This window comes from Lolium perenne, chromosome 7 (genome assembly GCF_019359855.2).
Source record: "Lolium perenne isolate Kyuss_39 chromosome 7, Kyuss_2.0, whole genome shotgun sequence".
Classification (NCBI taxonomy): Eukaryota; Viridiplantae; Streptophyta; class Magnoliopsida; order Poales; family Poaceae; genus Lolium; species Lolium perenne.
Window position 1 is genome coordinate 45,757,901 of NC_067250.2, and position 144,179 is coordinate 45,902,079.

The 144,179-nt window shown below is 45.0% G+C and overlaps 6 protein-coding genes and 1 pseudogene across 6 annotated transcripts; 2 read left to right on the forward strand and 5 right to left on the reverse strand.

Moving 5' to 3' along the window:
• Positions 1-33,890: 33,890 nt before the first annotated feature.
• LOC127317628 (B3 domain-containing protein Os06g0194400-like) lies at positions 33,891-36,486 on the forward strand. The gene is made up of 6 exons (XM_051348199.2): positions 33,891-34,062; positions 34,159-34,269; positions 34,365-34,577; positions 34,663-34,869; positions 35,415-35,504; positions 36,207-36,486. The coding sequence occupies exons 1-5, from the start codon at positions 33,934-33,936 to the stop codon at positions 35,478-35,480; spliced, it is 726 nt and encodes a 241-aa protein (XP_051204159.1). The 5' UTR covers positions 33,891-33,933; the 3' UTR covers positions 35,481-35,504; positions 36,207-36,486.
• Positions 36,487-39,046: 2,560 nt separating this feature from the next.
• On the reverse strand, positions 39,047-44,257 carry LOC127316076 (uncharacterized). Its single transcript, XM_071823881.1, has 6 exons — positions 42,842-44,257; positions 42,653-42,760; positions 42,122-42,274; positions 42,016-42,035; positions 40,823-41,858; positions 39,047-39,082 (listed from the first exon to the last, which is right to left on the reverse strand). The coding sequence occupies exons 1-6, from the start codon at positions 44,255-44,257 to the stop codon at positions 39,047-39,049; spliced, it is 2,769 nt and encodes a 922-aa protein (XP_071679982.1).
• Positions 44,258-46,678: 2,421 nt separating this feature from the next.
• LOC127313314 (transcription factor MYB93-like) lies at positions 46,679-47,844 on the forward strand. The gene is made up of 3 exons (XM_051343855.2): positions 46,679-46,856; positions 46,945-47,074; positions 47,144-47,844. The coding sequence occupies exons 1-3, from the start codon at positions 46,724-46,726 to the stop codon at positions 47,832-47,834; spliced, it is 954 nt and encodes a 317-aa protein (XP_051199815.1). The 5' UTR covers positions 46,679-46,723; the 3' UTR covers positions 47,835-47,844.
• Positions 47,845-49,216: 1,372 nt separating this feature from the next.
• Positions 49,217-58,561, reverse strand: LOC127316074 (uncharacterized). The gene is made up of 8 exons (XM_051346495.2): positions 58,508-58,561; positions 57,246-57,742; positions 57,082-57,154; positions 51,061-51,141; positions 50,908-50,971; positions 50,489-50,576; positions 50,214-50,298; positions 49,217-50,124 (listed from the first exon to the last, which is right to left on the reverse strand). Exons 1-8 carry the CDS (start codon positions 58,559-58,561, stop codon positions 50,041-50,043), a joined length of 1,026 nt encoding a protein of 341 aa, XP_051202455.1. The 3' UTR covers positions 49,217-50,040.
• A 1,100-nt stretch (positions 58,562-59,661) lies between these two features.
• Positions 59,662-62,846, reverse strand: LOC127317627 (mitogen-activated protein kinase 4). Its single transcript, XM_051348198.2, has 3 exons — positions 62,458-62,846; positions 61,570-61,995; positions 59,662-60,835 (listed from the first exon to the last, which is right to left on the reverse strand). The coding sequence occupies exons 1-3, from the start codon at positions 62,716-62,718 to the stop codon at positions 60,149-60,151; spliced, it is 1,374 nt and encodes a 457-aa protein (XP_051204158.1). The 5' UTR covers positions 62,719-62,846; the 3' UTR covers positions 59,662-60,148.
• An 8,310-nt stretch (positions 62,847-71,156) lies between these two features.
• Positions 71,157-82,730, reverse strand: LOC127316073 (uncharacterized; annotated as a pseudogene).
• On the reverse strand, positions 79,874-81,214 carry LOC127312611 (NADH-ubiquinone oxidoreductase chain 3). Its single transcript, XM_051343132.1, has 2 exons — positions 81,211-81,214; positions 79,874-80,312 (listed from the first exon to the last, which is right to left on the reverse strand). The coding sequence occupies exons 1-2, from the start codon at positions 81,212-81,214 to the stop codon at positions 79,963-79,965; spliced, it is 354 nt and encodes a 117-aa protein (XP_051199092.1). The 3' UTR covers positions 79,874-79,962.
• Positions 82,731-144,179: the final 61,449 nt, after the last annotated feature.

Consider the following 144,179-nt stretch of genomic DNA (forward strand, 5'->3'; position numbering starts at 1 on the left):
AACCAACTTCTTTATGGCATTAAAAGCTTGATCCCCATTGCAATGAAGGAAATCTCCTCCCACTAAAGTATCTAAAGCATATCTATAGCGAACCATAAGACCAAAATAAAAATTACTAAGGAGCAAACTTAGAGTCATTTGAGGTTCAGTTTTACGATAAGAAGTAAAAATTCTAGACCAAGCATCCTTAAAACTCTCCTCATCCCCTTGTTTAAAAGTGAAGACTAATTCTTCAGGCGAAGAAGTAACAGGTTCAGAGCTAGACATGGTAACAAAAATAACTAATTTTTTTGTATTTTTAATATAGAGTGCAAGACAATAAAGCAAACTAGATAAAGTAAATGCAAGTAAACTAATTTTTTTGTGTTTTTGATATAGCAAACAAGATAGCAAACAAAGTAAAACTAGCAACTAATTTTTTTTTTGTATTTTGATTTAGTGCAGCAAACAAAGTAGTAAATAAAACTAAGCAAGACAAAAACAAAGTAAAGAGATTGAGAAGTGGAGACTTCCCTTGCAGCGTGTCTTGATCTCACTGCAAGCAACGGCGCCCGTAAAAATATGCTTGATGGCGTGTAACTCACACGTTCGTTGGGAACCCCAAGAGGAAGGTATGATGCACACAGCAGCAAGTTTTCCCTCAGAAAGAAACCAAGGTTTATCGAACCAAGAGGAGCCAAGAAGCACGTTGAAGGTTGATGGCGGCGGGATGTAGTGCGGCGCAACACCAGGGATTCCGGCGCCAACGTGGAACCTGCACAACACAACCAAAGTAATTTGCCCCAACGAAACAGTGAGGTTGTCAATCTCACCGGCTTGTTGTAACAAAGGATTAACCGTATTGTGTGGAAGATGATTGTTTGCAGAAAACAGTAGAACAAGTATTGCAGTAGATTGTATTTCAGTAAAGAGAATTGGACCGGGGTCCACAGTTCACTAGAGGTGTCTCTCCCATAAGACAAACAGCATGTTGGGTGAACAAATTACAGTTGGGCAATTGACAAATAAAGAGGGCATGACCATGCACATACATATCATGATGAGTATAGTGAGATTTAATTGGGCATTACGACAAAGTACATAGACCGCCATCCAACTGCATCTATGCCTAAAAAGTCCACCTTCAAAGTTATCATCCGAACCCCTCCGATTAAGTTGCAAAGCAATAGACAATTGCATTAAGTATGGTGCGTAATGTAATCAACAACTACATCCTTAGACATAGCATCAATGTTTTATCCCTAGTGGCAACAGCACAACACAACCTTAGAACTTTCTGTCATCGTCCCGGTGTCAATGCGAGCATGAACCCACTATCGAGCATAAGTACTCCCTCTTGGAGTTACAAGCATCTACTTGGCCAGAGCATCTACTAGTAACGGAGAGCATGCAAGATCATAAACAACACATAGATATAACTTTGATAATCAACATAACAAGTATTCTCTATTCATCGGATCCCAACAAACGCAACATATAGAATTACAGATAGATGATCTTGATCATGTTAGGCAGCTCACAAGATCCGACAATGATAGCACAATGGGGAGAAGACAACCATCTAGCTACTGCTATGGACCCATAGTCCAGGGGTAGACTACTCACACATCACACCGGAGGCGACCATGGCGGCGTAGAGTCCTCCGGGAGATGATTCCCCTCTCCGGCAGGGTGCCGGAGGCGATCTCCTGGATCCCCCGAGATGGGATCGGTGTTGGCGGCGTCTCTGGAAGGTTTTTCGTATCGTGGCTCTCGGTACTGGGGGTTTCGTCACGACGGCGTTAAGTAGGCGGACGGGCAAGTCAGGAGGGGGCCCAGGGGCCCCTCCCCATAGGCCGGCGCGGCCAGGGGGTGGGCCGCGCCGCCCTAGGGTTTGGGCACCCTGTGGCCCCACTTCGTTTCGTCTTCGGACTTCTGGAAGCTTCGTGGAAAAATAGGCCCCTGGGCTTTGATTTCGTCCAATTCCGAGAATATTTCCTTACTAGGATTTCTGAAACCAAAAACAGCAGAAACAAAGAATCGGCACTTCGGCATCTTGTTAATAGGTTAGTTCCAGAAAATGCACGAATATGACATAAAGTGTGCATAAAACATGTAGATAACATCAATAATGTGGCATGGAACATAAGAAATTATCGATACGTCGGAGACGTATCACTGGCCTTTGAAGAAGTTGTGCGCCGCCCGCGTCCGGGGAGACATTCCCTCTGTCGACGCTCTCAGCAGGGACATGTCGTCCCTGCGTTTCTTGAGCTCCAACTTCTCCTCTTGCCTCTTGAGCAGCTCCGCCCACCTTTCGTCGTTCTTTTTGGCGCGGGAGAGAAAGGTCGAGGAGACATCCGCGAGGCATATCGTGATCGACGACTGTGTCTTCTCACCCGACGCGGCGTCGGCCAAGGCGGCCTTGGGAGCCTTGTTTCCAATAGGACGCCCTGCCGAGGTTGCCGACGGCGCGTCCAGATCAATGGCGTCCTTCCCCTTGAACAGCGACAGGCGCGTCAACCGCCATTTCTCATTCCCTTTGAGCTTGCTATAGCAATGCATCAGCGCGAACGGCTTATGCCCATCCGAGTTCCTCGCGTAAACCTCCATGGCCCTATCAAACTAGCCAAAGGAAGCGGAATCATTTCATCGAAAGCAATGTAGGCGCTATAGATTATGGAAGAAAGAGGCGTACCATTTGGGAGAGGTCAGCGCTGCTCTCGGCTCTGGTCAGTAATTCCTGATGGTGTCCATGAAAGGAGTTCACCGACGCCTGGATGATGGCCCATCGCGTCGACATTGCCTTTTGGCTCCTCTTCATTGTCACTTTCTTGTACTCGCTGTTGATGAGCTTGCGCTCATAGAACTCGGCCTTGATTCTCGCCCAATACTTCCCGTGTTTTTGGTTGGCGCCGATGATGGAGTCATGGCTCACCATCGCCCACGACTCGCACAGACAAAGATCCTCCAAAGCCGTCCACTTGGGGCCTCGTGTGCCCGACGCCTTCTTCTTCTTTTTCTTCGTCACGCCGTCCGCGTCGACCTCCACGAGATCATCGTCACCGGCACCCTCCTCGTCTTCTTCCTCGCCGCCCTCTTCATCCTCGTCGTCGTCCTCGTTCTCCACCCCGTCCTCTTCATCGTCCTCCTCTTCCTTAGAACCCTCAGCACCGGCACCCTCAACACCGGCGCCCTCGAATTCAAGCGGCCCCGTGCGGCCAGTGAAAGGCTCGCCGTCTGCACCGGGTCCTGGCTCACGCTGCTCGTACGCCGGGGAGTAGAGGTTGTTGGGGTTGAAGCCGCCGTGTGGCAGCGCATCCTGGTAGTGCGGCGACAAGTTAGGCGTCACGCACCCGGGTGTGGGGGCATCGTTGTAGAAGGCGGATGACAACGGAGAGAAGACTCCCGGAACGTACACCGGCACGTTCGTACTATATGGGCTCGCGTTGGTGGCGGCGATACACCCAGCCATTATGTGGTGGTGCTGGCGCGCCGCCTGAGCCTTCTTCTCCTGCTCCGCCGCCCTCCGCCCTTTCCGCTCCGCCGTCGACAGCTTCCGGCGCAGACAGTCTTCATGCCACTGATCATCGGTCCATCCTTCCGGCTTCTTCTTCGGGGCCGGCGCCTTCCGCGGCTTCGCGAATGGCGCTTTCGCCCCTTTCGTCGCATTGCCCGGCGGCTTCTTGGCCGCTTTCTTGGCCATCTTCTTGGGGGCTACCGGCGGCGCCATGGAATGGGGAGAAGGTAGCGGCGGTGGGTGAACGGCGGGAGGGAGAAACGAATCGGCGGGGGAAAGGAGAAATGAATCGGCGGCGGGGAAAGGAGAAATGAATTGGCGGCGGGGGAGGCCAGAAATGCGCGGCGGGATAGGCGCGATATGGCGGGAGGGGCGGGATTTGGCGGGAGTGGGGGACGATTTTTCACCGAGCCGCTGACGAGTCCGCCCCGCCACTACCCGCCTCGCTTTTCGTTGTGTCCGGCGTTCCCGGTGCGTCCCCTGTGGGACGGGGACGGGCTCGGGGCGTCGGACACCGTATCGGGCCGCGCCGGACAAAAATGGGCTTTGGGGGACGCGGCTGGAACGCTTTTTTTGTCCAGCGCGCCCCAAATCCCTTTGGGGACGCTTTGGGGGACACGGCTGGAGATGCTCTTACTTATTTTTACTATTGCTAAAATGAGTAATCCTGAAGTTGAAGTCCGTTCATTTAAACAACAAGGGGGAGAAAGTTTTAAAGATGCTTGGTATAGAATTAGTGATGCTCATCATAGGTGCACTAAGAAACACTCCACTATTATCCTCCTTAGGAACTTTTATGTTGGTATCTCTAGCTGGAATAGGTATGTTCTTGATACTCTTGCGGGAGGTAATTTCCTAGGCACTCCTGCTTTAGAAGCTAGTTGCATTATTGAGAGTCTAGTTGGAATACCACATGTTAATGAAGATAAAATTGAAATCTCTCTTGAAGATGTCATGAAAAAGTTGGAGGCCATAGAGAAAAATCTTCCAAGTGTTGAGACTAATTTGGGAATATTACTTGATAACACTGCTAAACTTGATAAATCTCTAGGAAGAATTAATGAAAGAATTGTTGTCTTAGAAACTTGTGCTATCCATGATAATCAAACCCATAGGATTGGTGAACTTGAAGAAGCTATGGGAACCTTGGGTTCAACTTTTTCTTCTCTTAAGTTTAAAGAGAAAGCTTATGTGGGTAAGGAGCAAAAAATCATGTATGTCTCTAAGGTGCCTAAGCCAAAGAACTATTATAAGCCTAAAATTGATAAAGCCCTTAGTACCACTATGGGAAATTTAGATAACGGAGCATCTAAGATACCTATTGTGACAAGTTGTGCTTTTAAGGAAAATCATTATGTTGATGCTTCATCTTTTGATAATACTTGATTCACACTTTCTGCGCCTAGCTGAAAGGCGTTAAAGAAAAGCGCTTATGGGAGACAACCCATTATTTTACTTCTTCACTTTTGTTTTATATTTGAGTCTTGGAAGTTGTTACTACTGTAGAAACCTCTCCTTATCTTTATTTTATTGCATTGTTGTGCCAAGTAAAGTCTTTGATAGTAAGGTTGATACTAGATTTGGATTACTGTGCAGAAACAGATTTCTTTCTATCATGAATTTGAGTAGGTCTCTCTGTAGGTAACTCAGAAAAATCTGCCAATTTTCATGCGTGATCCTCAGATATGTACGCAACTTTCATTCAATTTGAGCTTTTTCATCTGAGCATGTTAAGTGCCTCTAAAATATTCGTCTTTACGGACTGTTCTGTTTTGACAGATTCTGCCTTTTATTTCACATTGCCTCTTTTGCTATGTTGAATGGATTTCTTTGTTCCATTAACTTTCAGTAGCTTTGGGCAATGTCCAGAAGTGTTAAGAATGATTGTGTCACCTCTGAATATGTGGATTTTTGATTATGCACTAACCCTCTAATGAGTTTGTTTTGAGTTTGGTGTGGAGGAAGTTTTCAAGGGTCAAGAGAGGAGGATGATACAATATGATCAAGAAGAGTGAAAAGTCTAAGCTTGGGGATGCCCCCGTGGTTCATCCCTGCATATTTCAAGAAGACTCAAGCATCTAAGCTTGGGGATGCCCAAGGCATCCCCTTCTTCATCGACAACTTATCAGGTCACCTCTAGTCAAACTATATTTTTATTCTGTCACATCTTATGTGCTTTACTTGGAGCGTCTGTATGTTTTTATTTTTGTTTGAATAAAATCGGATCCTAGCATTCTTTGTTTGGGAGAAAGACACGCTCCGCTCGTTCATATGAACACTGGTGTTCTTAGCTTTACTTTTAATGTTCATGGCGAAGGATGAAACTGCTTCGTTCATTGTTATTTGGTTGGAAACAGAAAATGCTTCATGTGGTAATTGGTATATTGTCTTGAATAATTTGATACTTGGAAATTGTTTTGCTCAATAGATCATTTTTAAGCTCTTGCATCATGTACTTTGCACCTATTAATGAAGAACTACCATAGAGCTTGTTGAAATTTGGTTTGCATGATTGGTCTCTCTAAAGTCTAGATATTTTCTGGTGAAGTGTTTAAACAACAAGGAAGACAGTGTAGAGTCTTATAATGCTTGCAATATGTTCTTATGTAAGTTTTGCTGTACCGGTTCATACTTGTGTTTGCTTCAAACAACCTTGCTAGCCAAAGCCTTGTACTGAGAGGGAATTCTTCTCGTGCATCCAAAACCTTGAGCCAAAACCTATGCCATTTGTGTCCACCATACCTACCTACTATGTGGTATTTCTCTGTCATTCCAAAGTAAATTGCTTGAGTGTTACCTTTAAAATTTCATTCCTTGTCTTTGCAATACATAGCTCATGGGAAAATAGCTTAAAAACTATTGTGGTAAAGAATATGTAGCTTATGTATCTTATTTCTTATAAGTTGCTTGTTGAGCGGTAACCATGTTTCTGGGGATGCCATCAACTATTACACCTTTGTTGAATATCATGTGAGTTGCTATGCATGTTCGTCTTGTCTGAAGTAAGGGTGATTTATCATGATCAAATGGTTTGAGTATGCATATTTTTAGAGAAGAACATTGGGCCGCTAACTAAAGCCATGTATAATGGTGGAAGTTTCAGTTTGGACATTAATCCTCAATCTCTTATGAGAATATTATCTGTTGTTGAATGCTTATGCATTAAAGAGGAGTCCATTATCTGTTTTCTATGTTGTCCCGGTATGGATGTCCTTAGTTGAGATCTATCAAAAACGAGAAATCAAATGCGATCTATCTCCTTGGACCTTTGTACAGGCGGCATAGAGGTACCCCTTTGTGACACTTGGTTGAAACATATGTTATGCAAATGATAATCCATGTAAATCCAAGCTAATTAGGACAAGGTGCGAGCACTATTGGTATTCTATGCATGAGGCTTGCAACTTATAGGATGTCTTATGCATAACACATATGAATTATTACTACCGTTGACAAAATTGTTTCTATGTTTTCAAAATAAAAGCTCTAGCACAAAAATAGTAATCCATGCTTCCCTCTGCGAAGGGCCATTCTTTTACTTTATGTTGAGTCAGTCTACCTACTTCTTTCTATCTTAGAAGAAAACACTTGTGTCAACTGTGTGCATTGATTCCTACATACTTGCTTATTTGCATTCATCATATTACTTTGTGTTGACAATTATCCATAAGATATACATGTTGAAGTTGAAAGCAACTGCTGAAACTTATATCTTCCTTTGTGTTGCTTCAAAACTTTCTACTAAGAATTTATTGCTTTATGAGTTAAGTCCTATGCAAGTCTTATTGATGCTTGTCTTGAAAGTACTATTCATGAAAAGTCTTTGATATATGATTCAGTTGTTTAGTCATTGTCTTTACCATTGCTTCGAATCACTTCATTCATCTCATATGCTTTACAATAGTATTGATCAAGATTATGATAGTAGCATGTCACTTCAGAAATTATCCTTGTTATCGTTTACCTACTCGAGGGCGAGTAGGAACTAAGCTTGGGGATGCTTGATACGTCTCAAACGTATCTATAATTTCTTATGTTCCATGCTAGTTTTATGACAATACTCACATGTTTTATATACACTTTACATCATTTATACGCATTTTCCGGCACTAACATATTAACGAGATGCCGAAGCGCCAGTTCTTGTTTTGTGCTGTTTTTGGTTTCAGAAATCCTACACAGGAAATATTCTCGGAATTGAATGAAACGAACGCCCAGGGTCTTATTTTTCCACGGAGCTTCCAGAAGACCGAAGAGGATACGAAGGGGTCCCACGGGGCACCGACACCACAAGGCCGCACGGCCAAGGGGGGCCCGCACCGCCCTATGGTGTGGGGCCCCCGTGCCTCCTCCGACTCTGCCCTTCCGCCTACTTATACTCTCCGTCGCGAAAACCCTATTACCGAGAGCCACGATACGAGAAAAGTTCCAGAGACGCCGCCGCCAATCCCATCTCGGGGGATTCAGGAGATCACCTCCGGCACCCTGCCGGAGAGGGGAATCATCACCCGGAGGACTCTACATCACCATGATCGCCTCCGGACTGATGTGTGAGTAGTTCATCCTTGGACTATGGGTCCATAGTAGTAGCTAGATGGTTGTCTTCTCCTCATTGTGCTATCATGTTAGATCTTGTGAGCTGCCTATCATGATCAAGATCATCTATTTGTAATGCTACATGTTGTGTTTGTTGGGATCCGATGAATATGGAATACTATGTCAAGTTGATTATCAATCTATCATATATGTGTTGTTTATGATCTTGCATGCTCTCCGTTGCTAGTAGAGGCTCTGGCCAAGTTGATACTTATGACTCCAAGAGGGAGTATTTATGCTCGATAGTGGGTTCATGCCTCCATTGAATCTGGATAGCGGTCTATGTAATTTGTCGTAATGCCCTAAGTAAATCTCATATTAGTCATCATGATATGTATGTGCATTGTTATTCCCTCTCTATTTGTCAATTGCCCAACTGTAATTTGTTCACCCAACATGCTATTTCTTATTGGAGAGACACAACTAGTGAACTGTGGACCCCGGCCTATTCTTTTACATCTGAATACAATCTATTGCAATCATTGTTCTCTGCTGCTCATTGCAAACAAACATCATTTTCCACACCATACGTTTAATCCTTTGTTTACAGCAAGTCGGTGAGATTGACAACCTCACTGTTAAGTTGGGGCAAAGTATTTTGATTATGTTGTGCAGGTTCCACGTTGGCGCCGGAATCCTTGGTGTTGCGCCGCGTCTACACTCCGTCACCAACAACCTTCACGTGGCCTTCATCTCCTACTGGTTCGATAACCTTGGTTTCTTACTGAGGGAAAACTTGCTGCTGTACGCATCACACCTTCCTCTTGGGGTTCCCAACGGACGTGTGCTTCACGCGTTATCACCGCTTCATCATCGGTGCCTTGCAGTACCTCACTCTGACCCGCCCAGGGCTGCAGTACGCTGTTCAGCAGGTGTGCCTCCATATGCATGCTCCACGTGACTCCCATTGGACTGTGGTGAAACTGATCCTTCGCTACATCCGTGGCACTCTCGGCCTCAGGCTCTCTCTACACGCCTCCACCGCCGTGGACATCGTCGCCTATTCGGACGCCGATTGGGCCGGCTGCCCCGACACGAGGCGATCCACGTTTTGCTACTGCGTTTACCTTGGCTAGTCCCTCATATCCTGTTCATCCAAGCGACAGCCCACGGTTTCTCGTTCTATTGCCGAGGCAGAATACCGAGTTGTGGATAACGCGGTCGCCGAAGTCTCCTGGCTACGGCAGCTTCTCGGAGAACTCTCATGTCCTATCGACAAGGCCACCGTGGTCTACTGCGACAACGTTTCTGCTGTCTACCTCTCTGCCAACCCCGTTCATCACCGCCGCACCAAGCACATCGAGCTGGATATCCACTTTGTTCGCGAACAGGTGGCTCTTGGCCATACGTGTGCTCCATGTGCCTACCTCTCAGCAGTTTGCGGACATTATGACCAAGGGACTCCCTACTACATCTTTTGAGGAGTTTCGGTCCAGTCTTTGCGTCAGCTCCGGCGACGCTTCGACTGCGGGGGTGTTGGGATACATATCTTGTGTAATTATGTGTAGCGATACATATCTTCTGTATTTATGTTGGGCCCCACTTCTTCCTTGTATATTCGAGGACGTGGCCTATATATGTAACGCCATATGCACCCAATCAACACATTGTGAGTTGCAATCCTTTTCTACAGAGATGAGGAGTTCGGCACCGTGGTGGTGACCATCGGCCGGCTCCCGCACCGCAACCTCATGCAGATGCTCGGCTAGACGGCTATTGCCGGCGCAAGGGCGAGCTCCTCCTAGTGTACGACAACATGCTCACGACAGCCTCGACAAACACCTGTACGACCAGACGAAGATGCTCCTGAGCTGAGGCCAAAGGTTCCGCATCATTAATGGCGTCGCGTCGGGGATGATGTACCTACAAGAATACACGAGGACTGAGAGCAGTTGGGAGTTGAAAGAACATGTCCATTACCCCATGTGTGGTTTTGGTAATTGATGACAATCCCTATGGACTAACGGTTGTATTGAGAATCTATCTTAGGTCGTGTCCATAGCCATGTGTTGGTTTCAAGGTTGCAAGATGGAGAAGATCGAGTACGATGAAGACGGTGTCGAAGAGAGACAAAGACCGTGTTGAAGATGAAGATGGATGAAGACGGTGGCGTGCATGTTGGAGGAAGACAATGGCATGTACAATGATGAAGAGGATGAAGACGGAGCTTGCCGACTTGAGAGGAACACGCAAGGTTAAGGTTTGTGCTCGATAGGATAGTAGGTCGCATCATCGGAGAGAGCTCAAACCTTGCATGCATTGCATCGTGTTTCTTGGTTGTTCTTGGTTCTTATCCATGATATGGGTTAGAGCTTGTGTTCACTCTCATGACAACCTCTAGCTCATCGGAAATGGATTCCGGATGCATCGCATGTTGCATGTGCGAGGGTGATGATTTTCCCGATATACCATATTGAGAGGTTACACCTCTATGACCATGAGAAAATCATCACTAACTCTTTTCCATATTTTGTAGTGATATCTCTCGTCGTCCTCTTTCCGTCAAAATTGGTTTCATGTCATTCCGAGTTTCCTAGCTCGAGTTATGGATTTTACATTGCACTGAAAAAGTCCCACAGAACATGTTACGGTACCTCTCCGGTTCCTTGAGCGGTAGTACCGCTTGAGAGCGGTAGTACCGCCCCGGTACCGCTTAAGTACCGTAACATAAGTTACGGCACTACCGCCTCGGTACCGCTTCGGTACCGCTTGGGATCCAGTAACCCCTTGAGGCCATTGCGGTACCTCAAACGGTACCGCAAGCGGTAGTACCGCAATGTGTCCACGTGGATAAGTTCTGTGGGGATTTCGAATCCGAGCGGTAGTACCGCTTACCAAAGCGGTAGTACCGCTTGGGGCGAATCTGACCGTTTTCTGCCTCCAACAGTTATATTTTGGTCCCCCTATTTATACCTCTCTTCCACCTCCGACCCAACTACTTCTTCCCCTCCATTCTCTCTCCTCCATTGTTGACCTTGAGTTGTTTCTTCCTCCTCTTGACCCCCCCACTATTTATTGCATATTTTTGGGGGAAAAGAGAGAGGAGACCTAGATCTAGAGCTTCACCAATTGAATCCCTCTCCAAGTGAGGGGATCTTGCTAGATCTAGGTCTTGGAGTTATTTGGTGTTTCTCCTCATATTTGTTCTTCCTCCCTTATTCCCCCAATAGCTTTTGTAGCTTTGTTGGAATTTGGGAGAGAAGAACTTGGGCATCTTAGTGGTGTTCTTAGCCATTGCATTAGGTGCATCGGTTTAGGTTCTCTCCGGGGTTTCGATCTCGTAGAGGGCGTGTTTGACCTTAGTGGTGTTCTTGTAGCCCTTGTGGCCTTGTAGCCTTTTGTGGCCTTATCGTCTTTGTGACGTTGTAGCCATTGTGGCGTTGTTGCCTTTGTGGAGTGTGTTAGCCTTTGTGGTTTTGGAGCCGGTTGTGGCGGGTTGGTGTCTTGGTGGCTTTGTTGCCGGTGTGGCGTGTTGTAGCCTCTTGTGGCATTGTACTTGAGAGCCTCCATGTTGTGGAGTTGCCTCAAGCTTGATACTTGGGAGTTTGCCCAAGCTTGTACGGGTTCGGTGACCACCCTCAAGGGTCCCTTAGTGGATCGAGGCTTTCCTCCTTGGACGAAAGGCTCGAGGAGAATACGGTGGCCCTATGGGCTCATTGGAGTGCCTCGTGCCTCCACACCGCTCCAACGGAGACGTAGCACCCTTGGGTGTGAACTTCGGGATACATAGTCGTCTCCGCGTGCACCGGTTACTTCTCAACCCAAGCTCCTTTACCTATGCGCTTTACATTGTGATATATATCATGCTTGATGCTATACCTAGCTTATTATCACCTTGTTACTCATCATGCTAGCATAGGTTGTTGGTGCTCTTAGGCAAACCCTTAGTTGATAGGCTTTGAGCTAAACTAGTAAACACTTAGTTTTATTCCGCCTAGTTTAGCTCTTAAGTAGAAGTTTTTTATACATCGCCTATTCACCCGCCCCCCCTCTAGGCGACGTCCTAGTACATTCAGGAGTAGCTAGATCCGCCAGCGGCCCCTAATCCGGTGCCGCCACCACTCCCCCCGAAGCCGGCGCCACCGCATCCGCCGATGGTGCTGCTGCGCAGGCCGCAGGGTAGACTGGGACATGGTGTCACACCCAACGTACCCAGTGGACCAAACTGAAGCTATGGGCTTCCATATATGGGCTTGGCCCAGCTGATTGAGCATTGGAGCAGAAATGATAAATACAGAGCAACGCAGCAGGAGAGGGCATCGAACTAGTATGAAGGTTAGAATAGAACCAAACTCCACTCTCTACTCTCTCTATGCTTTTCTCTCTGTTCCAGTTGAATTCAGGCGATCTCGATCGTACCTCACGTAGGCAATCATACCGGCAAGGGGGAGGGTGTGACAATTGGTATCAGATTTCAGTCTTGAACCACGGGGTTGTGGTGTGGGATCCCAATTTGTTGTGCGGAACCGTAAATCCGGAGGAGCGGGCTCGATTTCTCCTTGATTTCGTCCACTGCCGATCCATTGGTACTGCCGGTGAGGAGACACGACGATGAAGACCTAGTTGGCCAAGTCGTCTCCCTAGACGTAACAGGTCCCCCAAGCCATGGGAGAGGCAACTCCGATCACAGTGACCGCGCTCACGGAGGTTCGATCTGCGGGTACGGCAACCATGATGGAGGCAAGACTAGCGGCAATCACGGCGAGCCTCAACGAGTCGCGTGCCTTGCTAGCCTCTCCTGCAGAGCGCTTGAGGGTCAAGGAGAAGGAAGACCAAGTGGCCACCACGACTTCATCCGTCAACACGACCATGCCGAGGTTCGTGTAGGATCGAGTACAGGAGAAGTTGAAGACCAAGCGGTTGTTGTCCTCCCCTATCTCCGCACATCAGGTCAGGGTTGTTGGTGCTCTGCATCCGGATGCCGTCTTCCCTTCCACCATGCCCACCAGGTGTTCGACAAAAATTCCTAGCCACTACATCGCCAGGGACCATGCCGTTCCCGTGTTCCAAGCCAGCGACACTACACGTCTCCAAGCTGGGGCCTCATGTGCTACTGGGAGCTGCAGGCTACAAGGTGGAGGAGTGGCTGGCATGAACATGCCCGTAGGATGTTCGGCGCATGTACAGACATGGTTGCAAGATGTTCCGGTGCATGCACTCACAACGTCGATGGCATTCTTACTTGATGTTCTCCTTGTCAAGTGGAGGAGCATTCCGAAGTTCGGCATCCACTAGTTTCGCCGTCATCCTTTCCTCGCTTTGATGGTACGAATCCATGCCTTTGGCGATCTGTGTCTTGAGTACTTGAATCACTTCGATATACATAAGAGCATGTGGGTTATTGCTGCCACAATGCACATGGAAGGCGAGGCCAAAGTTTGGTACAATGCTTATAGGTTGTGTCAAACAGTTGGAGATTGGTATGAGTTCATGGATAACGTGGAATCACACTTTGCTGATCTTCCAGCATCAATACCAATTATGGGTACTGCTCATCCGAGTGTTCATGTTCATGCAAGTGAGGACACCGCAACAACCACCAAATGCGTGAATGTGAGCCCTCCTGGAGGTGTTGGTGATGGACAATGTCTTTTTATGTATTTTATTAATGTAAATTATAGGTTTATCAATGGAAAAATTACACGTCGGCCCGCTAGGGACACTGATACGTCCAACGTATCTACTTTCCCGAACACTTTTGCTATTGTTTTACCTCTAATTTGTGTATTTTGGATGCAACTAACGCGGACTAACGCTGTTTTCAGCAGAACTGTTCTGGTGTCTCGTTTTTGTGCAGAAATCCAACTTTCAGGAAAATCCTCGGAATTTATGCGAAAGGTCTTATTTTTTCAGAAGACTCACGAAGCCAGAAGGGCAAGCCAGGTGGAGGCCCGAGGGCCCCACACCATAGGGCGGCGCGGCCCTAGCGTGTGGCCCCCTTGGCCGGCCTCCGACGCCCTCCTCTGGACTACTTAAGGGGTTTCGATCTAAAAATCGCGACCGAGAAGTCGAAGTCGCCAGAAACCCTCCAGAACGCCGCCACATCGCAAAACTCCGTCTCGGGAGCCAGAAGTCTCCGTTCTGGCACTCCGCCGGGACGGGGAATTGGAGGAGATCATCGCCATCATCATCACCGACGCCTCTCCATCAACCAGCAATGTTTCCCCCATCCATGTGTGAGTAATTCCCCCGCTGTAGGCTGAAGGGGATGGTAGGGATTGGATGGGATTGGTCATGTAATAGTATAAGATTGTTAGGGCATAGTGCCTAGTGTCCATAATTGGTACTTTGATGATATTGTTGCAACTTGTTATGCTTAATGCTTGTCACTAGGGCCCGAGTGCCATGATCTCAGATCTGAACATGTTATTATTTCATCATGATATTCATTGTTTTATGATCTTACCTGCAAGTTGTATACACATGTCGCTGTCCGGAACCAATGGCCCCGAGGTGACAGAATCGGGACAACCGGAGGGGATGGTAGTGATGTGAGGATCACATGTGTTCACGGAGTGTTAATGCTTTGCTCCGGTACTCTATTAAAAGGAGTACCTTAATATCCAGTAGATTCCCTTGAGGCCCGGCTGCCACCGGCTGGTAGGACAAAAGATGTTGTGCAAGTTTCTCATTGTGAGCACGTACGACTATATTTGGAACACATGCCTATTGATTGCTTTGTACTTGGACACCGTTTTATTATTATCTGCAAATGCCCTGCTTGATTGTTACATGAGTTTCTCTCATCCATGCAACGCCCGTTATCCGTCCCCGTGCCTACAGTATTTTAATCCTGCTGTTTACTAAAATCACTACTGCTGTCTTTGTTACTCTGCTGCTGTTATTTCACTACTGCTACTGCTATAAAACTGTTACTACTGATAAACTCTTGCGAGCAAGTCTGTTTCAGTGCAGCTGAATTGACAACTCCTGTTAAGGCTTTCAAGTATTCTTTGTCTCCCCTTGTGTCGAATCAATAAATTGGGTTTACTACCCGCGAAGACTAACTGCGATCCCCTATACTTGTGGGTCATCAAGATCAAGTTTCCTGCGCCGTTGCCGGGGAGCATAGCTTTATTTGGAAGTTCACTTGGATTGATATTGTTCGCTGCAAATTCTCCATCATGGGTAAACCTCGCGATCCTAAAGTCGCCATATTACCATCCACTACAAGAAAAGGTACAACTCTGAGTACCTCTGCTACTCTTGATTCACCATCTGTGATAAGTAAACTTGTTTCACCGCCGCAAGCTTCACTTGCTGGTACTTCTGCTGAATCTGAAAACTCTCATAATATTGATAATTTTTCTGCTGTGCTTGATGATAGTGGTTCATTGGGATCCTTTCTAGATGCTACAATTGCTAAGTCTAGACAAATTGAAAATACTGAAACTCCTAATGCCACTACACCTGTTAATTCACCTGAACTTGATTATTCTAGTGATGATCCTGATGAAGATTATGTGGAGCTTAATGATGATTTTATTAATAGATGCAATGCTACTGCTGATGCAAGAAAAATTAAAAAGTTTCTCACACAATATACTGTTAGACATAAGTTATCTCCTGATCCTAAATTTGCCACATCTCCTATATGCATTAAGGATAAAGATTATGATTTTTCTCTTGATCTATCTCATATAGCTATTGTAGAGAAAGCACCCTTTTGTGGTACTGAAAAAGAAAGTGTTGTAGAACACATGATTGAACTTTCTTCTATGAGTAGCTTGTTTTCTGATGATGTCAAGATGCGTACTTATTTTGTCACTAAAATTTTTCCTTTCTCATTAAAGGATGATGCTAAAACTTGGTATAATAATTTGCCTCCTGGCTCTATTAAAAGTCCAACTGATTTGCGTGATGTTTTCTTTCGAAAATACTTTCCTGCTAGTGCTCAACATATTGCTTTACAGAAAATTTATAGATTTGACCAGGGAGATGAAGAGAAATTGCCTGAGGCTTGGGCAAGATTTTGTTCTCTTATCAGAGCTCGACCTGGACTTGATTTAGAAAAGAATGATCTACTTGATATATTTTATAGTGGACTAACCATTGAGTCTAGGGCATATTTGGATAGTTGTGCTGGTTGTGTTTTCAGGAAAAGAACTCCAGACGAAGCTGAAGAATTATTGGCTAAAATAGGCCGGAATCATGATGATTGGACTACGCCTGAACCAACTCCAACGCCAATATTGAAGAAGAGGGGTTTAATTAAATTGAATGATGAAGATATGAGGGAAGCCAAGAAGTCTCTCAAGGAGAAAGGTATTAAATCTGAAGATGTGAAGAATCTACCTCCCATAGAAGATATATGTGAGATAATTCCCCCTTCATCCATGATTGAGGTAAACTCCCTTCAACGCTTTACTAGGGAAGATATTCCGTATTCAAAACCTCATGCGCAATGCTTAGATGAGTTTGATAATTATATTGTTAAACAAGAAAATTTTAATATGAGAGTAGAGAATCATCTAATGAAAAATTCTCAAGCTATTAGCATTTTGCATGATATTGTGGAGAGAACCTCCAATGATGTTAAGATGCTTGTTAAACATTTTCAAATGATTCAAACTCAAATTGATCAGCTTACTAAAGTGCAAAATGACTTGTTAAAAAAAATTCTAAGGAGAAACATGCTTATGAAGTAACAACTAGAGGTGGTGTCTCTACCCAGGATCCTCTATATCCTGAAGGGTGATGTCTACTGGAGCTTCTATTCCTGTAGACAGTGTTGGGCCTCCAAGAGCAGAGGTTTGTAGAACAGCAGCAAGTTTCCCTTAAGTGGATCACCCAAGGTTTATCGATCTCAGGGAGGAAGAGGTCAAAGATATCCCTCTCAAGCAACCGTGCAACCACAAAGCAAGAAGTCTCTTGTGTCCCCAACACACCTAATACAATAGGTGCACTAGTTCGGCGAAGAGATAGTGAGATACAAGTAATATGGATGAGTGTGAGTGGTAATAGCAATTGGAATGAAATATGGCAGCGAGTAAACATTCAACAAAACAGTAAACAAACGGTGATTCGATGCTTGGAAGCAAGGCCCAGGGATCCTGCTTTCACTAGTGGACACTCTCAACAATGATCACATAATAGGACTACTCTACACCCTCTTGTTGGATGATGAACACCATTGTGTAGGATTACACGAACCCTCAATGCCGAAGTTAACAAGCTCCACAATATTCAATGTTCATATTTAAATAACCTTAGAGTGCAAGATAGATCAACATAACCAAATAGATCACATCAATACCATCATAGTAATAGTTAACTTCACAATCTACAAGAGATCACGATCATAGCATACGCCAAGTACTACACGATGCACACACTGTCCACATTACACCGTGCAGGAGGAATAGACTACTTTAATAACATCACTAGAGTAGCACATAGATGAATAGTGATACAAAACTCATATGATTCTCAATCATGTAAGGCAGCTCATGAGATTATTGTATTGAAGTGCATGGGAGAGAGATTAACCACATAGCTACAGCGGAGCCCTCAGCCTCGGGGGTGAATTACTCCCTCCTCATCATGGAGACAGCGATGGCGGTGAAGATGGCGGTGGAGACGGCAGTGGAGATGACTTCGGGGGCAATTCCCCGTCCCGGCAGGGTGCCGGAACAGAGACTTCTGTCCCCCGAATTGGAGTTTCGCGATGGCGGTGGCTCTGGATGGTTTTCTCTGTTTTCGTCGAACTGGTCGAGGTTTTTAGGTCAGGGACGATTATATAGGCGGAGAGTCGGAGTCGGAGGGGCCACGGGGTGCCCAGGAGATAGGGGGCGCGCCCCCCCTTGGGCCGCGCCGGCCACCCTCCTGGGGCCCCTGGGGCCCACCTCTGGTCCTTCCCGGGTGTTCTGGAAGCTTCGTGTATTTCTAAGATCTTCGGTGTTGATTTCGTCCGATTCCAAAAATATTTCCTTACTAGGATTTCTGAAACCAAAAACAGCAGAAAACAGCAACTGGCCTTTCGGCATCTCGTCAATAGGTTAGTTCCGGAAAACGCATGAAAACGATATAAAGTGTGAACAAAACATGTCGGTATTGTCATAAAACAAGCATGGAACATCAGAAATTATAGATACGTTGGAGACGTATCAGCATCCCCAAGCTTAGTTCCTACTCGTCCTCGAGTAGGTAAACGATAAAAGATAATTTCTGAGGTGACATGCTACCAACATAATCTTAATCATACTATTGTAAAGCATATGAGATGAATGCAGCGATTCGAAACAATGTAAATGCAATGAGTAAACAATTGAATCATATAGCAAAGACTTTTCATGAATAGTACTTTCAAGACAAGCATCAATAAGTCTTGCATAAGGGTTAACTCATAAAGCAATAAATTCAAAGTAAAGATATTGAAGCAACACAATGGAAGATTAAGTTTCAGCGGTTGCTTTCAACTTGTAACATGTATATCTTATGGATAGTTGTCAATGCAAAGCAATATAACAAGTGCAATAAGCAAGTATGTAAGAATCAATGCACAGTTAACACAAGTGTTTGCTTCTAAGATAGAGAGAAATGGGTAAACTGACTCAACATAAAAGTAAAAGAAAAGGCCCTTCGCAGAGGGAAGCATTGATTGCTATATTTGTGCTAGAGCTTTGGTTTTGAAAACATATAGAGAGCATAAAAGTAAAGTTTTGAGAGGTGTTTGTTGTTGTCAACGAATGGTAGTGGGTACTCTAACCCCCTTGCCAGACAAACCTTCAAAGAGCGGCTCCCATTTTATTTTATTTTTGTGTGGCACTCCTTCCAACCTTTCTTTCACAAACCATGGCTAACCGAATCCTCGGGTGCCTGCCAACAATCTCATACCATGAAGGAGTGCCTTTTTATTTTAGTTTTATTATGATGACACTCCTCCCCACCTTTGCTTTCTCAAGCCATGGCTAACCGAATCCTTCGGGTGCCGTCCAACAATCACATACCATGGAGGAGTATCTATTTTGGTTAATTAATTTGGGACTGGGAATCCCATTGCCAGCTCTTTTTGCAAAATTATTGGATAAACGGATGAAGCCACTAGTCCATTGGTGAAAGTTGCCCAACAAGATTGAAAGATAAACACCACATACTTCCTCATGAGCTATAAAACATTGACACAAATAAGAGGTAATAACTTTTGAATTGTTTAAAGGTAGCACTCAAGCAATTTACTTTGGAATGGCGAAGAAATACCATGTAGTAGGTAGGTATGGTGGACACAAATGGCATAGTGGTTGGCTCAAGTATTTTGGATGCATGAGAAGTATTCCCTCTCGATACAAGGCTTAGGCTAGCAAGGCTATTTGAAGCAAACACAAGTATGAACTAGTACATCAAAACTTACATAAAAGACATATTACAAGCATTATAAGACTATACATCGTCTTCCTTGTTGTTCAAACACCTCACTAGAAAATATCTAGACTCTAGAGAAACCACTCATGCAAACCAAATTTAAGCACGCTCTATGTATTTCTTCATTAATGGGTGCAAAGTATATGATGCAAGAGCTTAAACATGAGCACAACAATTGCCAAGTATCACATTATCCAAGACATTTTACCAATTACTACATGTAGCATTTCCCGATTCCATCCATATAACAATTTAACGAAGCAGTTTCAACCTTCGCCATGAAAATTAAAGGCTAAGAACACATGTGTTCATATGAACCAGCGGAGCGTGTCTCTCTCCCACACAAACATTTATTCAAACAAAAACAAAAACAAAAGCACATAGACGCTCCAAGCAAAGTACATAAGATGTGGCCGAATAAAAATATAGTTTCAAGAGAAGGAACCTGATAATTTGTAGATGAAGAAGGGGATGCCTTGGGTATCCCCAAGCTTAGACGCTTGAGTCTTCTTGATATATGCAGGGGTGAACCACCGGGGCATCCCCAAGCTTAGAGCTTCCACTCTTCTTGATCACATTGTATCATCCTCCTCTCTTGATCCTTGAAAACTTCCTCCACACCAAACTCGAAACAACTCATTAGAGGGTTAGTGCATAATCAAAAACTCACATGTTCAGAGGTGACAAAATCATTCTTAACACTTCTGGACATTGCTCAAAGCTACTGGAAGTTAACGGAATAAAGAAATCCATCCAACATAGCAAAAGAAGCAATGCGAAATAAAAGGCAGAATCTGTCAAAACAGAACAGTCCGTAAAGACGAATTTTATTGAGGCACCAGACTTGCTCAAATGAAAATGCTCAAATTGAATGAAAGTTGCGTACATATCTGAGGATCACTCACGTAAATTGGCATAATTTTCTGAGTTAACTACAGAGCTTTTTGCCCAGATTCGTGACAGCAAAGAGATCTGTTTCTGCGCAGTAATCCAAATCTAGTATGAACCTTACTATCAACGACTTTACTTGGCACAACAAAACACAAAACTAAGGTAAGGAGAGGTTGCTACAGTAGTAAACAACTTCCAAGACACAAATATAAAACAAAGTACTGTGGGCTATCTCCCAAGAAGTTCTTTCTTTATAGCCATTAAGATGGGCTCAGCAGTTTTGATGATGCACTCGCAAGAAATAGTATTTGAAGCAAAAGAGAGCTTCAAAAGGCAAATTCAAAACACATTTAAGCCTAACATTCTTCCTATGCAGAGGAATCTTGTAAATAAACAAGTTCATGAAGAGCAAAGTAACAAGCATAGGAAGGTGGAACAAGTGTAGCTTCAAAAATTTCAGCACATAGAGAGGCATTTTAGTAACATGAAAATTTCTACAACCATATTTTCCTCTCTCATAATAACTTTCAGTAGCAACATGAGCAAACTCAACAATATAACTATCACATAAAGCATTCTTATCATGAGTCTCATGCATAAAATTATTACTCTCCACATAAGCATAATCAATTTTATTAGTTGTAGTGGGAGCAAATTCAAAAAAGTAGTTATCATTATTATTCTCATCATCAAATATAGGAGGCATATTATAATCATAATCAAATTTATCCTCCATAACAGGCGGTACTAAAAGACTACTATCATTATAATCATCATAAATAGGAGGCAAAGTATCATCAAAGTAAATTTTCTCCTCAATGCTTGGGGGACTAAAAAGATCATGCTCATCAAAACCAGCTTCCCCAAGCTTAGAATTTTCCATAGCATTAGCAACAATAGTGTTCAAAGCATTCATATTAATAACATTCCCATTAGCATGCATATAAAGTTTCATGGGTTTTTTAATTCTTTATTCAAACACATCATGTCCTAATTCAAGATAAAGTTCATAAAGATCTCTCATATTTTTGTTGTTTTCCATTATGCCTAACTAGTGTAAACAAGAAACAAAAAGATGCAATTGCAGGATCTAAAGGAAATAGCTTCGAGCACAAACACAATGGCGCCAGAAAAGTACTGTTACCTGGAACCGGAGTATGAGTGCCTTTTACCTTTCCTCCCCGGCAACGGCGCCAGAAAAGTGGCTAGTTGCCGAGGTCCGTTGTGTGTGTGCCGTTTACCTTTCCTCCCCGGCAACGGCGCCAGAAAAGTGCTTGATGTCTACTGGAGCTTCTATTCTTGTAGACAGTGTTGGGCCTCCAAGAGCAGAGGTTTGTAGAACAGCAGCAAGTTTCCCTTAAGTGGATCACCCAAGGTTTATCGATCTCAGGGAGGAAGAGGTCAAAGATATCCCTCTCAAGCAACCCTGCAACCACAAAGCAAGAAGTCTCTTGTGTCCCCAACACACCTAATACAATAGGTGCACTAGTTCGGCGAAGAGATAGTGAGATACAAGTAATATGGATGAGTGTGAGTGGTAATAGCAATTGGAATGAAATATGGCAGCGAGTAAACATTCAACAAAACAGTAAACAAACGGTGATTCGATGCTTGGAAGCAAGGCCCAGGGATCCTGCTTTCACTAGTGGACACTCTCAACAATGATCACATAATAGGACTACTCTACACCCTCTTGTTGGATGATGAACACCATTGTGTAGGATTACACGAACCCTCAATGCCGGAGTTAACAAGCTCCACAATATTCAATGTTCATATTTAAATAACCTTAGAGTGCAAGATAGATCAACATAACCAAATAGATCACATCAATACCATCATAGTAATAGTTAACTTCACAATCTACAAGAGATCACGATCATAGCATACGCCAAGTACTACACGATGCACACACTGTCCACATTACACCGTGCAGGAGGAATAGACTACTTTAATAACATCACTAGAGTAGCACATAGATGAATAGTGATACAAAACTCATATGAATCTCAATCATGTAAGGCAGCTCATGAGATTATTGTATTGAAGTGCATGGGAGAGAGATTAACCACATAGCTACAGCGGAGCCCTGAGCCTCGGGGGTGAATTACTCCTTCCTCATCATGGAGACAGCGATGGCAGTGAAGATGGCGGTGGAGACGGCGGTGGAGATGACTCCGGGGGCAATTCCCCGTCCCGGCAGGGTGCCGGAACAGAGACTTCTGTCCCCCGAATTGGAGTTTCGCGATGGCGGCGGCTCTGGATGGTTTTCTCTGTTTTCGTCGAACTGGTCGAGGTTTTTAGGTCAGGGACGATTATATAGGCGGAGAGTCGGAGTTGGAGGGGCCACGGGGTGCCCAGGAGATAGGGGCGCGCCCCCCCTTGGGCAGCGCCGGCCACCCTCCTGGGGCCCCTGGGGCCCACCTCTGGTCCTTCCCGGGTGTTCTGGAAGCTTCGTGTATTTCTAAGATCTTCGGTGTTGATTTCGTCCGATTCCGAAAATATTTCCTTACTAGGATTTCTGAAACCAAAAACAGCAGAAAACAGCAACTGGCCTTTCGGCATCTCGTCAATAGGTTAGTTCCGGAAAACGCATGAAAACGATATAAAGTGTGAACAAAACATGTCGGTATTGTCATAAAACAAGCATGGAACATCAGAAATTATAGATACGTTGGAGACGTATCAGCATCCCCAAGCTTAGTTCCTACTCGTCCTCGAGTAGGTAAACGATAAAAGATAATTTCTGAGGTGACATGCTACCAACATAATCTTAATCATACTATTGTAAAGCATATGAGATGAATGCAGCGATTCGAAACAATGTAAATGCAATGAGTAAACAACTGAATCATATAGCAAAGACTTTTCATGAATAGTACTTTCAAGACAAGCATCAATAAGTCTTGCATAAGGGTTAACTCATAAAGCAATAAATTCAAAGTAAAGATATTGAAGCAACACAATGGAAGATTAAGTTTCAGCGGTTGCTTTCAACTTGTAACATGTATATCTTATGGATAGTTGTCAATGCAAAGCAATATAACAAGTGCAATAAGCAAGTATGTAAGAATCAATGCACAGTTAACACAAGTGTTTGCTTCTAAGATAGAGAGAAATGGGTAAACTGACTCAACATAAAAGTAAAAGAAAAGGCCCTTCGCAGAGGGAAGCATTGATTGCTATATTTGTGCTAGAGCTTTGGTTTTGAAAACATATAGAGAGCATAAAAGTAAAGTTTTGAGAGGTGTTTGTTGTTGTCAACGAATGGTAGTGGGTACTCTAACCCCCTTGCCAGACAAACCTTCAAAGAGTGGCTCCCATTTTATTTTATTTTTGTGTGGCACTCCTTCCAACCTTTCTTTCACAAACCATGGCTAACCGAATCCTCGGGTGCCTGCCAAAAATCTCATACCATGAAGGAGTGCCTTTTTATTTTAGTTCAATTGGTCGCAATCTAACCCCATGGTTCAGTACAAGATTTATAATAAAACTGTCAACTTGCCATTCAATGATTTTTGTACAGCAATTAGAGTACCGCAATGGGGATCATGCGAGAAGATAAGGGGATCGCCGCGAGAGCTCTTAAACCTCTTCGAGATGATTTGTCATGGAAGGAGTTTCTCAGAGGATGGTGGTAAAATTAGTAGCATTCAACTCCCAGCTATCCGCTACTTTGCTTATTTCATTACTAAATGCGTTCTTGCTAGAAAGAATGGTAGTAAATTATCTGTCCAGGATTTAGCTTTTCTAGCTGCTGCACTACAAAGTAATAGGGCTTATAATTTGGGTGCATTGATAGCCTACAGACTTGCTACTAACCGTGAGAAGGGCAGAATTTGTGGAGGTCTCATCGCCTCTCGTTTACTAGCTTTGCATGGTGTAGAACCTCACCATCTTGGTATTCAACTTTCCATAGAAAAACTTGACATAGTCTCTATGATTAAACATGAATTTGTTTCTGATTCATCTAATTTGGGTAACATGTTCTACAAGATAATATTTTATAAGAAAGCTTGGAGAATAACTAAGAAAACTGAAAAATTAGTAATATTACCTGCGCCTGTTCTATTTAACCTTGATTCCAGGAAGGATTGGTCAGTCACGGAAGGTGCGCTGAATGCGTACATAGAGAGAGGAGGCCATCATGCAAGAGACAACACGGAGGAGGCCGAGGAACACCTCGACTCATCATCCGATGCAGCAAGTTCCTCACATCAACATTTTGGACATGTGGAGCCTCCACGCTTTTCTTCTGCACAAGGACCTCACTATGACTACGCCATGCATGATCCACCGGCGTGGAACAGCGACCCTCGCTGGGGTTGAACTCCACTTAGGCCAAAAGCCTAAGCTTGGGGGGAGGTATACCGGCATCACTCATTCTTTGCATATTATGGTTGCTGGATACTTGTATATATTTGTTTAGTTTCTTTGAGTGGTTTTCTAATGAGAGGAAGATGATATTTGGGGAAGTGCTGCCTGAAAACAGATGCTGGACTGTTACCAAAAACATTCTCAAAACTAGCCAGGACGATATTTTGCAAAGCCAATTTTTGTGCATGTTCCCCAGGTTATTATCTAACTTTCATTAGTTGAACACTTTTCGATTTGAGCAGTGGAAGAATTTCTTAAAAATCGAGTACTGTACTGCTGTCAAGTTTGACGAATTTCTGCTTCTTTGTGTTTATGTGACTTTTCTAGTTTACCATTTCTTGTTTTTGCTTTGTTTCTTTCCTAAAACACAAAAAGACCAAAAATATTTGTTGTTCTTCTTTGGTTTGTAAAGTTCATTATGAGTTCAATGGTCTTCGGTGGCTGGAGCGTGGTTTTCATTTCATATTATCCAAGCTACACAAGTGAAAGGCAATAATGACGATCTACGACAATTGGATTGTGGTGAGAGGCTGGTATGAACTCTATTTGTTTTCATTTTTGTACATATACTAATCCATGTGAGCATGCTTAGTTGGTTCATGTGAGGTATATGTCATTTAAGAAAGTCTAGTAGTTCATGATCTCTCATGTTTAGCTCCAATTTATTAATATGAGTAGCATGTCATGGATGTTTGCTTGCATTGTTTTATTCATAAGTAGGTATGATATTGTGGTATCCTCCTCTGAATAATTCATTTGAATTAACTTGGCACATGCTCACGCATTCATATGACTAAACAAAAGTCAATTAAGCCTCTATGATTTACATTGCTTCAGAGTTCTTGTATCACTTTTATGCCTCCGTTAATTTATTTTGCCGCAAGCATGATTATGATAGTTACTGCTCTCTTGATTTGTCGCTCCCTAGTCTATTGCTAGCCCTCACTTGTACTGAGCGGGAACGCTGCTCGTGCTTCCAAACTCCTGAAAACCAAGTTGTTCCAAAGCGTCCACCATAAATACCTATGCATGGCATTTCAAACCATTCCAAGTAAATTCTCATGCGCTACCTTTAAACCTTCAAAATGCTTCTCAATTTGTGTTAATGTTTCATAGCTCATGAGGAAGTATGTGTTGTTTAACTTTCAACCTTGTCATTTACTCTTGACGGACTTTCATATGGACTAGTGGCACATCCGCTTATCCAATAATTTTGCAAAAAGAGATGGCAATGGGGTTCCCAGCCCCGATTAATCAAACTTCATTAATAATTCTCTTCACATGTTTTGCTCTGATTCATCTGTAAGCAACTTAATTTTGCAAATAGACACTCCTCCATGGTATGTGATTGATGGAAGGCACCCGAGGATTCGGTTAGCCATGGCTTGTGTAAGCAAAGGTTGGGGGGAGTGTCACCCATAATAAAACTAAAATGCGTGTGTAAACAAAAGAGAAGAGGGATGATCTACCTTGCTGGTAGAGATAACGTCCTTCATGGGAGCCGCTCTTGAAAGTCCGGTTGGCGAGGTAGTTGGTGTACCCATTACCATTCGTTGACAACAACAAACACCTCTCAAAATAATTTTACTCCTGTTTTAAAAATGAAAAGCTCTAGCGCATGTTAATCCCTGCTTCCCTCTGCGAAGGGTCAATCTTTTACTTTTAAGTTGTGTCTCCATCCTTTCTTTGAGCACTTTCTTGAGAGCACAACTATCATTCTTAGTATAATATGCTTGTCTCAAAATATGATTGATTGTGGTATAACTTTGATGCTTTTATCTTTGACAATCACTATTTCTAGTCTTTCTATGAACTTCAGAGGTGCCTGAGCATTTATGTTTTGCTGATCAAATATGGGCAAGCGAGATACCACTTTATCATACTCTTTTATGAACATTGCAATTCTGCTTATAGACATGATTCATGTGCTTATTATTAATTGTTGGTACCTTTCCATGATTGACATAGCTATTAGATGATCTTATTTGCATGTATCTTATTATGAACTGCCTAAGTGTTAGCCATAGCATGAGAATATTTACATCATATGAGCAAATGTGTTCGTGAAAGTTCTTTTATCGCTCAGTTGTTAACTGAATTGCTTGAGGACAAGCAATAAGCTAAGCTTGGGGGGAGTTGATACGTCCAAAACGTATCTACTTTCCCGAACACTTTTGCTATTGTTTTACCTCTAATTTGTGTATTTTGGATGCAACTAACGCGGACTAATGCTGTTTTCAGCAGAACTATTCTGGTGTCTCGTTTTTGTGCAGAAATCCAACTTTCAGGAAAATCCTCGGAATTTATGCGAAAGGTCTTATTTTTCCAGAAGACTCACGGAGCCAGAAGGGCAAGCCAGGTGGAGGCCCGAGGGCCCCACACCATAGGGCGGCGCGGCCCAGGAGGGGGGCGCGCGGCCCTAGCGTGTGGCCCCCTCGGCCGGCCTCCGACGCCCTCCTCTGGACTACTTAAGGGGTTTCGATCTAAAAATCGCGACCGAGAAGTCGAAGTCGCCAGAAACCCTCCAGAACGCCGCCACATCACGAAACTCCGTCTCGAGAGCCAGAAGTCTCCGTTTTGGCACTCCGCCGGGACGGGGAATTGGAGGAGATCATCGCCATCATCATCACCGACGCCTCTCCATCAACCAGGAATGTTTCCCCCATCCATGTGTGAGTAATTCCCCCGCTGTAGGCTGAAGGGGATGGTAGGGATTGGATGAGATTGGTCATGTAATAGTATAAGATTGTTAGGGCATAGTGCCTAGTGTCCGTAATTGGTACTTTGATGATATTGTTGCAACTTGTTATGCTTAATGCTTGTCACTAGGGCCCGAGTGCCATGATCTCAGATCTGAACATGTTATTATTTCATCATGATATTCATTGTTTTATGATCTTACCTGCAAGTTGTATACACATGTCGCTGTCCGGAACCAATGGCCCCGAGGTGACAGAATCGGGACAACCGGAGGGGATGGTAGTGATGTGAGGATCACATGTGTTCACGGAGTGTTAATGCTTTGCTCCGGTACTCTATTAAAAGGAGTACCTTAATATCCAGTAGATTCCCTTGAGGCCCGGCTGCCACCGGCTGGTAGGACAAAAGATGTTGTGCAAGTTTCTCATTGCGAGCACGTACGACTATATTTGGAACACATGCCTATTGATTGCTTTGTACTTGGACACCGTTTTATTATTATCTGCAAATGCCCTGCTTGATTGTTACATGAGTTTCTCTCATCCATGCAACGCCCGTTATCCGTCCCCGTGCCTACAGTATTTTAATCCTGCTGTTTACTAAAATCACTACTGCTGTCTTTGTTACTCTGCTGCTGTTATTTCACTACTGCTACTGCTATAAAACTGTTACTACTGATAAACTCTTGCGAGCAAGTCTGTTTCCAGGTGCAGCTGAATTGACAACTCCGCTGTTAAGGCTTTTCAAGTATTCTTTGTCTCCCCTTGTGTCGAATCAATAAATTGGGTTTACTACCCGCGAAGACTGCTGCGATCCCCTATACTTGTGGGTCATCAGACACCCGTAGACACAAACGGATGCGCGGTCGATTTCGACCATTCCCCCGTGGAAAAAGAATTTCGCGTCCGTTTTGGCGTCTAAATACGTCGTCCCGCTGAAGATGCCCTAGCGGCAATAATTGTGAAGTATCTAGAACAAGACTCATTGTCCCTTCTTCTCTAGAAAAGTTCCTGGAAGAGCTGACCACAGTCATGATGCATTCATCCGGAATGAATGTACCCTCGCATTGTCTTTTTCTTGTACTTTTTTCTTGGAAAACATTTAATCCAGCTGAGTGCGGGTCTGACTTCCTCGACGGCAAATTCATCGATCCAGATGAAAGCTTGTTTCGAGAAGCAAAAAAGATAACTACTTTTCCAAGTCAAAGTGGATTTTGTCCCGTGTGGCGTCTATCTGCAAGCAAATGAGCCCTTGGACTTTCTCGGCTGCAAGCAACCCCGATGCAAATGCAATGGTCAACTCAGGGCGACCTGTCCATCGATATGGGAAGCGTAACCCTAACATCGGGTCCACGGTGCTTTATATATTGGAGACATACAGCGGGGCCACCTCGTGTATATGCGAGGGGTTACATACGGATACAGATACAGGAGATATACATGAATACATATACAACTAGAGATATAACTTAACACACCCCCTCAATCATAACTTGTCTAAGTTAAGATTGCGACGAAATGTCTCTAGTTGCCTTATAGAAAGTGGCTTTGTAAATCCATCTGCCACTTGATCTCCAGAAGGAACAAACCGTATGTCTAAAAGTCTCCGAGCAACTCTTTCACGAACAAAGTGATAATCCACTTCAATATGCTTTGTCCTAGCATGAAACACAGGATTAGCAGAGAGATATGTTGCACCAATATTATCGCACCACAACACATCCGCTCGAGTCTGTGATACTCCCAGCTCACGAAGCAATGATTGCACCCAAATTACATCAGATGTAGCATTAGCTAGAGACTTATACTCAGCCTCCGTACTAGACCGTGATACTGTGGCTTGCTTACGAGCAGTCCAAGAAATCAGATTCGACCCTAGGAACACAGCAAAACCACCAGTTGATCTTCTATCATCAGGACACCCAGCCCAGTCAGCATCAGAGAATGCACTGACTATAGTAGAAGAAGATCTGCTCAATCTCAATCCAAGAGCAATAGTACCACGCAAATACCGCAAAATTCTCTTGACTGTTGTCCAATATACTGTAGTTGGAGCATGCAAAAACTGGCACACCTTAATGACTGAAAAAGAGATATCAGGTCGTGTCAAAGTAATGTACTGCATGGCTCCAACAATACTCCTGTATCGAGTAGAATCCTCACTACTCAGAAGTTCACCATCAGTCAAGGACAGTTTCTCAGATACTGACAAAGGGGTAACAACAGTCTTACACAGCTGCATATTTACTTGGCCAATCAACTCATTTGGATACTTCTCTTGAGACAAAATAATACCATCACACACCTTTTTAACCTCAATACCAAGGAAGTAACGGAGCTCACCCAAGTCTTTCAGGGCAAAATCAAGCCCCAAATTCTGAAGAAGAACATCCACAGCCTTCTCTGATGAGCTAGCAACAACAATATCATCAACATAGATCAGCATAAAGATGGATACACCCCCTTTGTTGCAGAAAAACAGAGAAGTATCAGCCTTGAAAGCAGAAAAACCAAGGGACTGAAGTTTAGAACTCAGCCGAGAGTACCATGCTCGAGGGGCCTGCTTAAGGCCATACAGTGCTTTATCAAGCTTACACACATGTCCCAGTCGAGACTCATACCCAGGTGGTTGTCTCATGTAGACCTCCTCTTCCAGAACACCATGTAAAAACGCGTTCTTCACGTCTAGCTGACGAAGCTTCCACCCTCTAGAAACTGCAAGGGAAAGAACTAGGCGAATAGTAGCAGCCTTCACAACAGGCCTGAAGGTATCTTCATAATCAATACCATAGCGCTGCTTACAACCTTTTGCAACCAAACGAGCTTTAAAACGGTCAACAGTACCATCAGCCTTCCTTTTAACTTTATATACCCACTTGCAATCTATCACATTTTAACCTGGAGAAGAAGGAACCAGATGTCAAGTTCTATTGTTCATCAGGGAAAAATATTCTTCATCCATGGCCGCTTTCCAAGATGAATCTGCAAGTGCTTTAGACAGAGTGCTAGGCTCACCGGTGATACGTCTCCGACGTATCGATAATTTCTTATGTTCCATGCCACATTATTGATGTTATCTACATGTTTTATGCACACTTTATGTCATATTCGTGCATTTTCTGGAACTAACCTATTAACAAGATGCCGAAGTGCCGATTCTTTGTTTCTGCTGTTTTTGGTTTCAGAAATCCTAGTAAGGAAATATTCTCGGAATTCGACGAAATCAAAGCCCAGGGGCCTATTTTTCCACGAAGCTTCCAGAAGTCCGAAGACGAAACGAAGAGGGGCCACGAGGCAGCCAGAGCATAGGGCGGCGCGGCCCCTGCCCTGGCCGCGCGGCCCTATGGTCTGGGCCCCTCGCGCCGCCTCTTGACCTACCCTTCCGCCTACTTAAAGCCTCCGTGACGACTATAACCAGTCAACTAAAGCCTCTATGATCATTTAGTTTTGACTTGTAATATCACTTTATGCTTTGATTGATAATGTTTTGTCGGTATGCATGATTATGGCCATTATTGTTCTCTTAGTTGATCGCTCCCAGTATTTTGCTAGCTTTCGCCTGTACTGAGTATGAACTCTACTCATGGATCCAACCAACATTAACCAAATTTTGCCAATTGTGTCCACCATATTACCACTAGCATTATTGCTATTCCATGTATGTCCATCATGTTTTTATTTATCTTCCAAATTAAATTTTGGCATGATAAAATTAGTCAGTAAAGCTCTCATGAACTTAATGACACATTTAATTTCTTGCACTTAATAAACTTGATCATTGTGCATATCTTATGAAGTTTATATGTTTGCAAATTGCAAGTTGGGAGCTAGTATAACCATGTTTTCATGGGGAACACTTTCGATATTGCACTTATATTTAGTTGATGTCATGTTCTTTTGCTTATGGATGCCTAGCGGTGCGAAATAAAATGGAAACTTGTAAGTTCATGGAGTTTGTATATGAGTTAGAGAAACACCTGGGCGACTAATCTAAGCCATGCATCATTCATGGTAAAAATTTACAGCTAAACCATAGTGAGCATTCTATGAAGCATTTGCAATAAAAAGCTATACCCATAGTAAATAAAAGATTGCTGAGATGCTCATTGTCTGTTTGTCTTATCATTTTGGCATGGGATTGCTCTCACAAGAGTACCTCCATATCATCGGGCAAGAGGTCATCTTTCTATGCGCTATATTTTTATTGCTTCATACGCTATGTGTTGTTCTTGGAGCGTCTTTTTTTTGTTTTGTTTTGTTTGTTTGCTGTAGCATATGGTTGGATCCCAACACATTTATTTTGGAGATGGACAAGCTCCATTTTAATTGAATAGAATGCTCTAGTTTTTGCTTATTGTTCTGCGAGTGTTCTAGTTTTCTAGTACTGCGTTTAGCTCTTGTTCTTTCACTTGAATTTTGTTCAAACCTCGTTAGTATTATTTATTTGTGTATGATTAGCTCTCTGGTCTATATTGTATTTCATCTCTGAGAGTTATTTCAAATAAGTTGATTGGTGTTGGATACGAGCAAAAGGTTTCATGACTATAGTGATGCAAAAAGAAGCTTGTCCAGACTGTGGCATAGACTTTGGCATGTCATGTTGGATGTTATTCTATCATATGCTTAGTATTTATTGTTTTGGCATGACTTGTTTTAAATGGCTGAGAGTGCACTGTGGCATCTTGTCAATAGGTTAGTGCCGGAAAACACATAAAAGTGCAATAAAGTGTAAACAAAACATATAGAAATTGGTGTAAAACAAGCATGAAATATCAAAAATTATAGATACGTTTGCAACGTATCAGAGCCCGCGTCTCCTGGCCTCACATTTCGTTGTGTCCGGCGTGCCCGGAGCGTCCCCTGTGTAGCGGAGACGGGTTCGGGGCGCCGGACACAGTATTCGACCGCGCCAGACGGGAAGAGCGTTTGGGGCGCGCGGCTGAGAACGAATTTTTGTTCGGCGCGTCTCAAAACCCTTTGGAGGACGCGGCTGGAGATGCTCTTAGGGGTGCCAATAGAACCTCCACACCAGAAACAATCTCGTAGGTCAGCCCGTTAGCCTCCAATTTAATTTTTTTAGGAAGTCAATTCCCACCTAAGAGGGAAACGATCGTAAAGAGGAGGCTGAGGTGTAGGCGTTAGCTAGGCCGTAAGACTAGTCACAATGGGAAGTATCATAGTATTATGAATTAGTATCATAGTTTTATTATATTTAATGTTTTGTAGAATCTTAATGCAAATATATGTACATGATGTGTTTTACCACTATTTTTTTTAGTTTTACGTGCTATGATATTGTATCTACTCCTACCTATGATAGTACTCTCACTTCTCTGCTCATTAATTGATGTGCCACATCAGATTTTTGCCTACATGTCATGCATGATACTACCTATGATACTTCCATTGTGGCTAGTCTAAGAGATGTGCTGCCAAATCATTTGACAACTTAGGCGAGTATAAGAGGTCATGTGCCCTTTTGTACAAGTTGGTGGAGACACTTGTATCCACTTTTACCGCTCGTACACCTTGCCATCAATTCTTTGACAAAACGATGTGTATTAGTCGTTCAGTCCATATTATTGTATGTTGTACGATTAGTGTAAATCAATTTCTGTAAAGTTTGACGAAATATATTGAAAAACTATTAACATCTACAACATACATATATTTTCAAATTATCTGCATTCCTTTTTCTGGTGGTTGATATATTCAATTAGGGAGGCTAACATGACCCAGGCAGCACGGTCCTTCCAAAACTGGCTCGCCTCATGAATAAAGCGTGATGACCAATCCGTTTTAAAAAAAAGCGTGATGACCAATCGTCGCAACAGACAATAATCGGAGCAATATTTTGCTGTAAATTATAAATCCCGGGAAATCTGCAGCACGTAGTGGCCGTATAACCAGGCGACACGACGCACTAGTGGAAGCCGCACGATCGCACTGCACGTCTGATCGGGAGGGACTACGCTCACGAATCACGATGCGTCCATGCGCAACGGTAACAAAAAAAAACTCTATCTCCGCCTTGCTTATTACTACTAATCAAAATAAATGAATTGCCAAACTTACATGATTTCTTTCTCCAATTACTACGAACTCCTGCCAAACTCAGCTCGCCCGTAAATAAAGCAGGATCACAGCAAGCCAATAAATCGCCACCACACAGGACCTGCGTCACTGCCTTGTGGGCCCTTCAGTAGATCACGTGAATCCCTCTCTGAAAAAGAGGCAAGCGATTTCGAACGTTTGAATTTCGCGGCCCTTCGCCTGGCGCACACCAAGGACCCGGTCCATGCACCACACCCGTAGTACAGACGGCTCAGAGCCAGACGGTCCATAGACCGGGTCCTTGCAGGCGCCGCCCCTTCCCGCCCACCACCCCGATTTATTGGCCGCCGCCGCCGCCGCAGCTTTCCCCAATCCACTCGCCACTCCTCCCAATCCCCCCATTCTCCCCTCAACACCTCAGAAATCTGAGAGAGAGAAGGAACAATCGAGGACGAGATGACCGGAGCCAGCGCCTACGAGGAGCAGCGCCGCCGCATCATGGAGGCGAACCAGCGCAAGATGGACGAGCTGCGCCTGCACCACCTCTCCGCCGCCGTCAAGGACGCCATCCCCAAGCCATCGCCGGTCAGATCCCCATCCTCCTTCCCCCTCCGACTCGATTCCGTCCGGTTTGTTTTCCTTTCTCTGACTCGCCTCGTCTCGCTCGTCGGCGTCCCGCAGGTCAAGTCCGTGAAGCGCAAGAGGGCGGCGCCGCGCGACGACGCGCCGGTGGCGGTCCGCCGGTCCGACCGCAACGCCAGCAACCCGGACAAACCAAACTACCGCTACGAGGTCCTCACTCGTCGCCACACCGCTAACAACCTTTTCAGATCTCAGGACTTCCTGCATTCTATTGTGACTGACCCAATCCTGCATCTTGCACGCAGGAGGTGTACTCGGTCCTGGACGACAGGAAGAAGCCCAGGGGGAGGAGGACGACCAGCACGCGCAAGGACCTCGCCAACCGGGTCTACGCGTCCGACGAGGCCAGGGAGTACGCCACCAGCAAGGGCGAGGAGCTGCAGGAGAAGCTCGGCTCCGACTACCCCACCTTCGTCAAGCCCCTGACGCAGTCCCACGTCTCCGGCGGATTCTGGCTGGTAATTAAGCATCCACCAACCATCTTGTTCACTCCTCGGATGAAACCCACGGTCTGCTAACAGTGCGGCGTTCGATTTGGCGCAGGGGCTGCCCACGGACTTCTGCCGGAAGTACCTCCCCAAGCGTGACGAGTTCCTCACTCTGGTGGACGAGGTGGATGACGAAGTTGAGTCGCTCTACCTCGCGCTCAAGAGGGGCCTCAGCGCTGGCTGGAGGAAGTTCTCCATCGATCATGAGCTGGTCGACGGGGACTGCCTCGTCTTCGAGCTCATCGAGCGCACGACATTCAGGGTGAGATTCTGCTGCCTTCCGCATTTCCCTTGTTTTTTCGTTTGGAGCAGAGTTTATGAAGGAAGCGTTCTATCCGGTGAGAATGGATGTGCCATCTCACATGATTTATGCGATGTTATGTTCCAAATGTGTCTGTCTTATGCTTCAAAAACATCTTAGTGATGCGAAGTTGTTTGAGCTAATTGTACATGGCAAAATAAGGTTATGGTCATATTATAATTCCCTTGTGCGTCTGACTGCTTAGGTTCTCTATGTTGTAGAATCAAATTGTTGAGCATAGCCACTGTTCCATTTACAGGCAATAACTTGCAAAGACCGTCTAAATTTTTAAACAGAATGAAAGATTGGACCTGTTCGTTCATGGAAACATTCCTATGGAATTATTCATATTAAGCAGATTGAATGGTACTTGTAAATAAATGTTTCCTCGTAGCCTATTCCTTTGGTTGTCCACGAATAGGAAGTATTCATAAAAGTACTGACAGCTGGAAACAATCATGTGTGTCACTGCTCACAGTGCATCCTCTGTGATATAAATGATGCAGATTTATATCATCAGGCAAAGTTCCTACTCCAAGAAGTTGAAGGCCTCCAAGAAATTGAAGGCGTGAGATTCAGATATGCACTGAGTGCAGGTATGTATTGTTGTCAGCATTGGTTGAATCATCGAGTTCAGTATTTGAAAAGTTTAATAACAAGCATATGTTTGCTGTGTGTCAGAAATAATTGCCAAAGTTATATTTTAATACAATATAGTCCACCTTAACTATGTCCTGCGTTGCACTTAGTTGTGAACTTGAAAAAAGGACAGCTCGACAGTTTTTCCATTTCTGTTAACTGAATCTATGCAAGATTCAGTTTGTCTCAGCCTTGCCCGGTATAGCCATTTGAACTGTGCTCCATCTTTGCATGTAGATCTGTAGTTCTGTTTTCTTGTGTAAAATTTGTTTTCAGAGTTCTGTAAGGAAGGCATACTTTTAGCTGATTACAGAAACAACACTAGTCTAAGAAACACCTTGTTGCTTTGGGAGTATAAAAGTATGATAGAACAACGTTTGTTGAACTAAATCGTTTCTATATTCTAGTTTTATTGACTTGAGAGTCTTGATATGTGACCATGAATGTGTCATGTCTGAGGAGAAGTCTTTAGGTTACTAGTTAGTAACTTTCTATACAATGTAGAGGTTCTTGCTCAACATTTGTCAATGATCACCAGTTCACCACTCCTATTTCTTCTAACCAGCACCCATATTTCTTCCCACTTATGTTATTCCCATCATACATTCTACTGTTATTGGCTAACTTTGGTTCCTAATTTACCAAGTTTTTTTTTCCAGGTGCTTTAGTGAATCCAGTCTTACCTGAAGGAACTGGACAGGAGTTTGCAAATGATGATTGAACTATATTCAGCTTTTAGGGTGTCAGTTAAAGTTCAAAATATGAACTTCACGTATCTTCCTAGTAGAGTAGTAGTCATATTTGGACTTATCGTTGGGAACTAGCGACACTTGTAAATTTTGCTTATGATGCCCCATCCTTATTTCCATCCATGTACTTGTGATGTCCAGTTTAATCTACTCTGCAAGCATGCATAATTTAAGAGGTTTCATCTGGTCCTATGATATGTGAATGTTGGCTTGCGGCTATGTTTGATATTAGCTTTATAATTCCCAAGTGATGTGGTTTGAATGTTGGCTTGGGGCTGTGTTTGATATTGGCTTTATAATTCCCAAGTGATGTGGTGTGAATTTTGGCTTGTGGCTGTGTTTGATAATTATAGATTTATAATTCCCAAGCAATGTGGTGTTTGTCAGTTGTAGTGGTAGAATATGATCTTTCTTTGGCTGCTACAACTTGCATCTTAGGTTCATTTTATAGGAATTAGTTGAGGTTTTTTTAACAGATATATGCTTCACAAATCTGAAAGTGGCTATAAACAAATGTTGTTTTAAATCGAACTTTGCTTTCCTTTTTATTGTTTATGAGCCAAATACTTGTCTCATCCTTGGATCTTGATTGGAACCATGCGTTGTATATTCTGGCCCCACCTATTTTTTCTGAATTTCTGTACATGACTAGGGCTGCGATTGCATTTTATTGGTTTTGTATATGATTGCCCATCATTCTTGTGTTAAGCTGGTTGTGGCCATCCATGATGCTAGTCTCTTCACTATTATAGATGGCAAGACAAACAAAAAGACTTGTATTTGGGAAGATTTATTTTTTTGATTCAAACATTTTTTCAGAGTTTACAAGCTCCTGTATGGTACCAGGGATATGCTGGTAAATTAAGCAAGTAGCTAGTTCACCTGATCTAGCCAACAAATGAGCAACCTCATTAGCACTGCAACTTACAAATACTAAAGAAACATACCTAAAGCTGTTTGAAAATGGACTATCACAGTATCACTCCATGTAGAATTCACCTTTGACATTGAGCTGAACAAATTAGAATGCGCTACTACCATGTGGAATCCTTCAGCTCGAGCAAAACGATAGCACATCGGAGAGTTAGGGCTTCAGCAACTTCTGGCGCAGTTCTAACAATAAAAGATTGATACAAACCAAGCTCGAAAAAGAGAAGGTCACGGCTTCAACCCGATACAAACCAAACCGGGTGGTGGAACCCACTTTTGAGTCTGCTCTGGGGCTGCACACAATGTGACGACTGGGTTGGTTTCAGAAAATGCGTAACGATCATATCCACATATGCTTGAATTTTCCAACTGTTGCCAATGGGCATACTTTTCCTTGATTGTTCCTGGCTTCATTACAGGCTTCCCCAAAATGCCAGCAAACTACTGCCAGCACAACAGCCTGTAGAGTTAATTCTGGTAATTTTGATTGTTGCAGTAGAGAGAGCCGCACTATTTCCAGGAAGTAATCAGCTTTGTCAGATGTAGAAAAACAAGAGATGAAGCACTAATACATCAACTACATATATATTTTGCATGGTTTTCTGAGAGCACATTTCAAGCAGCAACTGCACAAATATGATTTTTTACAACTTCACAGAGTTTAAACTTGCTTTTCTTTTTGAAGATGGAACAGTTTGCCACTTTTACTTTGACCCTCAACCGCTGAGCTGAATAAAGTCCAGACTCATGGTACCTTAGTTTTGAGAGTTAACATTGAATAGAACAAAGGGCTTATACAAATGTACTCCGTACTAATTTGGTTTTGCCTTTGACGACAAGGCACACTTTGTTTTGAGTAGTATCAATGTGGTAGTAGACTTCTGAAGATCTAGGGACAAATAGTTCTATTAGTATGCAGGAAAATATAGGTCTACATGATGTTGGGAACTTCCAAAAAATAAATGTTATGGATAACCTTTTCTCCCTGCAAAGTTGGGCATAGAGCAGTTGCGAAAAACTAGGGGCAACCAACCAACCAGGGAGTGAAAGTTAGATTTGCTGGCTGCTGCTGTTGCTGATTTTATGTTTTGAGAGAATATTTTGCATTTAAATTGCATATATGGTATATAATAAGCACTCTGAAACTTCGGTCTTGAAAGAGTTAGTTAGATGTACGTGTGTATAGAAGAATAACATCATTTGTTAATGGAGGTTGTAGTGCTCAAATTTGCATATACAAACATTGCGAGATTTAACAAAGGAGATTGGTTGACGGAGGTTGCAGCTCCTGGACTGCAAAGAGCCACAAAATCGATGAAGTATGACGGTTCTCATTGGAAGCAGATAGTACCTAAATAATTGGATTCCTCCAGCCTCCAGGTGCTAGTGCTGCCCACTTGCCTGTACTAACTTCTGTTCTCCTGCACAGATGTCAAAGGCTGGTGTCATTGCTGCCATCATTTTGTGCTGATCTTGAATATTCAGACACAGGCCTTCTCCACCATAATATATATACTTGCGACTCTTAGGCCCGTAGGATATAGCTAAATTGCACATTCACGCACCTGCCCTGCAACATATATGATGTTTGACCGTACAATGATGCAATGAAAGATGTACCCCCGGAACAATTCAGTCAAATGGTACCAAGCATAATCACGCTAAAGTATACAATAATTTTGCTGGTATTATATCATTAAATGTGTCATATATTCCTGTGGCAATCATCTAACCCTGTCTTTTGACCCCGAACTGTCATTTGCAGTCACGCATGGTAATTTCGAAAATGGATAAGATCCTGGCTTTGGTACACAAACACATCAGTAGGTCACCTGTTCTTCCGGGGTGGAAGGTCCCTGAAATCACAAGACAACGCCTTACATATAACAGTACGGCAAAATATATATCGAAAGAAAAGTATGAGTACTATTCACGTGATTTTTATATTTGTCAGGAAGAAGACATCAGCAAAGATCTTGGCAGATTCTGTATCAGCAATGGAACCTAGAAGAGAAAACTAGCTGGTGAGATGTTCAACTGGTGGATCGCTAATGCATGAATTTGTAGAACATTTATCTTCTAGTACAAGCTTTTAAGAGCGGTGGAAGTAGCTTCCAATGTGCTCTGAGATGATAGGCACGATTTTCCTTTGTGGCTTGACTGTTCCACATGTTAGTTCACATTATTATTACACACTGACAAGGGAAAAATAATAATGTCCTTCTGTAATTCACCCCAAGGAAAAAGGTGGTCATAGTGATGGTGCAAACACAGCTGCACCAAAAGTGAACTACTTCTGTGGACAGAGGTGAGGGCCTAACCTGAGGTAGGAGGCTGCAGGGAGGAACTCTCTCTGCTTAGGGTTACAGAGATAGAAGCACCTTATATAGGTCAGGACTGGGCTGGGCCAAATGGGCCACAACAGAGAACAAGAAGACAGCCCAACAGATACACCAACAGTTGTCTAACACTCCCCCTCAAGATGGGTGATAAATGTCAATCATCCCCATCTTGACACAGGCAAGATTACACTCCTTTGAGCCCAGTCCCTTTGTTAAACAGTCTGCCACTTGTTGTCCTGATCTCACATAAGCCAATGAGATAATCCCTGCATCAATCTTTTCTTTAATAAAGAATCTGTCTATCTCCACATGTTTAGTTCGCTCATGCTGGACAGGGTTATTTGCTATGTTTATGGCAGATATATTATCACACCACACTTTCAAGCTTCCTTGCCTTAAAATTTTCAGCTCTCTTAGAAGGTTTCGTACCCACAACATTTCACCCAGGCCCTGTGACATAGCTCTGTACTCAGCTTCGGCTGTTGATTTCGAGACAACAGATTGTTTCTTACTTCTCCACGACACCAAATTTCCTCCAACAAAAACACAATACCCTGAGGTGGATCTTCGATCATCTAAGCAGCTAGCCCAATCCGCATCACAATATCCGTCTACATTTAGGTGTCCATTACTTTTAAACAACACTCCTTTTCCCGGAGTGCCCTTCAAGTATCTCAAGATTCTTTGAGCTGCTTCCAGGTGTCCATCCCTCGGATCATGCATATAGCGACTCACTACACTTACTGCAAATGATATATCTGGTCTCGTGTGGCATAAGTATATTAGTCTCCCAACAAGTCTTTGATATTTCTCCTTGTTTATGGGTTCTCCAGGACTTCTGCTTGTGATTTTAGTGTTCTGGTCAATAGGTGTTGAAGCCACTCGGCACCCCAGCATGCCCATATCATCTAAGAGATCCAATGTATACTTTCTTTGAGATAGTGATATCCCTTTTGACGATCTTGCAACTTCTATTCCAAGGAAGTATCTAAGTTTTCCCAAATCTTTCACCTCAAAGGCCTGACTCAAGCATCCTTTCAGTTTTGCGATTTCCACAACATCATCTCCCGTGATGATAATATCATCAACATACACAACAAGAATAGTGATTTTCTGCTCCGAATGTCTGTAAAATAAGGTATGGTCTCCATTGCATTGACCATAACCCATGCCACACACCACTTGTCTGAACCTGTCAAACCAGGCCCGTGGAGATTGTTTGAGACCATATAGAGATTTCTTCAGTCTACATACCTTCCCTTTAGTTTCAGGTCTGACAAATCCTGGTGGCATCTCCATATACACCTCCTCTTGAAGATCACCATGCAGAAATGCATTTTTGACATCCAGTTGATGCAAGGGCCATCCGAAATTTGCTGCACAAGAGATCAAAATTCTGACAGTGCTCATTTTTGCCACTGGTGCAAATGTCTCATCATAGTCAATGCCATAAGTCTGACTATATCCTCTTGCCACAAGTCTTGCCTTATATCTCTCCACTTTTCCTTCTGCATTTTGTTTTACAGAATAGATCCACTTACAGCCTACTGTATTCTTTCCTTTAGGGAGATCTGTTAACTCCCATGTTTTATTTTTCTTCAAGGCCTCTAACTCTTCCATCATAGCATTGCACCATCTCGGGTCCAACCTGGCTGCCTTCCAATCCTTAGGAACAGATACAGTTTGCAGTGAAGCAACAAAAGCCCGAAAAGTGGGTGACAATGCCTCGTAGGAAATATAATTTCCTATGTCATAGTCATCATAACTCAGTCGCTTTGGGGGCCCAACATTTCTTATCCCTTTCCTTATTGCAATTGGCAAGTCTAGGCTATTATTGGACTCAGTCTGAGATTGATTCTCCTCTGCAGAATCTACACTTGTACTTCCTTGATTTTCTGGTCCAATGGGTTGCTCCCCCTGCCCCTGGTCTTGTTGCTCCTCCGGTGCATCTACTTGTTCCCTTTGTACTTGTCTTCTAGAGTACACAAGTGGATTCTGCAGCCATCTTTGTGGTGGTACAGGTCTAGGTGGTGTAGGTGTACCAGGAATTGCAGGAATCTCCGCAACAATAGGAAATTGTTGATGTTGTTGTTGGTCACCATCTTGCTGCTCTTGATCAGCACCTTGCTGTTGCTCCCCCTCTTGAGCATCACCAAGATGGTCAAGCCCCTGGAACAAGCCACTAAGATCACTCTCACCGTCATAAAATGGTTCTGACTCGCGAAACGTAACATCCATGCTTACAAATGTCCTCCTGTCAGTGGGACTCCAACACTTGTAACCCTTCTGTCTGGAGGAATAGCCAATAAAGATACATTTGATAGCCCGATGATCTAGCTTGCCAACAGATGGCCTGTGATCCCTTACAAAACATGTACAGCCAAAGAGTTTGGGTGGTACAACAAAGTCATTGTTATTTAGAAGGAGTTGGCAAGGAGACTGCATACCTAGAATCTTTGAAGGCATTCTGTTGATCAAATATGTAGCAGTCATAACTGCCTCACTCCATAAGAATTTTGGAACATTCATGGTAAACATAAGAGATCGAGCCACTTCAAGAATGTGCCTATTCTTCCGCTCAGCAACTCCATTCTGGGGAGGAGTGTCAGGACATGAAGTCTGGTGCAGTATACCTTGCGAAGATAAGAAAGCAGCAAAAGGTTTGTTGATATATTCAGTACCATTATCAGTTCTGATCACTTGCACCTGAACATTGAATTGGTTTTTCACATAGGCACAAAAACTCTGGAAACAAGTGAACACTTCATCTTTGTGACGCATAAGATAGATCCAAGTCATTCTGGAATAGCAGTCAATAAAAGTCACAAAGTACTTCATGCCACTTACTGACACAACAGGACACGTCCATACATCAGAGTGCACTAACACAAATGGGGATACACTTCTGATCCCTCTACTAACATAAGAGGTTCTCGTATGCTTAGCATATTCGCAGGCATCACAACATAATTTGGTTTTGTCCACTCCATTCATTACATCAGGAAAAACTCGAAACATTTTATCAAACGCCATGTGACCCATTCGACAATGATGAACTAGTGCCATACTCTCCTTTCCTCCAACAATCGCAGCAAGCACAGAACTAGCATCATGCCCCATCTTGTCACGATCTATGTGCCAAAGACCTCTATGCCTGGTTGCAGTCCCAATCTTCTTGCTGCTCTCCCTTTCCTGAATTAAACACATATATCTATCAACTATTATACGGTAGTCCTGCTGATCAATCAAGGCACTTAGAGATAGCAGATTTACTGGAAAAGCAGGAACATGTAGAACTGATGACAATTTTATGTTGGGTGTACATTGCACCGACCCCTCCCCTTTTATAGATTGTGCTGTGCCATCAGCTGTTTGGATAGTGCCTCTATGTGTGGAAGGATACTGAGTATAAGAGTCAAACTCACTAATATTTCCAGTAACATGTTTGGATGCTCCAGAATCAAGAATCCAATCTGAATTAGCATTATGAGTGGCTATAGAAACTCTATCAATATTACCTTCATCTTTGTAGACATAGTGAGCAAAGTTCCCAAAGGTTGCTTCATTTTGTCCTTCTTCCTTTGATTGTCCCTGAGAGGTACTGGTAGTTGACTCTGAAGCTGCTGCCATATGTGCCTTGGGTGATATAGCGTGCTGCTGTCCTCCACCCCTGCCATACTGATATCCATATGGCTGTCCACTACCTCTGCCATAGTGCTGTCCACCACCTCTTCCATGGTGCTGTCCATATGGCTGTCCACTACCTCTGCCATCACCTCTTCCTCTGTAGCTTCCTCTGCCATGTGTGTATCCTCCTCTCCCCCTACTGGATGTAGCAAAGGAGGTACACTGATGCTTCAAGTGTCCCTTCTGCCCACAAGTATAGCAGTCTCTCATCTCTTGTCTCTCGTTAGTGTAGAAGGTTGGATGAGGGACAGAATCGCTTCCCTTTGTCATATTCAGACGCACTTCCTCTCTGGACATAGCTGCAATGGCTTCTTTGAGAGAAGGGGTAGTGGTTTGATGCAGTAAAGCAGCCCTTCTCCCCTCAAAATCTTGATTAAGACCCTTCAAGAACTTCATGACTCGCCGACGTTCAATCCAGCTTGCAGCAGCACTCACACATTCCCCATGGGCAAGTTCCAGAGGATCAACATGATCTAAATCTCCCCAAAGATGCTGCAACTCAGCCACATATGCCATCACAGTTTTGTTTCCTTGTTGCAAGTCATGCACTTTATCCTCAATCTCAGCAATCAACATAATGTTCCCCTTTCCAGAATAAAGATTTGATAGGGTGTCCCATACCTCTGAAGCTTTTGTGAGTGCCTCTACAGAAGCAGCAATGTTAGGAACCAAAGAGTTAAGCAACCATGCCACAATCAGAGAATTTATGGCATTCCACTGTTTCCATTCCGGACTGGTCTTGTCTGCTGGTTCTGCAGCTTCACCACTCACACGTTCATCCAGCCCTTTCGAGTTCAAAATCAACAGCGCCCTCCTTGACCACCGGAGATAGTTGGCCACTCCTTCCAACTTGATTTCATTCGCCGGCAGCTCAAGCTTCTGACCGATGATGGTATGGGGAACGATTGCTCCCCCTCCAGCAGATCCTCCTCCATCTCCTTTGGTAGTGATAAGTTCTGCCAGCTTCTCCAGAGCCTTGGCCAAATCCCTGTTGTCCCCCATGCTTGACACCAAACTAACCTCTCAGAATCACCAAAGGACTTACCCGCAGGATGCCTCTTCGTCTCCTTACTTGTCACTGCCTTCCCCTCCTTGCCGCCGCAGCAGCCTGCTCCCTTCCTCTTCCTCCCAGCCACCGCAGCAGCCTACTCCCTTCCTCTTCCTCTTCCTCCTAGCAGCCACAGCAGACTAGGCTTCCAGATCGGCAGTCCTTCCCGTCGTTGCCCTCACTGCCCCTTGCTCTGATACCATGTGGACAGAGGTGAGGGCCTAACCTGAGGTAGGAGGCTGCAGGGAGGAACTCTCTCTGCTTAGGGTTACAGAGATAGAAGCACCTTATATAGGTCAGGACTGGGCTGGGCCAAATGGGCCACAACAGAGAACAAGAAGACAGCCCAACAGATACACCAACAGTTGTCTAACAACTTCTTTGCAACTCATCGTGAAGTGAATATTTTGAATCACAAGCTCCATAATGCACACTGCATTTGTAACACCTTGTATTAATTTAGACACGATGTCATGGCATGAAAAACCTAACCAAGGGGTACCTTAATAAAGAACGTAGGATTGTTTAATATAATGACTAATGTGATCATCGAGGACGACAGAAGAAACCAACTTTGACTACAACAGTGGGATTCGCTATTATAAAACATGAAACCTGAACAGAAAATATAATAATCCAACTCTGCAAGTACACACAGAGAACAAATTGGACTAAGCAAACCAGACAGTAACTTTAATTTGTCTTGAATATGAACCATTTGATCGTACCAGAGCAGTCCTAAGTTCGTAATGACGTATAAAGTTGCCAGGCACACTGTAAAAGTTTTAGAAAGGACTAGACTACAAATAAGAATCTAGTCAGGAAAATGGTCTAGTCCAGGAGTCAAGGATCATCAGAAAAAACAACAACATGAATATATGACCAGAAAGCAGTATGCTTCTCTCCAGTGGTGGGCATACTTGATTCTTCATTTGTTTATGGACCCAAGCTAGGAAAAAATGTTAATGGCGTCATGTCTATATTCTCCCTATTTCACTAGGTCATGTTCTATAAATAATCATTAGCTAGTGCTAATTAGTGAAGATTTTTGTGTTTTTCGTGGGTGTCAGCTGACACCAGCCCCTATGAAGCAGCTCCGTCCATGGACCTAAGGAACGGGACATCAGCAAAGATTGACAAGGTGACAAAAGTGCCCTGGCTGCTTTCTTCTCACGTTGCGTGCATGGATGGATTTCAGAAATGTAAAATCTGAATCCACACCTTGCAAAGCACGTGGAGTGACATCGCATGGTACGTGAAACCAGACAAAAACAATACCTGGAGTTGGTAGTTAGGAAGAAGAGACGAGAAAGTGAATTCTCATATTAAGCGCTTTCCCACTGCCCTCATTTTGTCTCATGGAGCCCATAGACCTGAAATGTAAGCTCCCATTTGTTTAACATCAAGTTCAAGACTGACCTGATTCTTTTATTTCCGCGCACTTGTTGGAACCCAGAGTGAACATGTGACAATTATCTGGGTTTCACCATTTTTCAGAACTTGGTGTCGTCCAGGATTCCAGGCAACCTTGTTCAGCTGTTTGTCCAATTATTTGTACTGCTGTTACTCTGGTATAGCTTTACTGAACAACCTGGATGCATTATTCAGCATTATAGGTAACTATGCCAGATAAGTAGCTAGCAGCCACGAAGTTTCTTGAATCTGTGCCTTGTACACAGATCCCTCACTTGTTCCATTCAAAGTTTCATACACCTTTATGTGCTTCCTATCCTCTGCAATTTCAGTAAGGAAACACAGTGTAAGCATATAAGTACAACAGATGTAATTTTTCTAGGTAAAGCATACTGACATGAAGCTCTATCATCTGGTTACCTTCCATTCCATGAAGCCGTACAACCTCCAATGAAACAGAAAAGATCTAGACCATCAATTTTTCAATTTGGTTATTGTTCTAAAGCAAACTATCTTGTGAAACATTTGTTTAATATCTATATCCAACAGAAACAAGCACAAAATTACACACATAAAACAACTAAGAACACAGGACAAAAGTAGGGAAACAGAAGCAGGTGAGATTTCTGTCGCCATCACCTTGTGGTCATGGTGATTGCCCAAATGCTCAGCTTACTCAAGTCAACAGAATCAAGTGCTACACACATTTTATAGTATGGACAGAGACTGGACCCTAGCTCAAGACCATGCACATGCAACTGCATGCACCAGCAACAAGCTATCTATAAGAAAGTGAACTAAAAAATGCTAAGGGCATATCAGTCTATTTCATTTTGATAATTAGGCCTACCATGGTGCTGTTCCTCTAGGAGACAGGGTTCAGCCATTATATATAGGAAGGTATGTTCAGGTGAGCAGCAATCTGGAAAGACAGGAAAAGGCGTGAAGGGGAGGCAGATCGTCTTCCCCATCCTGCCGGCATTGACCTATCCTGTTCTTATCCATCAATGGGGAGGCCACCTTCTAGTGGTGAGAATGGCCTCAAGAAGGGCCCCTGGACTACTGAAGAAGACGAGAAGCTCATGAGCTACATTCAGAAGCATGGCCATGGAAGCTGGAGGGCCCTGCCTCAGCTTGCTGGTACTCATACATCTCTCTCTCTCTATGTTTCTCTGCCTCATGCACATTTGCTTCACTAAGAATGTTGCCCACTATATTTGTCTTGCAGGCTTGAACCGGTGTGGCAAGAGCTGCAGGTTAAGATGGACCAACTACCTGAAGCCAGACATCAAGAGAGGGAAGTTCTCCCAGGAGGAAGAGCAAACCATCCTACAACTACATACCATCCTCGGCAACAAGTACTAATTGCACCCTTTCCGTTGCACAAATCTCACATGAAAGTTATGCCTAACATGTAACCAAACCAGGTGGTCAGCTATTGCCAAGCATCTCCCTGGACGGACAGACAATGAGATAAAGAACTTCTGGAACACTCACCTCAGAAAGAAGCTCATCAAGATGGGGATCGATCCGATGACCCATCGTCCGAGGACAGACTTCTTTGCTGCCCTCCCGCAGCTCATTGCACTTGCCAACCTTCGCCAGTTCGTCGAGCAACAACCATGGGATCACACTGCGAGGCTGCAGACTGAAGCAGTCCAGGCTGCCAACCTCCAGTACATGCACTCACTGCTTCACTCTGCAGCGTCCATAGCCACCAGCCCCACTACCAGCAGCAGCCTCAACACTCCCACTACAGATCTGGAGCAGATCAGCCCTCAACAGACGCTTTCACCAACTGTACCTGAGGGAATTTGTGGCATAGACTTAACAGGGCAGGTGCATCAGAACCAAATGCCTAGCATTACCTTTGATCACACAATTGGCAACATCGACCCGAATTCAATTACCAACGTTGAGCAGCTTAGCTGTGAGGGACATAACAGTAGCCAGAAAAGGCTGTTTCTATCTGAAAACTCCCTTCCACCACTCACTGACATGGCCGTTTCGAACATGTGTAATTCCATCTGCATCTCAAACTACAATGCCGTCAGTAGTCCGTTGCCCAGTTGGTCAGAATTCCTACTTGATGAAGAGCTCCTGAAAGAGTTTTCCTGATGTTACCTGACTTCCTAGTTTGAATTGTATACTAGCCTTTGGCTTACATTTTTGGAATTTAGGCTTATCATTTTACCACCTTTTTACATAGCCTCTCTAGATGTTTATATGTGCTTGTAGACTCATAAAGAATCAGCAGATAAGCCTACGAGTATGGCATGTAATGATGTATATGTGAACATGTAATATATAAGGTTGCTCAGGTTGTTTTGCTTTTTTCTTTCTTCCAATATATCTTGGTTCCTGCAATACTGTTTTGTCCTAGTTGCTCCAAAGTAGGCCCTCTTGAATTTTGATTCAAAGGTGTAACGATATAGCAATAGCATGAGTGACAGCACACCCAAAATAAATACTGCTCACAGGCCATCTATCGTATGCCAGAACTAAAATTAAAAAGCTTCCCTAGTTGTAATTTTCGCAAGTTCTAAATGCTTTCCTGACTGTTTGTTGCTCTAGAATGGAAGAAACCACCTATATGCTTTTACAGATAGTACAACAAATAAAACTGAAAATACTATAATGTAGAAGAAGTTTGATGTGTTAGGTAGCAAGAGGGTTGACTAAATCCAGTCATGTCAACCAGCTGTGACTGAAAACAGGTAAGAATTGCGGAAAGAACCTAAACAGCTAGCTGAAAAACATGCTGTTGCCACTAGTAATATTTAACTGTCATAATCATCGGCTTCCCTGAAGCATTGCTAGTGTTTTTTTTTTTTAATTTCCTTCCGGGTCAGCATGTCCTTGCCTTACAGCAGGTAAAAGTTTGCCCCCTTTTCCTCCAGACATTTGACTGGCAAACATGTTTTTTAAAGAGGTACCAACCTAACATCGATACTAAGATGTGTGTTTATATGCTTTCTCAAAAAGAGAGAATCACAAATCTTAAAGGATGTCACAAATCTAATTTGCAGCCACCAATTACTCGACGTGCAATACTGCTTTAATATGTGCAATATTATTAAGAGCATAGCAGACACGTCAATACTTTATTTGATAGCAAAGGCAATGTAAGAAAAATACAATTACGAGTGCGAAGATATACTTACAAGAGAAAGAAGTCATATGCATTTACATCACTATATATTGGACAGAGCAATACGTTTCCTATGCCACAGATAAAAATTGATATCTAATCATAGGTATCAACTACTACACCACACCTAACTTGCGTGTCTGGTAGAACTGCGGAAGAAAAATAGACAGATCGTGACAAATCCCATCAGATAAATAGCTCTTTTTTTGCAAAGCAGATAAATAGCTTTCAGCTGTAATTGGTCAGTAGGAATTCAGTCAGTCTACATGGTACAGATAATTATGTGGTAACATCTTGCTGATGAACAAAATTTAGAACTATACATAAACAGAAAAGCTTTTCCCACTTGGCAACTGCATTATACTGTAAAGTTGCAAGTATACTCTTTATGCTGGAGTGAATAGATTCTTGTTCTAAGCGAAGCTTTGGATGAAAGAAACACACGAGTTATTGAATTGAATCATCCAAAGTTTCTACTATTCCAAAAACAGGCATAGGTAACCCCACAGGATGCTAGGTGCCCTTTCGACCAAGCACAATATCAGCTTGCCATGTGTTCTCATGGAGGTCACTCCCCGCAAGGCGAGTATCTCTCTTTTCTGTACTGCCATCTTCCCTTTCCCCTCCTAGAGCTCAAGTGGAGGCGCACAGAGCATTGCAAATCAAGGTCAATATGATGAAATACTCGACAACAATATACTCCTTCCGACCTATAATTTGAACTAAAACCGACACTTATTATGGATCAAAGGGACTAGTATATTTCTTATTATTGTTCCAAAAAGCTAATTGCACCAACTATGCATTTCACATTCCATACTTCTAATGCATTATAGGGAACTGTTAATAATCACTCGAGTATTTCTTACTTCAGGATTATAAGATAAACCTATTTTAGTAGTATAAGATAAGAGGAAGATGGTGGATATCTATTCGGTACATCTCTAAGTGCTCAGCAGGGGGATTTGACTACTCTACAATATTTACAAACATGAGCAGGAAGTTGCTCCAGTCAAGTCCCAGACCTGTGCTGTTTCATGTCCACGAATCCATAAGCAAACCAGTTTCCTCCAGACCTTTTACTTTGAAGCTTTAGGTCAAATTCTAACAAGCCTATATACTTGCAAAACTGTACAAGCCATCATTGTCAACGCCTCAGAAATTTGTGAACAGTCACAGATTCCAGATTCCAGGTTTCTCAGTACGGCAGACTGTGAGCATCTCATCGTACATAGAAGCATTTACGAAGCCCCACAACTGCATGGGAAACGTGATTAGTCTCAATTTCCATCACGATAGAATAGAGATGCTGAGAATTAACTAAATGAACATCACAGACCATTTACCTCTACATGTTTGACTTCAAATTCCTGGGAAACTGATAGGCATGGGTTGTTAAACGTTTCAGAGGTGGAACTTGAACCATTCAGACTGGAAAGATCAACAAACAGCAAAAGTGAACATGTAAGTTGCATCAAGGTGTTAAGCTGGAAAATATTTGGAAAGGAAGGTGTAAAGACACGTGCTCATGTGGAAGTTGGCATACCAACATAAACATGTCAAATAACAGAAATTATGTGTGGCAAAAGGTGGGAGAGAAGGACAGAGATTAGTAGATTACAGGTCTTCATCGAGATAAAGCGCGAAGTGACCACCACCACCGATTGCCAAATACTCAGGGGAGCAAAACGTGAAATAGTTATTAGCACCTGCAATTGGAAATTTAACATTAACCCAAAGGAAGGAAGCAAAGTAGTAGCACAACAACTGATATTCACTTCTAGAAATACCAGTGGTCCCAACAATAAGATAATGAAGTCTATAGAAATATCAATTACAACATGATCTATGGCAACTTAGGAGAAGCTATTGATCAGATCAATCTTATGTCAAGATAAATCTGATGGTTTGCAGTACGAAGGAGTCACCCTAGTGCTAACTGTTAATAGCAAAGATGTAAACTAACACAGAAGAACGGATATTTCCAGTTTTACATGTTCTTATGCACTGGGAAATCTTGTCAAAGTTATACAAAATTACCTGTTGAACGATATATAACAGGATGGCCAGCTACATTGGTGAACACGAAGCAGTTTTTGGTCCCCTGAAAGACAGTGTAAACAAAGATCACTGTAATCCTGTAAGATAAAATACATCCAAGAAACACCATCAGAATATGCGTGGAAGTAAAACCTGATACTTCCTTTGCATGATAGGTCGCAAAGGGGCCTCTACCAAACCACCAAAAACTGCTCCCTTCTTATCCCCAATTATCTGTGACAGCACAAATTAAGAAGTTGACATGAGGAACTAAATTGTACAAAAACCAAGAGAAACATTAGTCCTAACTAAGACATAAACGGTACCTTTAATATGTATACAGCGGCTTCTATAGCTAAAAAAAACTCAGAAGTTCAGTGTCTAAGGACCAAATCAAATGACACAGAATAAAGAAATCAGATCTCGAACAAATAAAATGCTTTGTGGAAGGCAAAGTGTCACGGGTTGGGGGAGGATTGGATCGTAGGTTGTAGTTGTGATCGGTGGGTGGCTTAGGGCGATAATCCCGTCGGCCTATGGTTGGAGAAGGAGGTGAGGATAGGCGCCTAGGCGCAGGAGCAAGAGGTGAGAGATTGGATTAATTCTGCTTGTTCCTTAAAACGCATAGGGATGGCTTTATATAATAGCCAATTACAGAATTTGCATCTAACTCTAACTCTAGTTTAGGTAATTGGCAGGGTAACCTTCTTCGGGACTAAACCTTTCCAATTATACCCAAACTCTACTAACTTTAACTAGGAGGACTCTAAGGGGCCGCAGGGCCCTTGCCCTTGTGACGGCTGTAGGCTTGGCCCCACATGACATCTCCCCCTCCATTCTGAAACAGCTTGTCCTCAAGCTGGAAGTCTGAATAGCGCTCCCTAAATGCGGTGACATCCTCCCAAGACGCTGCAGACGCAGGCTGGCCTTCCCATTGAATGAGCACCTGCTGGACTCCACGAGCAATCCGCTCACGCAATGCTTGTACTGGAGTCGGATGAACGCGTCCCTGAAATAGCGGAGGAAGCTGTGGAGGACCTGTCGGAGGCGGACCATGGTACTTCTTGAGGACCCCAACATGAAACACGTTATGAATGCGGGCACGAGGCGGTAACTCCAGACGGTATGCCACCGAATCAATCTGAGCGAGGATCTTGAAAGGCCCAAAATACTTGGGTGCCAATTTGCCTTTTGCTCCCGCTCCCAAGAACGCCGCTGGCCGGTGCTGCAGACGAAGCCAAACCCACTCGCCCACATCAAAGGAAATAGCCCTATGCTTGACATCATAAAAGTGTTTGTACTGCTGAGCTGCTTGAAGGAGACGGTCACGGACATCTAGCAAGAACTGGTCGCGGTCCAGAATTTGTCGCTCCACCGCCTGATTACGAATCTCGCCTGGAGTATAATCACGAAGAGACGGAGGGTCACGGCCATACACAATCCTAAAAGGTGTGTCCTTCAGCGCCGAGTGATAGGAAGTGTTGTAGCAGTACTCAGCCCATGGTAACCATTGAAGCCACTGGCGAGGCCTATCCCCAGTAATGCATCTAAGGTACATAGTGATGACCTTATTCACTGCCTGGCCGTCCGACTGTGGATGGAATGCGGAACTCATGTGTAAGCGTGTACCCGCAGCCACAAATAAAGCTTTCCAAAATCCCGAAGTGAATACCACATCTCTATCCGAAACAATGGATGTAGGAAAACCGTGAAGACGAACAATATGGGAGAAAAACTCCTTAGCAACCGTCTCAGCAGTATATGGATGTGCCAAAGGAATAAAATGGGCATACTTGGAGAAACGATCCACCAGTGTAAGGATGACACTCTTACCGCCCACCTTAGGTAATGCCTCAATAAAATCCATGGAGATGTCTTCCCAGACACGAGATGGTACTGTCAATGGCTGTAAGAGTCCAGCGGGATGAAGCTGCTCTGTCTTATTGCGTTGACAAACTGTACAAGCACGAATATACTGCTGCAGGGCGGACCGTGCTTGTGGCAAATGAAAATCCCGGCGTAGGCGATGCAAAGACTTCTGGATACCTTCATGACCATCATCGTGAGCTGCCGCCAAGACCTCCCCGACAAGCGGCGACGAGGGAGGTACATAGGCCCGTTGCTGGAACGTAACAATGCCGTCGACCAATGCCCAAGGCTGTCCCAACTCGCCTGACTCAAGCTGTTCCCGAAAGGCGACCAATGCCGGGTCTGTGTGCGCGGCCTGACGGAGAGCCTCAAATAAATCAAAAGAAGTCCCTGTGATAGCGCATGTATGGCCGGTAGCAACCTCACGGCGAGAAAGAGCGTCGGCGACAATGTTCTGTCGTCCTGGTTTATACTCTACTGTAAAGTCAAAGCCCAAAAGCTTGCCAACCCAATGATGCTGCAGAATTGTGGCCAGGCGCTGGTGCAGCAAAAATTTGAGGCTGTAATGATCAGTTTTGACAATGAAAGCACGACCCCAGAGATAAGGGCGCCAATGACGCACGGCTTGAACAAGCCCTATGAGTTCCCTCTCATATGCAGCTAGAGAAACATGTCGTGGAGCGATGGGTTTGCTGAAGTAGGCAATTGGCCCTTCTCCCTGATGCATCACGGCACCAAAACCAGATCCAGAGGCATCACATTCCACAATGAACGGAGCTGTAAAATCAGGCAACCGAAGAACCGGTGCAGTAGTGAGTGCAACCTTAAGGGCCTCAAATGCGGTCGCCGCCTGGTCAGTCCAGAGAAATCCATCCTTCTTCAGTAGTGCGGTGAGGGGCGCCGCAATGGTGCCGAACCCCTTAATGAACTTGCGGTAGTATCCCGCCAAACCCAAGAATCCCCTCACAGCTCGAACTGTACGGGGTGCCGGCCAGTCGACCACGGCGAGGACCTTATCGCTGTCCATGGCCACTCCTTTCGCAGAGATGACGTGTCCTAGATAGGCCATAGATTCCTCCCCAAAAGAGCACTTGGGGCGCTTGAGATACAACTGATGTGTGCGCATAGCCTCCAAGACGAGCTTGACATGGCGAAGGTGGTCCAACCACGAGGAGCTGTATATCAAAATGTCGTCAAAGAAAACCAGAACAAATCGACGAAGGAAAGGTCCAAGTACATCGTTCATCAGTGCTTGGAAGGTCGCGGGCGCATTGGTTAACCCAAATGCCATCACCACAAACTCGAAAAGGCCCTCATGAGTGCGGAACGCCGTTTTGTGGATGTCTTCCGGGGCCATTCGAACTTGATGGTAGCCTGACGAGCTGTGGCGGATAAGGCCCCGAGCAAGCATCTCTGCACATTGACGTTCTAGTTCATCCTTCTGAATAGCCGGGTAGCGGTAGGGCCGGATGGCGACGGGCTGCGTCCCAGGAATAAGGTGAATATGATGGTCATGAGCGCGTGGCGGCGGTAGACCCTGGGGCTCGGCGAAGACGTCCGAGAACGCGACCAGGAGGCTGTCGAGAAGAGCTCTGCCCTCGCAGACATGTAGGTGTGCAGGCCGGCCTGAAGAACCAAGACCTGTCCACTCCACCCGATGGTCCGTGTGCCAAAACGACATCCACTGAGTGGTGAAATCCCACACAATGGGTCCGAGCGTCTTGAGAAAACATGTACCAAGCACAACGTCAAACCCGCCCAATGGAATGGCGTGCAAGTCGACCAAAAAATTCTCCGTGTCAATTGTGATCGCTGCCTGCTTGAGTAGTCCACGGCAAGTAACCCGGTCCCCATTAGCAACTGTGACTCCAAGGCGGCGATCAGAGGAGAAGGGCAACCCCACAACAGTGGCCAACTCCTCGTGAATGAAGTTATGCGTACTACCAGAATCCAGCAGGGCAACCAGGTCACGATCCCCGATACGTATAGCAACCTGCATGGTATCGCTGGTGGGAATTCCAGTGACAGCGAGAAGTGAAATTTTGGCCTCCTCATGTGCGTCTGCTAAGGGCTCCTCCTCGTCGTCAGCGGACTGTATGTAGAACAGCCGTTTGCAGCGATGTCCCCGCAAAAACTTCTCGTCACAATTGAAACACAGGCCCTTGGCACGGCGGTCGTCCATCTCAGCAGGGGTGAGCTTTTTGAAAACGAGTGCTGGTGCTGACCCGGCTGATTCTTGGGCTGCTGGAGTGGGGCTGGCTGCGGTCCTGGACGGGCGGATTGGCCGAGTCGCAGTTGTGGCGGCTCCAGTAACAATGTTCAGGTGCTCGAAGGATATGGCCAAGTCCATCGCGGCGTCGAGCGTAGCAGGTTTCAGCATCTCCACCTGCGTCTTCATGGGCTCCCCCAAATTATTGGTGAATATATCCCGCTCCTCGGCGTCAGCGATTGGCTGGATCCGTGAGAGATTTTCGAGGAATCGCTTGGAGTAATCCGCGACAGTGCCAGTACGGCGTGTCGAGATCAGCTCACCGAAGGGGTTGGCGCGCGTCGGTGGTCCGAAGTGGTTGGAGATTAGGGTCTGAAACTCGCCCCAAGACGGTCGCTGACCCAGTTTTGCCTCGAGGTGGCCGTACCATAAGGCGGCGACGTCGGTGAGGTGGTACGAAGCCAACCAGGTCTTATCGGATTCCTGCGTTCGCTGACCGAGGAAGAAGAGGTTGCAGCGCGTCAACCATGGTCGTGGGTCGCTTGCCCCATCAAAGAGGAGAAAGTCGATTTTGTAGAGGCGGGGGGCGCGATCAGATGCGTCCGCCATGGCCGGCGGTACACCAACCCTGGCCGTAGACGTTGGCGCCTGCATGAGCCCTAGGCCGCCAAGTTGGGGCGCGCCCTTCCCTTCAAGGCGAAGGAGAGCGAGATTGTGGGCACGTTGCTGCTGAACTGTATCCGCGATATCGCCCTGAAACTTTTGGAGTGTCTCGGCGATGGACTTGAGGGTGGTGCGGTCCTCCGCACGTTCAGCCCTTGCTTGGTGATTTTCATCGGCGAGGCTGGTGAGGGTGGCGAGCACAGATTGGTTATCCTCCTGCTGTTTGGCGATGATCTCGGCTAGGGTTTGCGGAGGTGGCGGCGGAGGCTCCATGGCAGCCGCCGGGATCGAAGATGAATCTGATACCAAGTTGTCACGGGTTGGGGGAGGATTGGATCGTAGGTTGTAGTTGTGATCGGTGGGTGGCTTAGGGCGATAATCCCGTCGGCCTATGGTTGGAGAAGGAGGTGAGGATAGGCGCCTAGGCGCAGGAGCAAGAGGTGAGAGATTGGATTAATTCTGCTTGTTCCTTAAAACGCATAGGGATGGCTTTATATAATAGCCAATTACAGAATTTGCATCTAACTCTAACTCTAGTTTAGGTAATTGGCAGGGTAACCTTCTTCGGGACTAAACCTTTCCAATTATACCCAAACTCTACTAACTTTAACTAGGAGGACTCTAAGGGACCGCAGGGCCCTTGCCCTTGCGACGGCTGTAGGCTTGGCCCCACATGACACAAAGTTTTCAGTAATCTATACAGCAACCTTATTTAATAACCTCCATGCTGCTCACAAATAAACAGAAACTAGATGAAGAGCTAGCAAGTGCCCCTAAGCGCCCATGACTACATAATGTTTTCATGTTCCAAGCTTCCAAACTACCTGCCCCTTTACTCCAGGAATTTTGTAATACACACCAATGTAATATCACCAAATTCATATGCTGGAAGGTGCTGGATGCAACTGAAGCAAGTTTGGTGCTTGGAGCATCGCACCAAAGACATGTTGCAGGGAAAATGTCATGTGCACCAACAAGATTAAGTGGTTAGCCCATCCTAAAAAGTCTACTTCCTCCTATCCAAATTACGTGTCACAGATTCAATTAACCTAGACAGATTTTATGAAACATTTTGCCTAGATCTATGACAAGTAATTTGGATCAGAGCGAGTAATAGAATTGCTCAGATATGTGATATTAAATGGGTGAATGAGATTGTTATAAAAACATGCTACATGCTAGAGATGCATGCGGGATCCCACCAAAATCTCACTTAATAGTTCATTTTGTGATTTCTACCACAAAATTTAAACTAGAATTGATAAAATGAACTACAAGTGGGACTTTAGTGGGATCACAGTTGACATCTTACTACATGCAGTATGGTGCTACTTACAAGAATGTATCAGTTCATACCATATTCAGCTGATATTGTATTGCACGTAAAGATGTGAACGGTGAAAGTTATACAGAAGCAACAGTATGTAGCATACCAGAAGTGAATCACCAGCGCAAAGCATACTCCTTCTGTACAGGGTAGATAGAGAAATCCCATGCCTCCAGGTACTGCACAATTACGAACATAGACATCAAACAATTGACAGCTAGAGTAACCAAAACAAGAATAACCAGGACATATTCAGATTCGGGAGATAACCTGTAAACCAACATCCAGTTCTTTCCTTGAACAAGAAGAGGAAGAGATGGATAAAGATCATTCCGCATCGTTTCTGACAAAAGCATGGACGGTTCAGACATAGCTGGCAGCTTATGGTTTGAAGCAGACTCCTTTGACCTCTTGAGATCCAATTCGGACGAAACTGACCATGTCTGACTTGCTATTTCACTATCAATGACGTGGGTGGGCTTTTGTCTGAAGCGACCAATTCTTCCTGCCTTGTTGATAATCTTTCCGATGGAATGCTTGCCTCTACTAAGCAACCCCTTCCTTTCCTTGTTTCCCCTACCAACAGGTGTTAAAGTTGGGTATTCCATGTCCAGATTCTGCTCAGGTATGGTCTCCGTCGAATCAATGCTAGAGCTTGATGCGGACATAAATGACAGCAGAAACGCTTTGAACGAAGATGTGTCAGGGCCATTAGGAATTTCACCGTCTTCATCATCATGTACGTTTTGCTGCCCTTCAGTGGCCTCCTACAAGGTAGAGAGGAGATTTAAGATTTTAGCCCAAGCATGGTCAATAAAATGATAGACAGTGTGTGCCATTCTAGCTGCCAATTGCTCCTAAACAAGTTATCCAAATTGCCAGTTTCTTTGAGTTTCTTTTCTTCCACAAAACTACCATACACTGATATGGTTATTAGAGGTGTGAGTGTGCGCAAGGGTGAGATCCTGGTTCGGAGGAGGCGCTCACGCAGGAGGTGAGAGCATACAATCTCCAACTCACAAAATGAAGGTTGGGGCATTTTAAATAAACTTTTACATTGGAAACTTTTGCCTTAAATTGGGTACTAAACTAAACATCACAGCACCTTAAACTGGGTAAGTTTGTTCTCCGGATTCTCCAGTGTCCAAATACTTGGGGGAATTGCCGGTGCCGGTGCCGGTGCCGGAGCGGAAGCGTGGATTTGGGAGCGAGCAGGACGCGCGAGGTAGGCGCTCCGGCTGGTTTGGCCGCCTGCGGCGGTCGCCACGGCGACGCGGCAGGGAGGGCGCTGACTGGTGGGGCCGGGCAGTGGAAGCAAAGGCTCGCCCAGGGACAGGGGCAAGCCCACGACGAAACGTGTTGCTGTTCTGCCACTCCGGTGGATGGAGCAGAACAAGGTCTCGTCACGTCACGCAGATGGAGCAGCGCCGCCAGCAAAAACTGGAACACTGTATTCTCATTCTCATCGCCGCGTGCTGGACGAGCGCACGCGGCTCGAATGTGCGGCCCGCTTTCTCGAGGAGAAGAAATACGCTGACCGCTAGACGGGCCTTCATCAACGCGTAGATGGCCGGTCTGACGACCATCGCCGAGGACAACCCCCGTTGGGATGCCATGTGGTCCTTGAACTCATATGCACTATTTTGTAATATGAACCATCTTTATTTTCTGTTCTATCTAAACTAGTGTTTATCCTATTTTCTAGATCTTGTTTTGTGCCATTTCTTTGCAAAATCGTTTTTGTGGCGCTGCATTTTAACGCGCCTGCTAGGGAAGGTTTTTTTTTTCTAGGTTAGCGCGCCGCCGTTTAACGCTTCCGGTAGAGGAAAAGCGAGCAACACACGCTATATGCAGATGAAGCGCGCTGCAAAGTTGATGCACGCCGAGATATAGAGCCTCGTTTGGAGTTGCTCTAAGGGCATAAGGTTGCTTTGCTTTCTTCCCTCTGCCACTATCTTAGTTGCTGCAGTACTGCTTGTCCTAGTTGCTACAAAATAGTTCGTTCTGAATTTTGATACAATGCATGGTGGGACAATATAGCACGAGTGACAACACAAGTAAAATAAATACTGCCCACAGTCATCTATCGTATGCCAGAACATCAAGAAAAGCTTGCCTGGTTGAATTTATGCAAGTTGTAAATGCTTTTCCTTAAGTACTGTTTGTTGATCTAGAATGGAAGACACCACTTAGATGCTTTTACAGATAGTGCAGTAAACAAAACTGAAAGTACTAGCATGTAGAAGAAGTTTAAGGTGTAAGGTAGTAAGGGGGTTCACTAAATTCTGTCATGTTGGTGACTGAAAATAGGTAAGAAGAACTACAGAAAGAGGCCAATCAACTAGGTGAAAAATATGCTGTCGCACTAGTAATATTTAACTGTCACTGTCATCAGCTTCCCTGAAGCATTGCTAGTGTTTTTTCTTTCCGCAGCGTCTGCATGTCCTTGCATTAGAGCAGGTAAAAGTTTACCCCGGCCCCTTTTCCTCGAAGACATTGACTGGTAAACATGTTTTTAAAGATGTAGCAACTAGCAACCTAACATAAAGCATGACAAATATCTAATTTGCAACCACCAATTACTCCGCTTGCAATATTGCTTTAATCTGTGCAATATATTATTAAGAGCGTGCAATATATTATTAAGAGCGTAGCAGATTCGTCAATACTTTATATCATATCAAAGGGTAAGTAAGGAGAAAACAATTAAGAGAGGGCAGATATGCTTACAAGAGAAAAAGGTCATATGCATATACATCAAGTCTAATCATAGGTATGAACTACTACATTACACCTAACTTGCGTGTCTGGTAGAACCGAGAATGAAAAATAGACAGATCATGACAAAGCCCATCAGATAAATAGCTTTCAACTGTAAGTAGTCACTAAGAATTCAGTCAGTCCAATGACAAAAAACTATACATAACCACGAAATCCTTTTCTGTTGCTCTGGCACTTGGCAACTACATTATACTTTTGAAGTTGCAAGTATACTCTTTGTGTTGGAATAAATATATTTTTCTTCTAACTTCCGTTTCCATGTTTGTAGTCCCAATGTCATAGCATCTTTAACTGTCAAGCACATAAGCTTACACGTATGATCGTATGGAGAGTGTACATTTGCATAAATACTGTGCATGCAAGGTTACAACCCATGGAGCATCTCCTGATTGTCACATTCTCCCCGATTTTGACGTCCTCGGGCGGTTCTGGAGCATCTCCTGCCACAACATTTCTCGTATCATCTCTACGCTGAGGTTTTCATCTATACCGAGATCGATGGGCACCTCAGCAGGAGGGTTTGCGCTTGGATCATACAACGCAGACATGTAGGGGTGCTCTAGAGCCTCAGTGACACCAATCCTTTTTGAAGGATCGAAGACAAGCATCTTCTGCAGTAAATCAATGGCAAGGGGATGTGCTTGCGGGTACATACCGGCGAGGGGAATGCCAGGAGTGTATGGAATGGATTGAATGTACTCACGGGTGTTTGTGTTGTCAATGAACTCAAGGTCAGCATCACCCACGCTGCCAAGAACATTGACTATGTGCTTAAGCTGATCTAGGCTCCCCGTTCCTCGAAAGATCGGCTTCCGGCCAAGTAGCTCAGCAAATATGCAGCCAACAGACCAGACATCTATGGAGGTACCATAGCTGTCCAAGCCGAGCAGCAGCTCAGGAGCTCTATATGGGCGAGTAACAACATATTCAGTCATAAGTTGACCTTCAGTGTTATTTATGCGAGCCAGACCAAAGTCACAGATCTTCAGATCACTGTTTGCGTTAACCAGAAGGTTCTCTGGTTTCAGGTCTCTATGGAGTATCCCTGCTGAATGAATGCACTTCAGCCCTTGGAGCAGCTGCAGTCAACAAAAGGTGGCATCTTAGATTATTAATCGGTCGACAAGTATGAGTGAAGCTGTAAAACAATCAACACAAAATACGAAAACACTACAGTAAAAAAAAAATTGTAAGTCAAGCAGGTAAATACTGTTCCTTTACAAGTAATTCGCAGGATTAAGTTATATATTAGTATATGTTAATGCAACTACCCTGTGTAAATCTGATGTGTATTAATCTTCTTCTAAGAATTAAAATTCTAAGCACAAACACTATTTGGTGTGGCTATAAAAGCCTCCTACGTACTAGACACACCGAAGTTAGCCGGTGCTTCTTCCAGGAATAATCAGATCATTCTTTTGGCAACTTAACTGGTTGGAAGTCACCCTAACAACGTGATAGACCATGAACTAATGCAGATTGGTATAGGACTACAAAAACATCACTCTATCACCACACAAGAACCTTTTCTGAAGCAATCCAAGATTTAAAAAAATCGACTAAAACAACAACACTTAGGCATGAGGCATGGAATGTAAGCCCAGTTAGGTATTAGGCATAGCTTAGTTGAAGGCTGCGAATTTATGAGACCTACTTTGATTTGTATCGGAAGGAAAAAATCACTGCTACGCCTATCAAGCCATAACCATGACTTCCAGTCAGGCCTGAGTTGCGAATAAACAAACTTATGGGCAGAATGATGAACAGAGCAATTGGACAGGCGGTAAGAATGAAAAACAGAGCAGACAGTTACCTGAAAAAGGAAATATAGGCAATGATCGTTGGAAAGCGGCTGAGACGAATTGATAATCTGATGCAGGTCGGTGTCCATGAGTTCAGAGACCAGATACACATCCTTGAAGCTCTTCCTGTTTATGGGCATCATTATATCCTTCAAACAAATAACGTTCTTGTGCCTGAAGTGCCGAAGGAGCTTCAGCTCGCGCAGCATCCTCAGCGCCTCCTTGCGATTGCTGAAGACATTGTTTATCTTTTTGATCGCGACCTTCTCGTTGGTCTCCTGGTCTACTGACGAGCAAACTACCCCGTAGGCCCCTCTCCCGATAGGCTTGATGGGCAGGTACTTGGTGTCGATCTCGAACATGGTCTGCCACATGGTGTAGTAGTGCTTCCCTTTGTTTCGCATGCCGTACGGAGGATTCACCCTCATTGCCATTTTCTATTGAGAAAAAAAGAAGGAAACATATGAGCAACATTATGCGAGGTAAAATAATCAAAGCCTAACAAATATTTGCTCGCATGTATGAGTGACGTTCTTAAGTTCCCCAGCTCCATATTATTACTCTGTTATTCTCAGTTCCCACTCTCTAGAAGCGCAACACGAACACAAGAAGTGCTCAATATGTGCTTGAAGTTGCTATTTCCAAGTCACATGACAAATAAGTATATCTCTCTAAGGCAACCAATTTCTTGAGGAGTTGTAAAAAAAGTGGTATTCCTCAACTTTTAATTGGATAACGAACCACACTCAGTGTGTTGAGAAATGGTATGAACAAGTAAGAATTTGTAAGTCAGACTGAGAAAACAGACGGCGATGAGCATCCTAGCGGCGGTGGAGCCCGGAAGCAACCCAATTTCCCACCTGAAAGAAGAGAAAAAAAAATGGAAGAGAGAAGCTCACCTCAGACGCAGCTGATCTGAAGATACGAGCAGGTCCGGCTCGTCCGACCAGTGTGAGAGTGAATTGGAGGACTGGAAACACGGCGAAGCCTATGGAAAGACCTGTCGAGCCGCCGCTATATATAACCGCGCCACCCCATCTTCCTCCTTCCCTTCCCGGTAAGCCGCCCGCCAGCTTTCCGGCCTCCCCCGCCCGGGAACGGCAACGCCTCGCATGTCCACCGTCGCGACGGCGCGTGTCGATGGATGGATCTTGCGCCATGTCGTGGCGTCGCGCGGCCCAAGGTGCGCTGGTTTCGGGGATCGCGTGGCAGGTAAATGTATCTATCGTCTTCCCCGGATGAGGCTAGTGGTTTCGGACTTTCGGTGCCGTGTATTTTCTGTCTTGCGAATCAGGCAGTATATAGGGAGGACGTGACGAGCGATGCGTGAGGGCAGCGTTATTCAGCCCATCTGCATGAAATTGTGTGCAGGAGCTAGCTGGCAGGAAACAAACGATTGCAACCTGCCTGTTTGGTTCCAAGATTTGCATAGAATTAAATTCTATAGAAAATTATGCTACGATGGTTATTTGATTTGTAGGATTGATTCGCATAATAAGGGCATTTCAGAGGGCCGACGCAAAGTCGCAAACTGACCCGGCTGTCCGTCAGGACAGAAATGCGACCCAAATTAGCTCCATGAGTGCGTTTGCGTGGATGCGGTGCGGTCAGCTTATGTGTCCAACTGGCTCAGTAATGCTACACTTACGTAAAAAACCTACGGGGGAGAGGCTACGGGCTGACTTGTCATCTGACCTGGCAGAAAAATCACTCCCGTAAAATTAGAAGGAAACTGCCACGAAAAGAAAGGAAGCAGCAATTACGGAAGGAAAAAAACAGAAAATTATTTGAGCATTGCTTCCTATCGTTCCAGCAATCTGCTCCAGATCGATCGACCACGACGCCGTAGAGAAAGGCTTACGCCGCCAAGAGTACGTCGTCTCCGGCGCCGCTGCCAAGGACATTGCTGCAGTGCCGCTCGCGCCTCTGCCAAGAAGAACATCGCCGCTCGCTCATCCAATCTGTACGACTCATATTGTTTCTTGTAAATCTCCTGAGTGATCTTGTTAGTTCTCCATGATTAGAATTGACAGATGAACGTGAACCTAGTAGCTTCGTTCTAATAATTACCATGTAAATCTAGTACAGTAGTTTCTTGCGTTCTCATTGAATCAAACTGTCCATGTGTTAACATATATACAAAAACAGAGGCTAGTATCCAACATGGTGAAGCTCGTGGAGAGGCCTTACTTCAAGACCCTGAGGTGGGCATGAATTTTGAGAGTGAGGATGTTGTGCAAGAATACTACAGATGTTGTGCAATCATACATTAAGTCCTCTGAAATCTCGGTTATTTCGATGCAACAAAAAGATGGACTTTCATGTTAAGCGGAGGCTTCTACTGAATGACAGGGCTGGAATACGAGTAAACAAGAATTTTAATTCTTTGGTTGTGGCAGCAGATGGTCATGAGAACCTAACTTTTCGAGAGAAAGATTGTCGCAATTTCTAAGATAGTTACATCAACATTCAGGTCATTCCATTCCGTTGTTTCGAGCAGGAACCGTTTGACTTTGGCACTGCCAACATAAATCCAATGATCACCACTCCGGGAGATTCATCGACAATGGTTATGCCACCAACTGTAGGAAAATACACAAGCTTGTTGTTCGAAATTCAGCAGTGCTGCAATGTCAAGTTCTACTGAGATGCAATTTGGTGGAGATGGAATGTTGAATGATAAGATGAATCATAGTTAGAAGATGCATCCTTTATTTATTTTCACTTGGAAGGTTGATGTAATATGTGGTTTGGACTAGTGTACTTGATACGAGAGGATACTATTTATATCTTTGCTTAGATTTCTCCGTCACTTGTTGCAAAACAGATGTCAATCCCAAATTTATGTACAAATGTTTCTCGTTTAACTGGAATGGTAGTATGGATCTGAGTACAACCTAGACTTGTTGCCACTCTGTGTCTGCCTTTATGAAAAAATTAACAGCAGTTCCAAACAGAGAAATGAATTTCCATTGATTTCCATCTCAATGATTCATGCATTATTCAAGATGAGAACAAGTCACAAGGAAAAGCTTTACAATCTCTGTATAATTGATGGACAACTACATTACTGAACATCTCACACTTCAATACATGGCATACATGACTGAACATCTCATACTTCCATTACATTGCATACATGGCCTTCAGATTATTCATCTGTATATGATATTGTAGAATTGTATTATGTCTCACAATTGATACAAAACTGTTTGGGGTACAAGGGATATAAATAGTAGAGCCAACCGACTAAGCCTAAAACCCTAGCTTGCGTTACAAGTCTAGCTTAACCGAAACATATAATCTAACATCCCCCCGCAGTGTCAACGTGGGGTTCAATCACGTTGAGACTGAAACGAATGTCATGAAACGACTGTGTCGGCAGTCCCTTGGTAAAGATGTCGGCGAACTGCGCTGTAGTGGGAACATGAAGAACTCGAACTTGGCCCAAAGCAACTTTCTCCCTGACGAAGTGAATATCTATCTCAATATGCTTTGTCCTCCGATGCTGAACTGGATTGCTGGACATGTAAACCGCTGAAATATTATCACAATAAACAATAGTGGCCTGCTGGATGGGACGATGAAGTTCAGCCAACAACTGCCGTAGCCAAACTGTCTCAGCAACTGCATGTGCAACAGCTCGATACTCAGCTTCTGCAGACGAGCGTGAAACCGTAACCTGTCGCTTAGAAGACCATGAAAGCAAATTGTTACCCATAAAAACACAGTATCCGGACGTGGACCGACGAGTGTCGGGGCATCCAGCCCAGTCCGCATCAGAGTATGCTGTCAAACTGGTAGGTGAAGTGGTGTTTATGTGAAGGCCATAATCTAATGTTCCTTTTAGATATCTAAGAGTGCGTTTCATGTGATTGTAGTGAGGAACTCGTGGATCATGCATATATAGGCAGACTTGTTGGACAGAATAAGATATTTCTGGGCGTGTTAGAGTAAGGTATTGTAGTGCACCCGCAATGCTACGGTAGAGAGTTGGGTCTGAGAATGGTTCGCCATCAGCAGAGAGTTTGGCGCTAGTGTCAACAGGTGTACGAGCAGGCTGACAGTCAATCATGCCTGCACGGTTGAGAAGATCTAGAATGTACTGATGTTGGGAAAGAAAAAGACCATTAGAGTCACGTGTAACAGTGATGCCAAGGAAATGATGAAGCACACCAAGATCAGTCATAGAGAATTCAGAGTTAAGCAGTGTAATAATATGATCAAGAAAAGTCTTAGTGGAAGCAGTGAGAATGATATCATCAACATAAAGAAGAAGATAAGCTGTGTGTGTGGAAGTGTGATAGACAAAAAGAGAGGTATCGGTGAGAGAGGGAGTGAAACCGATTGTTTGAATGTAAGTTGAAAAACGTTGGAACCAAGCCCTAGGGGCTTGTTTGAGACCATAAAGAGATTTTTGAAGGAGACAAACATGATCGGGAGCAGAGGAGTCTTCGAAGCCTAAAGGTTGTTGACAATAAACAGTTTCTTGGAGAGCACCATGAAGAAAGGCATTTTTGACATCGAGTTGGTGAATGGGCCAAGAAGAGGAAGTGGCGATGCTAAGAACAGTGCGAATAGTGCTAGGCTTGACAACAGGAGAGAAGGTCTCGTCGTAGTCGATGCCGTGCTGCTGAGAGAAACCACGACAAACCCAGCGAGCCTTGTAGCGAGAGAGAGTTCCGTCGGAGAGAAATTTTTGGCGGAAAACCCATTTGCCGGAAACAATATTTGCACCGACAGGGCGAGGAACAAGGCGCCATGTATCATTGTGAATGAGAGCAGAAAACTCATCACGCATAGCGGCAACCCAGTTAGGATCGAGAAGAGCACTTTTGTAGGTTTTAGGGATGGGGGAGATCGGAGAAGTGGTGGCATGAAGATTGAGACGCGGCCCTTTTGGAACGTGAAATCCCGTTTTGGCCCGAGTGCGCATTGTGTGAGCATTTGTGGGAGCTTGGGTAGGAACAGCATGGGGTGGTAGAGGTGGAGTGGGATGAACAACGACGTCAGGCGCAGCGGATGAGTCAGACGTCAAAGATGGTGGAATAGGTGGAGAAGGAGCGACGGGGGAGATAGGTGTATCGGGTGGAGCTGCGAACGCGGCAGAGGAAGCAGCCGACCCTGCTGTCGCGACAGTGGAGTCGGCTGAAGGGTCTGCTGCGGCAGGCGAGGAGGGCACTGGGGTGGCGGTAGGAGCGATGTAGTGGTGAGGAAACCTAGCGGGGTGAGCTATGGGATGATGGAGGGTAGGCGATGGGTCAATGGGAGTTTGGGAGGGTGTCCGTGTGGAGAAAGGGAAGATATGCTCGGAAAAAGTAACATGCCGAGAGATGTGGACGCGGCCGGAGACGAGATCCAGGCAGCGATAACCCTTGTGTTCATCAGAGTATCCTAAAAAGACACAGGGAATGGAGCGAGGTGATAGTTTGTTGGTGGAGATGGCGGCAGTGTTTGGAAAACAAAGACAGCCAAAGACGCGAAGTTCAGAGTAGTTGGGATGACTAAGGTAAAGAGAGTAGAATGGTGTAGAGTTTGTGTTGGACTTGTGAGGCCGTATGTTAAGTAAGTAGGTGGCTGTGCGTAAGGCTTCGGCCCAGAATTTTGGTGGCATTGAGGAGTGGATAAAAAGGGTGCGAATGATGTCGTTTATTGTGCGAAGCGAGCGTTCTGCCTTGCCGTTTTGAGGTGAAGTGTATGGGCATGAAAATCGGAGAAGAATGCCATGTTGAAGAAAGAAGTTTCGGTTTTGAAAGTTATCAAATTCTTTGCCGTTGTCACATTGGATAAATTTAATGGGAAGAAAGAAGTGTGTGGCGACATATTTGTGAAAGTTTAGGAAAATGGTGTGGACGTCTGATTTGTTGCGTAAAGGAAAAGTCCAGACAAAGTGTGTGAAATCGTCTAGAACGACTAAATAATATTTAAAGCCAGAGACACTAGTATGGGGAGATGTCCATAAATCGCAGTGCAAAAGTTCAAAAGGAAAGGTACTAACAGTAGTAGAGGAACTAAAGGGCAAGCGAACATGTTTTCCTTGCTGACAAGAGGGACACATGGAGGTATTATGACTATCCTTATTACAATTTATTGAAAATTCGCTAAGAATAGAAGACAAGGTAGCGTTGTGGGGGTGGCCGAGACGGTGATGCCAGAGGTCGACGGACGCCGCCATGGAGGTGGGTGGGTCGTGGGTGGCGGCGCCATGGAGAGTGTAGAGGTCGCCGGAGCTATTGAACCGAGCGATCTCCGCTTTGGTCTGGTAGTCCTTCACAGATAAACCAAACGGATCAAATTCCATAGAAACAAGATTGTCACGGGTGAACTGACGAACAGAAATTAAGTTTTTGATTAGCGCGGGTGCAATAAGGACATCACGTAGGAGGAGTTGTTTGGTGGGTGTAGGTATGGTGGTTTGGCCGGTGCAATATATAGGTATAGTAGTGCCGTTTCCTAGAACTATGGATGAAAGTGGTGTGGTGGAAAAGTTTGACAGCATATTACTAGAAGCAGACATGTGACTAGAAGCACCGGAATCGAAAATCCAGTCCATACCTGAGTTTCCCTGGGCAGCGAAGTTGTTCATGGCCTGCAAGAACGCAGATTGGTCCCAGCTCGGTGAAGGAGCGGAGGTCGGTTGATGCAGCGGGGCAGTTGGAGCAGGCGGCATGAGGACAGGCGAAGGCTGAAACATCTGGGGGTGCTGATATGGCATGTATGGCATCCCCCCGTTGTAGTAGGCCGGGGCGGCGTGGTAGGCGTTCGGCGGGGCGCGCTGGCCGAGGAGTCCAGGGGAACCAGTGTGGGGGCGAAGACCCGGCGCCCAGGCACCCGTGTAAGCTGGAGGAGCGCCGATCGGAGAGGGGGCCGCCCAGGGCATGGACCAAGCCTGAACCATGCCGGTCCAGGGATCATGAGGAGGGTGCCAGGTAGGCGGCGCGGCAGGTGCTGGCGCAGGCGTCGGTACCGCCGGTGGCGGGCGCCAAGCGGGAGGAGCGGCAGGCGCTGGTGCGGGCGTCGAGGCGGCTGGTGGAGTGGCAGATCGCGGCGGCCAGTACATCGGGTTCTTGCCCTTGTAGTTGGGGCTGGGACGCCAGCCAGGAGGAGGCTGCCCGGCCGAGGCTGGAAACGGTACCGGGGGTCCTGCCGCGGCAGTGGGCTGGCTCGTCGGGCCTGCCGGTGCAGGAGTAGGCAGCAGGGGCGGCCGGGTGGAGGCGGCGAAGACGTGAGGCCGCGCCTCCCGCCGTGTGAGGTCATCATCGGCGTTCTGCAGCAGGGACCGGATCTCCTTGAAGGAAGGGCGAGGCTGCATGAAGGGAATCATGGCCGCTTGAGGCTTGAATCGGTCGCTGAGCCCTTGGAGAAGGATGTTGATAAGCTGGCGATCTGGCATAGGATCACCTAGTTCGCGGAGCTCATCCGCCATCGTCTGGATGCGCTGACAGTAGACGCTGAGCGAGGAGTCCCCCTGAGGGGTGTTGCGGATCGCGGAGTGGAGGTTGTTGATCCGGGCGTCAGCGTTGTCCTGGAAGAGCTGGCGCAGGGACGCCCAGAGGGCGGCGGCGGTGGCGGCCTCACGGAAAACGAGATTGAAAATCTCCGTGGACACGCGTGTGTAGATCCATTGGATGATGGCGAGATCATCTGTGATCCAGCGAGCGTCGTTAGGACGAGGGGCGGCGTCGGCGGCGATGTGGTGACGGAGGTTGCAGCGCCCGAGGTGAACCTCAAAGAGGTGGCGCCAATGGTAGTAGTTGTGTTGGGCAAGATCTAAAGTAATAGGTATGAAGGGGGTGACATCGGCTATGGTGTCTGCGTAGGAGAGAGGAGTAGCCGTGGGAGGGGTAGAAGAGGCCGAGGCCTCGGCGGCGGCGACGGCCTTGGCTTGCTGGTCGAAGTAACCAGGCGGCGGCGGCGGCTTAGGCGGCGGCGCCATAGGTTAGGATCGATTAGTCTGATACCATGTAGAATTGTATTATGTCTCACAATTGATACAAAACTGTTTGGGGTACAAGGGATATAAATAGTAGAGCCAACCGACTAAGCCTAAAACCCTAGCTTGCGTTACAAGTCTAGCTTAACCGAAACATATAATCTAACAGATATGTATCAGTCATGAAGCATCTGCATCTGAGCTCCTGCTTGCTTGTTATCCCAGCTGTACTCATTCAGGCAGGATGCTGGACCATGGTTGCCAGTAAGTTGAGAGTACTTGCGTCTCTGGAGAAGAAGGTCGCTGTGTGAGCGTCCCGACCCGGTCGAGTCCGTGGAGTAACACTGATGGCCAATGTTGATCTCAGGCTGCTTCCGGCAAGGAAGACTGGAAGAGTCCACGGCGCCGCTGCCGACGAGGAGCAGGTCGCCTCACCCACTCGACGGAGCACGCCGCGGCGCCTCGGAAGAATTCACCGGCCGTGTCAAGCTACCAAAGGCGAACTCACCTCGCTGCGCCGCAACAGGGCACCTGGCCACTCGCGCCGCCTCGGAGGGCCTCGCAGTCGCCCGGTCAGGAGGGACCTCGCCGCTTCATCCGCCGATTTGTACGACCCGCCGTCGCCCAGTAGCCCGGAGAAAATTGCTGGGCCACTTCCTTTCTTTTCGTGGCAGTTTCCTTCTAATTTCACGGGGGTGATTTTGCTGCCAGGTCAGATGACGCGTCAGCCCGTAGCCTTTCCCCCGTAGGTTTTTTACGTAAGTGTAGCATTACTGCAACTGGCTGGTATCCGGGCCCGTCGAGCAGTGACTCAGGTAAGCTAAAAGGTTTTCATTAATATTGATTGGCCAAAAAGATTATCTTTACAAAGATGGTTAGATGAGTTAACCTAAACTACAACGGTAATATCTACTTGTCGTCGTGAGGCCTACTATGGTCGAGATTACTCGTAGTTGAGTGGCCTACAGGCCACCAGCGTGCCCTGATGGCCAGATGCCGTCGGAACTCCTCCCACGGCGGGCGGTGTAGGCCTCCCGACGGCGAATTGCAGCGTGTCTGCCCCTCGGCTAGAGCGTCGTCCCAGCAGGCTCTAGCCGCCGCTTTCTCCGCCGCTCTGGCCGCATCCTAGTTGGCTTGGTAGCGGGCCATGTCCCTCACCACCAAGGCCGCCGTGGAGGCCATAGCCGCGACAGCATCCTCCCGCTCACGTTTCTCCCGACTCCCCTGTGGATGCTCCCATCGTCTCGCCACCACCTCCTCGCTCGCCGCGTGGTAAACCACCGCCAGGGGCGACATCTCGTACGTCCGCCTCATGGCGAGCGCTTGGTAGCGCGCTTGCTCCTCCATCGCCAGGGCGTGACGACGATCGGTGTCCTGACAGACACTCTCGAACGACATGAGCAGTGTGCTCGCTGCTCGTCTGCCACGCCGATGGCCTCATCATCGTCGTGGAGGTAGACAACATCCGCGGGTTGGGGCCCCAGGACGCGCATTCCTTCCTAAGACTCCAGAAACCGCCCTCGGCGAGCCTGGCATTCACCGCCTGGATGTCGGTGTTGCTCGTCATAGGAGATTGGCGGTGCAACAACTCGAGGGATGCCCACTCGCTCTCCAACGCGACGGCCACGCGCGTCGCCGCCTCCGCCGCCTTCCCATGCACTTCCGCTAGGGCATGTAGATCTCGTCCTCGCGGGCGCAAGCGGCGGCCTGCTCCACCACGAACGCATCCAATGCCTCGAGATGTGCTCTATCCAAATATTCCTGATAGCGGGAGCAAGCCATGGTGATAACGCGGCTCCAAGTGCTTTCGTGGTCGGCCATCGCAAGTTTAGGTAGGGGTTTCCGTTGTCCTCGTAGCGACCCCTTATATAGCCACGGCAAGGTAGGAACCAGCGTTCGGTTTCCCACATGCGCAAAATAGTGGCCACGCGCTGGAACCGGTAATCGGTGGCGGCATGGCTCGACGAGACATTAATCGCCATTAAAAGAGCTTGACACTCCAAAAAAATTGCGTCGGGCCGCTGGAGACATACCAGGCACAGAAGGTCACACGGGCCTTTTCAACTGATTTCCGTGTCCATTGCCCGACCAAAACACGCAGATGATCACTTTTGGTGACCGAAATGTGTCGAGCTGCTGGAGCTGCCCTAAGGAACCAATGGGGTGGCATGGGGGCTCCACCGGGAACACCCAAGCGCAAAGAGCTACGGGTGGCAGTAGGCCTCCGCGAGGCCTCCTCTGCGATGGTGAGCTCATATGCATGGTGGCTAGCACAATGGCAGAGGAGCTCTAGCGCTAGTAGAGGAGTAGAGTGAAAGGAATATGTATGAGAGGCAATAATAAAGTGGTTATTATCATACTCTATGTCTATGATAAATTTTTTAGTTCTTATGCTAGAATTGTATTGACTAGAAACGTAAATACATGTGTGCCTAAAAAACAAACAAAAGTTCCTAGTAAAGCCTCTCATTTAACTAACTCGTTGATTAACTGATGATTACGGTTTGATGATCATGAACATTGAATGTTATTAATAATGAAATGACATCATTAGGAGAATGATGTGGTGAACACAACCAAGTAAGTATATCAAGATGATCGAGTCATTAAGTTTACATTATTGTATCAAACACATACGAAGTAGCCCTAATGCTTAGACCATGTCAATCAGTGGTACCGGAGGAGTGCTTTAATGACATCAAATGTCACACCGTAACAGGGTGACTATAAAGGTGGTGTTGGGTACAATAAAAGTATTAGTTGAGAATTATGGATTAAGAGTGAGATTTATCCATCCGAATAATGGACAGATATACTCTAGGTGGTGGCCCTCTTGGTGATATCACATCGTCAGCGCTTGCAAGCACGTGACTAGGTTACAAGGATGTCATATCATGGAATGAGTAAAGTGTACTTGTCAAGTAACAAGGTCGAACTAGGTATGGTTGATACCGACAATCAGATCTTGGACAAATAAAGTATCGTGGGACAAAAGAAATTGGTTACAACGTTTATGGTTCACACGATCACAAGATTCATCATTAAATATGTGGGAGTTATTACGGATATAGAGATCCCGCTCTTGATTATTGAATTGAGAGGTACGAGAGAGCATAGAGATTACAGGTCTTCATCGAGATAAAGTGCAAAGTGACCAGTGACCACCACCTCCCATTGTCAAATACTCCCCGGAGCAAAACGTGAAATAGTTATTAGCCCCTGCAATTGGAAATTTACCAGTATAATCCTAAAGAAGCAAGAAACTTAGAGCATGACAACTGATATTCACTTCTAGAAATACGATCCCAGCAATAAGGCAATAACGTTCCTACAACACTTTCTCTACAGAAACATCAATTGCAACACGATCCCCAACTTAGAAGAAGATATTAATCTTCTGATCTTTCTATAAAGGCTCATCTGATAGTGTGTATCAGGGAGTCAGTGGAGTGCTACTAGCACATAAGGTTGTTAAAAAGATTGAAACTACTACCTCTGTTCAATAATTAGTACGTTTTGGCAAACTACATGCAGAAGGTGTGTTACCAAATGGCACCGAAGAGTGCAATTGTTTGCTTAGCAAGTCAGAAGCTATAAATGAAATCTAATCAAATCATCTTTCTTACGTTCAAATAAATGGGATGCTCTGTGAAAGGCAAAGCTTTCAGTGATTCAGGCAGTAACTTTACTTACTGAACTCCATCATTCTCACACAAAATGGGAACTAGACTGAGAGCTAACTTGCAGTCAGACTATACATGTTTTCACATTTTAAGCTTCCAAATAACCCGCCCCCATTAGAAAATAGGCATGTCTCCTACGTTACACATAATATGTGGACGTATCAACGGCAATTTTATAGAGGCATTGAATCCAAACAACAATGTAACAATATCACCAAAATTAGCTAAATTAAGAAGCATGCATGATCCAGGTTCAGATAGAGCATGCCGGAAAGTTCCAGATGCAACCAAAGCAACTTTGGTGCTTGGATGCTCGGAACAGACACATTGTGGGGAAAATGTAACATGCACCAACAAAATTATGTGGTTCACATGCCATGAGAAGTCTAACAGAAACGCCAGGGAATGCACAATTAATTGGGTGGATGAGAGAGTTACACAAACCTGCTTGGTCATGCAGTAAAGTTGGCAGTGCCACTTCACAAGCATGTAGCATTATATACTATATGCAGACAATATTATATTGCACACAAGGGTATGGAAAGTGAAAGTTATACAAATGCAGAGCATGTAGCATACCAAAAGTGAATCACCAGCAGAAAGAATGCTCCTTTTATACAGAGTAGATAGAGATATCCCATGCCTCCAGGTACTGCAAAATTATGAAATTAGACATCCAAGAATCAACGAGCTGCCAAAATGCTAATAATCAGGACAAATTTGGATTCAAGAGATAACCTGTAAACCAACATCCAGTTCCTTCCTTGAACAAGAACAGGAAGAGATTGATAAAGAACATCTCGCATCCTTTCTCACAAAAGCATCGATGGTTCAGACATAGCTGGCAACTTATATGGTTTGAAGCAGACTCCTTCGATCCCTTGAGATCCAAACCGGACAAAACTGACCATGCCTGACTTGCTATTTCACTATCAACCACGTGGCTTGGTTTTTGCCTGAAACCACCAAGTCTACCTGCCTTGTTGATAATCTTTCCGATGGAATGCTTGCCTCTACTAAGAAACCCCCTTTCTTTGTTTCCCCTACCAACAGGTGTTAACGTTGGTTAGTCCATATTCAGATTCTGCTCAGGTATGGTCTCCATCGAACCATGGCTGAAGTTTGATGTGGACATAAATGACATCATAAATGCTCTGAACGAAGATGTGTCAGGGCCATTAGGAATTTCACCATCTTCATCATTATATACATGGCCTCCTACAAGATAAATAGGAACATTAAGGTTGTAACCCAAGCATGGCCAACAGAATGATAGACTTTGTGTTTTCACCTCCTGGGGCATACAACATTGCTCCTAAACAAGTTAGCGAAATATGCCGAGGCAAGATCGTGGGAGCGACGACCGCCGTCGTCCGCGCCGGCTGTGACTAGGGCAAGGTCGACGTCGCCGCCGTCGAGGGCTGCCAGGCCGATCTCCAGTTCGCCGCCAGGGCTGCGGATGCCTAAGGGGCCGGTGCGGATCAAGGCTTGGAAGGGACCTCTACCCTCCAAGCGGATTACGCCGCCGGCTATCTTCGGGGATTTGTTTGTCAATGCCAAGGTGGGAGGAGACAAGAAGGATGGCGGCTCTTCCTCGCCGGCGCCGGCGCCGGCGACCGCGATTCGGCCAAGGTTTGAACCAGCCAAGGCGGGATCCGGGTACGTTGGGCCTCAGCCTCGATGGGCCGGTTTTTGCCGGGCCTTGATAGGCATGCAGCGGGCGGATCGTCGATCGCCTGGTTTACTCGCGTCGATCACGCGACATGCGATCGTAACTCCATCTCTGCACGTCGACGCCGCACCTCTGCCGCCCCTGCTCGTTCCGCCCGATCCTCGTCTCCTCACCTCGTCGCCGGCGCCGTCTCTGCTCCGAGCATCTCTCTCCCGTTCGTTCGCTGAGGTGGTGGCTAGTGGTGCTGCGGCCGCCGCCATGGCAGGGCCCTCTCGTCCCGTACCACCAGGGCCGGCTCCAGGTCCGTCGGTGCCGCCTCCTGTGCGGCCGGTGGATGCGGCGGGGCCTTCGTCGTACCAAGGCCCTCCGGGGTTCCAGGGCTGGCCAGCGGGGGGCTCTCATGCCGTCTGCTCCGGTTGCTCCGCCTCGTCCTCAAGTAGGGTTCCGCCCGCCTCCGCCTCGGATACCGGCTGCACAATTTTTGCCGCAACAGCATCAGTACCCGCAGCAACAGTATCCGCCACAGCAACAGTATCCGCAGTACCAGGGGCAGTATTTCCAGTATCCTCCTCCTATGCAGCATGCCGGGGGGCAACAGTCAGTTCAGCAATCTGTGCAGAATACGCCGGCGCAACCTGGTCAGGCTAAGAAGAGGAGGAAGAAGAAGACCGCCGCTGCGGCGGTAGCGGTGGGTGCGATGGCTGCCGTGCTGCCGGCTACGGCGCAGCCTATGGTGCAAGATCCCTTGGTTCCCGCGGGTGTGCCAGTTGGTACGCATACGATGGAGACTCTTGTTCAGCCGTTGTTGCCACCGGTTGTTCCTGTCGCTGTAGCACCTGTCGCGAAGCCGAAGAAAGTGGGTCGTTGCTGGAAGTGCGCGGTTAATACTCATGCTACCAAGGACTGCAAGGTCATTCATTACTGTTTGGTTTGTGATTCTGGGGAGCATCCGACCATTCGATGTCCTGTTCTGAAGATTCCGAAGCCCATGAGTTGTTTCGTTGGTTGCGGTAATGATGCTACTCTTGATCTTCAGATTCCTGATTCAGTTTATAAGCCACAGTTGCTTCCCTCTGGTGCGCCTACAGCCTTGGTTCAGGTGTCAGGAGAGGGGACGGTCACATCGGCAGATATTCTGAGTCTCATGGCTCGCATGTGTCCGGGTAATCCCACTTGGAAGTGGGAGGCGGTGGCCCATGGTAATAATGCTTTTTTGATTGGGATCCCTACAGCTGAGAATTTGTTGAGGATAGATGGTATGCAGATGAGTGTGCCTAAGGTGAATGCACAGGTTATAGTCTCTTCCTGGACACACCTGCTTATGTTATGAAGCCTGTGTGGGTGCATGTCGAGGGTGTACCAGATTCTTTGCGACATTTCCTGGGTTTGTGGGCTGTTGGTACTTTTATTGGCTCTACGCTTGATGTCGACTTGTATACCCTTCGGAGTCAGGGGATTGTTCGGATTCAGGTGGCCATGAGGGATATAGCTGCTTTGGAGAAGGATAAGTCTGAGGGTCTACCTGCCTTAGTAGTGATGGCTCGTCTGCAGCTCAATGGCTACAAGTTTCTTTTTCGTCCTGAGACTCCTGGGTTTAAGCCGGATCCTCGTTTTCGGCCTTCTTCTGGAAGGGAGACGATGATGATGATGCGTCTCACGGGTTCGAGGATGAGGGTTTGGATGATTCTGCGGCGGATGTGGCTCCGGGGACAGCACATATGGAGGTTGATGGCCACGTGCCTATGCAGTCCTCTGGCGCAGTTGTGGCGCCGGCTACACAGGTGGCTTTGACTCCGTTTAATCATTCGCCGAGGACAGACAAGGGAAGGGAGATTGTGGCTCGAGCCAAGGAGGTGTCACCTTATCTGGTTGCTACCCCACCGCCCGCGTCTCGAGCGCCTTCGCCATCTCGAGGCAGGATATTTATGCAGGGAAGGACTCGCCCGGCTTCGTCGTCGGCTACGCCGCTACGTAGTTCCGCGGCTAGACCCACTCCGTTTTCTACTTCAGCTCAGACGGAGGGGGTGCAGCCCAGGACACATGCAACTTCGGCGGGCGCCACGGGGCCCTCGGGACAGCTGCAGGCCGGGTCTCCACCGGCGGGCCAGCAGCAGCTCGCGGGACGCCAGGGCGGGCGGCAGCAGCAGGACCTTGTCCAGGCGGGGCAGCAGCTGCCTCCCCCACGCCCAGCGGAGCCACAGCAGCCCTCCCCAGGTCCGACGGTGCAGCGACAGCCGCACGGCGAGGAGGTGCTTCAGCAGGCTGCTTCTCCGGTCCTGTCGTCCCGTGCTGCCCTTGGGCGCAGCGAGGAGCAGCGGGAGGCCAGGCTTTCGCGTGACGGCGGCCGAGAGGAGGCACATCCGGGCGTGGCCTTTCCATCACCTCAGGAGGTGGAGCAGGCCGGGCTGGGGAGGTGCCCCAGTCGCTCGTCTTCCGCCCCCCCTTCGCCTAGGGGGGCAAAGGCGTCGCTGCGGGTTTCGATACAGGGGGCTTCCTCGCCATCTACCCCTACATCGAGTCCACCTTCACCTGCTTCGGGGTCGTCTTCACCACCACCGACACATGCCTCCGTCCCGTCTCCACCACGCTCGAGTCCTTCTCCGCCAGCCTTCCCTAGGCAGCAGCCTCGTACCACGAGACCTCCACCTGTCGTTCAGCCGATGGTGAGGAGGAGCGAGCGGTACGCTTTGTCGAAGGACGGTGCGGGGGCTACGGATGAGGACGTGATGCAGAGGGCCATGCGGCGCAAGGCGGAGATGAACCTCGACACGGCAGGTACTAAACAGCCAGCCAAGTCGTTTACTTCTTTTTCTGATGTTCGTATTTCTTCTAATTTGAGTAGTATAGGTGTCTCTTTGGGTTCTCGGTCAGATGAGATTTTGGTTTCGACTAATGTGTTGAGACAGAACGAGCTTGACCATTTAACGGTTGCTCCGACTGGATCCACTGGGTCTGAAACTACCATAGTAGATGATGATGAAGATGATGACATCTTAGATGGTCAGCTTCTCTCGGCTATTATTGGTAATGTTACAGAAGTTGATTTAGAACACTCAGAGCTTAGTTCAGTTTATGATCTAAATGCTTCTGCACGTGGTTCTCGATCTTCGGCTGGAAAGAAATTTCTTAGATAAAAATACATTAGTCTCTCGATGAATGGCATGTTTCGGAATAGCAGAGGTCTGGGCGACTTGGCTAAGCATTCTCACATTGCGGATGGTTGTAGAGATTATGATTTAGACTTTATTGCTATTTCCGAGACGGGTAGGCGAAATTTCTCACAAAGTTTTCTCGACCGTTTATCAGGCGGGATTAACTTTCAGTGGTTTTCTCGCCCGCCTCGTGGTAGATCTGGGGGCATTTTACTTGGCGTCCACATAGACACCATGACTGTTTTAGCTAGTTCTGATGGAGAGTATCACATTAAGCTCGATATTCAGAACAAAGCTGACGGTTTCATCTGGAGTCTGGTTGCTGTGTATGGTGCTGCCCAAGACGCCTTTAAGGCCGACTTCTTACGTGAGTTGGTAAATCTTGCAAAAGATAACCCACATCCGATTATGATCGGAGGGGACTTTAATTTGCTGAGATTTCCTCATGAGAAAAGTAAGGGTCTTTTCGATGGTCATTGGCCTTTCTTGTTCGATGCTGTCATTGACAGTTTGGACTTAAGAGAGGTGTTTATGTCTGGTCGACAGTTTACCTGGGCCAACAGTTTGTCTGAACCCACATACCAAAAGCTAGATCGTGTGTTGATGGATACCGAATGGGAACTTAAATATCCAATGGTATCTGTCCGTGCGCTAGAACGTATTGAAAAACTGTCTGACCATGCTCCTATCCTCCTTACCACTGGGAACCCTCGACTTGTTTGTAAACGGCCGTTCAAATTTGAAATTGGCTGGCTACATCGAGATGGGTTCCATGAGATGGTAAAAAAGGTTTGGGAAAGACCCGTCGGGGGTAGCACACCAATTATGAGATGGAATATTAAGATGCGGGCAATGCGCAAACATCTCTCTGGTTGGGCTGCCCATACGGCTGGTATTCTTAAAAAGGAGAAGGCTCGCTTATCAAAAGTGATCGATGACCTAGAGGCTATAGCGGAAGTGAGACCGCTGTCCATGCAAGAGATTGATCTTAAGAATCAATCAAATGCACAGATGGCGGGTCTCCTCCGCGAAGAGGAACTCAAATGGTATCAACGATCAAAAGCCCAATTCATATTGGAAGGAGATTCGAATACGAGATATTTTCATGGCTTGGCCAATGGAAGACATCGGAAGAAACGTATTCATTCTCTCATCCAAGATGAAGGGGTGATTGAAGGCCATGAGCAACTCAAATCTTACATTACTAATTATTATAAAGATCTGTTTGGGCCTCCGGAGGAAAGCTCCTTTTCTCTTAATGAGGACTTAACAGATGATATACCCCAAGTTTCTGCTAAAGAAAATGGCCTACTAACCGCACCTTATTCTGAGGAAGAGGTTCAGAAGGCAATTTTTCAGATGGAATGCAACAAAGCACCGGGTCCAGATGGTTTTCCAGCGGAGTTTTATCAAACTTTCTGGGATACAATCAAATCAGACCTTCTAGACTTGTTCAGTGCTCTACACACAGGACAACTAGAATTATTTCGTCTAAATTTTGGTGAAGTAATTTTGTTACCGAAGGTTAATGAGGCAGAAAGGATCCAACAATATAGACCTATTTGCCTTTTAAACGTCAGTTTCAAGATTTTCACGAAAGTGGCCACCATTAGACTTAATACGGTTGCGGATCATGTCGTCCAGCCATCACAAACCGCGTTCATGCAAGGAAGGAACATCCTTGATGGTGTGGCGGTTTTGCATGAGACGGTTCATGAGATGCATACTAAGAAATTAAATGGGGTTATTCTAAAATTAGATTTTGAAAAGGCGTATGATAAAGTAAAGTGGTCTTTCTTACACCAGACACTCAGGATGAAAGGTTTTTCTCCAGAGTGGCGGGCTCTAATTCATGATTTCGTGGTCCGTGCGCCGTTTTTCTTCTCTACCATGACGAATCAATTGATTTTTTGTAGGCATCCCTCTTTCCTATGTCCTTCCCCCCTTTGCCCTTTCTAAAGTGGTTACTCCCGATCCGAAGCACCCCTTTTCCATTCATAGAGAGATCCAATCGTCAAAATCAATAAAAAGGCCATCATGGACCAAGATCCAAACAGATCAATCTTGTTAGGAGGTACTGCCCAAGGAAAAGAAAAGGTGACTTCCAGATCAGGGATAATAAATAAAATAGGAACCGGATAAAATCGTATATCGAAACGACTTCTGGCATCACCGGAGGGATCGGAACCACATTCGTAGGCCGACAATTTTTCTGGATAGGTCGAACTATTGGAAGCAAATGGAAAAGGAACACCGAGTGGAATCAAAGAAACTAGCGGACTGATCACTAAATAGATACAAATAGGTGCAAATTCTGTATGGAGGTAGTGTGGCAATTCGGGTTAATGATGACACCGGCCACTATTTTCAAACACGAAAAGGGTTACGCCAAGGGGATCCGCTATCACCGATGTTGTTTAACATTGTAGCGGATATGTTGGCGATACTCATAGAGCGGGCCAAGTCTGATGGTCAAATTGAAGGTGTGATCCCTCATCTGGTTGATGGGGGTTTATCCATCCTTCAATACGCCGATGATACAATTCTATTTATGGATCATGATCTCGAAAAGGCTCGCAATCTGAAATTAATTTTGGCAGCTTTCGAGCAGTTGTCGGGATTGAAAATCAATTTCCATAAAAGTGAATTGTTATGTTTTGGTGAGGCCCAAAATGATATGACTCTATATACAGAGTTGTTTGGTTGTGGGCAAGGCCAATTTCCTATTCGCTATTTGGGTATTCCGATTCATTATCGGAGACTTACGATTGCTGAATGGAAAATTGTGGAAGAAAGATTACAAAAACGCCTTAGTAGTTGGAAAGGTAAATTGTTGTCCCTGGGAGGAAGATTGATACTCATTAATTCGGTACTCACAAATATGGTAATGTATATGTTATCATTCTTTCTTCTGCCGAAAGGAATTCTGCATAAACTCGATTATTATCGATCCAGATTCTTTTGGCAAGGGGACAGCGAGAAAAAGAAGTACCGACTGGTGAAATGGAGCATAGTTTGTAGTCCCAAAGATCAAGGCGGACTTGGAATTCATGACCTACAGGTCAAGAATTCAGCTCTGCTGGGTAAATGGCTTTTTAAGCTTCTTACCGAGGATGGGATATGGCAAACTATTCTTCGGAGAAAGTATATTGGCTCGAAGACGTTATCCCAAGTGGTTTGGAAACCTGGGGATTCTCATTTCTGGGCTGGACTCATGGCGACAAAGAATGTTTTCTTTCGCCATGGTACTTTCTCGATTAAGAATGGAGAACAGATACGGTTCTGGGAAGATGTTTGGTTAGACAATGCTCCCTTAAGTGAACAGTATCCTGCTCTGTATAGTATTGTTCGTCGCAAAGGTGATACCATTGCCACAGTTATGGCTACCTCACCTCCGAACGTGACGTTCAGACGGGTTTTGCTTGGACAAAGACTATTGGCATGGAATAATCTAATTCACCGGCTGGGAGATATTCACCTATCGCCTGAACCGGACGAATTTAGATGGAATCTTCATGTAGATGGTACGTTCTCAGTCAAATCACTATACAATGTGATCCTTCATTCTGATACACCAGTTGATAATAATAAAAAAATCTGGAAGATGAAAATACCATTAAAAATTAAGATTTTTGGATGGTACCTTCGTCGAGGAGTTATTCTTACAAAAGATAATCTTGTTAAGCGGAATTGGCACGGAAGTAAACGGTGTGTTTTCTGTCATCATGATGAAACTATTAAACACCTGTTTTTCCAGTACCATTTTGCTAGATCTATATGGTCAGTCATCCAAGTAGCGTCTACCCTGTATCCCCCGACTAGTGTGGCCAATGTCTTTGGCAACTGGCTTCACGGTGTCGATTCAAGGTTTAAGTTGCTTCTTAGGGTGGGGGCGCTTGCAGTTATCTGGGCGCTTTGGCTAAGTAGAAATGACAAGAGTTTTAATGATAAAAATTATTGTTTGTTGCAGGTCATCTACAGATTTACAGGTATTCTCCGTTCGTGGTTACCTCTTCAGCGGATGGAGAACCGAGACCTATTTACGGAGGTCTGTACACGGTTGGAGGCTACGGCGAGGGATACTTTTTCACTACATGGGTGGCAGCATAGTCTACGGATTGCATCGCCATCCTCATCTTAGGCGTTATATGATTTATCGCTTCGATATGTATTTCGCCTAGTTTTTTATATATACTTTGAATCCAGACACTTGAACGGCTGTGTGCATTCTGGTTATGCAGAGGCTGGATGTAATTGCTTCCAAAAGTAATAAAGCATCCTTTATCGAAAAATCAAAGGTTCAGTTTTATTTTAGTTTTACAGCTCTACTCCAAATGGAAGCTCCACAGTTTATGCCCTAAAGCATCCAGATATCAGCAATCACACCCTGCCGCTAGTACTGAGTGTCTGTCATTACTCATTAACTTGAATTAGCAGCATGAGCAACAGAGAAGGGGGGCCCTAAACCGAGAGATTCGGGCACAGCCTAGTCGAAAAAAACATAGAGATATCATCGCCAATCGCAATCCTTGAACCCTAGGAAAGAAATGGAGACGAACAAGCAAGCATTGGGTGTCTCGACCTACAGAAGTGCAGAGGGAGGTGGCCAGGTGGGGTTCTCACAGGGAGGTGAGAGGAGGGCTACCGCCCGGAGACGGGGTTAAGGGATGACGGTGCCAAGGTCGGAGACGAGGTGCGTCGCCTTGCCGCCCACCGACGGCGGGTACCCCATCTCCGCAACACGCGCGCCCCTGTTCTGCTCGGAGCCTGCCTAGGGGCCAGGCGAGCTCTTCAGTTCAGGCCGCCTCGTTGCTGGGATCGAGAGGGCGGGCGCTGACTGGTGGGGCCGGGGAGTGGAAGCAGAGGCTCGGGGCCAGGTCCCAGGGACAGAGGCGAGCCCACGACGTAACGTGTTGCTCTTCTGCCACTTGTCACACCGGGCAGCATCGGCCCATCGTTACGATGGCTACCGCTATAGTGGGCTGACCTTAATTGCGGATCCAAACGGTCCGTTTCCGTCTTGGCTCATGGACCAGATCCGTCGCACGGTCTGGCCTGTCCGGACAGCTTCCAGGGACGCGACCCATTCAGTCCGTTGGTTAGTTGCATATGTGCTGGAGAGAAAAAATGACGTAAAATTTAAAAAGCGAGCTTGATTCAAACATAATTTAAAAATAAAATCTAAACCAATTCAGGTGCCGCCGTCTTCGTTGTCGTCGAAGGCGAGGCCGATGAAGGGCGGCGTCCTCCAAAGCTGTTGCGCCCAAGCAGGCACATCCGTTGGCTGCGCGTACTATGCAGGCGGCGACGTGTACTACGAAGGAGGCGTGAAGTGTGGTGGCGGAGGCGGTGGAACCTCCTGGCTGTCCCACGTTGCCTGTGGTGGCGCGTGCGGTGGCAGCGAGGCTACGTGTGCCGCCACCGAGCTGGACGACGTCCTCCAGCCATGGCCACTTGGCATCCTTGTCGACTAAGGACGCGGCCATTGCGGTGGCTGTGGCCACGTCGGGGGCGATGTCCTCCAGCTTCACAACGGTTGGAGGCACGGCGTCCATCTCCTCCTCCTCCTCCTCGTCCTCGTCGTAGAAGACCTCGTTCTCACTCACGGGTGCGTCGTCGCCAAGCATGAATTCTAGGCGGTCACGGATGACACGGCGCGCCTCGTGCTCCCAAACGAGGAGCGCACGCCAGAAATCCTCACGCTGGTCCACCTTCTGGTCCTGCATCGTCGGTGGGAGGCGCTCGATCCAGTGGCACATCTCCTGGCGCAGGGCTCGCTCACAGGAAACTCCCCTTGTTCAAATGACACTCGTGCGGGAGGGAGACGTCGCGGTGGTGGCAGGGGTCGCCCTGCGCCCACCGCCACTGCACCTCCAGCACAGACACATAATGCATGTTGCGTCCTGGTTGGTGCTGAGGAGGAGGCTGCGCCGCCGCTGTTGGCGCCTGCGGACCGGAGAACATGTGTGGTTGCGGCGGCTGAGAGATCACGCGGGGCCATGCAGGATTCCGTCGAGGCGGAGAATCCTGGCATCGCCACCGTCCGGACGACGATCCGGCCTCGTGGTCGTTGGCAGACTTCTTCATCAACTTCGGCAGCTTCATCGTGGGTGCGTGCGCGCAGAAGTGGCAATAGCGGCGGCGGTTGGAGTGAGGAGAAGATGCGGGCGCAGCTGTTGTTAAATACCGCGGGCCATCAATGCCAAGCGCGCCCGCGGCGACATTGGCTTCAATGCTGACGCAGGAGTCTAGGCGGCGGGCACAGACTTCAACAGCGGACGCAATGGTCAGCGGCGGCCTTGATGGCAAACACTGCCGTTGGCCAGCCTTCTGCCAACGGGTTGTTTCTAGGTGGGTCTGCGGCATGCGTGTTCGCGCAGCGTCCGCCCGACGCATCATTTTCCTAAATTTAATGTACAAACTAGCACAATACCCGTACGTTGCTACGGGTTACCAAATTCATTTTCGTGTCGCATATGTAAATATAATACATGTATATATACTATTCTAAAATTACGAAGGCAATATGATCCTTTTGATGAAAATAGCATATCTAAGCTATTATAAAATGATTTTATAGTAAAATAAATAAATAAATGAAAAACTCATAACACAAGGATCTCCATTGTGCAATGACAAATAAAAATTGTAAGTGCATGTGTAGATATAGCCAGATTTGAGGAAACCGGCGGGGTTGCCGGCGGGAGGGAGCCATCCTAGCCTCTATGCCACGACCTGTTTCTCCCTAGTGTCCATTGTCGCCGAGAACTGACGACCTAACTAATCAATCTAACTCGGTGCAATGTGATGAGCCAATTAGGCTGAGCACATATGCAGGTTGGATAGTTTTTGTTCGGATAAAACTCTGCTCATGGACGTGCGCTGCAAGGACTACTCTGTATGCAGGTTGGCAAGTCACGAAAAGCGAGCCGGGAAGATGTGGCCCGACTGGATACGGCATCGATCCTACTCAAGGCGAAGGAAATAAACCCGGTTTCTCCAACCGAACGACTGGTTTTTTTTGACGTACCGAAGTTAGGCTGGTTTAATTACCTACGACCACCACCGATCGCCGTCTAATAATAAAGAAGATAAGTTAGTCCGTTTACGCTGAAGCGAGTTCGCAGGCTATCCTTCTACCGAAACGGACACTAGAGATGTCCTCAGTGAATGACAGAATTATGTGTCCGCCACCATTTCGTGACCACGCTGTACCCGTCATCCATGTCTCCAAAGTCCAAACGATTACGGTCCAAAATAGGAGGGACCGTTCTACAAGCACATGCCTTCGCTAAGACGTTGACAACTACGCTCGGTTTCTTGCTATGAGATACTGTTATTTTCTGGTCTTTGCTAAAACACACCGCTAAAATTTATCTTTGCTCAGTACCAATATAATTTTGCGGTATGTTTGCCAAAACACACCGTATGTCCTAAAACGGAAATTTTAATTTTTAATATTAGTATGACACATCCATGTCCGGTTTAGAACGTTTTTTCTGGTTAAAATTTTGGCGGGAGGTCCTCTATATGTATCAATTGCTTGGAACTGTTTCTTTCTGGGTCCCTGATAATCTGTATGTACGAACTTCCACGCTGATAAAGTATGCAAAGGTGCAGGCATCGATCATATATTCAACATTTGTTTACAAAGGAGTAGTGCTCAACTAGGCTGATTATACACATCAGACGCTGATACAGGTAGTCTACATGTAATGTAACTGCGAAGGAATCTGGGCTGAAATTCATCCTTCGGGCACCCAGGCCTGTGGCCATCCATGTCCGCCGGCAGATCGTGGTCCAGCGAGAGGGCGCCGATGAGAGCAGCCGAGGGCACCGGCGAGAGCAGCCGAAGAGCACCGACCCCTACTGAGCGGCGCTGAACCTTGTGTCCCTGCGGCCAGTCGCCAATGGTGCGGGCGCAAGACAGGGACGATGTGTAGGGACTAGGGAGAGAACCGTCGTTGGAAATTACATACGTGTGCTCGCCGGCGGTGAGAAGCGGAGCGGCAGCAGCCTGCGAGATGGAGGACGGCTGATCTTGTTGATCGATGCAGAGCTTGTTCCCTGTGCCGGATATACATACACACCAAAGCGCACACAAGGCGCTCCATGCGTCTGCTCTCCCGGCTGCCTAGCTCACATGCAGTTACGATGGCTACCAGTTGAGACTTTTGAGAGAGTGACAGAATTATTAGCGGCCGCGACCATTTATGTACACATCACCCATGTCTCCATAATCCAATTGATTACGGTCCAAAAGTGGAGGAACCAGTCTACAAACAATACCTCCACTAAAACCTTGACAACTCCACTCGGTTTCTCACTTTTAGTATTTTTATTTTAATTTAAGGCAGTCGATATCTGTTGCAAAGAGTGTATGCAGATAGTTGACCCATATTATAAGAGAAGTCATCTAAAAAATGGCATGCATTGCCTTGTTTACAAGAAATACCGTTCCAAAAAAAAAACGTACAAACTGGACGCAACAAGAGGCACACAACACCAACTCTTGGGGTTGTCACCAGATATACACCACTAGAAATCGAAGCTGCACACGAGACACAAGGCCACACGACCAAGCTGCCCGTCGCAACTCGCAACCCACGATGCTATCCGCATACCATGGATGTCACACGGCCGCCACCCCGACGCAACAACTAGATCAGATCAACCTTCGCATTAACCCAGGATGAACCAATCGGGTCGACAAACTTGCTGCCACGCAAACCACACTAGGCCACGATCATGCCTCATAGTACCGTCGTTACATGGAATATCGAGGCCCACCGCCCCGGCATCCGCCTCTCACAAAACCACATAGCCATCTCACTGGACCGCCGCGAGCTCGTAAGACCGCGAGGGCTAGAAACTCCAAGGCGACGTCTCTAACAAGAAAGTGACGTGTTCGTTATCGCCCGCTCCAGTTCTCACTCTTGGTGTGACCTGTTAGGCTGCTAGCTTATTTTAGATGGTCTTTCATGTCAAGATGAGCTGTTAACTCATTTCCTGAGACCAACATGAAAGTCTTAGCTGTCCAATATCGATTGCAGGCATTATATATATTTACATTAACTATGACATCCCTGCAGACTTAAGACTCGAGGTCTTTCCATAACACATGGGGCCGGCCAGGGCCAAACGTGTATCACACGTCCATACACTACAGAGATACATGTAATCCAGATCAGATCGTCACTGCTCCTCCACTAATTACATGGCACCCACGTCCCAACCCCACCGCCAATCGCTTTCCTTAAGACCCTCCCATGGCCGACCACGCTGCCGCACCCCTTGCCAAGCACGCCGCCCTCGCCGGCTGCCACGGCCCGCGCCATTTCTCCGCGCGAGGGGAAGAAGGGCCGTGTCGCCGCCAGCGCCTAGGCTTTTCCCAGCGATGTCGTCCGACAGCGGCGAGGAGGGGGAGGGGAAGAGTTGTGGGGGACCGAAGGTGAGGGAGGTGTTGGAGATATGCCCAAGAGGAAATAATAAAGTGGTTATTATAATATCTTTGTGTTTATGATAAATGTTTGCATACCATGCTATAATTGTATTAACCGAAACATTGATACATGTGTGTTATGTAAACAACAAGGAGTCCCCAGTAAGCCTCTTGTATAACTAGCTTGTTGATTAATGGATGATCATGGTTTCGTGATCATGAACATTGGATGTTATTAATAACAAGGTTATGTCATTAGTTGAATGATATAATGGACACACCCAAATGAGCATAGCATAAGATCAAGTCATTAAGTTCAATTTGCTATAAGCTTTCGATACATAGTTGCCTAAGTCCTTCGACCATGAGATCATGTAAATCACTTACACCGGAAAGGTACGTTGATTACATCAAACACCATTGCATAAATGGGTGGTTATAAAGATGGGATTAAGTATTTGGAAAGTGTGAGTTGAGGCATATGGATCAATAGTGGGATTTGTCCATCCTGATGACGGATAGATATTCTCTGGGCCCTCTCGGTGGAATGTCGTCTGAGTAGCTTGCAAGCATATGATTGGATCATAAGAGATGACATACCGCGGTACGAGTAAAGAGTACTTGTCGGTAACGAGGTTGAACAAGGTATGGAGATACCGATGATCGAACCTCGGACAAGTAAAATATCGCGAGACAAAGGGAATCGGCATTGTATGTAAATGGTTCAGTCGATCACTAAGTCATCGTTGAATATGTGGGAGCCATTATGGATCTCCAGATCCCGCTATTGGTTATTGCTCGGAGAGGAGTCTCGACCATGTCTGCATAGTTCGCGAACCGTAGGGTGACGCGCTTAAGGTTCGATGTCGCATAAGTAGATTTGAATATGGTATGGAGACGAAGTTTGTTCGGAGTCTCGGATGTGATCCAGGATGTCACGAGGAGGTCCGGAATAGTCCGGAGAATAAGATTCATATAAGGGAAGTTGATTTCTGGGTTTCGGAAAAGTTCGGGATTTTTCCGGTGGTTGACTGGAAGGTTCTAGAAGGTTCCGGAGGGGTCCACCATGGGGCCCTGATACGTCTCAAACGTATCTATAATTTCTTATGTTCCATGCTAGTTTTATGACAATACCTACATGTTTTGTTCATACTTTATGATGTTTTTATGCGTTTTCCGGAACTAACCTATTAACAAAGACGCCGAAGTGCCAGTTCCTGTTTTCAGCTGTTTTTGGTTCCAGAAATCCTACACAGGAAATATTCTCGGAATTGGACGAAATCAACGCCCAGGACCTTATTTTCCCCGGAAGCTTCCAGAGAGCCAGAGAGGCACCAGAGGGGAGCCCTGGGGGCCCCACCCCACAAGGCGGCGCGGCCAAGGGGGGGTGCCCCCCTATGGTGTGGCTCCACCAGGACTCCCCCGAGGCTGCCCTTCCGCCTATATAAAGCCTCCATCGCGAAAACCTAAAGGAATAAGCCACGATACGAGAAAAGTTCCAGAGCCGCCGCCATCGCGAAGCCAAGATTCGGGGGACAGAAGTCTCTGTTCCGGCACGCCGCCGGGATGGGGAATTGCCCCTGGAAGGCATCTCCATCGACATCACCACCATCTTCATCGCCGCTGCTGTCTCCTATGATGAGGAGGGAGTAGTTCTCCACTGAGGCTGAGGGCTCTACCGGTAGCTATGTGGTTCATCTCTCTCTCTCATGATGTGATCTATATGTATGTGTAGATGTTACTCTTGTCTATTATGCTCTAGAGGTTACTTTAATACGAATTCCGTATGTTGTGGAGCTTGTTAACTCCGGCTTGAGGGAGCTCTTGTAGCCCTACACAATGTATGGTGTTTGTCATCCAACAAGAGAGTGTTTGAGAGTAATACTTATGTGTTCATCTATGTGATCGTGAGCTTTGCAATCTAGATGTCTTATGTTATTCAAGTGGATTTTACTTATGTGATCTCCGGAGACTCCTTGTCCCACGTGTGTAAAGGTGACAGTGTGTGCACAGTGTGGGTCTCTTAGGCTATATTTCACAGAATACTTGTTCACTGGGTTATGATTTGAGTTGGATGTCTCTATGAAATTGTGGTGTGTTAGTACCTCCTATGAATGCTCAAAGTGACAGCGTGGGGTGTTCATTAGTACTTGGGAATACATCTTTAAGGTTTGCTTTGCAGCCCTACACGGTGAATTAGTGTTCGTTATCCCGCCAGAGAGTAATTCGGAATAGCATAATGAAGTGCTTATTTATATTCAATTATGATTGCAATGTTGAGAGTGTCCACTAGTGAAAGTAGGATCCCTAGGCCTTGTTTCCAATACTGCAAACACCGCTTACTTACTATTCTACTGCATGTTTACTTGCTGCAATATTTACTTCATATCGCAATTACCATCTACCACCATCTATATCATCTGCGTTTTAATATCTCTTCGCCGAACTAGTGCACCTATACATCTGACAAGTGTATTAGGTGTGTTGGGGACACAAGAGACTTCTTGTATCGTAATTGCAGGGTTGCTTGAGAGGAATATCTTTGACCTCTACCTCCCTGAGTTCGATAAACCTTGGGTGATTCACTTAAGGGAAACTTGCTGCTGTTCTACAAACCTCTGCTCTTGGAGGCCCAACACTGTCTACAAGAATAGGAGCACACGTAGACATCAGGCCCACGACCTAGGAGGGCTAGCATGGGCCGAGGGGATGCTCCCTGGCCTAATGGGCCGGGGGCACTTGCCCCCCAAGGCCCAGGCCGGCCAACCCCTAGGGTTTCCGTAGGGGGATCAACTTGGGGGGGAGGAAATCTCTCTCCCCCCACTTGGCCGCCGCCCCCCTAACCCTAGATGGGAAATGGGGCCACCCCACCCGACCTGGCCCCCTATATAAAGAGGGGAGGGGGTGGCCGGCCACCCATCCCATCATTAGCCCCTCCTCTGGCCGCCTCTCTCCTCCACCATACGGTGCTCCGGCTTAGGCGAAGCCCTGCAGTTTTCTTCCTCCACCTCCACCACCACGCCGTCGTGCTGCTGGAACTTGGAGGAGATCTACCACACCTCCGCTGCCCGCTGGAACGGGGAGAGGAAGGAGCTTCATCGACACCGTACGCGTGACCGAGTACGAAAGTGCTGCCGGATTGCAGCACCGGAGACGATCGTCTACACCAACAACGAGATTAATCTCGTAAGCTTTGGAATCTTCGAGGGTTAGTCTCATCTCCATCTCGTTGCTTCGATCTTGTAGATTAGATCATGGGTGTTCCATAGATTAGATCATGGATTTATTCGTCTTTGCGGTAGGAAATTTTTTGTTTTCTATGCAACGAACCCCATCAGTGGTATCAGAGCCATGTCTATGCGTAGATCTGTTGCACGAGTAGAACACAATGGTTTTGTGGGCGGTGATGCTTTTGTTGCTTTAGTTTGTGTACTTTACATCTTGCGGGATGGTGGGATGAAGCGGCCCGGGCTAACTTTACATGACCGCGTCTCATGAGACTTGCTCCACGCTTGACATGCAACTTGTATTGCATAAGTGGCTTTGCGGGTGTCTGTCTCTCCCACCATAGTAAAGATTACAATTTGCACTTCTATTGTCAACACGAGTATCACCGTTGTGGTTCATGTTCGTAGGTAGATTGGATCTTACTCGAAAACCCTACACCACGTAAAATATGCAAACTAAATTAGAGGCGTCTAACATGTTTTTGCAGAGTTTGGTGATGTGATTTGGCCATGATGTGATGATGATTATATTTGATGTATGAGATGTTCATTGTTGTATTATGGCAACCGGCAGGAGCCTAATGGTTGTCTTTAATTTTTGTTAAAGACCTGCGTGTCTATTCATCATGTAATAGCTTTATTTCAAGTAGTTGTTATAGTAGCTATAAGTGATGGACAACCATGAAGCGGCGCCACTGACCTTGACGCCATGCTGGTGATGATGGAGATTGATAACCCACGAGTATAGGGGGTGTATCGTAGTACTTTCGATAAATAAGAGTGTCGAACCCAACGAGGAGCAGAAGGTGTTGACAAGCAGTTTCGATGAAGGATTCACTGTAAATGCTCACAGACAAGTATTCAGGGGGTTTTGATATAGCAGATAAATAAAGTACGAGTAAGTAAAATGCGAGAGAAATAATTGCAGTGAGTGGCCCAATCCTTTTTAGCACAAAGGACAAGCCGATTTGTTTACTTATAATGACCAAACGTTCTTGAGGACACACGGGAATTTAGTCTAGTGCTTTCGCTTCATATAGTTGATTAATCTTCATTGTTTTGATAAGTGTTGTGTGGGTGAACCTATGCTAATGCACCGCCCTTCCTAGGACTAATACATACTTGTGATTATACCCCTTGCAAGCATCCGTAAATACAAGAAAGTAATTAAGATAAATCTAACCACAGCCTTAAACTCTGAGATCCTGCTATCCCTCCTGCATCGATATACCAACGGGGGTTTAGGTTTCTGTCACTCCGGCAACCCCGCAATTAGCAAACGAATACAAGATGTATTCCCCTAGGCCCATAAAGGTGAAGTATCATGTAGTCAACGTTCACATGACACCACTAGAAGAATAACACCACAACTTAAATATCATAACATTGAATATTACTCAACATAGTTCACTACTAACATTTAGACTTCACCCATGTCCTCAAGAACTAAACTAACTACTCACAAGACATCATATGGAACATGATCAGAGGTGATATGATGATGAATAACAATCTGAACATAAACCTTGGTTCAATGGTTTCACTCAATAGCATCAATAACAAGGAGTAATCAATACCGGGAGAGTTTCCCCTATCAAACAATCAAGATTCAACCCTAGATGTTACAACGGTGACGAGGTGCAGCGGTGGAGATGGCGATGTCGATGGTGGAGATGATGGTGATGATGATACCAATGAAGTCCAGCTCGATGACGATGACGATGGCGTCGATTTCCCCCTCCGGGAGGGAATTTCCCCGGCGGATTCCTGCCCACCGGAGAGCTCTTTTCTCTCTGGTGTTTTCCGCCCCGCAGAGGCGGCTGTGTCTCTTCGCGATTATTCTCTGGAGCTTAGGTTTTCGGGGCGAAGAAGTACGCGAAGGAGAGGAGGCTAGAGGGGGCTGTGGGCCCCCTCCCCACAAGGCGGCGCGGCCAGGCCTGGGCCCGCGCCGGCCTATGGGGGGGGGCCATGGCGGCCCTCCTCGGCTCCTCCCTCTGGCTGTCTCCGTCTTCTGGAAAAATAAGATTTTCCGTGTAATTTCCGTCAATTGCTGATCTTCCGAAATATTGCATTCTGACCGTGCTTTTTCCAGCAGAATCCTGACTCCGGTGCGCGATTCTCCAGTAATCATGAAACATGCAAAATAGATGAAATAACATAAGTATCATCTCTAAATATGAAATATATCAATGAATAACAGTAAATTATGATATAAAATAGTGATGCAAAATGGACGTATCAACTCCCCCCAAGCTTAGACTTCGCTTGTCCCCAAGCGAAACTGAACTCAGTAAACAAGACCACATGTTTATGGAGTGAAGAGTCGATAAATAAAATACGGACAAGAAGCATCACATTTATTAATTCACACAAGACATTCTAGTAGACAACTTCCTCATATAATTCAACTTGAAACAAGTAAAAGGAAATCACAAATAAAGGTGCATAGGTAATCATAATTGGTGATGGCAAACTTTGTTCTTGGTCAAAGAACAATTAACATATTATACTTATTCGTCGAGCAGCGCTCTTATATTAAAGCTTATATAGCACAACTTGCATACTCAATCATAATAATCTTCTCATAATCATTGATAACTTCCAAAGCTATATTCATCCGGATAAAACTTGCACTAAACAAGGAAGAATAAGAGGCATGATTAAATAGATCACAATATAGATGGTTGGATCACAACAACTCAATTGCTTGCTTAAGATGGAGGGAAATAGGTTTACTGACTCAACATAAAAGTAAAAGATAGGCCCTTCACAGAGGGAAGCAGGGATCAAATCATGTGCTAGAGCTTTTCAAGTTTTGAAATCATATAGAGAGCATACAAGTAAAGTTTGAGAGGTGTTTGTTGTTGTCAACGAATGGTAGTGGGCACTCTAACTACCTTATCAACCAGACTTTCAAGAGTGGCTCCCATGAAGGACGTTATTTCTACCAACCAGGTAGATCATCCCTCTTCTCTTTTGTTTACACATGTATTTTAGTTTCATTATTTATAGGTGACACTCATCCCAACCTTTTCTTTCTCAAGCCATGGCTAACCGAATCCTCGGGTGCCTTCCAACATTCTCATTCCATGGAGGAGTGTCTTTTTGTAAAATTTAGTTGGTTACTGATTGATCAGGGCAAAGCATGTGAAGAGAATTATTAATGCAAGTTAATTAATCGGGGCTGGGAACCCCATTGCCAGCTCTTTTTGCAAAATTATTGGATAAGCGGATGAGGCCACTAGTCCATTGTGAAAGTCTGTCAAAAGTAAATGACAAGATCGAAAGATAAAACACCACATACTTCCTCATGAGCTATAAAACATTGACACAAATAAGGAGTAATAAAGTTTTGCATTGTTTAAAGGTAGCACATGAAGTATTTACTTGGAATGGCGCAAAATACCACATAATAGGTAGTTATGGTGGACACTCATGGCATGGGTTTTGGTTTAAAGGTTTGTATGCACGAGAAGCATTCCCTCTCAGTACAGGTCTTTGGCTAGCAAAGTTGATTAGCAAGCATAAGAGTTGAGGGAAACAAACAAATATACATGTGATAGAAACAATCATGCATCTTACTTGTAGGCACAAACAATTTTAACTTCAGAATACTAAGCTCATAGTTAATCAAGAAAGAAATATAATGAACTAACATATCTACATGTATTTCTTCTTTTCTACTTAAACTCAAAGTGTTGTTGCTATTGACCAATGCTAAGTTTGCCAAAACCAAATAGATTTACTCAATGCTCCCAAAGTGATACCAATACTTAACAACAAGATCAATCATATAATAGAGATTGCAAACTAAAATAAGATGTGCAATATGTAAATGATAAAACTTCTCATTAATAATAACGATAACTCACACCAAGGGATACATAGATAACCACTAAAGAGAGATACTTCCACACTGCAAACCATTTTATATGATAACTTCCCTATTCATGATATGACACTACTTGATAGTAAAAAGGTAAAAGATAGTGATGATGTGATACCGCGGCACTCCCCCAAGCTTGGAACAAACCAAGGGGATGCCAATACCGATGATGAATTACTCCTTCGGTGGTGATGGTGAATCCTTAATAAGCTTCTTGACCAGCTCCTTTAGCTCATCAATCTCGTAAGTGAGGTTGCGAATCAGCTCCGAATTTTGCTCGACGCGGTTAAGGAGTATGTCAGACGGTGAGTCCCAACTCTTAGAGTTGTTTCCCCACTCCTCAGCTTCAGGCTTCATCCTTCTTGCAGTGATAGAACGATCTATATCCCAATTGCTAGGCAATACTGCCTTGGGAACCCTTTCAGTCTGACTATTATGAATTAGAATGTGGAAGGGTTTGTAGGTGCCTGGAGGAGATGTCCTTGGAGCTAGGTAATGACGTGGGACTCCTCCTCCGGTGCTAATCCGTGTGCTTTTCTTGGTGTTGGACGGATTTGCCACCACTCCAATGCTTGCAACGGTGGCACGCGGGTATACTTGCGGAACTTCCTCAACTTCTCCTTCATCCTCGCTCTCGACTTCTTCCTTCAAATTGGGGTCTTGAATATCCTCCTTCAAAGGCCCCTTGTCCTTGTTGTTGGAGACCATGGTGCTTCTAGATCAAAAACAGATCCTGGCAGAAAACAGCTCGAAACAAAACGCGATGAGAAAACGATATACGGACCTCCAGGGATCCGGGGGATTATATAGCAGAATTTTTCACGACAGAAGGAAAGTACCAGGTCGAACCAGAGTCGGAGAGGGACAACGAGGCGCTGTCCTCATAGGGCGGCGCGGCCAGGCTGGGGCCCGCGCCGGCATATGGGGGCACGCCCTCGTGCGTCTCCTCCTTTCCGTTTCAATCTCGTAATTTTTCATATTTTCCGAAAATAGCAAAAACATTGTTCGTAAAGTTAAACGCGGACTTTTTATTACCAGAACTGTTACCTATTCGAAGTCGAACTCTGCAGAACTGTCAATTTGACCTTTGATGAAAGCTTCCGGAGTCACCACTTGAATAACATCAACATCTTCATTATAAGAATCTCCAGAAATATAATGCTTGAGTCTTTGTCCATTCACCACTTGTGTGGCATCTCCTTGCAGAGAACTAATTTTAATTGCCCCTGAACGATACACCTCCACAATGACATATGGTCCTTCCCATTTTGAGAGTAATTTCCCTGCAAAAAATCTGAGACGAGACCGATACAATAGGACTTTATCCCCAACATTAAATTCTCTTTTGATAATTCTTCTATCATGCCACTTCTTAACCTTCTCCTTAAAAAGTTTAGCGTTTTCATAAGCTTCACTTCTCCATTCATCTAAAGAACTCAATTGTAGCAATCTTTTCTTACCGGCAAGTTTGAAATCTTTATTAAGTTCCCTTACAGCCCAATAAGCTTTGTGCTCTAGTTCTAAGGTAAATGACAAGCTTTTCCATAAACCATTTTATAAGGTGACATACCCATGGGATTTTTATAAGCAGTTCTATAAGCCCATAGTGCTTCCTTTAATTTACTAGCCCAATTCTTTCTAGATTTATTAACAGTCTTTCCCAAAATAGATTTAATCTCTCTATTTGATAATTCTACTTGCCCACTAGTTTGAGGGTGATAAGCGGAAGCAATCCTATGATTAATACCATACTTAGCAGGAGTTTTTATAAAACCACCATGAATAAAATGAGAACCTCCATCAGTCATAATATATCTAGGAACTCCAAATCTAGGAAAAATAATATCTAAAAGCATTCTTAAAGAAGTCTCACCATCAGCACTTTTTGTGGGTATGGATTCCACCCATTTAGTAACATAATCAACAGCGACAAGTATATGAGTGTTACCTTCTGAAGAAGGGAAAGGACCCATGAAGTCAAATCCCCAACAATCGAATGGTTCAATAACAAGAGTATAATTCATAGGCATTTCATTGCGTCTGGAGATATTACCAACCCTTTGACATTCATCACAAGATAAGATAAACTTTCTTGCATCTTTGAAGAGAGTTGGCCAATAAAAACCTGATTGTAGAACCTTTTGCGCGGTTCTATCTCCGGCGTGATGTCCTCCATAAGCACTACCATGACACTTACTCAATATCTCTTGTTGTTCATATTCGGGAACGCATCTTCGCATAATACCATCCACTCCTTCTTTATATAAGTGTGGGTCATCCCAAAAATAATGCCTCAAGTCATAAAAGAATTTCCTCCTTTGCTGAGCTGAAAAGGTTGGAGGCAAGTACTTGGAAACAATAAAGTTAGCATAATCAGCATACCAAGGACTATCTCGCGAGCTCACCTTTATTACAGCCAATTGTTCATTTGGAAAACTATCATTAACAGGAACAGGATCATAAGCAATATTTTCCAATCTAGATAAATTATCAGCAACAGTATTATCAGCACCTTTCCTATCTATAATATGTAAATCAAATTCTTGCAAAAGAAGTACCCATCTAATAAGCCTTGGCTTAGCATATTTCTTCGCCATAAGGTATCTAATTGCAGCATGATCAGTATGAATCGTAACTTTTGAATCAACAATATAAGATCTAAACTTGTCACAAGCAAAAACTACAGCTAATAGTTCCTTTTCAGTTGTAGCATAATTTCTTTGAGCAGCATCAAGAGTCTTACTAGCATATTGAATAACATTCAATTTTTTATCTACTCGCTGTCCAAGAACAGCACCTACAGCAAAATCACTAGCATCACACATAATTTCGAAAGGTAAATTCCAATCAGGAGGTTCAACTACTGGAGCAGTTGTTAAGGCTTTCTTTATAGTTTCCAAAGCTTCCTTACAATCATCATCATAAACAAAAGGTACATCTTTTTGAAGAAGATTAGTAAGAGGCTTTGAAATCTTGGAGAAATCTTTAATAAATCTCCTACAAAACCCAGCATGACCGAGAATACTACGAATACCTTTAACATCCCTAGGGTAGGGCATCTTCTCAATTGCTTCAACTTTAGCTCTATCAACTTCAATACCTCTCTCGGAGATTTTATGTCCCAATACAATTCCTTCGTTAACCATAAAGTGGCATTTCTCCCAATTAAGAACAATGTTAGTTTCTTCACATCTCTGCAAAACTTTATCAAGGTTTCGCAAGCAATTATCAAAAGAATTCCCATAGACAGAAAAATCATCCATGAATACCTCTACAATCTTTTCACAAAAGCCATGAAAAATAGCAGACATGCACCTTTGAAAAGTAGCAGGAGCATTAGATAAACCAAAAGGCATACGCCTATAAGCATAAGTTCCATAGGGACAAGTGAAAGTGGTTTTCTCTTGATCTTTAGCTCTAACAGCAATTTGTAAAAACCCAGAATAACCATCAAGAAAGGAAAAATGAGTATTTTTAGATAACCTTTCTAACATTTGATCAATAAATGGCAAAGGGTAATGATCTTTCTTAGTAACTTTATTAACTTTTCGAAAATCAATGCACATTCTATACCCTACAACTACTCTTTGAGGAATGAGCTCATCATTATCATTAGGCACAACAGTTATTCCTCCTTTCTTAGGAACACAATGCACAGGACTAACCCATCTACTATCAGCAATAGGATATATAATACTTGCTTCAAGAAGTTTTAATACCTCATTCCTTACCACATCCTTCATCTTAGGAATTAGACGACGCTGATGTTCAACAACGGGCTTTGCATCATCTTCCATATTGATGGCATGTTGGCAAATAGCGGGAGAAATCCCCTTCAAATCATCCAGAGTGTAGCCAATAGCTCCTCGGTGTTTCCTCAATATTTCCAATAACCTTTCTTCTTCAAATTCTGAAAGCTTAGAACTAATAATAACAGGATATATTTTCTTATCATCAATATGAGCATACTTAAGATTATCAGGTAATGGTTTCAAATCGAAAACAGGATCTTCCTTTGGTGGTGGTATTGTACCTAAATCTTCAACCGGCAAGTCATGTTTAAGAATAGGTTGACGAAGGACAATTTCATCAAGCTCATTCCTTTCTTCCCTAAAGACTTCACTCTCACTATCCTCCAAATGTTGCTGCAAAGGATTATTAGGAGCAAGATCAATAGATGCACACTGTTCAACTCTAAAATCATTATTAGGCAAATCAACTTTATAAGGAGTTTTAGCAAATTTAGAGAAATTAAACTCATAAGATTCACCAGCAAATTTAGTCACAATTTTTTCCTTCTTACAATTTATAACAGCTCCACAAGTATTTAGAAAAGGTCTACCAAAAATAATAGGACAAGTCTTACTAGCAGCAGAACCAAGTACCAAAAAGTCAGCAGGATATTTCACTACAAGAAAAGTTGCCATGGCCGACGAAGTTGAAGTCGCGCCGTGGTTGCTGGTGTACCATGGCCGACGATTTTTGGTCTCTCCGTTGTGCATGTCAAAACAATTTTTTTCTCGTTTTTGAGGCCACCTAGCCCGACGAAAACGGCCAAAACGTCGCGTATGGTGGCCCGGGACGTGGTGCATCTCGAAATCTCGGGTTCGCCGGCCGAGTCAACGCAAATCCGCACCGCCCAGGGATGTAGGGCCCAGATGGCAGCCTCTCTGGCATTGTTTTTTTTCTCGATCGCGCCATCTCGTTCAACGCTCTCCGATCGAGCCGTTTACGATGCAGGATCATGGGTCCCGCATGTCATCCTCTATGAACCAAAATTCTTTCTATTCTTGGATTTTTTTGACCTCCTGATTTCTGGCTACTTCCTTTTTCTTTTGATCCCTTGCCGCCTTGGAAACGTTGAGACCGCTGCTGCTAATTGGGACCCGCATGTCATCCTCTATGAGCAATTAACTTTCTTTTCTTGGAGTTTTTTTTGGCACCTCAAATTTGGTCACTTGCCTTTTTCTTTCGATCCCCTGCCGCCTCTCAAACGGTGATACCGCTGCTGCTAAATGGGACCCGCATGTCATCCTCTATGTACTATAAAACTTTCTTTTCTTGAATTATTTTTGGCTCCTGATATTTGTTCACTTGCCTTTTTTCTTTCGATCCCGTGCAGCCTCTCAAACGGTGAGACCGCTGCTGCTAAATGGGACCCGCATGTCATCCTCTATGTACAATCAAGTTTCTTTTCTTGAATTATTTTTGGCTCCTGATATTTGGTCACTTGCCTTTTTCTTTCGATGTCATGCCATGTTTGAAACATTGAGGAACCTACAGGCTCACGGGACCCGCATGTCATCCTCTATGTACTATAAAAGTTCATTTTCTTGGGTTTTTTTTCACCCTCTGCTTTTTGGCTATTTCCTTTTTCTTTTGATCCCCTGCCGCCTTTGAAACGTTGAGGACTCTGCTGGCTCATAGGTCCCACATGTCAGCCTCTATGTACAATCAAGTTTCTTTTCTTGAATTATTTTTGGATCCTGATATTTGGTCACTTGCCTTTTTCTTTTGATCTCATGCCACGTTTGAAACGTTGAGGAACCTGCTGGCTCATGGGACCCGCATGTAATCCTCTATGTCCATCAACTTTCTTTTCTAGGATTTTTTTGGCACCCTAATTTCTGGCTACTTTCTTTTTCTTTTGATCTCAAGTCGCATTTGAAACGTTGGGACCTCTGCTGCAAAATGGGACCCGCATGTCATCCTGTATGTACAATAAAAGTTTCTTTTTTTGGATTATTTTCCACCCTCTGATTTTTGGTCACTTGCCTTTTTCTTTCGATCTCATGCCGCCTTTGAAAACGTTGAGGAACCTGCTGGCTCATGGGACCCGCATGTCATCCTCTATGTGCTATAAAAGTTTATTTTCTTGGATTTTTTTCACCCTCTGATTTTTGTCTATTTCCTTTTTCTTTTGATCCCTTGCCGCCTTGGAAACGTTGAGTAAGCTGCTGACTCATGGGACCCGCATGTCATCCTCTATGTACGATCAACTTTCTATTTCTTTTGATCTCAAGCCGCATTTGAAACGTTGAGACCGCTGCTGCTAAATGGGACCCGCATGTCATCCTCTATGTACAATAAAGTTTCTTTTCTTGGATTATCTTTGGCTCCTGATATTTTGTCACTTGCCTTTTTCTTTCGATCTCATGCCGCCTTTGAAACGTTGAGTAAGCTGTTGGCTCATGGGTCCCGCATGTCATCCTCTACGAACAATAAAAGTTTCCTTTCTTGGAGTTATTTTCCCCTAATTTCTGGCTATTTGCCTTTTTCTTTTGATCTCCTGCCCCCTTTGAAACGATGAGGACGCTGTTGGCAGGTCGGTCCCACATGTCATCCTCTATGAACAGTAAAATTTTCCTTTGATGGATTTATTTTGATCCCCTAATTAATTTCTGGATATTTCCTTTTTTTCCTTTGATCCCCTGCCGCCTTGGAATCGTTGGGGATGTTGCTGCCTCATGGGTCCCGCATGTCATCCTCTCAGAACGGTAAATGTTTCTTTTCTTGAATTTTGTTTACCAAATGATTTTTGGCTTATTTTTTCTTTCGATCTCCTGCCGCCTTTAAAACGTTGAGGACGCTGCTGGCTCACGGGTCCCGCATGTCAGCCTCTATGAACAATAAACGCTGAGGATGCTGCTGCCTCATGGGTCCCGCATGTCATCCTCTCAGAACAAAAATGTTTCTTTTCTTGGATTTTTTCCAACAGATTTTTGATTTATTTTTTCTTTCCATCTCCTGCCGCCTTTAAAACGTTGACGACGCTGCTGGCTCATGGGTCCCCGATGTCAGCCTCCCCGTACAAGAAACATGTGATATCTTGATTATTTTGCAGACAATAAACAGTGTATTGCGCTCTGAGCTATTTCAAACGGATAAATTAAATCTTTATTTTTACATAAACAAACTTATATGTTGAATCTCCTTGTTTTTTGTTTTTGCGAAGCATAGGACTCTCCTGTTTTTTTTAGAAAAATCCGAACTTTCCTGTTTTGGAGTAGGCTGAAATTGTACGAGTCAAAAGGCCCAGTAGGATAGTTCGAAGGCCCAGATGTCCAGATGCAGCCCAATTGAAATCTTTCTTTTCTTGGATTTTTTTCACCCCTGATTTCTGGCTACTTCATTTTTCTTTTGGTCCTATGCCGCCTTGGAAACGTTGAGACCGCTGCTGCAAAATGGGACCCGCATGTCATCCTCTATGTACAATAAAATTTCTTTTCTTGGATTATTTTTGGCACTCATGGGTCCCGCATGTCATCCTCTATGAGCCAAAATTCTTTCTATTCTTGGATTTTTTTGACCCCCTGATTTCTGGCTACTTCTTTTTTTCTTTTGATCCCTTGCCGCCTTGGAAACGTTGAGACCGCTACTGCTAAATGGGATCCGCATGTCATCTTCTATGTGCAATCAACTTTCTTTTCTTGGAATTTTTTTTGGCACCTCATATTTGGTCACTTGCCTTTTTCTTTCGATCCCGTGCAGCCTCTCAAACGGTGATACCACTCCTGCTAAATGGGACCCGCATGTCATCCTCTATGTACTATCAAGTTTCTTTTCTTGAATTATTTTTGGCTCCTGATATTTGGTCACTTGCCTTTTTCTTTCGATCTCATGCCACGTTTGAAACGTTGAGGAACCTGCTGGCTCATGGGACCTGCATGTCATCCTCTATGTACTATAAAAGTTCATTTTCTTGGTTTTTTTTCACCCTCTGATTTTTGGCTATTTCCTTTTTCTTTTGATCCCCTGCCGCCTTTGAAACGTTGAGGAATCTGCTGGCTCATAGGTCCCACATGTCAGCCTGTATGAACGATAAAGCTTTCTTTTCTTGAAGTTTTTTTTACCCCTAATTTCTGGCTACTTTCTTTTTCTTTTTATCTCAAGCCGCATTTGAAACGTTGGGAATGCTGCTGCAAAATGGGACCCGCATGTCATCCTCTATGTACAATAAAAGTTTCTTTTCTTGGATTATGTTTCACCCTCTGATTTTTGGTCACTTGCCTATTTCTTTCGATCTCATGCCACCTTTGAAAACGTTGAGGAACCTGCTGGCTCATGGGACCCGCATGTCATCCTCTATGTGCTATAAAAGTTTATTTTCTTGGATTTTTTCACCCTCTGATTTTTGGCTATTTCCTTTTTCTTTTAATCCCCTGCCGCCTTGGAAACGTTGAGTAAGCTGCTGACTCATGGGACCCGCATGTCATCCTCTATGTACAATCAACTTTCTTTTTCTTTTGATCTCAAGCCGCATTTGAAACGTTGAGATCGCTGCTGCTAAATGGGACCCGCATGTCATCGTCTATGTACAATAAAGTTTCTTTTCTTGGATTATCTTTGGCTCCTGATATTTTGTCACTTGCCTTTTTCTTTCGATCTCATGCCGCCTTTGAAACGTTGAGTAAGCTGCTGGCTCATGGGTCCCACATGTCATCCTCTACAAACAATAAAAGTTTCCTTTCTTTGAGTTATTTTTGATCCCTAATTTCTGGCTACTTGTTTTTTTTTCTTTTGATCCCCTGCCGCCATTGAAACAATGAGGATTCTGCTGGCTCATGGGTCCAACATGTCAGCCTCTATGAACAATAAACCTTTCCTTTCTTGGAGTTATTTTGACCTCTAATTTCTGGCTATTTTGCCTTTTTTTAAAATCATGTGTCGCCTTGGAAACGTTGAGGATGCTGCTGCCTCATGGGTCCCGCATGTCATCCTCTCAGAACGATAAATGTTTCTTTTTTTGGAATTTTTTTCAACTGATTTTTGGTTTATTTTTTTTCTTTCGATCCTCTGCCGTCTTTAAAACGTTGACGACGCTGCTGGCTCATGGGTCCCCGATGTCAGCCTCCCCGTACAACAAACATGTGATATCTTGACTATTTTGCAGACATAAACAGTGTATTTTGCTATGAGCTATTTCAAACGGATAAATTAATTCTTTATTTTTACATAAACAAACTTATATGTTGAATCTCCTTGTTTTTTGTTTTTGCGAAGCATAGGACTCTCATGTTTTTTTTTTAGAAAAATCCGAACTTTCCTGTTTTGGAGTGGGCTGAAATTGTACGAGTCAAAAGGCCCAGTAGGATAGTTCGAAGGCCCAGATGTCCAGATGCAGCCCAATTGAAATCTTTCTTTTCTTGGATTTTTTTCACCCCCTGATTTCTGGCTACTTCATTTTTCTTTTGGTCCTGTGCCGCATTGGAAACGTTGAGACCGCTGCTGCAAAATGGGACCCGCATGTCATCCTCTATGTACAATAAAATTTCTTTTCTTGGATTATTTTTGGCACTCATGGGTCCCGCATGTCATCCTCTATGAACCAAAATTCTTTCTATTCTTGGATTTTTTTTGACCCCCTGATTTCTGGCTACTTCCTTTTTTCTTTTGATCCCTTGCCGCCTTGGAAACGTTGAGACCGCTGCTGCTAAATGGGACCCGCATGTCATCCTCTATGTGCAATCAACTTTCTTTTCTTGGAGTTTTTTTTGGCACCTCATATTTGGTCACTTGCCTTTTTCTTTCGATCCCCTGCCGCCTCTCAAACGGTGATACCGCTGCTGCTAAATGGGACCCGCATGTCATCCTCTATGTACTATCAAGTTTCTTTTCTTGAATTATTTTTGGCTCCTGATATTTGGTCACTTGCCTTTTTCTTTCGATCCCGTGCAGCCTCTCAAACGGTGATACCGCTGCTGCTAAATGGGACCTGCATGTCATCCTCTATGTACTATCAAGTTTCTTTTCTTGGATTATCTTTGGCTCCTGATATTTTGTCACTTGCCTTTTTCTTTTGATCTCATGCCGCCTTTGAAACGTTAAGGACCCTGCTGGCTCATGGGACCCACATGTCAGCCTCTGTGAACAATAAACCTTTCCTTTGTTGGATTTATTTTTGTCCCCTAATTTCAGGCTATTTGCTTTTTTTTCGATCCCCTATCGCCATAGAAACAATGAGGACGCTGCTGTAAAATGGGTCCCAGATGTCATCCTCTCGGAACGATTAATGTTCCCTTTCTTGGATTTTTTTTACTCGTGATTTCTAGAAAATTGACTTTTTCTCTGGATCCCCTGCCGTCTTGTTAACGTTGAGGATGCTGCTGCAAATGGGTCCCATATGTCAGCCTCAATGTACAATGAACGTTTCCTTTATTGAATTATTTTTGGCCCCTGGTTTATGGCTAATTGGCTTTTTCTTTGGATCCCCTGCAGCCTTTGAAAAGTCGAGGACGCTGCTGGCAAATGGGTCCCATATGTCATACTCTTTGAACGACAAACGTTTCCTTTCTTTGATTATTTTTTGCCCCCTAATTTCTGCCTACTTGGCTTTTTCTTTGGATCCCCTGCCGTCTTCGAAACTTTGAGGCCGATGCCGCAAATTGGGTCCCATATGTCATCCTCTCTGAACTATAAAATTTTCCTTTCTTGGATTTTGTTGACTCCTCATTTCTGGCTACTTGGCTACTTGGATTTTTCTTTGGGTCCCATATGTCAGCCTCCATGTAGACGAAATGTGTCATATCTCAGATATACTATATGGTTCAAAACGTTGCACTGGTTCACAACGGGTTTATCTCTATTTTGCAGACTTCAATACAATCTCTATCGCTCTAAGATCTTCAATTTGATAGAATAAATCATAAAACTTTTCAGAATTTTAAAATTTCAAAATCTACTTGTTGATATTTTTTTCCAAAATACAGTGATCCATGCAGAGTATGGAGTGATCAAGATTTTTCACACATGGTATGGTTTCAAAAATTGCAACCCCCAATAATACAAAAGAAATACTTTAAAAACAACTTGTACGTAGAATGTCCCTATTTTTTCTGGTGAATCATAGGATCCGTGTTGCATTAGAAAAGGGGCCGAAAGTGTTTGAGTTGCCCGTTTGTAGTTATTGGGCATTATAGTCCGAGTAAGTAGGCCCACATCAATTACCATGTAGACGGCAACCCAAAAGGGGAAATTTTGGCCCAAGCGGGGGAAGTTGTACTTTTTTTTCTATTGGTAAGGTTAGCCTCACACACAAAAAATGTCTGGTTACATGGGGCAGTGCTGGAAGCCTGATCGTTACTGAAGGTTGCACATTTGCGCCTAATATGCTTGTCAGCAGGAGGTTAGCTATTTGTTGGAAAACAATGGAAGGGGAGTTTGTTGGTGCATGCATACGTTCGCGAGGAACCAAATGCAGCATTTTGACTTCACCAGACAACTGAACAACATGTGTTCTTCATAATACAGCCAACACAAGCATTAACTAATGTAACTAGAGACATTGAGTACATATTGAGCCTTCATGTTTAACATAACATTGTGTGTGGAGGAGCCACACACATATATAAGAGTACCATCATGTTGACCACAAATGCATCATCGAAGAGAGTGGTAAATATACTTATTGACCACCTCTCTACAAAAACGTGGTAATTAGAACCGAACATGCACCACCTTATTTGAGCTGTGATCCATATTGTTCCTCCAGTGGTGCATGATTGCCTTTACACTTGATGACCTTCTCGCAGTTGTCGTGATCAAATACGAGCACCTTCAAGGATCTGGTGTCAATCCTCCTGAATACCGTGAAGTATCCTATCTTCAAGTCATGTGCTTTGACAAACGCTGACCAGCGTGCGTCCATAACAATCTTGCCATCTTCCTCCTTCAGGCCGACCTCCCAGATGCAATCGGTGGAGATCTTCAGCTTGATGGTCTCTGGCCACAAACCTTCAAACCAGGGCTTAAAAGCACTGGGGATGAGCCCATCCAGTAACTTGCAGAAGCTGCCAGGGCGGGTCTGCTCACTGGCGTTTGGTGGCTCGATCATCGTGGCAGCTCCCTTTTTTTCGAAGATGAGCTCTCTACAAGCTTGATCTTGTTGCCTGAACAATGCAACAACAAAAATGGACCCAAATGGTATACTTATGAAGCCCACAATCTGAACATTATGCCTCTGGATCTAGTTTGGCTAATTCGTAGGAACGGTATATCAGCTTCAACTCATAAAACTGGGAAAAAACTAAGCAACAGGAATAGAACTATAGATAGCATGGCATGGTGGATGCATAGCCCATGTTTGCAAATAGTTTGTGGGTAGCCCACACTTGCAAGTTCATATCAACAATTATTTTCCCCGGAAATTATTGTATTGCAATTTCGACGATTCGCACTTGATCATACTTTTCATCGGCTGCCCAGTTTGGCTGACCGGTTTGTTTATTCGCTAGTGTCCTCCTTCCTAGACACCCAAGTCCATCATCATGGGCACTGACATGGTGTAATATAAGATATATGCCACAAAAATAATACGTAGGATTGATAATGAAAATAAGTTTCCAATGGTCTGTGTCCAACAAGGGACGAGTAGTTTCTCTCCACTTCATCCTGACGTGTGTGGTGAGCAAGCCCTCCCATCAGTATCAGAGGAATTTAATTTGACAAGGGCTACAGGAAGACATCACCAAGAGAGGGTGATGCATGTCTCCTTCAACAAACACAGCAGTACATGTCTGAAGCAAGTACATGAACACAAGTACACCACCATAATAATACTACATGAACACAAGTGATGCCGTCGGTTGGGGAGGCCTAAATAAAACTTAAACTTAATCCTAATCTAATGGACCTCGGTTGGGGCGCGTGATACGTCTCCGACGTATCGATAATTTCTTATGTTCCATGCTACTTTATTGATGATACCTACAAGTTTTATACACATTATATGTCATTATTATGCGTTTTCCGGAACTAACCTATTGACGAGATGCCGAAGTGCCAGTTCCCGTTTTCTGCTGTTTTTGGTTTCAGAAATCTTAGTAAGGAAATATTCTCGGAATTGGACGAAATCAACGCCCAGGGGCCTATTTTTACACGAAGCTTCCAGAAGACCGGAGGACTTACGAAGTGGGGCCACGAGGTGGCCAGACACCAGGGCGGCACGGCCTGGGCCTTGGCCGCGCCGGCCTGTCGTGTGGGGCCCTCGTGTGGCCCCCTGACCAGCCCTTCCGCCTACTTAAGGTCTCCGTCGCGAAAACCCTATCACGTTCGACGAAACCAGAGAAAACCTTCCAGAGCCGCCGCCATCGCGAAGCCAAGATCTGGGGGACATGAGTCTCTGTTCCGGCACGCCGCCAGGACGGGGAAGTGCCCCCGGAAGGCTTCTCCATCGACACCACCGCCATCTTCATCAACGCTGCTGTCTCCCATGAGGAGGGAGTAGTTCTCTATCGAGGCTCGGGGCTGTACCAGTAGCTATGTGGTTAATCTCTCTCCTATGTGCTTCAATACAATAATCTCATGAGCTGCCTTACATGATTGAGATTCATATGATGATGCTTGTAATCTAGATGTCATTATGCTAGTCAAGTGGATTTTACTTATGTGATCTCCGGAGACTCCTTGTCCCACGTGTGTAAAGGTGACAGTGTGTGCACCGTGTGGGTCTCTTAGTCTATATTTCACAGAATACTTATTCACTGTTATGAATGGCATAGTGAAGTGCTTATTTATATCTCTTTATGATTGCAATGTGTTTTGTATCACAATTTATCTGTGTGCTACTCTAGTGATGTTATTAAAGTAGTTTATTCCTCCTGCACGGTGTAATGGTGACAGTGTGTGCATCGTGTAGTACTTGGCGTAGGCTATGATTGTGATCTCTTGTAGATTATGAAGTTAACTATTGCTATGATAGTATTGATGTGATCTATTCCTCCTTTCGTAATGTGAAGGTGATAGTGTGCATGCTATGTTAGTACTTGGTTTAGTTATGTTGATCTGTTATGCACTCTAAGGTTATTTAAATATGAACATTGAATATTGTGGAGCTTGTTAACTCCGGCATTGAGGGTTCGTGTAATCCTACACAGTTAGTGGTGTTCATCATCCAACAAGAGGGTGTAGAGTCTAGCATCTATCTATTTATTCTGTTATGTGATCAATGTTGAGAGTGTCCACTAGTGAAAGTATGATCCCTAGGCCTTGTTTCTAAATACTGGTATCGCTGCTTGTTTACTGTTTGTTATCACCAGAATTTGACCGAGTCAGAGGTGGGCCGCGATCAAGATGGACTTGAAGAATATACATAGAAGAGATACGTGAATCGGCCTGTTATGCAAAGTTTGGGCTAGTTTGCCCGTGTATCTGTAATATATTAGGATACGTGTCGGTTAGTTAGAGTTTGTCTCGTGCACGGTTGGGATTATTCCCACGTTAGAAAGTCTACGGACTATAAATATGTATCTAGGGTTTATGAAATAAACAACAACCATCGTTCACCACAAATCAATCTAGGCGCATCGCCAACTCCTTCGTCTCGAGGGTTTCTTCCGGGTAAGCATCATGCTGCCTAGATCGCATCTTGCGATCTAGGCAGTACAAGTTTATTCGTTGCCATGCGTTGCTCGTACTGAAGCCTTTTTGATGGCGAGCAACGTAGTTATCTTAGATGTGTTAGGGTTAGCATTGTTCTTCGTATCATATGCTGTCGTAGTGCAACCCTTATACATCTAGCCGCCCTTACACCTATCTTAGGTGTAGGGGCGGCACCCCGCTTGATTATTATTAAGTAGATCCGATCCGTTACGGTTGCTCCTTGTCCTTCAAGGATTAGTTTAATATCTGCAATAGTTAGGCCTTACAAAGGGTTGGAGGATCCAGCGGCGCGTAGGGTGTAGTTTGCTAGCCCTAGACAGGATGTTCCGGGGATCAACCTCGTGTTGGTTTTTAGGCCCTGTCTAGGATCGGCTTACGATCACCGTGCGTGGCCGCGAGGCCCAATCGTGAGTAGGATGTTCCGATTATGCGGTGAAAACCCCAAATCGTCGTAGATTGCTTTAGCTTTATCTTGATCAAGCAGGACCACCATATATTCGTACACCTCGTGCGAATCATGGGTGGATCGGCTCTTTGAGCCGATTCACAGGACAACCTGAGAGCCGATCGAGGCTCGTATTTAATGTTTGCGTGTATGCCATGCAGGAAACTAAGCGAGGCATCTCCATCACCTTCCTGACCAGGTATAGGTCAGGTGGCACGCCCTTGCATCAGCATCGGACGTGCGTGCCGGAGTCTTTGCGGGCCGTCGCTCGGAGGGACCAGGGCCAGCCGCAGCCCTAAGTTGCTCCCGGCTCTCCTGTGTTGCCCGTCGCTGCTCGTCGGTGGGTTTCTGACCGCAACACATTCTGGCACGCCCGGTGGGACAATCTTCTACGTCAACCACATCGCCATCTACATCCGAGATGGCGGACGGCACCCCAGTCACGTACGAGGATCTGACCGAGGAGCTCAAGAAGAAGTATGACGAGGTCAAAACGATCCTCGAAGCCGACCTCATCGGCTCGTTTCACAGAACCCGTTCACATGGCATCAGGTGGAAAGGGTTCTCGCCTGAAGGTGCGCTCGATGGAATAGACCTGTCCGCCCCGTCAGAAGAACGCACCAGGTCCCTGCGTCAGGAGATAAACTTCATGGTAGCTCATTCGCTACACCGCCACTCTGAGAACCTGGTGAACACTTTGGAGCGTGTCGCTCTTCGGGTGATCCAGGAGATCATGAGGCACCAGTACTCTCCGTCAGGACCAGCTCTCGGGACATACCAAGGAGAGATGCCACTCCAGTCCCGTCCACCGCTGCCATTTGCGTTGGCAGCACCAGAAGTGCCGAATTCACCGGCATTCATCGTCTACAAGATCGGTGGTGACCCTAGTGACTGCCAGTTCTTGCATGAGGCGCCTAAGGAGATCCCTCATGGGTACATGTGCACATACGTGCCAGACTGCGGTAACTGGGCGCTCACAAACCAGGCCGCAATAGCAGGGACTTCTGGAAAAGCAGGAGGAACGTCAGCGACAGATCATGAGAAGCAGACGTGGCTAGCTAAATATGCCACTCCGACAAACCTCCAGAGCTCAGCTCCTGCAGTTGGCTCAGAGTTGGAAAAACAAGCATGGCTGGCTAAGTATGCCACTCCGGCGAATCTTCAGAGTTCGACTCCTGCAGCCAGCACCGCGGATCAAATCAGTACGATCCTGAGAGACCAGTTCGGCATGGTGCCGAAAAGGAGGACAATCGGCTATTCCAAGCCGTACCCCAACGAGTACGAGTTGGTCCCGCTACCACCCAAATATCGGCTCCCTGATTTCTCCAAGTTCAGTGGATCAGATGGTTCCAGCTCCATCGAGCATGTGAGCCGATATTTGGCACAGCTAGGAACGGCCTCAGCGTCGGATCCACTACGCGTGAGGTTCTTCGCACAGTCCCTCACGGGATCGGCTTTCGGGTGGTACACTTCGTTGCCACCAGACTCGATCCGGACTTGGAAGCAATTGGAAGAACAGTTCCACATGCAGTATCACTCAGAGGCTTCCGAGTCTGGCCTTGCCGATCTGGCACAAATACGTCAGAAGCGTGGAGAAACTGTGGCAGAATACATCCAGCGCTTCAGAAATCTAAGGAACCGATGTTATTCGGCTCGTGTAACTGAAGAGGAAGCAGTCGAGTTGGCAGTGGTGGGCCTCACATCACCAATCAAGGACATGGCCTCCCAAGCAGACTACCCTTCACTGGCGCACATGGTTCAGAAACTGTCGGCATATGAACAGCGCCACCCGGACTTGTACCAGGACAAATTCAAGCGTGCGGTAGTCCTGGTTGAGGCAGATGAAGACGAAGGCTCTGCGGGAGATCAAGAAGTAGCAGTGGCTGAATGGACTCGGGGGCAACCCCCGTGTCCTGCAAATGGGTGAAGCCACCAGGTCCGCCCAGAGGGTTCGATTTTGACGTGACTAAAACTGAGCAAATCTTCGACCTCCTACTCAAGGAGAAGCAGTTGAAGTTACCCGAAGGCCTCAAAATCCCCATGGTACAGGAGCTGAACGGAAAGCCATACTGCAAATGGCATAACTCGTTCTCCCATACCACCAACGACTGCAGGGTGTGGCGTCAGCAGATCCAAATGGCGATAGAACAAGGACGTCTAATTTTTAACCAGTACGCCATGAAGGTCGACACCCACCCCTTCCCCGCCGTTAACATGGTGGAGTGCACTTACCCTGAAGGTTGCCAGCCAGGATTCTCGTTCAACATCAACATGGTAGGACCTGGACACCACTCTGGCAAGGATGGAGACGAGGGCAGCTGCTCTCGTAGCAAGGACATGGAGGAGGCCGCTCCACGCGATCGGCTCCGTCACGATGGCAAGCGCTACATCACAGAGGGAGAAGTAAAGAATGTGAGATATCTGCGACCTCTCTCTGATCACCTCCTCAATAAGTATGTGAGTCAATACAGCCAACGCCGACGATCCAGCGACGATGATGATAGAGACCGTCTGGCTAGGGACGCCAGAAGACATCGTCGGCATGATCGCGATGAGGAGGAGTACGAGCGCCGTGCCAAGGAAAAATCAAGGGAGCAAGACGACGAAGATAGGCACTGGGACTGTCCCTTCTTCAGACACTGCTGGGATTCAGGAATGAGCCGATTGCCTACAATCGGCAATTGCCCAGAATGTAACCAGAAGAAGAAGGAGGCAGCTAACGTGTCCGTGTTCCAACGCTTAGGGCCTCTCCAGCCTCGGAACAAGCACGCTGAGTCCCCTCGAGTAGAAGATCTCGAGGATTTGGAAGACAATGAAGAAGAAGAAGACAGGTACCACCGTCCAAGGTGGTGCCCTGATGGACTCAGCCGTTCCCAAAAGCGTAGGGTTCAGCGACTGCGCGGCTTGGAGGAAGCCGAAAGGTTATACCTGCACACACTAAGGAAGGCGCGGCCTGATCTGGCCGCGAAGATCCAGCGAACCCTGGATGAAGAGGGTCGACCACAAAAAATGGAGTGGCGCCCCAAACAAAGGAAAGCCGATGATGAAACATCGGCTAGCACAAACATGGTGCTCATCCTTCCAACGGAGTTTAAGTGCTCCAGGATTAAACGATGCACTAAATTTGGACGACGGCGAGCGCATCGACGTGACAATGGATGGGGTTAGGCTGGTCTTATCCGCCGGCCTGACCGTGTAGCAAGAACGGACCAATGAGCAAACGTGGCGACGCCGATCCTTGGGATCGGCCCCAAAGATCTATGAAGGAACATTACAGAACCTTCATTGAGCGCTTCAATCAATATGGAGGCCGATTCCAGCAATCGGCCAAAATTATCTCCACCACACGTTCTGCCTGTGTTCAAAATCGATCTGATGGGCAGCGTTTTTTACGTCGGCTGATGAGGGCCAACATTAATCCTAACGGAGCCGACGTTCAAATACAGTGCCTTGGCTTACTACAGAGCCGATATTTGCAGTTACCTGACAGATTCGGCTCGGGGGGCACCTAATCAGATGAACATGTGCAGATGAACATGCGTGCAGTGAAATATTGGGGGCCGATAGGAAAATCGGCCAGTAAAAACAAAACAAAAAACAAAGCCGATGCACAGCCATCGACTCTAGTTCAAGACGCGGCTACAATGATCTACTTGCGGCTTGTTCAAGTCACGGATCTTCAGCCGTGAGGCCTTATGCGTCCTCAAGGGAGTGAACAATGAGAGCTTCCTCAGCTGCAATAAGCCGATGTTGGTGCCTGAGCCTTCTCGTCGAGGGTTTCCAAACCCTTTGCACCAGTTCAGCAGTAGTAGCAGAAATGTCAGTTTTGGCACAAGGCGGCTCTTTGCTCATTAAGCCGTTGGTACTTCATCTGCAATACCGGCTTTCGAAGGAAGAAGGGTGATCGGCTCTGGTGCATCTACCGTCGACCTGGCTAAGTTGGCCACTTTCCCAGCTGTGCTCGTAGGCGTGGTTAGGACCTCTGCATGATGGTTGTCTCAATTTGCCTGAGTTCAGAGCCCTTGGACTGAACTGTGCATCCTCGCCACTGTTCTCACTTTAACTGAGGCTCGGGGGGCAGCTGATTTGGTAAACATTCTGTTTTTGAGAGCCGATTGGAGTTGCATCGGCTGACCCTGCATCATAACCTTCTCCGAAAGCGGCGAGTTGTTGCAGAAGAAGACTGCTAGAGCTACGGAGAGGAGCCGGAAAGGGAAGCCGTCATTATTTACAGGGTTTGGACCGTCCTATTGCTGCAAGAAAATGAAGGAGACTGGATTCTCAAAATAGCCGATGAATAGCCATCGGCTATAGGACTGCGAAATATTATGGTCAGATATCAAATCACAGTCTGAATTTGAGAAGTGCTTGACTGACGGTCTAATCAATATCTGAGTCTGGCTTCATGGGCGTCTAAAAAAAAAAATCCGATACGTTGCTATCGGTCTTGGTGTGGCAAGCGGAAGGCTTGAAATTGGATTGATTGAAAGATAAATTAGAAGAACAATTCTTATTGATTCAAAGGAGCGGCTTTACAGGAAAGAGCCGATGGCTCTCAAAAGGGGGATCTGATGCCTAGTGCACTGCTACTACTAGTCCTACTCTACTAGTCGTCGCTGTCCTCATCGCCGCCGTCGTAGCTGCCGTCGGCGCTGCTCCCAGGGAGTTCCTCGTCGCTGCTGCCCCAGCCCTCGGCCGGAGCTTCTTCTTCCTCGTCATCATCATCATCCTCGCTGTCCGCCCAAGAGCGGAAGCGCTTTGCCGGCGGATATCCGGCGGAGGTGGAGGATTCATCCTCCTCCTCTTCCTCTTCGTCATCATCATCGTCCTCGCTGTCCGACCAAGCGCGGAATCGTTTTGCCGGCGGATGCTTAGCGGGGGAGGAGGAATCATCCTCCTCCTTTTCCTCTTCTTCCTCTACTTCTTCTTCTTCCTCCTTCCCGTAGGAGGAGGTGGGTTTCACCCAGGGATGGAGGTCGTCTTCGCTTTCGCTTATCAGCTCCCCTTCGATGAGGAACTTGAGGTCGTCTTCCCCATCGGTCAGAGGCAAGTCGCCATCTGACCCGACGAGTGCTTCGGGTGGGCCGTCTGGCACATGATCAAAGTTCCACTCCGGCTCGCTCGAGGAGGAAGACTGGAGGGAGAGGCCGGAGGAGACGGAGGAAGAGGAAGACATTGCTACAGGGAAAGAGGGTTTTTCGGTGCCAATAGCTAGAACAGAGGAAGGGGATGAAGAGGGCTAATCAATCGGCACAGTTAAATAAGGAGGAGTCTAGTAGAGATTTAATGCCATTGCAGTTTCCGAGGAAGTGATGCTAAAGCTATCAAATTTTGCAGAGAAGTTTAGAAGACAAGGCATCATGATGAGGGATACTGCGACGGTTCTCCTCTGCCACGACATGACCCGACGAAGAAAAAACAGAGTGATTTTGGAATTATCAATTCCAAAACCAGGGGGGCATGTGTTATCACCAGAATTTGACCGAGTCAGAGGTGGGCCGCGATCAAGATGGACTTGAAGAATATACATAGAAGAGATACGTGAATCGACCTGTTATGCAAAGTTTGGGCTAGTTTGCCCGTGTATCTGTAATATATTAGGATACGTGTCGGTTAGTTAGAGTTTGTCTCGTGCACGGTTGGGATTATTCCCACGTTAGAAAGTCTACGGACTATAAATATGTATCTAGGGTTTATGAAATAAACAACAACCATCGTTCACCACAAATCAATCTAGGCGCATCGCCAACTCCTTCGTCTCGAGGGTTTCTTCCGGGTAAGCATCATGCTGCCTAGATCGCATCTTGCGATCTAGGCAGTACAAGTTTATTCGTTGCCATGCGTTGCTCGTACTGAAGCCTTTTTGATGGCGAGCAACGTAGATATCTTAGATGTGTTAGGGTTAGCATTGTTCTTCGTATCATATGCTGTCGTAGTGCAACCCTTATACATCTAGCCGCCCTTACACCTATCTTAGGTGTAGGGGCGGCACCCCGCTTGATTATTATTAAGTAGATCCGATCCGTTACGGTTGCTCCTTGTTCTTCAAGGATTAGTTTAATATCTGCAATAGTTAGGCCTTACAAAGGGTTGGAGGATCCAGCGGCGCGTAGGGTGTAGTTTGCTAGCCCTAGACAGGATGTTCCGGGGATCAACCTCGTGTTGGTTTTTAGGCCCTGTCTAGGATCGGCTTACGATCACCGTGCGTGGCCGCGAGGCCCAATCGTGAGTAGGATGTTCTGATTATGCGGTGAAAACCCCAAATCGTCGTAGATTGCTTTAGCTTTATCTTGATCAAGCAGGACCACCATATATTCGTACACCTCGTGCGAATCATGGGTGGATCAGCTCTTTGAGCCGATTCACAGGACAACCTGAGAGCCGATCGAGGCTCGTATTTAATGTTTGCGTGTATGTCATGCAGGAAACTAAGCGAGGCATCTCCATCACCTTCCTGACCAGGTATAGGTCAGGTGGCACGCCCTTGCATCAGCATCGGACGTGCGTGCCGGAGTCTTTGCGGGCCGTCGCTCGGAGGGACCAGGGCCAGCCGCAGCCCTAAGTTGCTCCCGGCTCTCCTGTGTTGCCCGTCGCTGCTCGCCGGTGGGTTTCTGACCGCAACACTGTTTTACTGCATGTTTACTTCCTGCAATATTACTACCATCAACTGCACGCCAGCAAGCACTTTTCTGGCGCCGTACTACTGCTCATATTCATTCATACCACTTGTATTTCACTATCTCTTCGCCGAACTAGTGCACCTATTAGGTGTGTTGGGGACACAAGAGACTTCTTGCTTTGTGGTTGCAGGGTTGCATGAGAGGGATATCTTTGACCTCTTCCTCCCTGAGTTCGATAAACCTTGGGTGATCCACTTAAGGGAAACTTGCTGCTGTTCTACAAACCACTGCTCTTGGAGGCCCAACACTGTCTACAAGAATAGAAGCACCCGTAGACATCAGCGCGCGACGGGTCTGCCTCGTCCTCGTTCTTCGCCTATGCCGCCTACGTCCGTGCCCGCTTCTCGTCCCATGCTTCGCGTCAGGGGCGGCGCCAGGGGTATTCTTGCGTATGCAGCTGAATACCCAAGATTTTGACAAAACCTTAGAATTTCCTCATAAATCAGGGAAAAATTTGGCAAATACATGAGGATTTTGGCAAAATGAATACACAGGTTGAAAATGAATACCCAGCACTTCATCACTGGCGCAGCCACTGTTCGCGCATCAGGCGTTGGAGCATGGCGGACGCCGTCCAAAGACCTTGCCGGCGGCGCTGTCCCAACGGTTCAGTCCTTTGCCGAGAAATCTCCTTCTGGAAGAAGAGTATCGCTTGCTGGCGGGCGAACGCCTCATAATGGCGATGAGCCCTGTCCTCGCAGAACTTCCGTTGGGAAGCCTCCAAGATCCGGAGGTCGTGCTCGCTGTACTCCTCCTTCAACCGTGGGTCCTCGTCGTTATCGGAGCTGTACTCCGCGTCGGACTGCGGCTCCGTCTCCGGCTGCGATGGTGGTGGAGGCTGCGCGCGGACTTTGAGGCCAAGCCTACAGAACCTCGTCTTCCGATGGAGCGGCATTTTTGAGGTGGAGAGGAGAGAATGGAGCGTAAGAGGTGGTGGAAATGAGAGGATAGCACCGCGGGGGTGGACGGCGTAGTAGGTACTTTATGCTGGTGGTAGGCAACTACCCTCATTTACGGTGGCGTAGGCGACTGGACGCCGCGTGTCCGGCCGCTGCCCTCGTGGCCGCCTAGGTTGAGGCGCGGGAGACCATTAAACGCCGGGGACTACCAACCTTCCCGCGTCGCCTTTGATGCGAACAGTCGCGTCCTCCCGCTGACAAGGCGGCCCCACACGCGAAAACCGTCGTGCCGCAAGGCGCCGACACGCCCGATTCGCGCCCTTCGCCGGTGTGAGCCCAAAAAATGCAACTACTACTACTGTACTAGCGTATAGGGTGAGCAGGCCCTCCCATCAGTATCAGAGGAATTTGACAAGGGCTACAGGACAACTAATTACATCACCAAAAAAGGTGATGCATGTCTCCTTCACATGGTCTTCTTATGTCATATAGTAAGGCACTAGCAATGATCGGCGCGGCGTGTCTAACTAATATACACTCTCTATTCAGAGCTTAAGGCGTAAAAATAAATTCGATTTTTGATCAAAGCATAAGGCGTAGGGTGAACTCTATCCTATTTCTACCGAAGATGCCCCTCTCAGCCGTTTCTCGTTTGCTAAAAATTGGGAGACGATTGACCCAGCTATGGCATGCACACGGTATTCACGCTGAATTAACTGCTCCTCCAGTCAATCTCCTCTAAAACTGGTGCCTCATTGGTTGTATACGGTGCATGCATGAGATGGTAGTTAACGAGGAGTCTGATGCGGCTACTTTAGGGAAGAGAGAGAAATATGGAGTAAAAGGAGTGAGTTATTAGAGATTTATGAGGGGCAAGTATGGAAGCTAATTTGCACGCCAACCCTCCTTAATCCTAGCGCCAATTTGTTTACACCTTAAGCTGTGAGATGGAGTAAATGTTTAGCAGTTGTAAATATTCATGGGCTTTTCATCAGCAATGATGATGGCACAACATGAAGTGAAGTTTAGCAGTTGTAGCATGATTTTTTTTTGAATAAATGATGCTCAAACTCACCGATTCTCAAACTGCCCTTACAACGTTAAGGGAGCTGATATTAGGCACATACCCACTTTCCCTAAGCCCTGAGACAACGCAATCAAACATCATGCTATCCGGAAGTCCGAAACATTCTCAATTGTGAAGAGATCAACATTTAATTTAACAAAACTGTCTAATCCTGATGTATAGAGAACGAATCCGTTGCACATATTGCTGCAACTCATAAATAGATCACAACACAACTTCAGGATTATTTTTTACAGAACACAATTTTGTGATGCCATTTGTTATCACTCCTTGGTGTGTATCTTGTGCAGTATCGGTTAAATTGCTAGGCCATCTACTAATACTGATGGTTCATGTCTCCAGTTGTGAAAGTAAGAGTTCATATACTTAGCCAAATGCTCAGCTAGCTACCCCATGTAGGAAACTGACCGTGGGAAGGTAATTGCATCCTTCTCAGAATTTGATCTATTAAAAGACATCTGAAAACAAAAGACGGCTACCCTGAAGTAATTGAGTGTAAGATGAAATACTAAAATTGCTACACCAGCAAAAGTGGACAATTGCCTCATCTAAGCTTGTCTAGTGTACATCCATGTTTAACATGTGAAGATCTGAGCGTATGAATTAGTAGCCAAAAACAACAGACTATTTTCAGGGAAAGCACGGCAAAGTAAATACAGATAATTGTACTTTAGCAATCGTCTCACCTTGACACATGTAATATGAACTATAGTTTCATGAACAGTAATTAGTAAGAACAGAGAAAAGTAACATCTGCCTTAGTTGATATAATCTAAAAATAGTAGCTGCCCATTTCAGCTAATGATTTGTCCAGATGAAAAGCCCAACAGGAAACTAAGCATCAAAAACGTCTCAATAATATATAGAAACGAACTCTACATCAGGATAAGAATGAATTCAGTAGCTAACTCTATTTGAGTCCTTCTGTTACTTTGACTGATGTTTACATACTAAAGTGGTACTGCAATCATGTTTCTGTGACTGACATCGAGCATTCTTGCAGTTTTAGCATTTGTGTCATCTAGGTTATTATTGATGCGTAGCTAATAGTGTAGTGAATGGAGATTGGGCCAACCTTTTTTTTCTCTGCAAATGATGAATATACCTTCTTTTTCTCGAATACACACCAAACTGTGTCATCTGTATTAGAAGAAAGCACTAAAGTAGTGCAAATACAACTCTCAAAGCAATATCAAAAAGAAAAGAAGAAAAATGAAGCAAAAAACTTCTAAGCTAGGCTATGTAGAATCTAAAACGTGTCCAGTTGGGTCATTAGGCTGGCACGTTGTACATCCCTGCACCCATCACAAGAAACAGTGTGAAGACCAGAGCCTGAAGCAGTGTCTACACCCAAACAATTCAGATATGAACAACAATTGACAATACAAAACATATTAAATCATGTCAACGTTACCTCAACCGTCCGTGGCTGACATTGCTAGATTCAGGCTCAATAGTATTGCTTCATGTTGCCGTATGATGATCAAAGATTGTCCGCCAACCTCGGGTCATCTTGCCCTGGAGTTTAGTAGAGACAAAAATAACTGTAGTGTCCCCCTAAGTGTAGTAGTACACTGGACCAGCTTAGATGAGGCAATATAAAAACAGTAAAAAGAGAGCTCTAATTCATATTTGTGTATTAATTAACGAATTTTCTTGTCAAGCAAATAATTGTAGCATTGTTACCATTTTAGTAAATTTATAAATCTTCCTCGCAATTAAATGTAACAAAACTACAATCACCGACAAAAGTATAACTATTTTGAGCAGATCTCCTTTGTAGGACAGAGGAAGACACACAAAAAAGAATCCTAATAAAAATATACAAATGCTTCCCGATGTGTTTTGTTTCAAGCATTAATGGCTCAAACCTATGATTATGTACTACCAATGCAAAAAAAGACTTCTGCCAATTTTCTCATTCAACTCCATGCCTTCATGTAATTTACAGAACAAAGTACTACAATGCAATAATGCTAGAAAATAGAAATCCGTGGTACTTATGACAAAACATTACCTAGTTTGTTAAATCCAAGATGGCATTAGCGCAAGAAATTTAGTAATTAGACGTACAAACCTGTCATGTTTGTCAGCATGAAAAGGCTCGAGGGCAACTCTCGTATGTAGCTATTCGCAAGAAAACTGTAAGAGAAATAGGCAAGTAGTAATTAAGTAAACTTTAGTTTATCCTATACTTTCACAGAATAATAAATTGCATCAGCTGGGTTAGGAAATAGAACGGGAACCTCGAAAGAAGATACAGAACATGAAATTTTGATTATATTGGCTCAGACACAATGGTGATATAAAAAATGGTACACCTTGAAAAGTAAATTAAGGGCCTACATGCTAACTCTGTTTCTTCATATGACCAATAATTTAAGACTTATGTTCAGTCCATGACTAATATTTTGGTGCGTACCCTTATTTCATCAAACAGTATAAAACAACAATAGATATAAATGACCTAATTTTCTCGTATTTGCAAGTATCTAAACCTGGGGAAGGAATACAACCCTAGACGATAGGGCCACACAGATGTTTTAATCTCACCGCAAATCCAGTTCGCTTTAATTCATAAATTCAAATATAGTTAATCATCGGTATAGTAAAATATACTCACACAGGAGGAATCTATTTTTACTGAAACAATGTATGCAAACATTCGAATTTCTTTAGTGACAAAATTTAAAATACGACAAAATTTATGTGGTATACATTGTAAGAACCGAGAGAAATATCATGATAAAATGTTAGGTTTATGTAAAATAGCAAGAGTTGTAGAAAATTTAAAGTTGCAGGAGCCTAAAGATGATGATATACTGAACTTCAAGTTACTTGTGAATAATAAACCAAGGCGTGAGTTATAAGGCAGAAGAATTTTCTTTCACTCCAGTAGGACACACCTCTATAAGAATGCTTCATTTTGTTTCCTGCATGTAAGCATTTTGTGTCCTACTGGAGTGAAATACCCATGATTCGAACTGAAAACCTGCCAGGACATGGAAATAAAGAGGTAACCTGCTTCTATTTTTACAACATGAAACTAAATGTGCTCCTCATGTATCTGCAACATGAAGCTAGCTCTGCATATGTTCCGTTATGCAGGAAAATGTATATCAAGAAAGAATCCTATCTAAATATCATAATAATAAAACCTGCCTCCACCACTTCATCCTAATATATACCAAGCAAGCAACTACTTCGGGCCAAGAAAGCAGTTCCAAAATAACATGGCAGAATTAATATCTCATGGTCTGCAGAAATAAAGTCAGTTCATATACATTGTGTCTTGTTTGCTTACCCATGCATTCCTAGATTCGAGCAACACACACAAAGACCTTTTATTGGAATTGTCAAGGTGATACATAATTGAGTAGAGAGAGTTGTATGTCCCACTTTCTTTGACCTGCATGTAAGTGAATATTCAGCATCTGATCCTAGATATCGTACCAAAGAATTAAGAACAGTCCATGAAACATACATAGAGATCCAATTTCTCATGGAAAAATGTGGGAAGAGGAATCAAAATGGAAGAGCAAGTGAAAGAAAAGAAGGAGAAGATGTACAACGCACCACAGAAAAATTTACCCTTATGATTCTGTTATCTTGGAGCTGTCGAGACCAGAGGCCAATTCAGTTGTTGTAAAGTGGCTGAAGTTACACTAATCATACATATGACCTAGTTCATGTTACCTCCAGTCTTCCAAAATACCTAGCAACACATCAATCAGGAAGAAGAGCACATGACCTTAAAATATTGCAGTGACATGTAAGCATAGCTTCAGCATAAAAAAGGTGAATCGTATCATATAAGGAAAAAAGTATTTTAGATTCATTTATACATCCATGGTCAGCACCGTATGGGCACGTCGAGGAAAACCCAGTTGTAAAGCTAAAATACTTATATACATAATTGTTAGAGCTTGCTGCAAATTCAGGAATTTGGGTATAAAAAAGATATTGCATAGCAATTTTTGTGATCTAATCTCTAAATAAAAAGTTCCTTCATAAGAATGATTAAATTATTTTGTTGCAGAGATCTCTACTGCAAATAAGATATATCCTTAAAAAATCAGTTTTAGTGCTTGGACCTGCAGGCATGACATATCCTGACATGAGATTTGATTTTCTAAAGCAAAAGCAATTTCATTTGAACAACTATGATTGGCGTGGAATACACCGGTGTAACTTCACTAAATAGAAAAGGTCTGCTAGAGATGACAAAACGAACATACATGCATGCTTTTTCAGTTTGATACAATCTTCCTTACTGATTATTCTTATGATTTCAACACATGGAAACTTCGCTGCCATTTATAGTGCATATAAAAGGGAAGCTACAGAATTTGAGAGCACAAAGTATAAGGCTCGACAAAGCTGATCTTGATCTCCCAAGTTGAGCTTCCACTGTTAATCTAGTTGTTCTCCGCATATACATGAAAGTTATAGCCAAGTAAAAAAAACAATTATACCTGATCTGAAAGAGCTATGAAAGAGGATTTCTGTAACTAAGCACGTAAAAGATGATCTTATTCCTAGCTCAAAAAATAGCCCAGATCTGATTGCAAAAGAAGACTCATCACTTGGCTACGGTAAGCAAAAGACTACTTATGGCATCACGAAAACATTTGTGTTTAACTTGCAAGAGAAAAGGTAGAGAGTTGGTTTGGTTTGGCTGATTGAATTTGACGTACGTGGAGCAGGCGCTGCGGCAGGGTAGTCTGGTAGCGGGGGAGAAATTCTTGTTGCTGCCGCGATGCGGCGACGGCTCTTGGTCTCCTAGATCTGCAACTCAGCCAACATACACAAAAAATTCAGAAAAGAAACTGGACGATACATTGGAAAACGGGGATCGAAAGCTCGTGGTCGACCTTGGCTGGCAGCCTCCTCGCCGGCGCTGCTCCTCCCCGCCACTTCCGTGATAGCATCAGCTCGACGCGGATGTCAGCGACCACACAGGATGCACCTCACCAGCATCTTGTGCCGGCCAAGCCCCGGCCGACCTCGCCGCCTCTGCCTCGTCGCCCAAGCAGCGCTGCCTGCTGCCGCCTACCTCCTGCCTCAGTGCTTGGCTCCACCGCCCCGAGTCGTAGATTGCCAACTACCTGAAGCGCCTCTCGACGCCAGGCCGTAGCGCCCGTCCCTCTATCTCCGCTTGAAGGGATCAGGCGAGGCGAGAAGCTCCGGCGGCGGAAGCCGGTGAATGTGTAGGGGATTGGCGGGTGGAGGATGTGGAGCTCGTTCGGACGCTGGGCACATCGCTCTTTGCGCCGTCGCCGCCTCCTCGCCGGCGCCGGTCCTCCCCTCCGCTCCCGCCACTGGCGCAGGTCGACGCGAACGTCCGCGACGGCTGCACCTCACCAGCAGCTTGTCACGGTCAGGCTCCGGCCGAACTCACTGCCGGCCGCCGTTCCCCGCCGCCTCTACCTCGTCGTCCAAGCAGCACCACCTGCTACAGCCTCAGGGCCTGGCACCACCGCCCCGCGCTGTACCGCCTGAAGCGATTGTTAATGCCAGTCCCTCTATCCTCCATTGGAAGAGAATTAGGAAAGGAGAGGAGCTCCTGCAGGGAGCGTAGGGGATTGTGATGTCTACGTTCCCCCTCCTTTCCTGTAGACAGTGTTGGGCCTCCAAGAGCAGAGGTTTGTAGAACAGCAGCATGTTTTCCCTTAAGTGGATCACCCAAGGTTTATCGAACTCAGGGAGGAAGAGGTCAAAGATATCCCTCTCATGCAACCCTGCAACCACAAAGCAAGAAGTCTCTTGTGTCCCCAACACACCTAATAGGTGCACTAGTTCGGCGAAGAGATAGTGAAATACAGGTGGTATAAATATATATGAGCAGTAGCAACGGTGCCAGAAAATAGCTTGCTGGCGTGTAGTTAATGGTGGTAGTATTGCAGCAGTAGTAACACAGTGAAACAGTAAACAAGCAGTAGTAACGCAGCAATATTTAGGAACAAGGCCTAGGGATTAGACTTTCACTAGTGGACACTCTCAACATTGATCACATAACAGAATAGATAAATGCATACTCTACACTCTTGTTGGATGATGAACACATTGCGTAGGATTACACGAACCCTCAATGCCGGAGTTAACAAGCTCCACAATTAGTGTTCATATTTTAGTAACCTTATAGTGTAAGATAGATCAAAAGACTAAACCAAGTACTAACATAGCATGCACACTGTCACCTTCATGCATATGTAGGAGGAATAGATCACATCAATACTATCATAGCAATAGTTAACTTCATAATCTACAAGAGATCATGATCATAGCATAAACCAAGTACTAACACGGATGCACACACTGTCACCATTACATCGTGCAGGAGGAATAGAACTACTTTAATAACATTGCTAGAGTAGCACATAGATAAATGGTGATACAAGCACATTGCAATCATAAAGAGATATAAATAAGCACCTCACTATGCCATTCATCAGTGAATAAGTATTATGTGAAATATAGCCTAAGAGACCCACACGGTGCACACACTGTCACCTTTACACACGTGGGACAAGGAGTCTCCGGAGATCACATAAGTAAAACTCACTTGACTAGCATAACGACATCTAGATTACAAGCATCATCATATGAATCTCAATCATGTAAGGCAGCTCATGAGATTATTGTATTGAAGTACATAGGAGAGAGATGAACCACATAGCTACCGGTACAACCCCGAGCCTCGATGGAGAACTACTCCCTCCTCATGGGAGCAGCAGCGGTGATGAAGATGGCGGTGGAGATGGCAGCGGTGTCGATGGAGAAGCCTTCCGGGGGCACTTCCCCGTTCCGGCAGCGTGCCGGAACAGAGACTCCTGTCCCCCAGATCTTGGCCTCGCGATGGCGGCGGCTCTGGAAGGTTTCTGTGGGTTTCGTCGAACGTATCAGGGTTTTCGCGACGGAGGCTTTAAATAGGCGAAGAGGCGGCGCAGGAGGGCTGAAGGGGTGCCCACACCATATGGCGGCGCGGCCAGGGCCTGGGCCGCGCCGGCCTATGGTCTGGGGGCCCAGTGCCCCCCTCTGGTCCTTCTCGTGTGTTCTGGATGCTTCCGGTGAAAATAGGAACCTGGGCGTTGATTTCGTCCGATTCCGAGAATATTTCGTTACTAGGATTTCTGAAACCAAAAACAGCAGAAAACAGGAACTGGCACTTCGGCATCTTGTTTAATAGGTTAGTTCCAGAAAATGCACGAATATGACATAAAGTGTGCATAAAACATGTAGATAACATCAATAATGTGGCATGGAACATAAGAAATTATCGATACGTCGGAGACGTATCAGCATCCCCAAGCTTAGTTCTGCTCGTCCCGAGCAGGTAAAACGATAACACAGATAATTTCTGGAGTGACATGCCATCATAATATTGATCATACTATTTGTAAAGCATATGTATTGAATGCAGCGATCAAAACAATGTATATGACATGAGTAAACAAGTGAATCATAAAGCAAAGACTTTTCATGAATAGTACTTAAAGACAAGCATCAATAAGTCTTGCATAAGAGTTAAGTCATAAAGCAATAGTTCAAAGTAAAGGCATTGAAGCAACACAAAAGAAGATTAAGTTTCAGCGGTTTCTTTCAACTTGTAACATGTATATCTCATGGATATTGTCAACATAGAGTAATATAATAAGTGCAATAAGCAAGTATGTAGGAATCAATGCACAGTTCACACAAGTGTTTGCTTCTTGAGGTGGAGAGAAATAGGTGAACTGACTCAACATTGAAAGTAAAAGAATGGTCCTCCATAGAGGAAAAGCATCGATTGCTATATTTGTGCTAGAGCTTTGATTTTGAAAACATGAAACAATTTTGTCAACGGTAGTAATAAAGCATATGTATCATGTAAATTATATCTTACAAGTTGCAAGCCTCATGCATAGTGTACTAATGGTGCCCGCACCTTGTCCTAATTAGCTTGGACTACCGGATCATCACAATGCACATGTTTTGACCAAGTGTCACAAAGGGGTACCTCTATGCCGCCTGTACAAAGGTCTAAGGAGAAAGCTCGCATTGGATTTCTCGCTATTGATTATTCTTCAACTTAGACATCCATACCGGGACAACATAGACAACAGATAATGGACTCCTCTTTTATGCATAAGCATGTAACAACAATTAATAATTTTCTCATTTGAGATTGAGGATATTTGTCCAAAACTGAAACTTCCACCATGGATCATGGCTTTAGTTAGCGGCCCAATGTTCTTCTCTAACAATATGCATGCTTAACCATAAGGTGGTAGATCGCTCTTACTTCAGACAAGACGAACATGCATAGCAACTCACATGAAATTCAACAAAGAGTAGTTGATGGCGTCCCCAGAAACATGGTTATCGCACAACAAGCAACTTAATAAGAGATAAAGTGCATAATTACATATTCAATACCACAATAGTTTTTAAGCTATTTGTCCCATGAGCTATATATTGTAAAGGTGAAGAATGGAAATTTAAAGGTAGCACTCAAGCAATTTACTTTGCAATGGCGGGGAAATACCATGTAGTAGGTAGGTATGGTGGACACAAGTGGCATAGTGGTTGGCTCAAGTATTTTGGATGCATGAGAAGTATTCCCTCTCGATACAAGGTTTAGGCTAGCAAGGCTTATTTGAAACAAACACAAGGATGAACCGGTGCAGCAAAACTCACATAAAAGACATATTGTAAACATTATAAGAATCTACATCGTCTTCCTTGTTGTTCAAAACTCAATACTAGAAATTATCTAGACCTTAGAGAAACCAAATATGCAAACCAAATTTTAGCATGCTCTATGTATTTCTTCATTAATAGGAGCAAATCATATGATGCAAGAGCTTAATCATGAGCACAACAATTGCCAAGTATCACATTACCCAAGACATTTATAGCAATTACTACATGTATCATTTTCCAATTCCAACCATATAACAATTTAACGAAGAAGAAACTTCGCCATGAATACTATGAGTAGAAACTAAGGACATACTTGTCCATATGCTACAGCGGAGCGTGTCTCTCTCCCATAAAGTGAATGCTAGGATCCATTTTATTCAAACAAAACAAAAACAAAAACAAACCGACGCTCCAAGCAAAGCACATAAGATGTGATGGAATAAAAATATAGTTTCAGGGGAGGAACCTGATAATGTTCGATGAAGAAGGGGATGCCTTGGGCATCCCCAAGCTTAGACGCTTGAGTCTTCTTGATATATATGCAGGGGTGAACCACCGGGGCATCCCCAAGCTTAGAGCTTTCACTCTCCTTGATCATGTTACATCATACTCCTCTCTTGATCCTTGAAAACTTCCTCCACACCAAACTCGAAACAACTTATTAGAGGGTTAGTGCACAATAAAAATTAACATATTCAGAGGTGACACAATCATTCTTAACACTTCTGGACATTGCATAATGCTACTGGACATTAGTGGATCAAAGAAATTCATCCAACATAGCAAAAGAGGCAATGCGAAATAAAAGGCAGAATCTGTCAAAACAGAACAGTTCATATTGACGAATTTTAAAATGGCACCAGACTTGCTCAAATGAAAATGCTCAAATTGAATGAAAGTTGCGTACATATCTGAGGATCATGCACGTAAATTGGCTTAATTTTCTGAGCTACCTACAGGGAGGTAGACCCAGATTCGTGGCAGCAAAGAAATCTGGAACTGTGCAGTAATCCAAATCTAGTACTTACTTTTCTATCGAAGACTTTACTTGGCACAATAAAACACTAAACTAAGATAAGGAGAGGTTGCTACAGTAGTAAACAACTTCCAAGACTCAAATATAAAACAAAGTACTGTAGCAAAATAACACATGGGTTATCTCCCAAGAAGTTCTTTCTTTATAGCCATTAAGATGGGCTCAGCAGTTTTGATGATGCACTCGCAAGAAATGGTATTTGAAGCAAAAGAGAGCATCAAGAGGCAAATTCAAAACACATTTAAGTCTAACATGATTCCTATGCATAGGAATCTTGTAAATAAACAAGTTCATGAAGAGCAAAGTGACAAGCATAGGAAGATAAAACAAGTGTAGCTTCAAAAATTTCAGCACATAGAGAGGTGTTTTAGTAACATGAAAATTTCTACAACCATATTTTCCTCTCTCATAATAACTTTCCGTAGCATCATGAGCAAACTCAACAATATGGCTATCACATAAAGCATTCTTATCATGAGTCTCATGCATAAAATAATTACTACTCCCAACATAAGCATAGTCATTCTTATTAATTGTAGTGGGAGCAAATTCAACAAAGTAGCTATCATTATTATTCTCATCACCATAATCATCAAATGTAGAAGGCATAGTATAATCATAATAAACTTTATCCTCAATAGTAGGTGGCACCAAAATACCACTATCATCATAAATGGGAGGCAAAGTGTCATCAAAGTAAATTTTCTCCTCCATGCTTGGGGGACTAAAAAGTTCATGCTCATCAGAGCCAGCTTCCCCAAGCTTAGAATTTTCCATAGCATTAGCAACAATGGTGTTCAAAGAATTCATAGTAATAACATTCCCATTAGCATGCATATAAAGTTCCATGGGTTTTTAATTCTCTCTTCAAACACATCATGTCCTAATTCAAGATAAAGTTCATAAAGATCTCTCATATTTTTGTTGTTTTCCATTATGCTTAACTAGTGAAATAAAAACATGCATGATATTAAGTAAAGTAAACAAGTAACTAATTTTTTTGTGTTTTTGATATAGCAAACAAGATAGCAAATAAAGTAAAACTAGCAACTAATTTTTTTGTATTTTGATTTAGTGCAGCAAACAAAGTAGTAAATAAAACTAAGCAAGACAAAAACAAAGTAAAGAGATTGAGAAGTGGAGACTCCCCTTGCAGCGTGTCTTGATCTCCCCGGCAACGGCGCCAGAAAATAGCTTGATGTCTACGTTCCCCCTCCTTTCCTGTAGACAGTGTTGGGCCTCCAAGAGCAGAGGTTTGTAGAACAGCAGCAAGTTTTCCCTTAAGTGGATCACCCAAGGTTTATCGAACTCAGGGAGGAAGAGGTCAAAGATATCCCTCTCATGCAACCCTGCAACCACAAAGCAAGAAGTCTCTTGTGTCCCCAACACACCTAATAGGTGCACTAGTTCGGCGAAGAGATAGTGAAATACAGGTGGTATAAATATATATGAGCAGTAGCAACGGTGCCAGAAAATAGCTTGCTGGCGTGTAGTTAATGGTGGTAGTATTGCAGCAGTAATAACACAGTGAAACAGTAAACAAGCAGTAGTAACGCAGCAGTATTTAGGAACAAGGCCTAGGGATTAGACTTTCACTAGTGGACACTCTCAACATTGATCACATAACAGAATAGATAAACGCATACTCTACACTCTTGTTGGATGATGAACACATTGCGTAGGATTACACGAACCCTCAATGCCGGAGTTAACAAGCTCCACAATTAATGTTCATATTTTAGTAACCTTATAGTGTAAGATAGATCAAAAGACTAAACCAAGTACTAACATAGCATGCACACTGTCACCTTCATGCATATGTAGGAGGAATAGATCACATCAATACTATCATAGCAATAGTTAACTTCATAATCTACAAGAGATCATGATCATAGCATAAACCAAGTACTAACACGGATGCACACACTGTCACCATTACATCGTGCAGGAGGAATAGAACTACTTTAATAACATTGCTAGAGTAGCACATAGATAAATTGTGATACAAGCACATTGCAATCATAAAGAGATATAAATAAGCACCTCACTATGCCATTCATCAGTGAATAAGTATTCTGTGAAATATAGCCTAAGAGACCCACACGGTGCACACACTGTCACCTTTACACACGTGGGACAAGGAGTCTCCGGAGATCACATAAGTAAAACTCACTTGACTAGCATAACGACATCTAGATTACAAGCATCATCATATGAATCTCAATCATGTAAGGCAGCTCATGAGATTATTGTATTGAAGTACATAGGAGAGAGATGAACCACATAGCTACCGGTACAGCCCCGAGCCTCGATGGAGAACTACTCCCTCCTCATGGGAGCAGCAGCGGTGATGAAGATGGCGGTGGAGATGGCAGCGGTGTCGATGGAGAAGCCTTCCGGGGGCACTTCCCCGTTCCGGCAGCGTGCCGGAACAGAGACTCCTGTCCCCCAGATCTTGGCCTCGCGATGGCGGCGGCTCTGGAAGGTTTCTGTGGGTTTCGTCGAACGTATCAGGGTTTTCGCGACGGAGGCTTTAAATAGGCGAAGAGGCGGCGCAGGAGGGCTGAAGGGGTGCCCACACCATATGGCGGCGCGGCCAGGGCTTGGGCCGCGCCGGCCTATGGTCTGGATGCCCAGTGCCCCCCTCTGGTCCTTCTCGTGTGTTCTGGATGCTTCCGGTGAAAATAGGAACCTGGGCGTTGATTTCGTCCGATTCCGAGAATATTTCGTTACTAGGATTTCTGAAACCAAAAACAACAGAAAACAGGAACTGGCACTTCGACATCTTGTTTAATAGGTTAGTTCCAGAAAATGCACGAATATGACATAAAGTGTGCATAAAACATGTAGATAACATCAATAATGTGGCATGGAACATAAGAAATTATCGATACGTCAGAGACGTATCAGATTGTCAGGGAGGAGCTCGCGAGTCGCGATAGTGGGGAAGATAATGAGGAAGAGAGAGAGAGTCGGGAGGAAACCAAGAATGGTATGGCACGTGATTTCTCCAGTCAGAGGCCATCCGGTGAGACAAAAGTAGTCAAAGCGGTTTGAAAAGAAGCTAGAGCCACCCAGACAACAAGAAAACACACTGAAACAAAGGGAAAAAACCCTTAGAAAATTGCAAAGACTGCACCAAAAATACATCATGGTAATCAGCCACATACGCGTCCACCCATCCGTAGTTTAAAAATTAATACAAGATTTTGAGAAAAAAGATGTTGGTTACACTTTAATATACTAGTTATTGAAGTTGATAAACAAGGTCTAGACATATTTAAACTAGACAAATCATGTATCTACCCCCTAACCCTAAACTCTGTCTTGTAAAGTCAAGCATGAAGAGAAGTGGTTTAATTTGGGTTTCAAACATGGAAATTTCAAGAACCCCCCAAAAGCTTCATTTTAGAGTGGCCAAGAAGGATCCACGCCAGGCTTACCTTTTATTTTCATGTTTTAAACTTGTTCAAATCTTGGTCAAACCTAGGATTTGAATAAGATTAAAATGGGCATAAAATTCAATTTTTTTTTTTGAAAAACCAAAGCACATAGCCTTCTTATGTCATATAGTAAGCACTCAAGTTGATAAACAAGATCTAGACATGTCAAACCAGAAAAATCATGTATCTACCCCTAACCCTAAACTTTGTCATATGAAGTCAAGCACGAAGAGAAGTCGTTTTGGGTTTCAAACATGGAAATTTTAAAAGCCTTCCCATAAGCTTCGTTTTGGAGTGACTAAGAATGATGCAGGCTTACCTTTTCATTTTCATGTTTTAAACTTGTTTAAATCTTGGTTAAACCTAGGATTTGACCAAGATCAAAGCATGAAAATTCTGAAAAAATCAGAAAAAGAAAACCAAAGCACATAGTATTTTTTTAAAGGAATACGGCAAGGGAAGCCCCTACAGTGTTTTTTTTATAATAAGAACCTAATTCTGCGCCCGTTGGGACTTGAACCTGGGTGGCTGGGTTGTACATCCACTTCCCTAACCGAATGAGCTAGGCTCACTTCTTTGCACATAGTATTCTTATGTCATATAGTAAGCATTCAAGTTGATAAACAAGGTCTAAACATATTCAAACCAGACAAATCATGTAACTACCTCCTAACCCTAAACTCTGTTTTATGAAGTCGATCAAGCATGAAGAGAAGTGGTTTTGGGTTTCAAACATGGAAATTTCAAGAACCTCCCAAAAGCTTCATTTTAGAGTGACAAAGAAGGATCCAGGCTTACCTTTTCATTTTCATGTTTTAAACTTGTTCAAATCTTGGTCAAACTTAGGATTTGACCAAGATTCAAATGAGCATAAAATTACTTAGAGAAATCATGTACGTATCTACCCCTAACCCTAAACTCTGTCATATGAAGTCAAGCACGAAGAGAAGTGGTTTTGTGTTTCAAACATGGAAATTTCAAAAACCTCAACTCCTGAAGCTTCATTTTAGAGTGACTAAGCAGGATCCAGGCTTACCTTTTATTTTCATGTTTTAAACTTGTTCAAATCTTGGTCAAACCTTGGGATTTACCAAGATTCAAATGAGCATAAAAATACTTAGAAAAATCATGTACGTATCTACCCCTAACCCTAAACTCTATCTTACGAAGTCAAGCATGAAGAGAAGTGGTTTTGGGTTTCAAACATGGAAATTTCAAAAACCTTCCAAAAGCTTCATTTTAGAGTGACTATGAAGGATCCATGCTTACATTTTATTTTAATGTTTTAAACATGTTCAAATCTTGGTCAAACGTACATAGGATTTGACCAAGAATCAAATGGGCATAACAATTCAAAAAAAATGAAAAACCAAAGCACATAGCCTTCTTATGTCATGTAGTAAGCACTCAAGTTGATAAACAAGGTCTAGACATATTCAAACCAAAAGAATAATGTATCTACCCCTAACCCTAAACTTTGTCTTATGAAGTCAAGCACGACGAGAAGTCGTTTTGGGTTTCAAACATGGAGATTTCAAAAACCTTCCCAAAAGCCTCATTTTGGAGTGACTAAGAAGGATACAGGCTTACCTTTTCATTTTCATGTTTTAAACTTGTTCAAATCTTGGTCAAACCTTGGATTTTACCAAGATTCAAATGGGCATAAAAATACTTAGAAAAATCATGTACGTATCTACCCCTAACCCTAAACTCTATCTTACGATGTCAAGCATGAAGAGAAGTGGTTTTGGGTTTCAAACATGGAAATTTCAAAAACCTCCCAAAGTTTCATTTTAGAGCGACTAAGAAGGATCCATGCTTACATTTTATTTTGATGTTTTAAACATGTTTAAATCTTGGTCAAACCGTACCTAGGATTTGACCAAGAATCAAATGGGCATAAAAATTCAAAAAAAATGAAAAACCATAGCACATAGCCTTCTTATGTCATATAGTAAGCACTCAAGTTGATAAACAAGGTCTAGACATATTCAAACCATAAAAATCATGTATCTACCCCTAACCCTAAACTTTGTCTTATGAAGTCAAGCACGACGAGAAGTCGTTTTGGGTTTCAAACATGGAAATTTCAAAAACCTTCCCAAAAGCCTCATTTTGGAGTGACTAAGAAGGATACAGGCTTACCTTTTTATTTTCATGTTTTAAACTTGTTTAAATCTTGGTTAAACCTAGGATTTGACCAAGATCAAATGGGCATAAAAATTCAGAACAAATAAAAAAATGAAAACCAAAGCACATAGTATTCTTATGTCATATAGTAAGCATTCAAGTTGATAGACAAGGTCTAAACATATTCAAACCAGACAAATCATGTATCTACCCACTAAACCTAAACTCTGTCTTATGTAGTCGATCAAGCATGAAGAGAAGTGGTTTTGGGTTTCAAACATGGAAATTTCAAAAACCTCCCAAATGCTTCATTTTAGAGTGACTAAGAAGGATGCAGGCTTACCTTTTCATTTTCATGTTTTAAACTTGTTTAAATCTTGGTCAAACCAAGGATTTGACCAAGATTCAAAAGGGCATAAAAATAAGTTTCCAATGGTCCCGTGTCCAACAAGGGACGAGTAGTTTCTCTCCACTTCTTCCTGGCATGTGGGGTGAGCAAGCCCTCCCATTAGTATCAGAGGAATTTAATTTGACAAGGGCTACAGGACGACATCACCAAAAAGGGTTAATTGGTTCTATGCAACTCCTCAATTCACAAGTTGTGTTTATGCCACTACAAAAACTGAAGTTGTGTTTATGCCACTCTCAATTCTCAATAACCCCTTCTATGCCATTTTCAGTTTATACTTTCGTATTGACCAAAATAATCCTTTGTTCAGATTTGGAGCGACTTTTGGGTATTTCGGGCACACAAAAAATCCAAAATTTTCAAATTCTGGAAAAAATTATAACTTCTCAGAAAAATCTAATTTTTTTTACAGGAAATCAAAAACACTGAAACGAGTATACTGTTTTAATTTGAGCCATTTATGTGCAGATTTGCATAAAAAACTGACATTTTATGTTCTGTCTAGAAATTGGTAAAATTTTGTCCAAAAAATCAAACTCTTTCGAAAAATCTGAAAAATTTATAGAATCTCAAGAACACTAATATGAGTCTACTATTCTAATATGAGCCATTTCTGGGCACATATGATCCATTAAACATATGTGCAAAGTACGGTCCAGATTATCTGAGAGTATGTACAAACTGTAGTATAGGGTACAAATACTGGATACATAGGCAGTATATGATGTTGTATTGTTGAAAATGGCATAGAAAGGGGTATTGAGAACTGAGAGTGGCATAGACACAACTTGTGAATTGGGGAGTGGCATAGAACCAATTAACCCCACCAAAAAAGGGTGACGCATGTCTCCTTCACCAAAACAGCAATACCTGTCTGAAACAAGTACATGAACACAAGTACACCACCATAATAATAATACTACATGGACACAAGTACTGATATAATAAAGTAAGAGTACTAGTTTGTTTACATTTCCACATGCCACTTTGACGAACAAAAATTCGAAAATTAACCTTCAGAAATTCGGAAGCCAGGTGACACAGCAGTCATCAAGGATTGCAGCTAGCGGTACACAGTGACCTGGTCAAGATCTACCTCGAGCCTGCTTGACGCTTCAGCTCGTAGTTGAGAGCCTTCTCCTGTGACAGCTCGGCCTCTAGTTTGTCCGTCCTAACCGTGAGGTTCAGGATCAGTCCGGCGAGTTTGTCCATGGTCTCCGCCTGGCCGAGGCTCCGCCGCTGGATCTCGTTATTCTCAGTGAACGATTTCATGGCGATATCGTCGAGAATGCGGATCCGGATCTTCTCAGTGGCGAGCTCAGAATAAAGTCTCATGCACTCATCGGCGAGGGCGCTTCTGTCCGCCGTCTCGACGCAGAAATCGCCCATAACCATTTCTAAAATGGTCCCGATCTCGTAGCGGGGCTTCTATCAGATGGGGATGGAGCACAAAATCAGAAGTGTACCCAGAGAACTACCAAGAAAGAGAGAATGAGAATCCCAATTTGCACGAATGTCTATACCTCGCTGCTTTGAGAACTTGGCTCCGTGGAAGATGTTTCTGCAGGCAGGAGGGCTGCGGGAAAACTAAGGCCGCCCGACCTGAAAATACGATTGAGAGAAGGTTCGAAAAGGAGGGGATGATAAGTTCTGAAAGACATAGAAAGATGCGCAAGAACGGAGGATCGCCTGAAGGTAGCAGTCGCGGCCTGCGATGCCCTTGAAGACTCTTGCGCAGAAGGCACCTCGACAGCAGCACAGGGACGCCATTGCTGGGATTCCCTCAGCTTCGCCGCAGCCGCACGAGCCCTTCTGTGGCGAGACTTGCTCCCGGTCATGGTGGCGAAGTAGTATTCCAAGAGGTAAACGAAGTGGTGAACTGAGGAAGACGGCTAGATCAAAGGTTAGTCCTTAAATTTGGCCTCCCCGTCTCCTCGGCTCCTCGCGAGTAGTAGGAGTAATACTTATCTGGTCAAAGAGCAAACTTCAAGGCAGAGACTTGGTGGGCCATTCATCTCCAACTATACTTCCTCCGATCCGAATGATATAGTACCAAATTTTTGAATGACAAATCACCCAAAACAGTATTCCAGGAGTATATGTAAGCTTTGGTGTTTTTACAATATACTAGCAAGATGGCATGTGATGGCTCCAAGAGCTTGTTTCACAATTTTACATTTTTTGAACCTTGATCTGTAGTACTGGGCAAAACCCTAGTTTATCCTATTTAATTATAGATTCGTAGGTCAATTTTTCTACGTACCTTTTTATTATTACTCTACTATGCAGCACATATGTGTTTGCCCATCGACTGAAACTCGGAGGAAGAGGGATCACTCGGAAGGAGAGAAGGAGGGAGAGCATTATGGTGTCTCCCCATTTTCGGGTGATGATGTTGACTGTTGTGCAGGTTTTGTCAGTGAGCAGGAGGTGCGAGCAAGCGAGCGAGGCCGAGAATGAGAGAGATTTTTTTTGTGTGTGAGAGGGACAACCGAAGGATCCTGAAGGACCCAGAGACTTCCAGTATGCATCCTAATGCGTCTTCTCTTGACAAAGAAGATGGCTTGGAGTTTGCGTACTGACATAGGCATCCCAAATGGGCCTGCCGAATATAGTACCCAGGGTTTACTGAAGGCCCAGAACTCGAAGAATAAGAAGACTCGGAAGCCCATTTAATGATTAGGAAAGATAGTTTGTATTAGGAAAGATAGATATTTGTAATCTTACGGGTTGGATATGAAACCCTCCCGAACTCTGTAACTTGTGTGTCACGAAACCCTCGGTTCCGCCTCCTATATGAGGGGGAGTCGAGGGACAAAGAGAGGATCGAATCATTGTCTGCAAACCCTAGTTTTCATAATCGTCGAGTACTTTTCGGCTGAAACCTTCGAGATCTACTTGCCCTCTACTTCTAACTAAACCCTAGCCTATAATCCATAGGCATTGACAAGTCGATACCTTGTCAATTGGCGCCGTCTGTGGGAATTAGAGGCGTAAGGATCTGATCTCGATGGCACGCTCAAGATCTTCGACATCGTCAACCGCAAGCAACACAATGAACTGAGGTAAACAGATCGCTGCTAGTCTTGTCGATTTTGTTCCTCACCCACCCTCCCGTTTGGATGCATATGCGTATCTGGCGGAGCCCATGGAGATGACGTTTGGGAAGTTTCGTTTCCACGTCGAAAAAGAAGGATCGTACCGTGTCGAGGTTCCGATTTCGTCGGGATCGTTGGACGACGATTCCAATCTTTCAAGCTATACATCATCAATGGAGTCAGGAGAAGAAGAAACTTCGGCGACACGCTACATTAGCACCAGAACAAGAGAGAAACTCGCCAAGATCTTCAACGACATGTCGTCTGAGTCATCTGCGGACTCATATATAAGCGATGGCTCAAGCGATGTCGACAGTTACGACTTCATCGACAAATCTCTCACAGTGGGCAAGGTCTTCATCAATATCAACGATGATGTCACCAAACCCATCGTAGATCTAAGTACAAAGTATCATCAGATTTACGCCATTGAAGATCAAGAGGAGACATCTGAGGCTTTCGACAGTCTGGGAAATCCATACGTCGATCCCTCCAATTTGCGACAAGGCCTGGGCAACAAATACGTCGGGCCAGAGCCGCGAGATAGAGTTCAACTCTCACAAGCAGCGTGGGATAGAGCTACGAGAGCTATGAACGGCACAGAACCAATGGCCACCACGGCCACACCAGAAGAGTTGCAAGCATATCAATATAGGCTTGCACGAGCTGCCAGGGAATTGGAAAAACAGACAGCTGAGCTGAACAGGAGAAAGGAGGCAGCTTCTGCATCCAGCAGGAGAAGGGCAGATCTAAGTAGACAATCTAGAACTTCGGGTGATAGCCACAGGGAGGCTCGGAACAGAGGAAGATCAAGGTTACAACACATACCCGAAGCAGAAAGAGAGCACTTGGTTCAAAACCTCGACATGTCCTTTATGTCGATAGACACAAGAGGAAACATTATCCCTAAGACACCAGAAGCTGGGTATATGGCGACACAAGCTTTTATCCTCGCATCTAAACCACCTCCAGGTGATCCAAGGGAAACACTATACAATATGGCGATAGCAGGAGTTGGAGCTATGGGGACAGCGTTTGTATCGACGCCTCCCGAAGGAGCGGCAAGGCAAAATAGTCCACGACCCGCAGCAGCAACAGCGGCAGCACCTGAAGGACCAAGTGGAGCAAGAGACACAGCAGCACAAGCAAGAGTCGATAGAGCGCGACAGAGCAGAAGGGATCATCGGCAGTCCCCAGAACTTAACGACGAAGATATGTGCGGCTTACCATGCTTCACAAGGAGAGTCCGAAAAACTCGAGTCCCCTCAGGATTCAAGTTACCCGATAACTTCAAGAAGTTCGACGGCCTTCAAGATCCAGAGGATTGGCTAGTCGACTATCTGGAGACGGTAAAGCTGACAGGAGGAACTAGGGCAACAGCCATGCAAAGCATCCAGGTGCACTTGAGTGGAGCCGCACGATCGTGGATAAAGAAGCTCGCTCCAGGATCCATCGACAGCTGGGAAAGCTTCGAGGACGTGTTCATCAAGAACTTCAGATCCACGTGCAAAAAACCCGCGTCGTTAGAAGAGTTGAGAGCGTGTCGACAAAAACCAGATGAGTCAATGAGAAAATATATCCAGAGGTGGAATATCATCAAAAACTCGGCAGAAAATATATCTGACGAGAGAGCAATAGATGCGTTCGTCGCAGGAGTCAGGCGTGGAGATTTTGTCGAAGACTTGGGAAGGACCAATCCAAAGACAGTATCCGCGTTAATGGAGATAGCAAATAAATGGGCAGATGGAGAAGACGCTGTTCACAACAAACGACACAGGTCGCCAGAAGAGGACCGCAGTCGAAATTATCAACCAAGGCGACGATTCCCTCGACAGTACCAGAATTATGACGCTCCAGGACAAATTTCAGCAGGTTTTCGAACAAACACAGGAGGAAACAACAGAGACGATTATCAGAGAAGCAGTGAGCAGCGAGGTGACAATAGGGATGATTCTCGAAGCAACAGACAAAATAGCGGGCCTAGGTTCCCAAGGCCTTTCGTGTCCCCTGAAGAGATGATGAACGGGCCGTGTCAGATGCACTTTTTCATCGACAACAATGGTAAAAGACAGTCAGGGCACTTACGTAGAAGAGCTGTCGAAATTTCCAAGCAATGCTAAGGCATGCAGAAAACGTTAATGCTCGAGCAGCACAGAGAAATCCTCGAGAACCCAGAAGCGAGGTTCACCTACCACCACCTCCCGCGATTACAGACGACAATCGACACCAGCTCAGAATAGCGGCAGCACCACCACCACCACCTTACGTTGACCCCAATTCTCATGGGGCGGTGTCGATGATTCAAAAGGCAAGGCCGTCAAATAGAGCCCAGAAAGTAATTTCACGACAAGTGTTCATGGCAGAGAAAATGCCTCCACCAACCGTCGAATACCTAAATTGGTCAGGGCAAGATATTGGGTTCACCATAGCAGATCATCCGCAACAAGTTCCTCGACCAGGGCAGTCAGCACTTATCCTGCCAGCAGTCATTGCAGGATTCGATGTCTCCCGAGTGTTCATAGACGGCGGCAGCAGTTTAAACCTCATGTATGCAGATACATTGAGGAAGATGAACATATCCTTAGCAAACTTGAAACCAACAGACACAAGGTTCCACGGCATCACACCAGAGAAGCCAAATTATCCACTGGGAAAAATCAACCTCGACGTTCAGTTTGGAACCCGAGAGAATTATAGAATCGAGAGGCTGGAATTTGAAGTCATGGATTTTCCGTCGCAGTACCACGCTTTGTTGGGACGACCAGCATATGCTAGATTCATGGCAGTGCCACATTACACATACCTATTGTGGAGGTTGCCTGGACCAAAGGGACCAATCACAGTCAAAGGAAGCTTCGCCCTAGCCGATAAGTGCGACAAGGACTTTCATCGACTTTCAGAAACCTTCGGGATGCAAGCTGAGTATTTGGCGTCAAAAAGCATGACTGACTACGACGTCCTGCCAGACGTCGGAAGGCCAAACAAAGAGTCAACTTTCAATACCGAGAAAAATTCTAAGGAGGTGCAGATTCACCCGACAGACCCGAAAAAGACGACATCCATTGCAACAAATATGGATATCGCATAGGAAAGCGCGCTCGTCAAGTTCCTCCGTGAGAACTGGAAAATCTTCGCATGGTGTCCAGCTGACATGCCAGGAGTACCCAGGGAACTTGCCGAGCACCACCTAAACTTGGATCCAGTAGCGAAACCAATCAAACAACCTTTGCGGCGTTTCTCGGAAGCAAACCGCAAAGCCATGCTATCAGAAATAAATCGATTAGAGGAGGCTGGTTTTATCAGAGAAATATCTACAGAAGCCACATGGGTAGCCAACCCAGTGATGGTGCCGAAGAAACACACGATAGTCCTTCGCATGTGCGTCGACTTTACGTGCCTCAATAAACACTGTCCTAAGGATCACTTTCCCCTCCCAAGGATCGATCAAATCATCGACTCCACGGCAGGCTGTGAACGTCTTTCCTTTTTGGATGCATACTCTGGTTACAACCAGATCAGATTAAAAGAAGATGATGAAGCCAAAACAGCGTTTATTACACCTTATGGCGTGTTCTGCTACAAGACAATGCCTTTTGGTCTAAAAAACGCGGGAGCAACGTATCAGAGGATGATGCAGAAGTGTTTAGCAACACAGATTGGGAAAAACGTGCAAGTATACATCGATGATGTCGTCATAACGTCAAAAAAGGGAGCAACATTGATCGAGGATCTCAAAGAAACTTTTGACAACCTCGACAAATTCTGCCTGAAGCTGAACCCGACGAAGTGTTCTTTTGGCGTCCCAGCAGGAGAACTTCTGGGATTTCTAGTTTCAGCAAGAGGGATTGAAGCAAATCCCGACAAAATACAAGCCATAGTAACAATGAGGAAGCCAACAAAGTTGAAAGAGATACAGCAGCTAACTGGGCGAGTCGCAGCATTGAGCAGATTCGTCGCCAGGCTAGGAGAAAAAGCGTTACCATTTTACGCTTTGATAAAGCAAGGAGATAAATTCCAGTGGAACGAAGAGGCCAACAGAGCTTTCGAGGATCTGAAGCGAAAAATTTCGACACCACCAATTTTGGTGGCGCCAAAGGAAAAGGAACCTCTCCTGCTGTATATTGCAGCCACACCCCAAGTGGTTAGCACAGTCCTAGTAGTCGAAAGAGAAGAAGAAGGCAAAATCCATGGAGTACAGAGGCCAGTATACTTCGTGAGCGAAGTTCTATCACCCTCAAAACAAAGGTACCCTCAGTACCAGAAGCTAGCATATGGAGTGTTCACGACAGCACGAAAATTGCGCCACTATTTTTCGGCACACCCGATCATAGTGGTCAATGAAGCTCCCTTGTCAAATATACTGAATAACCCAGAAGCTACGGGTCGTGTCTCCCTTTGGGGAATAGAACTTTCCCCTCGGGACATCACGTATGAAAAAAGAAAAGCAATAAAGTCGCAAATACTGCCAGATTTCATCGCAGAATGGATGGAGTTGCAAAACACAGGACCTCCAGATTTATCGAGAACTTGGACCATGAACTTTGATGGGTCCAAGCGACTAGAAGGAGCTGGCGCAGGAGTAATACTCATATCACCTGAAGGCGACAAATTGAAGTACATCCTACGGATGACGTTCCCTAACGCATCTAACAATGAAGCAGAATATGAGGCTCTCATACACGGGATGAAGATGGCGAAGGCCTGCGGTGCAACTCGACTAAAAATCTTTGGCGATTCACAGTTGGTGGCACAGCAAGTTATGAACCAATGTGATGCAGTCAATGATAGCATGATGGCATACAAGGAGGTGTACAACGAGCTCGAGAAGTTGTTCGATGGATGCGAAGTAAATCATATCAGTAGATTGAGCAACGACGAAGCCGACGTTCTTGCAAACATCGGGTCGCAGTGCCTTGCGGTCCCGCCAGGTGTATTCTGGGAAGAAATAACAGAGAGGTCCACCAAGTCGACAAAATCAAAAAAGAAGGAGAAGAAACCTTCGGGGGTGACCAAGGAAGATCAAGAAGAAGAAGAACAGGACCTGGTCATGATGATACAAATACCGTGGATGCAGACGTTCATATCATACATCCTCAGGAAAGAAATACCCGATGATCCAGTCGAGGCAAGGCGAGTAATTCGACGCTCCAAAGCTTTCACGGTAGTCAAAGGGGAACTATACAAGCGGAGTATTTCAGGCGTCCTGCAAAGGTGTGTCACACCCGAAGAAGGAAGGACAATTCTGAAAGATGTACACGAAGGAATCTGCGGCCACCACGCAAGTAGTCGAGCTATCGCAGCCAAGGTTTTTCGAGCAGGATTCTACTGGTTGACAGCAATCGAGGACGCCAAGGACATAGTGAGAACTTGCGACGCGTGTCAAAGGTTTGCCGCAAAACCTCACTCTCCAGCAGCAGAGCTAGTACCAATACCATTGTCATGGCCCTTTGCTCAATGGGGACTTGATATGGTGGGCAAGTTACACAAATCCTGGCCAGGAGGAAAGGAGTACATGCTAGTAGCTGTCGACAAATTTACAAAGTGGATAGAAGCGAAGCCGATAAATTCACCAGACGGAGCATCTGCAGTACAATTCGTAAAAGGCCTCGTCTTCAGATTTGGAGTGCCCCACAGCATCGTCACAGACAACGGTAGTAACTTCACATCCCAGGAATTCAAAGACTATTGCGAAGAGGTAGGCATCAAGCTGAACTTTGCGTCAGTTGCACATCCTCAAACCAATGGGAAAGTCGAGAAATCCAACGGAATCATCTGCAATGGCATCAAGAAGCGCTTAATAGGACCACTGGAAAAAGCACGACATACCTGGCCAGAAGAATTACCAAGCGTGTTGTGGAGCATCCGAACAACACCAAACACAGCAACACAGGAAACTCCATTTTTCCTGGTTCATGGAGCAGAGGCAGTACTACCAATCGAGATAGAGCACAACTCTCCACGTGTCGTCGAATATGATGAAGAAACGTCAAGAAGAGCGCTAGAAGATGACGTCGACGCACTTGATGAAGCTCGAGATGAAGTATTATCTCGGGTAACCAAATACCAACAGGACTTGAAGAATTACCACAGTCGACGTTTGCGACCAAGGTCTTTTCAGGTGGGAGACCTAGTTCTCCGGCTTACACAAAAAAGCCATGAAAAACTCGAGTCACCATGGCTTGGTCCTTACATCGTCACAGAAGTAATCGGAGGAGGAGCATACAGAATAAAGGACAAAAAGACAGGGGTGGAGGAGCAAAACCCCTGGAACGTGGCGCAACTTAGGCGGTTCTACGCCTAGAGTCGAAATATAGTCCTTGTAAAACTTCAATATACTGAAACGCCCGCGAGTTTTCAGACGCACTCTTTTCCTATCTCGGGGCACCGAGTGGGGCCGGGAAAGGTTTTTAATGAGGCGGGCTCGCGGTGCTGCAATATAGTAAAGATAGTGCTCATATACTTTTTCTTTATCGGCATACTCGCAATCTCCAACCCGACGAATTTCAATATAGTTCACTGAAAAAGAAAATCCTCGCCTTGGTATTAAAATACCTCGCGAGCAAATCAAAATACAATATAGTATTCAACAAAGAGGCTCGGGGGCTGATACCCGCCATAAATACATATAAATGCCTTGGTTCAAAAACCTCGCGGTATACAAATACAGCACATAGCCACCGAAACACTCGGGGGCTAGTTAAATATAGAAATTTGACGATCGCTCTACAATATATAATCAAAGTCATGGGTTGCAAAACAGAGTTATTTACAAAAGGAAAATAACTACTCTTGATTCAATATATCATCAAGAGAAATTCTGTTTTCTTCGGGAGCAGCTCCAAGAAAGTCAGCATAATGACCGTCAGTGAAAAAGTCGGCATCCATCCGAAGAAGGTCTTCAATCATTTCTTCGGCTACAGGAGAAACCTTCGTATTAATTCGGTCGACACCAACTCTTCGGCGCTTTACCTTCTCATGAACCTTTGCAACAACCTCGGTAAGGTCAAGCTTCGAGTGGCAAATCTGAAGCATGATAAGGGCAAACCTGGCACCCGCTACAAGTTGAGCTTTGACAAAACCATGGATCCTGTGGGCATCCTTGAAATTTTCCATTAACTCGGGAAGAGTTTTTGGTTGAACGTTCCGAGGAAACATGGAGTTGTAAACCATAAATAGGGTCTTGGTACAAAAATCAAGAAAGTCGCGAGTTTGAGAGACGCGATCCTGAAACCTGACAATCTGGCGAGTCCGCTCTGGGGTAGCCCAAAACAGAGAACCATGGTCAAGGGACAGGTTAACAAGGAAGTTCGTCCTGGTGTTTACCCTCTCTTCTTC

Coding starts and splice junctions, on each gene's coding strand:
- LOC127317628 (XM_051348199.2), top strand. CDS start 33,934: ATGACCGGAGCCAGCGCCTACGAGGAGCAGCGCCGCCGCATCATGGAG. Junction 34,063..34,158: donor CCATCCCCAAGCCATCGCCG/GTCAGATCCCCA, acceptor GGCGTCCCGCAG/GTCAAGTCCGTGAAGCGCAA. Junction 34,870..35,414: donor TCGAGCGCACGACATTCAGG/GTGAGATTCTGC, acceptor TAAATGATGCAG/ATTTATATCATCAGGCAAAG.
- LOC127316076 (XM_071823881.1), bottom strand. CDS start 44,257: ATGGGGGACAACAGGGATTTGGCCAAGGCTCTGGAGAAGCTGGCAGAA. Junction 42,036..42,121: donor AGAATAGGCACATTCTTGAA/GTGGCTCGATCT, acceptor TTTGATCAACAG/AATGCCTTCAAAGATTCTAG. Junction 41,859..42,015: donor AATGCCTTCAAAGATTCTAG/GTATGCAGTCTC, acceptor CTATTCCTCCAG/ACAGAAGGGTTACAAGTGTT.
- LOC127313314 (XM_051343855.2), top strand. CDS start 46,724: ATGGGGAGGCCACCTTCTAGTGGTGAGAATGGCCTCAAGAAGGGCCCC. Junction 46,857..46,944: donor GGCCCTGCCTCAGCTTGCTG/GTACTCATACAT, acceptor TTTGTCTTGCAG/GCTTGAACCGGTGTGGCAAG. Junction 47,075..47,143: donor CATACCATCCTCGGCAACAA/GTACTAATTGCA, acceptor TAACCAAACCAG/GTGGTCAGCTATTGCCAAGC.
- LOC127316074 (XM_051346495.2), bottom strand. CDS start 58,561: ATGGTCGTCAGACCGGCCATCTACGCGTTGATGAAGGCCCGTCTAGCG. Junction 57,155..57,245: donor AACTGGATGTTGGTTTACAG/GTTATCTCCCGA, acceptor GTAATTGTGCAG/TACCTGGAGGCATGGGATTT. Junction 50,299..50,488: donor CTTTATCTCGATGAAGACCT/GTAATCTACTAA, acceptor TGATCTTTCCAG/TCTGAATGGTTCAAGTTCCA.
- LOC127317627 (XM_051348198.2), bottom strand. CDS start 62,718: ATGGCGCAAGATCCATCCATCGACACGCGCCGTCGCGACGGTGGACAT. Junction 61,996..62,457: donor TCAGATCAGCTGCGTCTGAG/GTGAGCTTCTCT, acceptor TTTTCTCAATAG/AAAATGGCAATGAGGGTGAA. Junction 60,836..61,569: donor GCCTATATTTCCTTTTTCAG/GTAACTGTCTGC, acceptor TGTTGACTGCAG/CTGCTCCAAGGGCTGAAGTG.